General features: G+C 45.5%; 3 protein-coding genes across 4 annotated transcripts; 2 read left to right on the top strand and 1 right to left on the bottom strand.

The window, feature by feature from the left end:
* The first annotated feature begins 9,150 nt into the window (after positions 1–9,150).
* METTL9 (methyltransferase 9, His-X-His N1(pi)-histidine) lies at positions 9,151–37,333 on the top strand. 2 transcript variants are annotated; one of them, XM_069734180.1, is made up of 5 exons: positions 9,151–9,430; positions 14,275–14,465; positions 16,699–16,908; positions 17,621–17,805; positions 36,664–37,333. In XM_069734180.1, the coding sequence occupies exons 1-5, from the start codon at positions 9,284–9,286 to the stop codon at positions 36,864–36,866; spliced, it is 936 nt and encodes a 311-aa protein (XP_069590281.1). In that variant the 5' UTR covers positions 9,151–9,283; the 3' UTR covers positions 36,867–37,333. The 2 variants fall into 2 exon arrangements, with proteins under 2 accessions (XP_069590281.1, XP_069590280.1); XM_069734179.1 differs by having other exon boundaries at positions 9,156–9,442.
* IGSF6 (immunoglobulin superfamily member 6) lies at positions 19,383–35,300 on the bottom strand. Its single transcript, XM_069734181.1, has 6 exons — positions 35,213–35,300; positions 32,539–32,874; positions 21,269–21,372; positions 20,421–20,480; positions 20,258–20,338; positions 19,383–19,552 (listed from the first exon to the last, which is right to left on the bottom strand). Exons 1-6 carry the CDS (start codon positions 35,274–35,276, stop codon positions 19,499–19,501), a joined length of 699 nt encoding a protein of 232 aa, XP_069590282.1. The 5' UTR covers positions 35,277–35,300; the 3' UTR covers positions 19,383–19,498.
* Positions 37,334–55,119: 17,786 nt separating the features above from the next.
* Positions 55,120–115,212, top strand: OTOA (otoancorin). The gene is made up of 28 exons (XM_069735589.1): positions 55,120–55,192; positions 55,642–55,670; positions 55,765–55,795; positions 58,111–58,138; positions 58,283–58,367; positions 58,509–58,640; positions 59,423–59,658; positions 61,073–61,176; positions 65,335–65,441; positions 66,110–66,249; positions 67,431–67,554; positions 68,821–69,036; positions 71,747–71,914; positions 73,708–73,848; positions 75,256–75,311; positions 84,866–84,983; positions 86,294–86,367; positions 90,868–90,997; positions 96,302–96,492; positions 96,573–96,666; positions 98,813–98,942; positions 100,394–100,581; positions 100,674–100,829; positions 101,197–101,339; positions 110,101–110,237; positions 110,714–110,811; positions 114,143–114,341; positions 114,689–115,212. Exons 1-28 carry the CDS (start codon positions 55,120–55,122, stop codon positions 114,751–114,753), a joined length of 3,393 nt encoding a protein of 1,130 aa, XP_069591690.1. The 3' UTR covers positions 114,754–115,212.
* The last annotated feature ends 28,967 nt before the right edge of the window (positions 115,213–144,179 follow it).

Below are 144,179 nucleotides of genomic sequence, written 5' to 3' on the forward strand. Positions count from 1 at the left end.
TATCTAAGGGGCTGCCGCTCATCTACAATCTCATACGTTACGAGAGTCACATCCAGGGAAGATGCCGAAATAGAGGTTAAATTAAAAGAATCTGAAAAGAAATATATTGCAGAGCCGTCAAGTGGCAATAGGTCAGAATGACTCTACTTTCATAGATTGTACACACAGCACCTGGAAGCTAAATCTAAACGGAAATTATTCTTCACAAGGCAATCCTACCTCGAATTGGGCAAGTTATTGGCTTACATGGCCCATCAACATAATGCATCTAACACCAAACTTCAAATTAGGAGGCCGGACGGCACTATAGCCACCTCCACTGAAGACATACTCAATGTCACGATTACTATAAATCACTATATCAGTCCAAAAGCGACTATAACACCGCACACTGCCTCTCATATCTGTCATGTGATTCCCAGAACTGACCCATTCTCAGCAATCCATCCTGGAGGCAGATTTTGCATTGGATGAGATAATTACTGCTATTAAAGAAATGGCTAAAGGAAAGGCACCAGGCCCAGATGGTTTTCCCATAGAGTTATACAGCAAATATCAAGATACTCTAGCCCCCCTTTTATTGGATGTCTTCGAGCAGACCAAACAAAGGGAATGCTCCTTTTATGAGGCAAACAATAGTTCTTAAAAAAGAAGGGAAAGACCCACTAGAATGTAGATCATACCGTCCAATCTCGTTAGTAAATGTAGATTACAAGATATTCACAAAAATCCTAGCAAAAAAATAGAAAAACCCAAAAGCACTCACCAAATATGCAGTTTCAAGTGTCCTTTATTGTAACACCATGTGGTACATCTTCACGGCACGGGGGAGTAGAAAAAGAGGGGTGGGAGTGCGGCAGACGAGACCGGCCGTTTCGCGCTACACGAGCGCTTCTACGGGTCCATGTCCAAAAGGGCTCTTGTGTAGCGCGAAACGGCTGTCGTCTCGTCTGCCGCACTCCCACCCCTCTTTTTCTACTCCCCCGTGCCGTGAAGATGTACCGCATGGTGTTACAATAAGGGACACTTGAAACTGCATATTTGGTGAGTGCTTTTGCGTTTTTCTATTTTTTTTTATATTTCTCTGACTTTATTTCACGCAAGCACCTCCATTTATCCCTCGGACTGCTATACACTTCAGATGTGCCACAGTTTATTTTTTCTTGTTTGTGAGCTGTGCTGCTCTCTTTTCCCTTTGTTTTTTGACAAAAATCCTAGCCACTAGACTTAATAGAATCATTCTCGAAATTATCCATCCAGATCACACTGGATTCATGCCAGGGCAAAGTACCACATTTAATATCAGAAGGGTGCAGACCATTGTACAATATAGCTCACCGATACAAGATAATGAGTGGGCCCTGGCTTCACTTGATGCAGCTAAGGCTTTTGACTCTGTAGAGTGGCCCTTCTGGTCCGCGTGACTCCAGAAATTCGCATTTGGTCCTAAGTTCACCAAATGGGTCCACATGTTGTATGCAGCCCCTACAGCTCAATTGATAATAACATTTCATCCCATCCCTTCCCCCTTGGAAGGGGAACGAGGCAGGGCTGCCCTCTATCCCCTTCCCTATTTGCTTTGACAAAACAATACTCTCCACAACAACAATTATGGGCAGACCGAACCGATACGTTCTAGTGCAATCTGATTTTGATCCGACACTTGCATCATTATTGGACACGTCCCTACCATTTTGCACAGACCACACTCGGTCCAAGGAAAAAATATCTGATGTGAACAGCCCCATAGACTGTCATTATCTGAAAAAACGGAGAGCGGTAGAACGTGAAAGACGAACACCTGAACAAGCCCTTGAGTGCATTCTGTATTGTCACATCCGTAAAAGCAGGATCTCTTAAAATGTTACATTATTTAATCCATAAACTACATATAGTAAATAGATTTAAAAAAAAAAAAAATTGAAACATCGAAATTGCCTTTTTTTTTTTTTGGCAGATGTTCCTCCAACAATAAAATCATCATATGTGCCCCCAAATGCCACCATAAATAATACTCAAGCCCTCAACTAGCCTGCATCAACATAAAAAAATTGAAGTTCAGTGTTATTTTTTTAACCCCTTATTGCCGGTCAATTTTTGCTTTTTTGTGTTTCTGTTTTTTCCTGCCCTTCTTCCCAGAGCCATAAGTCTTATTCTTCTGTCCACGTAGACATATGAGGGCTTGTGCTTTGCGGAATGAGTTGTACTTTTTAATAACACCACAGAGTGTAATGGAAAACGGGAAAAAACTCAAAGTGCGGTGAAATTGTGGGGAAAACCCCCCCCCCACAGTTCTGACATTGTTTTTTTGGAAATAGTTTTTACGGTGTACACATTATGGTAAAAATGACCTCACAATATGATTGTAATCATCAATACAATTACGATGTTATTACCTTAATCATATTAACCCGGAAAATCATGTACGTGCAGGTAATTTTTTTTTACCACACAATATGCACTGTAAAAAAAAAATCAAAAAAATACAATGCATGAATTGCTGTATTTTTTTTCTTTCACAATGTCCCCTTTTTTTTTGGTAAACTAAATGGTGCTGTCCAAAAACTCTTGTCCTGAAAAAAGTTAAAAAAAAATTGCTATCAAATGGCCATGTTGAAGGAGGGAAAAAAAAAAGTTATGGCTCTATCATTGAAGAAGGGTAGGAAAACACGTACCGTAATTGTGCAAAAATGAAAATTGGCCATGGTGGGAAGGGGTTAATGAAAATGTTTTCACCAGGATTCACATTACAAACTGCATAAATCATTAAATACACGCACACTATAGGTTATAACTGATGAGGCTGGTGTACTGGCTTCCAAAATACATGTCAGAATGGGTTTTATAATCCTTTTTTATATTACAATTTGATATAATCCTAATATTAAGATGAGCATTTTAGTACCTAAATTTTAAAGGGTGTGTACATTCTTTTAAAAAAAAAAAAAGTTCATTGTTGTTTCTCCTAACTAGTCTGCATTAAAAATTTTACACAAGTTTTCCTGCTGCAGATTATAGTCTTTTTTCAAGAAAATGTTGACAACCAGTCGGAGCTGCTGCTCCTGGCTTTGACATCTCTCTGCTCTCCCTTCTATAAATGTCAGAGATAGAAGTGGAGAAGAGAAATTCACAGCATGGAAGAGCTATACACAGATATTCACAGTATAGATAGGGAGAAAGTATCTACAGTCTCGGGGAGTGCAGAGAAATCAGTCTTTAGAAGAGGAGGAAAGTACATGAAGAGGAAATGAGTACAGGTAAGAAATTATGCTGATTCATGAGCTAAGGAAGAGTGCAGCACCATGGATACCTACAGACCTTATATCCAGCTTGAATTGCCTACATTACTCCCACAAGTGAAAAATCTGAATGATTCTGCAAACTACACGTCAGGAGGTCCAGAAACGAAATGAGGAGATGAAGATTGCAAACTGAAACTTAATGCAATTTTATTAACTAACGGTAACCAGTAATATGTAAAAATGAGCCGCCATTTTCTTCCTGACACGGATACGGTTATCTTCTGCACGTTGTGATATGCCCCATCGGTCCAGTGTTTTCTAGGCGATCTAGAAGTCAATACTGAATGTAAGTCTGAGTGCCAGAAAGATACAATCGTAGACTTACATTGAGAGCTAGCGACTGTTATCTCTGCCTTTTGGTGGGTCAGAAGTTGTGTTCACAAGGTGGCGGGTCGGGACCGGAGTGATGCAAGGAACAGCTGTAGACAGTGGCTGACATGTATATTTTTAGGGGCAGGGAACATGGATGAGTGACACCACTACTGCACTGAAATTATTATGTATATAGCACCATTGATTCCATGATGCTGTACATGAGAAGGGGTTACATACAAGTTACAGATATCACTTACAGTAAACAAACTAACAATGACAGACTGATACAGAGGGGCGAGGACCCTGCCCTTGCGGGCTTACATTCTACAGGATGGTGGGGATGGAGACAATAGGTTGAGGGGAGCAGGAGCTCCGGTGTTGGTGAGGCAGCGGGGTCAGTGCTGTAGGCTTTCTTGAAGAGTTGGGTTTTCAGGTTCCGTCTGAAGGATCCGAATGTGGTTGATAGTTGGACGTGTTGGAGCAGAGAATTCCAGAAGATGGGGGATATTCGGGAGAAGTCTTGGAGGCGGTTGGATGAGGAGCGAATAAGTGTAGAGGAGAGAAGGAGGTCTTGGGAGGACCGGAGATCACGTGAGGGAAGATATCAGGAGATTAGTTCAGAGATATAAGGAGGAGACAGGTTGTGGATGGCTTTGTAGGTTATTATTAGTAATTTGAACTGGATAAGCTGAGGGAATGGGAGCCAGTGAAGAGATTTGCAGAGGGGGGAAGCAGAGGAGTAGCGAGGAGAGAGATGAATTAGTCGGGCAGCAGAGTTAAGGATGGACTGGAGAGGTGCAAGGGTGTTAGCAGGGAGGCCGCAGAAAAGGATGTTGCAGTAGTCGAGGCGGGAGATGATGAGGGCATGCACAAGCATTTTAGTAGATTGATGGTTGAGGAAAGGACGGATTCTGGAGATATTTTTGAGCTGGAGGCGACAGGAGGTGGAGAGAGCTTGGATGTGCGGTTAGAAGGTCAGGGCAGAGTCAAGGGTTACTCCGAGGCAGCGGACTTCCGGTACGGGGGAAAGCATGATGTCATTGATTGCGATAGATAGGTCAGGTAAGGAAGATCTATGGGATGGAGGAAAGATGATGAGTTCAGATTTGTCCACATTGAGTTGAAGAAGCGAGAGGAGGAGGAGGATATGGCAGATAGAGACTCTGGGATTCTGGACAGCAGAGCGGTGACGTCTGGGCCAGAGAGGTAGATCTGAGTGTTATCAGCATAAAGGTGGTACTGGAATCCATGGGACTTTATGAGTTGTCCCAGGCCAAGTGTATAGATTGAGAAGAGTAGGGGTCCTAGAACAGAGCCTTGGGGGACTCCAACAGAGAGAGGGTGGGATTAGGAGGTAGTGAGGGAGTGGGAGACGCTGAATGTGCGGTTGGAAAGGTACGAGGAGATCCAGGATAGGGCGAGGTCTTTGATGCCAAAGAAAGAGAGGATCTGTAGTAGGAGGCAGTGGTCAACTGTGTCGAAGGCAGAGGACAGGTTTAGAAGGAGGAGTACAGAGTATTGTCCTTTAGCTTTGGCAGTAAGTAGGTCGTTAGTAATTTTGGTCAGGGCTGTTTCAGTGGAGTGATGAGGATGGAAACCAGATTGCAGATTGTCAAAGAGCAAGTTAGATGAGAGGTGGGAGGAAAGTTCAGAGTGGACGTGCTGCTCCAGGAGTTTGGAAGCGAATGAGAGCAGCGATATTGGGCGATAGCTGGACATAGCGGTTGGGTCGAGGGTTGGCTTTTTAAGGATAGGTGTGATTGTGGCATGTTTGAAAGCAGAAGGGAAGGTGCCAGAAGTTAGTGATAGGTTGAAGAGGTGGGTTAGGGATGGGATAAGTGTGGTGGTGAGGTTGGGGAGGAGGTGGGATGAGATGGGGTCGAGCGCACAGGTGGTGAGGTGCGATTTGGAGAGGAGACAATTAAGCTCCCCGTCAGTGATGTTGGATAGGGAAGTTATGGGGTTTGGGCATTGGTCTGGTATACAAATCGGTTGTGGTGGTTGAACAATGAAGACTTGCCTTGTCTGGTCGATCTTATTTTTAAAGTGTGAGGCAAAGTCCTCAGCAGAGATGAGGGAGGTTGGAGGGGGCAGTGGGGGGCGGAGGAGGGAGTTAAAGGGTTTGAATAACTGTTGCGGTTTTAGGATAGGGAAGATATGAGGGTTGTGAAGTAGGCCTGTTTAGCCGAGGTGAGAGCAGATTTAAAAGCGAGTTAAATTAAAACAAGAATGCAGGAGTGGGGGTCCCCGATGCACCCATGGTGTTGCCAAGGGCCCAGAATAGTGTTCCAGGACATCAATTAGCATGCTGCGAATGTCTTGTTAGCTTGATAACCATGCCCTCACGTCCAAAGCGGGTGCTGCCGGCAATAAATCTCTGGGCCTGCACTAACACTGCAGAAGCCCAGTGAGGGCATTAACACACAGTGTCCGTACAGACTCGCTTTCATGCCTCTCTCCTGTCTGCGGTGTCGGCTCACTGCACACTGGATTACACAGTACCAAACAACCGACGCAGACAGGAGAGCGGGATAAGAGTGTGCAAACACTGACACTGTGTGCACTTGCTCGCTTGACCTCTTCAGTGTCAGTGTGGCATCCATGATAAACAAAAAACAGGATATGAGACATGGTTTTCATACAGTAAACCATTGCATATCCATTAGATTTTTACATATTCCTCACTAATAATGTTAGGTGTGTGTGTGTGTGTGTGTGTGTGTGTGTGTGTGTGTGTGTGTGTGTGTGTGTGTGTGTGTGTGTGTGTGTGTGTGTGTGTGAAATTTGGGATCTGTAGGCGTGGGCTCCCGTGCAATTTTCTCCGCCAGAGAGGGAAAACCAGTGACTGAGGTCAGATATTAATAGCCTAGAGAGGGACCATGGTTATTGCCCCCCCTCCCCCCCTACCGGCTAAAAACATCTGCCCCCAGCCACCCCAGAAAAGGCACATCTGTAGGATGCACCTATTCTGGTGGCACTTAGCCTCTCTCTTCCCACTCCCTGTGGCATTGGCATATGGGGTAATAAGGGGTTAATGTCACCTTGCTATTGTAAGGTGACATTAAGCCTGGTTAATAATGGAGAGGTGTTAATAAGACACCTGTCCATTATTAATCCAATAGAATGAAAGGGTTAAAAATACACACACACATTAAGAATAAAGTATTTTAATGAACTAATGAAACACACAGGTTTAACATCTTTATTGCATGCTCAATCCAAGCCAAGCCCTCGTTCTCCTGTAAAAAAAACTATTCCAAAATAAAAAAGCAACAATATCCCATACCTGTCCGCCGTACAGTTATGTCCCTCGCAGTAATCCATCTCAAGGGGTTAAATAGTTTACAACCCAGAGAGGTGCCAATGCGGCCGCTCCTGGCTGTAAACGACTGGGGAATGAATGAAATGCAAGGAGCGGAGCTTTGGTGACTAGCGGTGCCGTCACCGAAGCTGCACCCCCTGGCGACATGAACTCATACGAACTCTTGAGCGTGGGAAATTATTCACTGTTAGGACTCCTTTCCACTTGCGAGAAACACGTGCGTGTCTCGCATGTGAAAACCAAGCTCTGGCGCCGACACTTGGGAGCGGAGCGTGCAGCTCCATGTGTTGCTATGCGGCCGCACGCTCCACTCCCAAGTGCCGGCGCCAGAGCTTGGTTTTCACATGCGAGACACGGACGTGTTTCTCGCAAGTGGAAAGGAGCCCTTACCCTCCACTCCTTCCTGGATTTTCAGATAACCCAGAATTTCTTGCCAATAATGCTACATGTGAATGCATCAATTCCATTACGAATGGGGGATATGGCTCGCTTATCTTATACGCATCCTGATGAAGGGTACATCACCCGAAACATCGTATTTCGTGCTAAAGGGATTTTCCCACGAGCAAAGTTAATTTTAAAGTGTATTTTAATCAATACATCTTGAACTAACGATAACTTCCACAATTGGATGTGATTATAAAAAATGTTCCTGTGCTGAGATAATCCTATAAATGTTTCCCTGCTGTGTACTGTGTAATGGCTGTGTCTGACCGTGCAGGGACATGGTCTGATCATACCATAGCTGGTTTTTGTAAAGTCTTTTTTTTAGTAACTTGAAGTGGTTAAAAGTCAAAAGCCTGAACATATACACATCGAATCTGAAATGCATCTATTCATTCTTTTAGGTATTTTTCATGCGTTTTTTTTACTGCAGAATCCACCAGAAAAAGACATTGTGTGAACAGATCCTACCGGTGGCAACCCCCATTCAGGCACCAGAGTGCTGTTTCGGGAAGGTTTAGGCAATGCACAGATTTCTAATAGCATGTCGTCTATGTGAGTGCAGGTATACAAGGTGGACTCTCCTGTGGCAGCTACTGACAGACAAATTTAGGCCTCGTTCACGCTCCCGTTTATTCACACGCCGTTTTTTTTTCTTTGTCTGAGGAATATATCGGAGACCTGTACGATTTTGATCGAGGGTCGGATGAAAACAAGCAATGTAAGTCTATGGAGCTGTGAAAAAAATTGGACTCCGTCGAAGATTGAGCCTAGGGTCGTTAAATAAAAAATAAAAAAAAAAATTGGTGCCAGTTATATATGGTGTGATTTTATTTAATTATTTTTTTGTGGGGGGGGGGGGGGAGGAGGAGGGGTAACTGATCCAGCTAATAAAGGGTTATTCTCATCTGTTCCTGTCACGTCTGAGGTGGGAATCACTGCCTCCTAGTCCTGGCCACCAGAAGGTTACAGATATGGTGCTGTTGCTATTCTGTATGCACAACTCCCGTAGAAATGAATGGGGGCTATGCCTCCAGTGTAGCACTTTCTGTAGTTCCCATTCATTTCTATCGGCGTTGCACAACAGGACTGCGGCAGCCATAACCATCTGTTATTGTAACCCGCCTATGGTGGCCGAGACCTAGATGCAGGCAGGGATGACGGCCACGTTCACACTCGCAGTATTTGGTCAGTATTTTACCTCAGTATTTGTAAGCCAAAACCAGGAGTGGAACAATTAGAGGAAAAGTATAATAGAAACATATGCACCACTTCTGGATTTATCACCCACTCCTGGTTTTGGCTTACAAATACTGAGGTAAAATACTGACCAAATACTGAACGTGTGAACCAGGGGCCTGGACAGCGTGCATTTGTGCAGTTTTTGTATTGAATATTAACAACCTCACGATTAGGCCACGTTCACACTGACAGTATTTGGTCAGTTTTTTTACCTCAGGCTTACAAATACTGAGGTAAAAAAAAACTGACCAAATACTGAACGTGTGAACGTGGCTTTTTGCATCTACACAGAAGAAATTGGCGCGGTTTTTATTTATCAAACTTGAATTAAAAAAAAAAATTGCAAAATTCTCAGGGCTCCCCGTAGCATCACGTGACTACTACGTCATCAACCATGCCCAGACAGAACCATAGAGAGGGACTTGGTTAAGTACAGCTCGGAGCTGAGCGCGCCCTCTGCCGTCTCAATGCTTTGTGATCACCTGGAAAACGTCCGTGTGGAAACAGAGACTGTGACTATGGTTCCGCCCCTTCTCCAGCCTGCTTCACCCCTCCTTCTCAGCACGGTTGCTCTCCTCCCACCCATCACTCGCCTCCTCGGGCCGATGTGGGCCATGGACCGGCTCGGTTCCGGAGGACATCGGCCGAAGCTGCTCAGATGAAAGTGTTCCTCGGCTGGGTACTCACATACGTGCTCTGCCTGGCCGCGGTGAGGAAGATGTGGAGCAGCCGGTACCTGAGGAGTCACCTGAGTAGATCCCTGTATATGAACATGCTGAGCCCTAACCAGGCCCCTTACTGGGAAGTGAGTCACCAGGTGTGTGCCCAGCTGTGGGGTCTGACAGGAGGAGCGGGGGCCATGCCTCTCTGCCTGGGGGCTGCCCCTGGCTGTCACATTACATGGCTTGGGTTCATATTTAGGGGTCATTGTTTAGTTTTTGATTAATGTATTGGTCCGTGTTAAAATTGGGTTGGGGTCCGGCTACCTGCGACCCCACTAAACCCAAGTTAAGGGGTACTGTCCCTTTAATTTCCCTTTTTTAATGTTTTTTTTAACCTCCGACCAGTTGGGGCGCTGTTTCTTTGTACAAAAGAGAGGAGCCTCTATACTTAACCCCAAATCCCCCTCTATTACTGGGCGGACCCCCATTGATCGGGCACTCGGATTGATGCCCTGTCACTGTTTTCGCAGGAAGGATCCCTTTAGGCCACAAGGAGTAAGAGGATGTCCACATTAGGGTTTTTTTTTATGCCTACGATGACCACGAAATCGCAGAGGAAATTCTGTACGTTTTTTATGCCTTTTTTAATGTTTTTTTTTTTTTTGCACTTGATAAAAAACTGCATTAAAAAGGCTAAGGCCGCGTTCACACTGTGTGTTCCCGATTTTCCTGGTAAACTGATAACATTTTTATCACTTGTTTTGGGAAAATCGTGCATCGTGTGGACGTAGAAAGAGTTGACAAGCGTCACGGTGTGAATGAGATTTTAGACATTACACACAAAGCACGGTGTGAACCAGCGCTGAGCGTGACGGTCGCTCCTCAGTGTGGCCGGGGCAGGTTTTTAGTTTAATCTGACACATGATGGTGGTCCTGGGGGGCTTTCAGGACTTGACGGCTCCTCCTGGGGTTCCTTGGTTGCACCTTTGTGCAGTCACTTGTCCACAATCCATAAGTGTCACCTGTTAGGTTTCATCTTGTTCTGCGCTCCCGGCTTTGTCCCTATTATTATTATTATCATCACCTATTACGCTACGGGCCTGATTTGTGCAGCTGGTGTGATGGCATGAGGCACCCAGACATCAGCCGGCAGCAGTGACGTGCGATTGTCATTGTTCACCAGGATATTGTGCGACTTCCTCCTGCTCATTGTCTGGCGGTGCCGTCTGCTCGTCGCGGGCATGCACTACTCACCGTCAGGCCACAAGGGGCACGAAAGCCGCCTCATCCCTCCTCTGTTCTTCATCACCTCCAGGCACATTCTTATTAGCATTCATTATAGGAGCTCTGATTTGGTTTCTTTCTTTCATCCATTCTTTTATTTATTCTTTATATATTGAATCTGTAAACAAAAAAATATGATATTATTTATTGTATTATTATTAAGTTCGTGTTCATTATAAATATGAAAATATGTTCTGGGCAAATCTAAAACAAAAAATGTCTCTGCTCTTTTTCATGTATTCCTTTTGCTGTCTGCTGTACCTCTCCCGGGCGCTACGCTGTCTACATTAATTACTATTTTATATATCTAAGGAAACAATGTATTAGTGGTGAATGATAGATAAGGAGTGATGGCCGTTTCTACTCGAATATTAATATTGCATATTTTATATACTTTGGAATTCCAAGGTCGGATATATTGCTCTTCGTTAATGGATGCAACTTGGTCGTTATAATAGACGCCTTTAAACATCCATTATAAAAGGCTGGTGATAAAGTGAAGGTTTGGTCTTTTTTTTTTTTTTCAATCTGTAAGATGTATATAGTTTATGTTTTGACATAGGAAAAATTGTGCCATGAACAGACTTCATAAATATTTTACCCTCTACATTCTTAGGCTGGACTTAGACGTCTGAGTATGGATCAGGATTTTCAGGACAAGCTCGTGTAAGGCATCATGAGAAACGCGGCCGCACCTGATATCAGTCCATACACGGGCCACGATACTGAAATATCCAAATTCAGCCTTAGGCCTTTTTTTAGACATCAGATTGTTGTGAATCCATGGTTTTCATGGGTCGCATTGGTGGTCTATGGGGCCATTCACATACCTGATTTTTCGCAGATCAAGAAGTACACGGAAAATCGCGGAGACGTGTTGCTTAAAATCAGCAATGCACATCTGTGGGTCCATGGAAAAATCGGACTGCACTTGGATGACACCCGAGTGTGGATCGAGTTCTCGGACTGTCAATGGAAAAGGTGGAGGAATGTTTTTAATTCTTTTTCTTCACTTACAAGAAAACGGATAACACTCGGCCCACACTCCGATCAGAACAGTTTGAGCATTTTTCTTGTGCATGTAAAAATTGGACATGTGAACAAGCCCTTAGGTCTTACTCAGTCCAGTGTTCGATTACGAGTGCTATCCGTGTTTTTTTTTTTTTTTTAATTTTTGCGGACTGAGTGCTCTATGGAAAATCTCAGAGACATGTCAGATTTTGAGCTGAGTGTGAAATCAAAGTCGGCAATGCAAGTCCGTGGAAAAATCGGAGCGTACTCGGATGACATTTGCATGCGATCCAATTTACGTGGACTGTCAGAAAAGAGAAGATGGAGAAACTTTTCTAAGTGATCAAAGTCTGCTTCCAAAAATCAGTCTGTTGTTCTCTGCCTTAGGCTAAGTTCACACTGGGCATTTTTGCTGCCTTTTCTTCCTGCAGCAAAACCTAATTTCTTGGTAGGAAAGAAGCTGCGGCAAAAAAATGCATTTTTTGGTGCGTATTTTTTAAGGCACTTTTTGGGCTAACTGAAAAGAGGAAGAAAAACCTACTCCCTGTAGATCATGAGCAGACTGGAAAGAAATCGCAGCATGCTGCAATTGTGATCGGAAATCGGATCGCATTCAACAATAGGAGACAATGGGTGTGAGATAAAAAAATCGCACAGCACTCACACATTGCGAGTGCTGTCCGATTTTTACACACCGATGTCCTTTGAATCCGGCAAATCAGCAGTACAGTAAAATCACAGCGTGACCCGACAGGATAGAAGAGATGGATTACATACGGTAAATAGACAAATACAATTAGTGCAGTGTGTGCCACTTACTGTACATGTATTTAATTAGTAAAAGATTATTTTTCAGAAAAAAATGGCGTGGGCTCCTGAGTAATTTTCTTAATTAGCAGAGGGAAAGCTGACGGCTTGGGATAGATGTTTATAGCCTGGGAAGGGGGCAATACCCATGGAGCTTCCTAGGCTATTAATATCAGCTCACAGCTGTATGCTTAGCCTTTACTGGCTACTAAATTGGGGAATCACTCCCCCCAAAAAATGACGTAGGGTTCCCCTATAATCAGTAGCCAGCAAAGGCTAGGCCGACAGCTGTGGGCTGATATTAATAGCCTAGGAAGGGACCATGGATACTAAAATTCTAAAAACATCGGAACTCGGCCGTCCCAGAAAAGGCGCATCTATAAGATGTGCCAATTCTGACACTTAGCCTCGCTCTTCCCGCTTACCCTGTAGCGGTGTAAAATGGGTTGATGTCACCATTGTATTGTCAGGTGACATCAAGCCCAGAGGTTAGTAATGGATAGATGTCTATAAGACACCCCCATTACTAGCCTCACAGTCATATTGTATAAAAACACACACCCAGAATAAAGTCCCTTAATTGAAAGAATGACAGAGACTCCTTTACTAAATCTTAATTAATCTATACTTACGACATCACCCATTCTAGTGCTGCCATTGTCCCCTGTAAGAGAGTCAGAATAAGAAACAACAATATTTCTCACCTTTCTCCAGAGATGCTGCTAATCCATTTGTCCCACGACGGGTCTATCTCTGCTACATCTAGATGGTAGGCTGCATGGTTGCATGATGCGACCATCCAGCCTGACACCCAGCAGAGACACTGAGCGGCGTGTGCTCCGTGTCTCCCGATGAGCTCCTATAACCCGACTGATGTCACTGCGAGCATGAGAAAGTGAAGAGAGTTCGTTGACTGTGAGCTCGCAGGACCTGTTTGATGGCACCGCGAGCAGGAGAACATTCTTATGCTCGCGGTGATGTCAGACTAGCTATAGGGGTTGACCGGGAGACACTGAGCAAACAGTGCTCAGTGTCTGCTGGATGTCAGGCTGTATGGTCGCATCATGCAACCATACAGCCTGCCATCTAGATGTAGCAGAATGTGAGGTCACATCCTGCTGTCCTTGAATTTTCTGCAAAAAATGATGCCTGTGGTTTTGGTGCGATTTCGCGTTTTTTCACCACCCATTCAAGTCAATGGGTGAAAAACACTGAAAGAAGTGACATGCTCTATGTCCAAAAAAAACCTAAACACAAAATAATGATGATAAAAAAAGCAATGTGTGTGCATCAGATTGCTGAAATCCCATAGGCTTTTGCTGGTACTGTAAAAAGCTCATCCCCATTGTATTGTTCTGTACATTGCCGGGGACTGACGGCATTGAGGTTATCACAATTCCACCACATCACCTTTGCCTCTACTTATAGATGTCACATAAGGGGCTTCTCTGCTACTTACTTGTTAGGAGGGTCCCTTGATGTAAGCAGATCACCGTCTCCTCCTATTAGGTCCTCCAGCATTTAGCTGTTATATATGTGGAATCTTGGCAGTAAGTGTTGAATATCCCTGCAGCGCCACCACAGGGTATATGAGGCATTACACCATTAGATGATTGTAGAGGTCCTCCAGAGTCCCCTGTAACTGCTCTGCCCTATGGCTGATTGATGAGGATCCTGAGCGGACGACTCCCCTTTATTAACTGGAAATTCCTAGTAATGTTTAGGAATATAGGTTTTCTCAACTGGACAACCCCATTAATCTTTGGATAAGCCAGGAAATAAGGGTTACGGTACATTCTTTCCCTTTAAGACAGTCCTCCTTTTGAAGGCCGTGCTAGTAAGATGTATTACGTGAACCTTTAACGTCTTCCGTTCTTTCCTATAGTGGTATTTATGCGATAAAGAGAAATTAAGTGAAGAACTTCAGCCAATATTTGTCCAGAGTTTCCTGGATCAAGGAACACAGACCTTCCTGAACCGGAGCATCGAGAAGTCCGGCTGGTTGTCTATACAGCTTTACCACTCCTTCATGTCCTCTGTCTTCAGCATGTTTATGTCCAGAACCTCCATCAATGGGTGAGTAGTATTGTCTCCATCCATGGAGACATCTCCAGGGCTTCCATTCTTATCTACATGGTTTTAATAATCTTGGCCTTTTATGTGGGTTGGTAATGGCTGTACTATGTACATACACAGTGGCTTGTGAAAGTATTCGCCCCCTTATCAGTTTTGATGTTTTGCTACCTCACAACCTGGAATTTCCTAAAGTCCATACTTTATAGAGCCTCCTTCTGCAGCAATTACAGCTGCAAGTTGCTTTGGATAAGTCTCTATGAACTTCCACATCTTGCCAATGGGATTCTGGCGGTTCCTCAAGGCAAAACTGCTCCAGCTCCTTCAAGTTAGATGCTTTCCTCTGGTGAACGGCAATCTTCTGACCACAGGTTCTCAATTGGATTAAGGTTTGGACTTTAACTAGACCACTCCAAAACAGTTCTACATTTCCACTTAAACCACCCGAGTGTTGCTTAAGCATTATTCTTAGGGTCATTGTCTTGTTGGAGGGTGAACCTCCGTCCCAGTCTCAAATCACTGACAGACTGAAACAGGTTTTGCTCAAGAATATCACTGCATTTCGCACCATCCATTTTTCCCTGTCCCTGCTGTCGCAAAACATCTCCACAGCATGATGCTGCCACCACCATGTTTCACTGTGGGGATGGTGTTCTTGGGGTGATGCGCTGTGTTGCTTTTACACCAGACATAGCGTTTACCTTAGTGGACAAAAAGTTCAGCTTTGGTCTCATCTGACCACAGCACCTTCCAGGAGTCTCACACATGTCTTTTGGCAAACTCAAAACAAGCCTTACATTTTTTGTGTATAAATAAAGACTTTTTTTCTACCCACTCTTCCATAATGGCCACCTGTGTGGAGTGTGCGGCTTATAGTGGTCGCTATCACAGATATGCCAGTCTCTGCTTGGGAACTCTGCAGCTCTTTCAGTGTTACTTTGATCTCTGTGCTGCCTCTCTGATTAATGCCCTCCTTACCCGGGCTGAGAGTTTTGGTGGTCTTCCCGCTCTTGGCAGGTTTGTTGTGTCACCATGTTCTTTCCATTGGGTGATAATTGATTTGATGGCGCTCCGGGGGATCATCAGAGATTGGGATCTTTTTTATAACCCAACCCTGACTTATACTTTGTCCCTGACTTGTTTGGAGATCTCCTTGGTCTTCATGGTGTTTGGTTAGTGGCGCCTCTTGTTAATGGTGTTGCAGCCTCTGTGGCCTTTCAGAAAAGGTAAAGTGTATATACTGACCGACATGTGACACTTAGATTGGGTGGACGTCCCTTCGCTAAGCATGTGACTTATGAAGTTAGTTGCTTGCACCAGATTTTTTTAGGAGCAGAATAAAAGGGGTGAATACATATGCACATGCCAATTTTTAGTTATTTGATCCCATAAGTTTAATTTTTCTCCATATTTTCTCACTTAGAGTATTTTAGTGCTGATGCATCACACACAAAACTGATTACAAAGATATTTAAACAATGGTTGTAATGTAACAAAATAGGTAAAAATTCGAGGGAGCGAATACTTTTGCAAGTCACTGTAACTGACTATTCACAATTCATGTGCGGTACGATCATCTCCAGTAATCGCTTGCTCTTTTATCCTTGCATACATTTCATTAGCACATCCTAATACCCCAATCAAATCTCCAGTCACATGACCTCAAGTTTGTGATTTGCATACTTCCAGCCACATGCCAACTAGTCGTGTCCAGCCTCGCTCTATATATTTGTATTGTGTGAGGCCGTGCACATCTAGTCGGCACATGATTGCATGTGTGTAAATCACATATGTGCAGGCATGTGCACCGGAGAATCCTGACAGTGCGGAGTGCGCGCGCTATGAGCATTCACAAGTCTGCAGTTATGTAAAATGACTGCAGATCTGTACCCTAAGGTTGGACTATCCCTTTAAGAGGAAATCTGCCTTTACCTTGTATGGAGGGGGGGATAATGGTCAATCAAACGACTATTTTATATTGGTAAATTGCTATATTGTCCATTACTGGAAATAGAACACCTCAAAAACTCAACTTTTTGCTCATAGCAAAATCAATACACAATGAATTCCTTTTTTCTTTCCTGGAACAAAGAGGCAGCTGCCATAAAAAGATCTAATAAGGGTCTTATAGATCACTACTTGACAGGTTTATGGCCGTGAACTAGGATCACATGGAGCATTGGAAGCATCAGCATGATTGTAACCACGTGTCCACCATTTTTCCCTATGTCCGTAGGCTCCTCGGCAGGGGGTCAATGTTTGTCTTTTCACCAGAACAGTTCCAGAGACTTCTGAAGGTTGGCCCTGATTGGAAATCTCACAGACTATTGGATCTAGGTGCCGGAGATGGTGAAGTGACAAAGGTTATGAGCCCACACTTTGAAGAGATTTACGTCACAGAGATGTCTCAGACCATGATATGGCAACTTCAGAAGAAAAAGTACAGGTATGTTTCCCCCACATCTGGAAAGAAATCAATGGGTTTTTTTTTAGCATACACCAATAGTGATAAGTGAACGTGCTGGGATAAGGTGTTATCTGAGCATGCATAGCTGCTAATCGAGTGACTTCGGTGTACTCGAATAATATGTTTGAGTCCCTGCGTCTCCATGTCTCAGGGCTATTAGACAATGCCTGCATGTGTTGCCGCAGTCGAACAGCAGTGAGACATGCAGCCTCGGGGACTCAAACATCTTTTCGAGCACGCCGAAGACACTCGGTTAGCACCCGAGCATGCTCAGATAACACCTTATCCCAGCACTCTCACTCATCACTATACACCCGCATTCGGATGACTGTGTATGTACAGTGGAGATCTCCAATGCTAGAATGAAGGGTCTCATCTTGATCTCTCGTCCTTTGGATGTTCTTGTCTGTCGTTAGCTTACAGAATATTTCCTACAGGAATTATTATTATTTATTGTTATAGCGCCATTTATTCCATGGCGCTTTACATGTGAGGAGGGGTATACATAATAAAAACAAGTACAATAATCTTAAACAATACAAGTCATAACTGGTACAGGAGGAGAGAGGACCCTGCCCGCGAAGGCTCACAATCTACAAGGGATGGGTGAGGATTGAGCTGGTCATGCACACAATGCCTGAAAGTTAAGGTTTTTCTTACCACTTCTAAAATGAATATTTTATATTTATAGAGTACTTAATATTGATGAATGGCAAAGCACTGGCTTCCTGTACGACGTCATTAGCTGCTTAAACCTCCTTGATCGCTGCCACCAGCCCGTGACCTTACTGAAGGAAATGAGAAGTGTCCTTGAGCCAACAAGAGGTCGGGTCATATTGGCCTTGGTCCTGCCATTTCACCCTTATGTAGAAAATGGTAAGTAGCCTAATAACCGGCCGTATTTTCATGCTGTAAAGAGTAAAACTGCAGCAAAAACTTCCTATAATTACATACGGTTTCCTCTGCTGCAGCGTTACCACCCAGTGTGAATGCACCGTAATGTTTGTGCAATGGAGTACATACTGTTTGGTCTGGATTTGTGTACATCCGACCTCTCTGGAGATTGGAGGACCCCCGACCCGACTGATGAGGCATTTGCCAATCCGTTCATCCAGGTGACAATGAATGGAGAGATGTCTGTGCATGTATACAAGGCGTTCTGCCTCACTCTATTGCATGCCCAGCCTCCTCTCCATTCATTCTCCGGCAGCTGCCTCTCCCATCTTTTCAGAGGACCCTCAATTTCTACATAAGTCAGACTTTTAAAGCAACTCACCGAAAAGGACATAAAATGCAAAACACATCACAGGAAAAAAGGCGGCTGCATTTACCAACACATAATATAAATGCACTGCAGGGTGCAGCAGCCTCCATGATAAAGGAGCAGGATGCTGCAAATGTGCAAAATCCTGATGGACCACACCGACCAGTTCATGGAGGGGTTGGTTGGCTAGTATTACAAATGCACACAGATAAGTCTTATATAGGGCACCGTCACATCACGTGTCTGGCTTACAGCCTATTAGTGACGCCTATATTATTAGATCACATTTAAAAAAAAAACTGACCATCACATCCAAACATAGACTAGGTGTGAACAGGTGCTAACCTAGAGTCACCAACTCGTATAACTATCAAATAAATAAGGCAGCACACAGTAGCGCCATAGCATGCAAACATGAAATATGAAAATTAAATTGCATTACTGCACTAGACATATAAAAAATTGAGAAAGTTTAGCGCATAAATTGGCCAATTCATGTGTACCTGGTAGCCACGATAAGGCATTTCTCGTTTACCAGGACCTAACGATGCCAATCCTCGCTTAGAATGAAGTCTTCATCTGTAAAGGAACCTGTGAATCCTCTCTTAGACTAAAATCTATATCTCTGTGGAGGGGTAGTGGTCCTGCCTTGATTAAAACACCTGTGGCTAAAAGGCAGAGTGCTCAGTCAGAAGGCTAATGAGTACAAACTTCAATAAAACTGACCGTCACATCCAAAAATAGACTAAGTGTGAACAGGTGCTGAACCTAGAGTCACCGACTCGTATACAAACTATGGAATCAGCGTTCACATGATACATCCACATCTATCGTGCCCTATATTGTGTGAAATCGTATGTGGCTCCTTTCTCGGATGAGATTTATGCTGTCATTTCTGTTTTTCTGTTCTGTCATCTGAGCAGAAAAACCAAATTGCGCTGAATCCGTCAAAAACTGCACCCGATGAACCCTACCTATAATCTGTCATATAATCCGAGCCGTCTGATTCCATCCTGGATTTTCAAGAGAAAAATACACAATTTTTCTTCTATAACGGAGCCTCCGACACGGATGTGAACGCAGCGCTTTACTTTTTTCCACGTCTGTTCCTGACATCAGAACACTGGATCCTTAGATCACCCAGAGCTGATTCCTACCCATCAATCCAAGTATTGCAGTAACTGGGCACTTGCTGTTTTTGAGATTTTATTAATTAAATAGTTTAATAACTTTTTACATATTTTCCATCTTTTTCTCACACCGTTTGGTCAGTACATTCCAGCCTTGTGCTTCGGAGGAGCCAGTTCAGTCTAAATCTTGCGTATTCTGGTAGATTTGCTCATCCTCTATGACCGGGTTCTGTTAAGAAAGGAGTCAGATATTTGGATTAGGAGAAAATTGTTGGTGATCCGTGAACTGCGCTAATCCCAGGACTGGCTGCCACCCACCCGGGGCAATGCTTTTCGTAAAGACGAGATGGCCTCCACATGTCTGCCTCATCTACCCCACAGCGATCAATCAGCTGTCATTTCGGCTACTCCTAGCCATAGATTTCCCTTGCATTGGGGAATCCCAGCTTGCCGTAGTAGCCATTCGGATGGGTGGACTACCGTGTCATGCAGGGCAGACCCAAACCATTACAGTGGGAGTGGATTTAAAGACCCACGAGTCTCAAAAGATCCCTGTTTGAATAAGGTAGCATAGCACGTGCATGGCCATCCATCTACTTACTTCTGGGAGACAGTCTCCAATACCACAGAAGTGAATGGAGCGGTGGTCACACATTCACGGAAGGGAATTTGAGAGCCACGTTGTTGTCATTATGGGGGTTATTGGACCCCTACCTGACTTATATTTATCACCTATCCTCCGGAAGGTGCCGATAGAGCTCAGCTTTCCATAGCTGCTCTCCATTCTGACCTCTAGATGAGGGCCTGAGTGAGAAGACCTCTTCTGTCATCACAAGGCCCCAGCAAGGAATTGTCCTTTTGAGGGTAAGTTCCTAAATGTGGCGCCTTGGGCTCGCCTATATTGGAGCGACATGGAAGCACCAATCTGACTTACTGGTTTTCCGCTTTTCCGATGATGCCTCTTGTGGTATTCTGCTGCAATGGCCTGAAAAATACTTCTCGTCTTGAAAGTTCTCTGTAAGAAGAGAGAAACGTTTTTATAGATCCCGATCTAATATTACCTACAGCATAAATGGCGCACAAGCGGGATCCCTTACGTTGCTTTTCATTGTGCCGCCGCGCTTGCTTTGCAGACATTTCCACATTCTCCATTTTGCCTGTAAAAGTTTTCAAATGTTGTGATGTGTCTCAAAAGCAGAATATTGTCCTGGCGAATGAATAGGGAAAACGCAAAGTGCACGGGTTACATGTGCATTATTGCAGTTTATCAAAATTTGACTTGTGTGAGGCCGAGATTCGGTGCCAGTCGCAGCCCGCGGGCCACAGTGGCGCTATTTCTGTAAGGAAGTAGCCATGCTTTCCTAATACAGTCGCTCTACATTGATGCTTTGATTAATAACTAAAATTACAGTTTTGACATTCCAGAAGATCATATTGATGGGAGGTCCGGGTGCAGAGACCCTCTTTGATCACTGCAAGGAAGCGGCACAAGCTGTGGGCTCAGCGATGTGCCGCCGAACGCTGACTATTGGCACCACTTTCGCTGTTGTGGCTTTACATTTACAGGAATATCCTCTTATTAGATCTTCCTGTCGTGGTGTTAATATCTATATTAGTCACTTTAGGTAATGCCCACTTCTCTTTATTCAGTGGTTTACAGCTCTATATAAGTGCTGGGCTAAGGTGTTATCTGAGCATGCTCTTGTGCTAACCGAGTGACTTCAGCATGCTCTAAAACTATTAGAGTCCCCACAGCTGCATGACTAGCGGCTGTTCGATAGTCACAACGCATGCAGGGACTGCCTAACTGACAGCTGTTACGGCTGTCATGCTTTTTGAGCACGCTGAAGTCACTCGGTTGGCACAAGAGCATGCTCAGATAACACCTTATCCCAGCATGATTGCTCATCATATTGATATATATTATTAGATATATAGTACTCACCTTGAAGGAGTAATAAGAAAACAGTGCTATACAATACATGAGGGTCAGTGTGCACAGGACCATCAGAGCGATATTGGTCGGTGTAATCGCCATGTCAGGTTTCTCTGCAATGGAAGAGAGATAATGGTTACTGGTTTTGAAAAAGGATTTCCAGGAGAAAGAAATCAGCTGGGAACAGGATTGTCAACCGTCCAGAAATTCCTGAACAGTCTGCAAAAAAATGGGGCACATCCTTCCCCTTCCGAAAAAAAAAAAAAAATAGATGTCTGTGATTTTTTTTTTTTTTTTTTAAAGCTGCAGAGACTTGTACACATTCTTATGACTGTATTTATCACTCCCTTTACAGTTCACAGTGATTGCAGCCAGGATTTCTCCTTCGCCTCATTGGGGGACACAGACCATGGGTGTATGCTGCTGCCACCAGGAGGCTGACACTAAGTAATACAAAGAAAGTTCTCTCCTCCCCTGCAGTATACACCCTCCTGCTGGCCCCCAGCTAACCAGTTCTTGCTTAGTGTCCGTAGGAGGCACACGGACGGGTCTGCTATTCAGACCCAAAGAATTTACCTTTTTACCTTTTTTACCTTTTACAACGGACGAAGGGGGCGACGGATTCTTTCATGGTCCGATCTCCCCCGAACCAACAACAGGCGAGCACGGGAGTTTCACCTCTCCGTATCCTCTCCTGCGACGTGGGAAGCCACTGCCTGAGCTGATTTTAGGGGCGACGGGCCCCTTCATGGGCACCGATCTCCCCCCTCCCTCCCTTATCAGACGAGCACTGAAGTTTCACCTTCAGTATCCTCCTCTGCAGCCAGGCCTATTGCCGGACATTCAGCCCTGTCCACCAGGTTTTACCCTCGGCTGTACAGAGGCACCTACCAGCGTGGCGTCCGAGCAGCCCCCACTGCATCACCACTGAAAAAGCGGATGATGGAAGGAGGCAGACGGTTCCTCTCCACCCCTCTTCTGCAGGGATGGTGGATGGAGGCTCCCCAACCCCTACACCGTCCTATCTTCCCTGGCTCAGCTCTACCTGCAGCATGGGGTAAGTGCACGTGAAAAATTGAGTTTTCTGGCGGTCATAGGTGGGCTCCATAGCGCCAGGGTCCCCACAGAGCTTAGCGGTCCTTTCCCCTTCAGTCCGCGGGTGCGCGCCAGCTGAGTCTATAAATTTAGTCCCCGGCTTCGGCCCTGTTTAGGCCGCATTCTGGGAAGCCCCGCCCCCCGCCTGCATCACTCTAGCGGCTCCACCCCCCTATTCTAGCGCTTCTCATGCAGGACGAGATCTCGGCGGCCATCTTCTCCCAGAAGTTTCCGGTCCCTAGTTCTTCTGGAAGGGGCTGCTGCCGGCGGCTTTCAGCGCTGTAGTTGGCGCTATTCCAGTCGGGGGACTCAGAATCCCGGTAAGGTGAATCGCTCCCTTCCCCCGCAGCCCCGCACGTCCGGCAGCATAAAGGGTCTAACTTCACGGTTTTATATACTTGGGACCTGCATTCTCTCAGGTCCCCTGGTCTTTGAGTCTCATGTCCGGTGGCCGCTGGGCTTAACTCGTGTCCAGTAGCCGCTTCAATGCCCAGTGGTCGCTGGGCTTATAGGTGCTGCTACTGAACGGAGATTTATTGGATCCGTTATTGAATGCTGTGTTCCAACTACTCGGAAGTTCGAGCCCAACTTTCCCCAGTTTTTTCCATGGTGTTTTCTCATAAACCCTTGACCTGCATTTCCTGGTCTTAAGGGTTCCCTAGTTTAATAGGGGCATATTACCAGCAGAGCCGGTCACATTTCTCATAGTTCTTTATCAATTTAGCTCAGGAGCCTTCGCTGCCGCCTATTCCGGCTCCTCCCAGAGTACCTAGTTCCCCTCATGGGGTCCCACCTCCGGCATAATCTTTTAAAAAAAAAAAATGCCCCGATGTTGTCCAGCATTCCTGGTCTTAAAGGAGCATGACCAGCATTCCCGGTCTTAAAGGCACACGACCAGTATTCCTGGTCTTAAAGGCACATGACAAGTATGCCCTGGCCTTAAGGGCACGTGACCAGCATGCCCTGGTCTTTAAGGCACTTGGCTAGTATGCCCTGGCCTTGAAGGCACGTTACCAGTATTTCCTGGTCTTATTGTCTCATGACCAGTATGCCCTGGTCTTAAATGCACGTGACCAGTACTCCTCGGTCTTAAACGCTAGTGAACAGTATGCCCTGGTCTTAAATGCACGTGACCAGTACTCCTCGGTCTTAAACGCTAGTGAACAGTATGCCCTGGTCTTAAATGCACGTGACCAGTACTCCTCGGTCTTAAACGCTAGTGAACAGTATGCCCTGGTCTTAAATGCACGTGACCAGTACTCCTCGGTCTTAAACGCTAGTGAACAGTATGCCCTGGTCTTAAACTCCCATGACCAGTACGCCCTGGTTTTTAAAGGCACATGACCAGTATGCTCTGGTCTTAAAGGCACATGACCTGTATGCCCTGGTCTTAAGGCATTTGTCCAGTATGCCGTGGTTTTTAAAGGTGACCAGTACGCCCTGCTCTTTAAGGATCTCGACCAGTATGCCCTGGTTTTAGAGACACGTGACCATTATACCCTGGACTTAAAGGCACATGACCAGTATGTCCTGGTCTTAAAGACGCATGACCAGTATGCCCTGGTCTCAAGGGCACATGACCAGTATGCCCTGGTCTTAAAGGCACATGTCCAGTATGCTCTGGTCTTAAACGCAAATGACCAGTAGGCCCTGGTTTTAAGGGCTCATGACCAGTATGTCTTGGACTTAAAGGTGCATGTCAAGTTCGTCCTGTTTCTTAAAGGCACATGACCAGTAGGCCTTGGTTCTTAATGGCACATGACGCACAGGAACTGTATGTCCTCCTCTTAAAGGCACAAGACTAGTATTTCCTGGTCTTAAAGGCGCATGACTAGTATTGACTGGCCTTAAGGGCACATCAGCAATCCTAAACTGGTCTCCCTATCTGAACTCTGGAGCACTCAACATGCTCCCTATCCTACAATGGGAGTCGTCGGCTAGCAGGGGCCGCTAGTATTCTTGAATAACGTACAGGTTCTAGAAAATGGAAGTTTTCTTTTCCTGATCTCTCCCCCATGTTTTGTTGAGAACAATGCGGAATATGGATCGGATATTGCCTTGATTTGCCAGAGCTTCTGAGAAAGAGGGACTCTCTCTCTTTATATCATCAACAGGTTGACGGGTGATGCACTGGACAGAAACCTCTAAGTTGGATGCCATTCCGGGTCGGTTTTTTATGGCGACGGGTCCTTTAAGGGGCTCCGATTTCCGCCCACACCTTCAACAGATGAGCATATGGATTGTCGCCTCCGTGTATCCTCTTCTGCATTCAGGCCTAACGCCAGACAACCTGCCCGGTCCACTCGGGGACTTCTACTCTGAGGATGTACGGAGGCACACATTTTTGGCGTCCAAGCACCCCCCCCTTTCTATCATCACTATTTAGCGGATGATGCAAGAAAGCGGACGATTCCTCTCCGCGTCCCTGTTAAGAGGACGGTGGATTGAGGGTTCCTAATTTTTCTACTCTGCACGACGATGGCTAGAGACCTGCTGGTCGCAGTCCCGCATTCTACCTCTTGGCAGATTATCCGGGTAGAGTTTCTTGTGGTATACCTACCAGTATCCCTGCCTGATGTATCATCATTTAAGATACCACAGACGGTCGGATAGCAAACCTAGTTCGTTCCGTCTTGTGGTTTCGGGTTCAGCGCTTTTCCCTCCCTTAGCCGCCACATGGGTTGCTTGACCAATGGTCTCCTGGTCAGAGACCTTAACTACTTCATCTTCAACAATATAGCTGGCCAATCTAATTTTCTGAGCGGGAGACTAGCAAGGGATCGTATCTCCTCTACAGACCCAACCAGCAGTGGAAGCATTGTCCAGGATAGCCTAGATCTAAGGGATCTTGGTTCCTAAATGGAGGGAATCTAACAACCTTGGTCAAGGTCCTCCTTTTTTCTTATGGAGTTCCTCCGCTCAGTTATTACTTCATCAGAAAGAGGTGGACTTTTCTGGCATCCTTAGACATTCGGGATTCTTACCCTCACATGCCTATTTCTTCCCGCTACAACAATCTCTTCACCTTTCCATTTGCGAACAGCATTTTCTAGTCTCGTCCTTGTCCTCCGGCCTGGCTACCACACCAGAATGGTCGCAAGGGTCATGTCGGTTGTCGTGTGCTTCTTGCACCCTAGAAGCATGGTCGTCCTGCTCTTAGGTCAACTTTGTAGCTGCTCTTCTAGGACTACGCTGAGTCGTCTATATCTCTTGCAATACCCTTTCTCTGGGCTGGCAGCTGAACTTAGACAAGTTTCTTTTCCTCTTTCCCAGTTCAGCAGATCCTCTTTGAGGATGATCCTGCTCATGCAGGATGATTATTCTCTCTCGAGTCAAGGTCGTGGCTCTTCTCCAGAGAGCTTGCGCACTTGTTCTCTCATTCCCTCGGTTCATTCAGTTCGCTAGGAGGGCTCTGAGGAATTGGACAATAATGGAAGCAGTTTCCTTCGCTGCGCTTGTTTTTCTGCAAATCTATCATGCTTTCAAAGAGTACTCTCTGAGCTCCTTCCTCTCCCAGAGCCTTCTCCTGATCCAATGGCCATTGGGGGAATTCCAAGGCCAGTCTTTTTCTCCCGATCATTTCTCTGGAGTTCTGAACGGTACGTCTAATCCTACAGCAGGCCCACTTACTTTAGGCGGGTCTTCAGTTGGATATCGCCACGGCTGTGCCACTCGTTAACCATCTAGCAAGTACCCACAGTCAAGCGCCATGGCCCAGGTATCTCTCTCTCTACTGATGAGCCGAGATCTTTCATTCAGGGATCTCAACAGTACTTATCCCTGGAGTAGAGCTCTGGGCGGCAGACGTATTCGGGCGGCAGACGTATTCAGCCGTCGGGGTTTCTCCTCTAGTGAGTGGGAACTTCACTCGGAAGTCTTCCATCGGATCTGCCTTCACTGGACTACTCCAGATGTAGGTCAGATGGCGTCCAAGCTGAACGCCAATGTACTCCGATTCATGGTTTGGCCTTGACTTCCAAGACCATCGCAGTGCATGCTCTGTTCTTCCACGGTACCAATTTCTATATCTCCTCTTCTTCTACTTCTGAGATCTTTTCGGAAGCAGGAAGGGCTCCAGGGATCCCGGGAGAACCGCACTGACCATGTCAGGGTTTGCTCGCTTGCTGTTCTTCTAGTTTTCCGTCTTATTGCGACAAAACTGGAAAGATGGACTTTCTCGCAGGGAGCCTTAACCTGTAGTTCTTCCCTTCCGCGTACCGTTAGATCCGTGGGACCCTAACGTTCCTGGGCATCTTACAGTGGACTTCTTTTTTGGATCCGGACAGCCTTCACTATCAGGGAAGGTCTCTTCCCTTCTTTCTCTGCGTTCTTGTCCTACTGATGAGTCTTCGGAACTCGACGTTCTGTTCTTTGTCTTTTTTCCTTATTACCTCAAGGCAGGGTTGCCCTCAGGACATCCCCTTCCCTCATTGCCAAGGTGGTATTGTATTCCCACTGTTGCAGGGGAATCGTTCTCTCATCTCTTTCGACTCCGCTCCACACACCTCGGAAGGGATCCTCCATAATCTGGAAGAAGTGAGTACTTCGAGTGGGTACGTATCGAGAATGGCGTCCTGCCAAGGGTTGGACGCTTTACTTGGCTTTCTCGATGGTAAGTAGGCTTCCTGACAGTCGCAGGAAGGGTCTAGCCGTTTCTTCGGCCAGGTTAGCCTGGTGGATTGTTTTCTCCATCCAGGAGTCCTTCCGAGCTAGATTTCAGCCTATTTTCCTGTCTGAGGGCTCTAGGTTCCAGACTTCGGCAAGCACGACCGCAAGCTTGCGGACTCCTCCAGTCCGCATACATTCTTGAAGCACTTTTATTCACATACTTCTACAGATGTGGGTCGGGGCAGGCGGACCTTGCAGGCCGCGGTGGCGCACTTGTAAGTAGCGGTTACACGGCCTGATCTGATGATGTCCCCACCCAGGGACTGCTTTGGGACGTCCCATGGTCTGTGTCCCCCAATGAGGCGAAGGAGAAATAGGGATTTTTGTGTACTCACCGTAAAATCCTTTTCTCCGAGCCATTCATTGGGGGACACAGCTCCCACCCTGTTATTAGCTTATGCTTTGTTTTTATCTTTTGATATGTTATACTCTCATTTATAATGTTACATGCTATACGTTTATATGTTGCTATTGATCTACTGCTTTTGCACCGAACTGGTTAGCTGGGGGCCAGCAGGAGGGTGTATACTGCAGGGGAGGAGCTAACTTTCTTTGTATTACTTAGTGTCAGCCTCCTGGTGGCAGCAGCATACACCCATGGTCTGTGTCCCCCAATGAATGGCTCGGAGAAAAGGATTTTACGGTGAGTACACAAAAATCCCTATTTATGGTCTATAGACATGTATCACTTATAATTATTAGTTATAATGGTTTTCTAATGTGTTCGTAAAAAAAAAAAAAAAAAAGTTGGCTGTTCGTGATTTTTTTGGAGACGCTGTCAAAAACAAAATATAATTGGCAACCCTGGATGGGAATACTATACTTTCTAATCTAGATTGGGTGCCTCTAGTGCCCCCTGGTGTCAGGTCCCTGCAGAGACAGAGTAGGAGGAGGCTGGCTTAGCTGTTGTAATGTGCCATCAGCCAGCCCCCTTCATACACCTCACTTGCCACACACTGACCCTGACCGTTCTGTTCTGTGTTAGTACATGGCTGGTGGTCCAAGAGCAGGGGCCAGGACAAGTGTAGCTACGGGGGAATAGGACCCCAAAGGTATGTATTGGAAAGTTACGGTATATATTTTACTACTTACAGATGACTTTATTGTTCTTTCCCTCTGGCTCATCCCATAGTAAGATTGATCGCAGTGACTGTCAAGTAAAAGTCACGCTCGGCCGAAAAGCATCTTAAGATTTTTACATATATTCCTCTGAGGGTTTTTTTTTACCCTCGTTTGATCTTTCTCACAGCTGTCAGCATTGTGTGCATTTCTCAATACTTGCAAATAGTTGTAGTATAGTGCAGCCATTTACGATCACACTTATTGTGCAACTCTGCATTCCTGTGACGCCACAAGATACCTAGTTCCCTGCTAATACTACATACAGTCATGGCCGAAAGTGTTGGCACCCTCGAAATTGTTCCAGAAAATGAAGCATTTCTCCCTGAAAATTATGGCAATTACACACGTTTTGTTATACACATGTTTATTTCCTTTTGTGTGTATTGGAACAACACAAAAAAAGGTAGAAAAAAAAAGACAAAATTGGACATAATTTCACGCAAAACTCCAAAAATGGGCTGGACTGTTCTAAAATTGTGGGTAAACAACTTTTGTTTAAAGAATGTGATGCTCGTTCAAACTCACCTATGGCAAGTAACAGGTGTGAGACATATGAAAATCAAACCTGAAACCACATAAAAAGGGGAGGAGTGGACTCAATCTTTGCATTGTGTGGCTGGAGAACAGATAGAGGAGAAGAGAACTGTCTGAGGCACTGAGAACCTAAATTGTTGAAAAATATCCTCAACAAAATTATTTTTCTTGGCAGCGCGTCGTCCTGGGTAAACCTGACCTGTATACTTGAAATTTAGCAACTTTTTTGTAATACAACTTATCAAAGAAATTTGCTTCTTTCTCCTGGACTGATCTTTCATTCTCAGAATTCGCAATTGTTTTGTTCAATCACTCTTTAGTGAATACAGATTTTCAGTTAAGTAGCTAGGAGATGACAATTGGTGCTCATAACATTCTATAGAAGGGGGAGGAGCTAGAGTTCCATAGAACTTTATGAGCACCAACTGTCATCTCCTATCTCCGTAATGGGAAATCTGTATTCACTAAATAACAATATTACAGATTTTGTCCATGAATTGAGAGTGAAGGATCAATCTAGGAGAAGGAAGCAGATTCTCCTGATGTGATATCTACTATATAATTTTCTAAGGGTTACTTCCATCTGTCTGTCCTTCTGTCACGGTTATTCATTTGCTGATTGGTCTTGCCAGCTACCTGTCATGGCTGCCGCGACCAATCAGCAACGGGCACAGTCCGGAAGAAAATGGCCGCTCCTTACTCCCCGCAGTTGGTGCCCCCGGCGATCCGCTCCATGCTCCCCGCAGTCAGTGTCCCCAGCGCTCCGCTCCATACTCCCCGCAGGCAGTGTCCTCGGCGCTCCGCTCCATACTCCCCGGAGTGTCCCCGGCGCTCTGCTCCATACTCCCTGCAGGCAGTGTCCTCGGCGCTCCGCTCCATACTCCCCGCAGTGTCCCCGGCGCTCCGCTCCATACTCCCTGCAGGCAGTGTCCTCTGCGCTCCGCTCCATACTCCCCGCAGTGTCCCCGGCGCTCCGCTCCATACTCCCTGCAGGCAGTGTCCCTGGCGCTCCGCTCCATACTCCCCGCAGTGTCCCTGGCGCTCCGCTCCATACTCCCCGCAGTGTCCCCGGCACTCCGCTCCATACTCCCCACAGGCAGTGTCCCCGGCGCTCCGCTCTATACTCCCCGCAGTGTCCCCGGCGCTCCGCTCCATACTCCCCGCCATCACTGTCCCTGGCGCCCGCTCCATGCTCCCCTCCGGTCACTGCTAACACAAGGTTAATGCCGGCGGTAACGGGCCGCGGGTAACACACTCCGTCTTTATTGATGCTGCCTATGCGGCTTCAAAAGTAAAAAAAGTAATGTTAAATATAGTAAAAAAAAACAAAAAACCTGCTATACTCACCCTCCGTTGTCCGCTCGCGCCTGCCGCCATCTTCCTTTCCCAGCGATGCATTGCGAAATTACCCAGAAGACCTAGTGGTCTCGCCAGACCGCTAAGTCATCTGGGTAATTTCGCAAAGCATCCTGGGAACGGAAGATGGCAGCAGCCACGCGCCCATCGGCACAGCGCCGTTGGATCCCAGGAGGAGGAGAGACGGGACACTGAGGAGCAGCGACCAGAATGGTGAGTATGTTAGAACTACAAGGGGCCCTCAGATCGTTAGGGGAGTATATGTTTATTTTTTAACCTGTGACATACGTGGCTCGGCAATATACTACGTCACTGGGCAATATACTACGTCACTGGGCAATATACTACGTGGTTGGGCAATATACTACATGGCTGGCAATATACTACGTGGCTCTGTGCTGTGTACTACATCGCTGTGCAAAATACTACGTGGCTCTGTGCTGTATACTATGTCACTGGGCAATATACTACGTGGCTGGGCAATATACTACGTGGCTGGGCAATATACTACGTGGCTGGGCAATATACTACGTGGCTGGGCAATATACTACGTGGCTGGGCAATATACTACGTGGCTGGGCAAAATAGTACGTGGCTGGGCAAAATAGTACGTGGCTGGGCAATATAGTACGTGGCTGGGCAATATAGTACGTGGCTGGGCAATATAGTACGTGGCTGGGCAATATAGTACGTGGCTGGGCAATATAGTACGTGGCTGGGCAATATAGTACGTGGCTGGGAAATATAGTACGTGGCTGGGCAATATAGTACGTGGCTGGGCAATATAGTACGTGGCTGGGCAGTATACTACGTGGCTGGGCAGTATACTACGTGGCTGTGCAATATACTATGTGGGCTGTGCAATATAGTACGTGGCTGGGCAATATACTATGTGGGCTGGGCAATATACTACGTGGCTGGGCAATATACTACGTGGCTGGGCAATATACTACGTGGACATGCATATTCTAGAATACCTGATGCGTTAGAATCGGGCCACCATCTAGTCTAATATATAATTGTCTAAGGGTCACTTCCGTCTGTCCTAAAGTCTGTCACGGATATTCATTGGTCGCAGCCTCTGTCTGTCGTGGAAATCCAAGTCGCTGATTGGTCGTGGCCGTTTTGCCGCGACCAATCAGCGACGGGCACAGTCCGGAAGAAAATGGCCGCTCCTTAGTCCCCGCAGTCAGTGCCCGGCGCCCGCATACTCCCCTCCGGTCAGCGCTCACACAGGGTTAATGGCAGCGTTGACCGCGGTGTAACGCACTCGGTTAACGCTGCTATTAACCCTGTGTCACCAACTTTTTACTATTCATGCTGCCTATGCAGCATGAATAGTAAAAATATCTAATGTTAAAAATAATTTAAAAAATAAAAAAGTTACATACTCACCATCCAGAGCCCCCGGATCGAAGCGGCCGGTTACCGATGCTCCTCACGACGCCCCAGTGACCGCTCCATGCATTGCCGTCTCGCGAGATGATGATGTGCTGTCTCGCGAGACCGCTACGTCATCATCTCGCGACACCGCAATACACTCTTCAGACCGGAGCGTGCGAGGAGCATTGGTAACCGGCCGCTTCGATCCGGAGGCTCCGGATGGTGAGTATGTAACTATTTTTTATTTTAATTCTTTAACAGGGATATGGTGTATACTACGTGACTGGCTAATATACTACGTGGCTCTGTACTGTATACTACATGGCTGGGCAATATACTTCGTTGACATACATATTCTAGAATACCCGATGCGTTAGAATCGGGCCACCATCTAGTATTTTAATAAATATATTATTTTTATGTGTACTTTTGATCTGTGAAATAAATATAACAACGGTTACTTATTAATCGTTTTAGCGCCAAAAAAAAAATACTCCAAAGAATCGCAAAAATATGCCAGAAATATCTTGTGCACACAAAATCGTGCCAGTCACAAATGATGAATCGAGGGAAAACATCTGGAAACCTCAAACCCTGCTCACTATGGCAAATAAAAATAAAAAAGACACATACACACAAAGAAGTTACTATAAAAAGAGCAAAAATTAGAATCAGGCGAAAAACAGGCATAAAACACAAAAATAATAGACCAAAAATGGCGTAAATGCAATAATGAATCAAGCCCTTAGTTGTTCATCTGATAATCCAGAATATCCGTAAGGGTTTGGACCAGCCAATCTGTGGCTGTTAAACAAGCGCCATTCGGGCTGCATGGAAGCCATGGTGATTGTTTAGCGGCCGGCATAGACAAGCCAACAGCGCTACACAGAACGGTCATTGATACAGTTCGATGTGGATAAGGCATCATTGTTCTTGGCAGCACTTTTCCTGGTTACACAGGTGGATGTGCTGCCGAGAACGATGAGGCTTAAGTGATTTCACCCGACGAACAAGTGCTTCGTTTGATCGTTGGGTGATCGGCAGCCTGTTTAGACGTTCAGATTATCGGGAAGCAGTGCTTATAGTAATGCTTGCACCTACAGATCAGTGTCTTGTTCTACCTCGTATTATTAGCATTGTTCCTTGTCCTGCGGCCTTTGATGTGGCGTTTGAAGATTCCGGATATACTAAGCCACAAATATATATTCCGCTGTCCTCCGGGACTATTCGCTCGATTTTCAGCAGGCTTATCTTGTCGTTGTTCTCGACTTTGAACCGGTTTCCATCACCTGGGTCTAGTTCTTCATACGTAGTAGCCAGATATCGAAACCAGAAGACGATCTTTGTGCCCGGACAGTCGCTGGCTGTATACTTGCATGATACGTTGGCTGTTTTCTGCTCCAGTAATGCTTCCGAAAACGCATTCTGCTCCACCTCCACCGCACAACTCCCGACACCTAGAGGACGAAGCGGCACAAACATGAGTCTTATCGCTTTTCATTGGGGGTTAGTTTATGGGCTATCCTAAAGCGACCATAAATCCAAGTTTGTCCTTGGTCGTCGGCCAGTGCTGTTACAATGGTGGTGTCTCCAAGTAGATGTTAAGAAATGCTAAGCTTACAGCTCATTGATGCGTCTGTGCTGGGTCAGCAGATGTGTGACTTCACACCACAGCTTTACTCACTCTGGTTATTTCCCAAGCTTCTCAGCAATACGGCATTATGTCAGCATTGTATATTTATAGCCCTTCTACTGTAGAGGCCACAAGGCTCCTAAATATAAGGATTGCTATATGGCCAAACTGACAATCCCTGTCTCTGTTAACCACCTCCATGTAAAAAATATTCACCTCTTCCAACTAGCTTAAAGAGGACCTTTCACCAGGTCAAAAGTGGTCTGTTCGTGCTCTTGTTTTATCCCTGCTGGGATTTCCAGTTTTCTTGTGTTTTTTTTTTGTTTCTTTTTAAATCCACCATATTGTGCCAGAGATTAGCAACTTTTCATTTAATTTAGGGTCCCGTGAGCCGCGCGTGCGACCCCCCCCCCCCCCCCCCCCCCGAGGGTCCCGTGAGCCGCGCGTGCGCCCCCCCGAGGGTCCTCTGGTTGACCACACTGTCCTTTTGTCAAGTTTTTTTTTTTTTCCCCTTTTTACTCCTCTTCATGCTAACCACTGTCTAGGTCTCCTCTCACTTTGGGACACCCACATTATGCAGCACTGCTTACTGTCCAGACCTTATGTCTGCCTCTGACGCACACTGGGCCCTGTCTGATGTCCTGACAGGAAGCTGTCTCTGTCCCTTCACCTTAGCCCCTCTCACTCTGGGCTACTCCCAAATAACAACTCCAACTCTCCCTACTGTCGGGCAGAATACAACGCCAACACTATTAACGCATATCACTGTTCACATTAAACAATTCAGCAATAGGTTTGGGGAATGTGGCCACTATTTGCCACTGTTCCTATAGGCTACTTATACGACAGGATACATCCGTATTGACGCCACCGTTTTTAGCTCCTTCACTTTCCATTTAAGACAAAAAATAAACCTCCAGTATAATTTCAGTTCCCTATCATTGAGGAAGAACTGCAGATCTTGCTTTGTACTTTTCAGAAACAAGAAGCTTCTCTAAAAATCCTCCTTAGATAACTAGTTCTTCAGAAACATTGGAAAGCTGATTTGAGCCCTACGTATAATACAATGGTAACAGTATTTCTGGAAATTGCAGAAATGGAGAAATGACTGAAATCTTTCAGTGGGTCAGGGCAGTGGTCTCCGACCTGTGGCTCCTCAGCTGGCGTGAAACTCTTAAGGGGACATTGTACTCGCAGACAGCATTGCGTACAGGAGATACATTATATATATATATATATATATATATATATATATATATATATATATATATATATATATATATATATTATAGAGAGAGATATAGATACATATATATATATATATATATATATATATATATATATATATATGTATATAGATAGATATAATATAGATGGATAGATATAATATATATATATTAGATATATATATAGATATATGTATATAGATATACGTGTATATATATATATATATATATAGAGATAGATAGATATATACACTATATATATTTTATTAATTAAAATCCCTGCTGTTTGTATGAATGAGTCCAGTGGGCGTTCCTAGCAGTGATTGACGATATCTCTGCTTGAACTGTCATACAGGGAAGACTGTCAATAATTGATTAGGACCGCCCACTGGACTCCTCATGCAATCACCAGGAACTTTACTGAATAAAGTTTAACTTAAACTTTACCCAAAAAATGTCTATCAGTCTGATCAGCTCCTCCTGCTCTAGAACATCCTACCTGCAGATCAGAGACCATTTTCTGTATGACCGGATCCCTTAAACGTTTTTGCCCGGGTTTGTCCTAGACCCTAATGCATTATTATTATTATTATTTGGGGGGTCCCCCATCTCATGGGGGGTCTCTACCTGCACCTAATATAGCATTGCCCCAGTCAGTAGATCAATAAACGCATCTACCCTACGACAACTCGTTACTCTCCAGCGGTGGTATACCTACAGGTCCCAGGCGTGCTTGTAGTTTGGCCGTAGCTGGAGAGCCCCCCGTTGTGAAGCCCATCGCTGTAGCCCCTTCTGAAGCTATACATAACACCGAGCCCCTGCTCTCTACTACATTTACCCATAATAATGAATTGCACGGACAGGTTTTTTTGCGATACTTCTCTCTAGTACAGACTCAGATCTTTCATGTATAATTGTCGTATTTATGGCACTTACCGGAGTAACAATATGTGAGGATGAACTGGAGAATCATGCATCCGGACAAGTGGCTTCTGTCCATTTCTCATCTCAGTAAATTACTTCTAAAAGGGGAACTGATGGCAGTCCTTGTCTGAGCCGTCCCGTAGCTGTTGGGTCACTTCCTGCCTTGGTTTCTCGCTGTCCTTCCCTAAAGGCTTTATTCCTACACCGGACTGCAGTGTTTTTGGGACTTTGCAGAAAACACACAAAAAAAAATGCACAAAGTAAAAAAAGAAAACCCCGGCAATTGCTCCATCATTGGTCTTGTTTCCTTTCATCCTATCTTGACTCATGTTCTAATTTAAAATATATCAAGAAATCTTCTCTGTGTCTCCTTAGCTCAGATAAGACAACTGGCTGCAGCAGGAGCCTCTCCCCTCCGCTCCATCTGCTGTTCTACAAAAGATTGCTAAGGCTGGTTACATACTACTTTAATTCAAAAAAATGTACAAATTATATATATATTTGGTATCAACGTGTCCAGAAAAGTCCAATCTATCTAAATATAAAATGAATTAAGCCAATTTGTAAAAACTGTAACGAGAAAAAAAAATTGAACCCCCAGATTTGTGTGTTTTAGTTGCTGCAACTTTGCCTAAAAAATGCAATAAGAAGCAATCGAGGTGTAATATCTACCCCAAATAGTATCAATAAAAGCACAAGAGAACCATGAAAAAAACCGAAACCTTACACGGCTCCATTGGCCGAAAAACTAAAACTATAACGAGTGTTGGAAAATGGCCACTCAAGCAAAATAATTTTTTGAAACTTTCTGAATTGTTTTTTTTTTTTTCCCGATTTTATTTCACTTGGAATACTTTTCCCATTTTCCAGTACACTGTCTGATTAAAGTGGATGGTGTCAATCAAAAGTACAACAAGGCTTTTTATAAGGTTTTGTCAGAGGGTAAATAAAAAGGTTACGGCTTTTGGAAAAAAAATCTCTGTTCTTATGGCTTTAAAAAGGGTATTTTCATCTTTAGAATATATTCCCTATCGGTGGGATCTCAGCGGTTGGACCCCCAACAATCCCCTATATGAAGATGAGATGGACTCGAGTTATTGTCCAGATTGATAATGTTGTGTGGTGATGTGTAGTGCTGGGATAAGGTGTTATCTTGGCATGCTCTTGTGCTAAGAGTGTCCACGTGACTGCATGTCTCGCGGCTGTTCGACACGCCACGACACATGGAGGGGTTTCCTGTCGAACAGCTGCTAGACATGCAGTCACGGGGACTTGAATATATTTTTCGAGTACGCCAAAGACACTCGGTTAGCACCCGAGCATGCTCAGATAACACCTCATCCCAGCACGTTCTCTCATCTCCATTTGTTTTTTTGGTAGTTTGAGAAGTCCTAAATTCTAAGACATCGAAGCCGATTGCTCATGATCCAAGCTCTAATCTCTACCATTACGTATACTTCTAGGAGGCAAATGGGAGAAGCCATCGGAAATCATGGAAGTAACGGGAAGCGTATGGGAGGAACAAGTGAACAGCCTGGCTGCCGTCTTCCATGAAGCAGGGTTTGTTGTTGAGGCGTTCACCAGACTCCCCTATTTATGTGAAGGCGATATGTACAATGACTATTACGTTTTGGACGATGCCGTCTTCGTTCTCCGGCCGATGTAGGAATTTTGGCGTCCTTATCCTACGTGGACCAGAAGACAAGATTGCCCAAGGCCAATCAAAAAAAAAAAAAAACCCTTGAAGGCCAAAATCTAATTGTATCTCCTCCGGGGCCGTGTTTATATGATGTGTATATATATAAGTATACATGTGAGTGTCTGTGTTTGTACATGTACAGAATCTCGCCGATAGGAACCTTTTTTTAATTGACTCAACTGTGCTACCTTTTTCCAGCAAAAAGTGAACATATTTTTACGTGACGGAACGACCGTTCGCTGCATCAATAAAATGTTGTTTTACTTTGTTCCTTGTGAGAAAAATCAATGTCTTTTAAAAAAAAAACAAACAAAAAAAACAACAACTCTCGCAATAAAATGGGATATTTCAGACTCTTCCATGTGAGAAAACTGTATGATCGACAAGCCAAAAGCACATGTTTTTTTAATCATGTCAATAAAACGTCCAAAGACTGTTGTGTGTGCGGATCTCTTATTTCCACACTGGGACTGAATACTTACAAATGTCCGTGCCCTGCTACACCAATATTGGGAGAATTAGTTTTGGGCTGATCATTTGTGAACAATACTAGTGCTGGAAAAGTTTTGACTTGAGGTTTTGCAAAGCACTAAAAAAGTCTAATTTCTGAAAGGGAATCTGTCGCAAAGATTTTGTTCCCCACCTCAGAACAGCATGACATAGAGACAGAGACCCTGAGTCCAGTGATGTATCACATACGAGGCTGCTTGCTGCAGTTATGACAAAATTACAGTTTTATCTAGCAGTTCTCTGAGCCTTGTACAGTATTTCCATAAATGTCTAAGGTTGGAATAATCCTTTAAAAGAGTTGTCTGGTCTTAAGCTACAAGTGTACAGTCAAAAAGCATACTCACGGACACTTTACAACTAGACTTTCCAGCCTTGCTGAATTTTCTTGCATTGAGTGAGGCGTAACCCATCTAGTCGTAATGTGGCCAGGAGTATGCGTATGGCAAACACACTGCCTTTCTCCCCTGCCTCCTTCTTGTGATAGTTTTCTCACCATTCTCTATTACAAGCAGGAGACAGGCCGACATTGTATTTCAGACAGCACTCCCAGGTAGAGGCAGGTATTACGAACCAAGTGAGGTTTTTCATATGTATTAGACATGGGTACTAGGTAAAATAACTAAGACACAAGACCCTACATCTTCAAGATTCCCTTGTGGTTGTAGGACAATCTACAGGCCGAATAGCATTTGCAGCTAATCTCAATGATGTTCAACTCTGTAATAATTATTTTACCTATAATCATCAAAAAAAGCTATAACGCGATAAAAAAAAGGAAGTTGCATTTTTACTTCCTTTTTGTCTTCCATACATTTTATATGACAAAACTCAATATGATGCAATTTGCTGTTTGCACTCTCTTGTGTCTTGCTTTGCGGTTTTCTGCATTGTTCACAGCGGCAACTACTAAAGTCTCATTGGGGATGGTTAATTCACTACTCTGTCCTATACTTGCTGCTTCAAGAAGTCTTTTCTAGTCTGTCCCAAGAATAGAAAAGGGAGAGTGTTTGCTCATTCACATGGAGTACATTACAGTGCCTGGTCAGGCATTGTGCTGGGGAAGAACAGATTCACAATCTTGCACTCCTAGTATCATCAAATCCATACATTTTGCTATACCACTAGTAATCTTTGTCTGTTAAATGGCCAAAGTGTCAATATGCTCTTAAACTTTGCATGTTTACCAACTTATGCTCCGGCTCATTTTTTTGGTCTTGGTTTAGTTTCTTGTACTTTGTACAAACAGGTGTAATAACAAGGGTGGTAGAGATTTCACTTCTAATTTTATATTAATCAGTATTAGATTGTGAGCCCTCGTGGGCAGGGTCCTCTCTCCTCCTGTACCAGTTGTGACTTGTATTGTTCAAGATTACTGTACCTGTTTTTATTATGTATACCCCTCCTCACATGTAAAGCGCCATGGAATAAATGGCGCTCTAATAATAAATAATAATCTTAGGGCATTATGAATAAATAGAACTTTTCTATTTATCATCAATCCATCAATAGAAAGTATTCTGTATTTGTAGTAATTTTGGGCAGAGCTCATTCCTAATCTTGCGTTGCTGCCTTTTGAGTTCTTGCAACGTTTTAGCCCAGCACGACTTTACTGTAGTGGATATGTTTTTATATGGCGGTAGTTAGGAAGTTGTACACTTCATGGTCAGCAGATGGCGCACTAGGCTTCTACACACAATTATAATGAAAATAGAGCAGGTTAAATAGGAATAAATGGAGGTCAGATGTAGTCTGCACAATAAAAAAAAAATATTCTAAAAAAAACTAGAAATAAATGATCAACAAGCGATTTGCATTTTGAGTCCCAATAAACACAGTCAGTTCGGACACTGCGGTCCATATCTGGACTGTCAAATTAAGGTCGTCTGAACCTGGCTTTACTGTAAATGTTTCTACAAATTGCTGGAATGTTGCAGCTTTTTTACAGCGCGATATCAAGGGTAAAAAACGCTGCACTTTCCAGTACCAACAAAGTGAGATTTCTGAAATCTCATCCACATGCTGCTTATTTTTTTTCTTGCGGATTTGAAACATCAAAGCGTTCATTGTACAAGTCCGCAGCATGTCTATTTCGTCTACCCTGGTTTTTTTGGGGGGGTTTTTTTTTCTGCCCGCACTGAACACTCACACAAACTAACAAGGCTAACCACGTGTGCTGCCAATACTCCTTTTTCATTACTGGTTATGCGGTCGACCATTCATCTTCTTTACAATCCACCTCCTACGTTGGACTCCTCTATCACCCATGGTCAGTCGCTAGCTCACCGTACGCTCCATGCGTTCTGCTATGAGGTCAGCGGTTTTTCCAACATGTCCTCTTCCCCTATCTCCTAACAGACCTTTCCATCATGTCTCCCAACGCCTGGTCCATCACTTCAAACCCGAAAACTTAGTCATTCACCACAGACGAAGAAGTAGCTCGCTCCATTGACCAAAGTCCCTAGCTGGAAGCAGCTATACACGAGTCTAGCGCCTCACACAGTAAAGCACGCGCACTGCCCAGTGGGGCCAAATCTTAGTTTGAGTCTCCTCCTCCTAGGGCCACGTTCACATGCTCAGTATGTGGTCAGTATTTTATCTCAGTATCTGTAAGCTAAAACCAGGAGTGGGTGATAAATGCAGAAGTGGTGACGTGTTTCTATTATACTTTTCCTCTGATTGTTCCTCTCCTGATTTGGGCTTACAAATACTGAGGTAAAATACTGACCAAATACTGAACGTGGCCTAACAGCCTATCTCAGGAACAAAGAGGCGCAAGAACAATAGAAAAAAAAACACTTCTTTAGCACATTTTTAGTTGTAATAAATGTGAATAAATGGAATGACTATTTGCGCCTATGCCGTCCTTTTCATACCCATAGTACTCGAGTGTAACTCACATGTAGCTCAGCATTGAGACCACCATCAATCCTGGTCGAGTATCCGCCTTTGGCTGCGAAACAATCTCATATCAGGCTGCCTCCACCAAACTTGACAGTTCCTTCAATTTCTCCATCCGTTCACCCCTTTTTCCCTTCTTTCTTTCACACCCATTTGCACCCATCGGAGCCTCGTCTATTGACTTTCATCTTACTGCTCCAAATCACCCGTTTCCAATCTTCTACTGTCCACTTTTCATACTTTTTTGAGGCTTGAGTTGAGGCTTCTTCACCAATTTTCGGCCACCATTCCAGACTTGTGTGACATGCATCGCACAGTGCTTACATGGATGTCTGTGTTCTCACTATTACAAAGCATAAGAGCCTCCTCCACCGCCATGTTTTTCGCACCAGAACTGATAGACCTTGTGATGAGACGACTTGTTGACTCCGATATTTTGCCTGGACGTCCACCCTTTGTCTTCTGAATGGATGGATGGACTTCATTTTGTATTCTTTCTACTGTCATGGCGCTCACATGATGCAGTTTGGCATTTTTCTTGGCCGAGAGACCGCTATCGATGAGCTGGATAATGTGGTTTCTCTTTTCTTGGGAAATCGCCTTCATGGCTCGATTGGAACCAGTGACCTTTCACTTGGGAATCAACCTAATAACACACCGAGCTATTAGGGAATGTGGGAACAGGTTGTATTTTGTAGTATTCTGGAAGAAAAAGATTTTTCCACCACCGGGAGAAAAACGGTAACTAATCATCTGCTAAATAGATGTAAGTCAAATTTATGTATGAGATAGCCAAGATGGTTGTCTATAAAATGTTGGTAGTCTCATGATCAAAGCAGTAGTGGATGATGAGATGTGGAGCCTGAAAGTCAAAAGTTCAAAACATTGTTACCCTTTCACTTGTGAGTGTAGTATTGATAAAATCCCTGTTTTTTTTGTGCTGCCGATCTCGCAGTTCTCTGAATACAGAGCTCTGTATAACCCCGCCCACATCAGTGATTGGCAGATTGTTGTATACACTGCATAGGCAGAAATCTGCCAATCAGTGGTGAGAGCGGAGTTATACTGAGCTCATGAAGATAGAGAACTAGATGGCCGTAGGTTTTCCTGTCCTTTACTAATTACTTCCTTCTAATAAAACAGTGATCTGATCAAAACTACAGCAAGCAGCCCAGTAAGTGACACATCGCTGAAGTCAGGGTCTCTGTCTCTACATTATGCTGAGCTAAGATTAGGTAGCATAAACCTGACATCAGATTGCCTTTAAACGATGGCAACGATCATGTAGTGATACATGTGGGTTTAGGTAATTTACTTTGTAGGCTATTAATAATATTTCACATTTTATTTTTTTCCTTTATAAAGAACATTGTGAAAAAAAATTGACATTTCCCAATTACGTAAAGGTTGTAGGCGGTCGTATTATTTTCTAAAAAGCTGAGTGTTTACTAGAATAATAAAATCGATGCTCGCTGGTTCTTTCCAACACCGCCATCTGAATTCGCTAAGAAAAACAGCGACCTTCACTGACTAGACTGTGCCCCTCGCCGGGGGTAATAATGGCTGCGCACTGTAGAAAACATTGCTTGTGACACGTACGTCTCATTACCAGACTTGCTCCGGTGTATAGCTGAGAACGTACAACACCGTCTGTTGGGAAAGAGGATTTCTCTGTGGGCCGCTGTGAAATCCAGGAGTGTAAGATCAAACTCAGCAAAGTCGTCCTAACTAAAATTGCAGCTAGGCAAAATTACCCTTCCTTACAGAATATAGTATTAAAGTGCTTGTCATTAATGGGCAATTAAAGGGGTGGTCCAAGTAGTTGCAAACAGAAGCTGCTACCCTCCTGTTCAACCTGGTTCCTGCTCAGAATGATCACTGACCTCTCCTGCCAGCGATTATGCTGTTTCAGGTCAACAGATCAGCTCTTTCTCTTCCAGGCTGCTCTTTCTCTTCAAAGGGGCGTGACTGCTGATGTAGTGCTGATTGACAGCCAGCTTCCCGCAGTTAGGCAGCGGGGAGCCAGCTATCAGTATGCCACAGATGACAAGCCACTACTCTGTTGACGTGACATTAATGGAAGCTTCTAAATTGCCGGTTGGAGAGTTTTGTAACCGCTCTGTGCCCAGCATAGATTCATGCCGGGCACAACAAAAGGGTAGTTAGCATCTACCTGCCTGTTAGTTTCTTGGCCCATAGTGAAACAAATTAATAGTCCTGCATAATCCCTTTAATGCATCCCTTTCTCTGAGGCACTGTACCAATCACAGATAGCTGCCGGACTAGTCAAAAATGGCACTTAAAGTGAATCTGTCAGCAGGTGTTAGCTCGGTTATCTAAGAGCAGCATGATGTAGAGGCAGAGACCCTGATTCCAGAGATGTGTCACTTACTTGCCTGTGTGTTGTGGTCTCAACAAAATCACCATTTGATCAGCAGGAGATGATCACTACAGGACTAGCTTTGTCAGGCCTCCTGGTCAACTCCTCTATGCAACCCCGCCCCCTATCCCTGATGAAAAGCTTTCTGCTCCTATAGTGTACACAGAAAGCAACCAATCAGTGATGTGGGCGGAGTTATACAGAGCTTATCATTCTGAGCACTGCTAGATCTGCAGCAGGGAAAACAGTGATTGTATCAAAGTGGAGGCAAGCAGCCCAGTAAGTGACACATCACTGGAATCAGATTCTCTGCCCCTACATCATGCTGCTCTCATAGCAAACATCTGCTGACAGATTTACTTTAAGTACTGTCAGCAGAATACCTGCAGGACCTGTTTGGACATATGGACGCTATAAAGTACAGGTGCATCTCACAAAATTAGGATATCATCAAAAAGTTCATTTATTTCAGTTCTTCAATACAAAAAGTGAAACTCCTATATTATGTAGAGCCATTACAAACAGAGTGATCTATTTCAAGTGTTTATTTCTGTTAATGTTGATGATTATGGCTTACAACCAATGAAAACCCAAAAGTCATTATCTCAGTAAATTAGAATACTTTATAACACCAGCTTGAAAAATCATTTTAAAATCTGAAATGTTGGCCTACTGAAATGTGTGTTCACTAAATGCACTCAGTACTTGGCCGGGGCTCCTTTTGCATCAATTACTGCATCAATGCAGCGTGGCATGTAGGCGATCAGCCTGTGGCGCTGCTGAGGTGTTATGGAAGCCCAGGTTGCTTTGATAGCAGCCTTCGGCTCGTCTGCATTGTTGGGTCTGATGTCTCTCATCTTCCTCTTGATAATACCCCATAGATTCTCTATAGGGTTAAGGTCAGGCGAGTTTGCTGCCAATCAAGCACAGTGATACTGTTGTTTGTAAACCAGGTATTGGTGCTTTTGGCAGTGTGGACGGGTGCCAAGTCCTGCTGGAGAATGACATTTTTATCTCCAAAAAGCCTGTCGGCAGAGGGAAGCATGAAGTGCTCTTGATAGACGGCTGCGCTGACTTTGGTCTTGATAAAACACAGTGGTCCTACACCAGCAGATGACACGGCTCCCGAAACCATCACTGATTGTGGACACTTCACACTAGACCTCAGGTAGCTTGGATTGTGGCCTCTACTCTTCCTCCAGACTCTGGGACCTTGATTTCCAAGGTCTAGTGTGAAGTTTCCACAATCAGTGATGGTTTGGGGAGCCATGTCATCTGCTGGTGTAGGTCCACTTTGTTTTATCAAGACCAAAGTCAGCGCAGCCGTCTACCAGGACATTTTAGAGCACTTCATGATTCCCTCTGCCGACAGGCTTTTTGGAGATGGAAATTTCATTCTCCAGCAGGACTCGGCACCCGTCCACACTGAGATAATGGCTTCTGGGTTTTCATTGGCTGTAAGTCATAATCATCAACATTAACAGAAATTAACACGTGAAATACATCACTCTGTTTGTAATGACTCAACGTATTATATGAGTTTCACTTTTTGTATTTAAGTTTCTGGTAAAAGGGGAAGAAAGGAAAAAAAAGCGCACCGATCTAAATGTAAATGTATAATAAGGTCGTAGGTGAATATAGGTGGCACTCACCTTTTATAAATCTTGATATCTTGCATATAGGTCACTTGCGACCATTAGGTGTTCAAAGGTGGATTTCTCCTGTGGTCGGTATGCTGCAAATCCCTGGTAGCTAGTACGTCGCTCAGACCAAGTACCCATAGGAGTGTTATCCAATAAACTTTATACCAGGCTATTTGCTCTCCCGTGGGTGACAATATACCTGAGGAAGACATCTATACTGTCGAAACGCGTTGTATGTACTTTTTCTTGAGAAATAATAAAAACCCTTTTGGATAATAAGAAGCCTTGGATCCTACACCCACGGGAGCGCAAATAGCCTGGTATAAAGTTTATTGGATGATTTTTTGTATTGAAGAACTGAAATAAATTAACTTTTTGAAGATATTCTAATTTCGGGAGATGCACCTGTATGCCCCTCTCTTTTGGACCCCCTCTCTGAAACAGACCTCAGGGCCGTTACTTTTGAATAGACACTGACCACTGCTGGCGAGATGGACAAGAGGAAACTGCTGCTACAGTCATTATTAAAGGGATTGTCTCATTAGAGGCATTTCTCTCAAAATATGCACACCTTACCGATCAGATACGGCCCCAGGTCTTATTCCTTTCAAACAGCCATGATTTTGTTGGAGGAATGGATATAGTATTACATGGTGGCTATTGCAGAAAATATAACATGGTCGTGGTCACGGCACAGTCCGACCCAATTGACATCCTTAGATGCGATCTTCAGGTCACATTAGTAGATATAAGTCGATATCGACAGGTTTCTTCTTCTTTTGTTTTATCGACAGGTTCAGCTGATGGTCTAGTATGAATTGGGGGGGCACCGGCCGATTGATGGACTGGGTAGATGTTGATCACACATTTTGGACCACCGATCTCTTGGTGCTGAGCTGCCGGTTGATGTGAAAGTTAACGGCTTTCTTATAGGGAAGCGCTTGACCGAGCAACGTTCTCCTGTGTACGGAAGAGTTGACTAGAACGACTGTCAGCCGAACGAGCCGCCTAAACGTCGCCTGACAGCCATCTAATGTGTACGGCCAACTCTAGTCTACAACCTGTACATACACGTAAGACAAAAATCTGCCAAAATGGAAGGTTTTATCTGGTTCAGCCAATGTATGAAAAAAATCATCACCTGGACAATTTTCATTTTCCAAAATTGGTTTGGATTTTAGCGTTTGATGAGGAAGAGAGACTTGTGAAGACGCTTAAAAGCACTTTTTGTGTGAAACCCCAGTAGCAGAAAACAAATCACAGGTCCATTGTGTAACTATGCGAAGACCCAACATGATCAAAAATAAAAGAAAATCAAGATCTAGATGCCAGACTACGAAGAAGAACAAGGACATTCTGTTGGCGCTGGGTGTCGATTTCATGGTCCGACTGTAATCAGACCTGGGCCTGTATTGTGAGCGTTACCCCCCCTGGCCCATATTACCGTCCCGCTGCTGACGGCACTGACCTTATTACAGAAGGCTGGAGGACAATCTGACGGTCGTTTGTTCTCTGTGGTCTGGAAATCTACGAGCTCAGGTCAGTGCTTTTACACCGCCATCATTTTATTACACTGTTTATACCATTTTAGCTTTATGAATATAATATATCGTTATCTTCCACCTATGGTATCTGTCAGCCGCGTCTTATCCTGGTGTCTGGAGGTAGCTTCATCCTTAGTGTCCTCAACCAGGACTACAACTCCTAGCATGTCATTCCAAGACAGCGGCTCGCAGGTTGAAGATCCTCAGCGCACCCTAAATGTCGCATTTACATGGGCCCAGCAGGTCGTGAAGAGCTTTCCCTGCCTTTGCTTGTGGCACCAACCGGACACCAAGGTCACTAGATATTCCCCTTTTTCACTGGCTCAGGTCGGTCTGTAAGGGAAAAGTGGATTTTAATTACAAATCCAGAGGGAAGAAATATCAATGTTTCGGCAGCCATATTCCTCGGCTTCCGGACCTCTGTGAGTACGACATTAGGGAAGAGTCGGCCGACATCATCTGTCAGGGGAAAAAAGATTCGGAATAATACATTTCAACACCTGATCCTTTAATTCTCTGGGGCAGTGAGACACCGGCAGAGAGGCCTGGCAGAGACTTACTCCTCTCTCATTGAAAACACGTGCAAGCTCAAAAGAGTCATGGAAGTGGATGGGGGTAAAGAGAAAAAAGAGACAGGCCTGACTGGCAAACACAGCTGGGTAAGGTGTATGGGCGTCTGTAGGCTTTACTGCAATTATTTATTAGGGAACACATACAACTTCATCATGAACATTATACATGAGATGATCGAAGATGTATTGTGGTCACAAGGATAAAATCCATTATTACCTATATTATTATAGGAGAAAATCTATTCTACAGCTGACACTACTTATCTATCTATCTATCTATCTATCTATTATCTATCTATCTATCTATCTATCTATTATCTATCTATCTATCTATCTATCTATCTATCTATTATCTATCTGTCATCTATCTTCTATCAATCTATCTATTATCTATGTGTATAATATCTATCTATCTATCCCATATCTATCTATCTCTCTATCAATCTATCCCATATCTATCTCTCTATCTCTATCTATCTATCTATCTATCTATCTATCTATCTATCTATCTATCTATCTATCTATCTATCTATCTATCTATCTATCCCATATATATATATATAAGTGTCTAAGGGTTTGGCTGTCTGTCCTGGAAATTCCGCGTCGCTGATTGGTTGAAGCCGCCAGGCCTCGACCAATCAGCAACGGGCACAGTCTGCCACGAATTCTGGAATCATCATTGTCCTCCACTGCTGTGAAGTGCCGCCATTGTGTTGTCTAAGGGTCTAATTGTCTGTCTGTCTCGGATATCAGCCAATCAACGATATTAGTGCGGGATTTAAACACCACTGACAGCGCAACATACATACTGTACATACATACATATTCTAGAATACCCGATGCTTTTGAATTGGGCCACCATCTAGTATATATATATATATCCCATATCTATGTATCTATCTTTCTATCCCATATCTATCTATTATCTATCTATCTATCTATCTGTCATCTATCTATTATCTATCTATTATCTATATAATATCTATCTATTATCTATCCGTATAATATCTATCTATTATCTATCAATCTATTATCTATCTATTTATTATCTATCTATGTATTATCTATTGATGTGTTATCTATCTATCATCTATATAATATCTATTGTCTATCTATTACCGTATCTACCTATCTATTATCTATCTATATTATTATTATTATTTATTTATATAGCACCATTAATTCCATGGTGCTGTACATGAGAAGGGGTTACATACAGGGTTATAGATATCGATTACAGTAAACAGGTTTACAGTGACAGACTGGTACAGAGGGGAGAGGACCCTGTCCTTGTGGACTTACATTCTATATTCATAATATATCTATATATTATTTATCTATTAACTATCTATCAATATATTATCTATCCATTATATCTATCGTATCTATCTATTATCTATCTATTATCTATCTATGTATTATCTATCTATCTATCTATCTATCTATCTATCTATCTATCTATCTATCTATCTATTATCTGTCTAACACCTTACACTAGGCATAACCTACCTATTTATTCCTTTCTGTGAGGCTCTGTTCACACTACCGTTGAGGCTTCTATTATTAACAGGTTAATGATCTGATGAATCCTACAGATTCCGATAAATCCTTTTGGGCTGTGTCAGAATTCATCAGAGCACCGACTTCTGTACATCCAACAATGTGTTTAGGAACTGAGCCTTCATCTTATCTGTCTAATTCTGAGATATACAACAATGAGTAAAATAATTCCCGCACCATAGCCCATGATTTATAAAATAATAAAACTGATTAAATTGCGCCATTAACCATTCTGCTACCAGGACTCTAAACACCTATCAATTTTAGTTACTACCCAATCAAAATCACGCGGAGCAGCTACTTAGGATGATGTGGACAGTTCTGCGCTTCTGGTTTGATCATCCTTTCAGTCTTATTCAGGTTTACCATGCCTTAGAATTTCCCAAATCTTCCTGAGGGACCTGTAACAAATGTGACCTTGAAATGATGCGGAGGAACAACAAAGTGAAGGGCGGATGTCATGTTCAGAGAGCTCTGACCGCTTGTGAGACGATGTGATGGCAAGAACAAGGACGTCGGTCATTTTATAGGTGGAGAATAAAGTATAGACAGGGAAGAAAAACTGGGATTTTCTATAGTAGATGTTTTTTAGTCTAAATAAATACATAGAATAACATGGAGATCGGGACAAAAAAAGGTAAAAACCTACAAAAATGAGCAAACACAGATTTACTCATTACTGAGATAGGAGATGACAGTTGATGCTCGTAAAGTTCTATGGAGAACTGTAAGGCTACTTTCACACTAGCGTTTTTTTTAATCCGTCACAATGCGTCGTTTTGCAGAAAAAACGCATCCTGCAAAAGTGCTTGCAGGATGCGTTTTTTCCCCATAGACTTCTATTGACGACGCATTTGCGACGGATTGGCACACTTCGCATCCGTCTTGCGACGGATGCGTCGTGCTTTGGCGGACCGTCGGGAGAAAAAAAACCTACATGTAACATTTTTTTCTCCCGACGGACCGCTTTTTCCGACCGCGCATGCGCGGCCGGAACTCCGCCCCCACCTCCCCGCACCTTACAATGGGGCAGCGGATGCACCGGAAAAATGCATCCGCTGCCTCCATTGTGCAATGCAGCAAACGCTAGCGTCGGAATCTGTGTGAAAGTGTGAAAGGAAGTGTGAAAGGAGCCTAAGTCAGGAGAACGTGCGGGGTAATATATGTGTCGGCTTCTAGATCTTCCTTCCTCCATAGAACGTTAGAAGCACCAACTGCCATCTCCTATCTCAGTAATGAGAAGGTCCGTCTTCTGTTAATTCAGATTTTATCCATGAATTGAAAGTCAATGATAAGTCCAGGAGGAGAAAGAAGCAGATTTCTCTGATAAGATGTATTACAAAGTTGCTTATTTTCATGTGTCCTATTGATTTATAAAATAAAAATTAAAACTACAATTACTCTTACAATACATGATGACGTAATATAAAGCTTCAAAATAGTCATAAGTAAAGTAAATAAATGAATATATTTACATATAAGTGGCGGGTAATAATAACAAAATCAGATACAAGTGCAAAATGTACAAATTGTGAATCAAGAAAAAAAGTGAGCAGAAATATGAACATTACTAAATGACTGAGATGATGTTGGATGAATGAAAAATGAAGTATTTCTCACCAAAAAATATTGCAATTGCACATGTTTCAAGGGCGCCTTCTCCCAACAGCAATTTTAAGATCTCTCCACAGGTGTTCAATACGGTAGGATTTATATCCAGACTCATTGCTGGTGACTTCAGAGCTCTTCAGCACTTTGTTTCCACCCACTTCTGTGTGCTTATTGAAGTATGTTTAGGGATCATTGTCCTGCTGGAAAGCCCATGATCTTGGACACAAACTCAGAAATATAAAGATTACCAAAATCCTTTGGTAATCTTCAGATTTCATGATGCCTTGCACCTAGTCAAGGCACCTAGTGAAAGAGGCAGCAAATCAACCCCCAAACATCTTTGAACCTCCACCATATTTGACTGTAGGTACTGTGTTCTTTTCTTTCTAGGCTTCACTCCATTTTTCGTAAACAGTATAATGACGTGCTTTACCAAAAAGCTCCATCTTGGTCTCATCTTTCCACAAGGTGCTTTTCCAGAAGGATTTTGCCTTACTCAAGTACATTTTGGCAAACTGCAGTCTAGCTTTCTTATGTCTCTGTGTCAGCAGTGGGGTCCTCCTGGGTCTCCTGCCATAACGTTTCATTTCATTAAAACGTCGACAGATAGTTTGCACTGACACTGATGCACCCTAAGCCTGCAGGGCAGCTTGAATTTCTTTGGAACCTGATTTGGGCTGCTTACCCACCATACGGACTATCCTACGTTGCAACCTTTCATCTACTTTTCTCTGCCGACCATGTCCCCGGAGATTAGATTCAGGTACATGGGTTGTAAACTCCTTGATTATGCTGTGCACCGTGGACAAAGAAACATCCAGATCCCTGGAGATGTACTTGTAATCTTGAGATTGTTGATATTTTTAAACAATTTGGGTTCTCAAGTCCTCTTACAGTTCTCCAATTTGCCTTTTTTTCTTGTTTTTTTTTTTTGTGTTGTTCTAATACACACAAAAGGCAATAAACATGTATATAACAAAACACGTGTAATTGCAATAATTTTCTAGGAAAAATACTTAATTTTCAAGAACAATTTAAGGGGTGCCAACACTTTTAGCCATGACTGTATGTTTTTATTGGATCTGATTTGCATTCTTGGTCCATTTGTTCTTGAAGATTTTTGCGGTTTGTGTTGGGTATATGTGTTATTTTCCATCTATTTTGTTGTGCTAATATACATTTGAACATTATTTTCTGACTTGAGGTGTCTCTTTTCCGTGTTGTTAGTTGTGTCTATAACAAAACCAAAGAAATCATCTGGAGCATAAGCTGATATACATACAATGATTAAGAGCACGTTCACACTGTGGCCATTTCACAGACAAAACCCAAGGGAAAAAAAACAACAAAATGAGCATATACGCTGTAGTAAATAAATAAAAGTAAATAGTAACAGTATATGTAAATAATATAGGGCACTTAACTAACACTATTTTGATCAGAAAAGCGTAAAATCCTTCCCACCACGACAAGGTGACCCAATTGGGATGGCCTTACCTTGTGTCAGCCGACCTCAATATAGATAAGGATAGGGCAGAATAGAGGCCCAATTGTTTAGATGCCTGCCCATGGGAAGCAATATTGACAAAATGCACAGCCCAAGAAGGGGGTTTGTAAAGGACCTAATTGGGATAGAGATAGGACTTCCCGATTGGGTCACCTTGTCGTGGTGGGATGGCTTTTACATTTTTTTTCTTATAAAAATAGCGTTAAGTAAGTCCCCTTTGTTATTTACATGCATTCTTACTATTTACATCCTACAGAGTATATTCTCATTTTGTTTTGTTTTTTTGTTTTTTTTTTTATTGGAATTAGTTATGTCTAAAAAAAGAAAAGGACTATCATGCAATTTTCCTGATCCTGAATTACTAATTTACCTAGTTAGGAAATATCCAGTTGTGTAGACAGTGATTCTCAATGGGGACAGTGATCGTGGGTTCTCTTACATGTTGGGCCCTGACCACATCCCCAGGCGAGCGCCACTTACTACTGTACTGTATCATCGTCTGATGCCAGCGTCACAATGACGTTACTGCATTGCTGCATGTTCTTGACTGCCTGCTGCATAGAAGATGTCGGAAATTCAGGGTTAGGGAAAAAGAGTTGGTCAAAAAAAATAACAAAATTATGTGTTCTTGCATGCTAGAATGCCCATGGCTCAAGAACTGGACTCTCCGGTGGTCTCTGGGGGGGTCGGGAAGCATCACATTTTTTGGTTACCTGATTGATGATTACTTATTTCATCCACTTGGTGACTCTACTACCCTAGTGGTACCCACTATAACCAAAGTGCATCTCTGCCCCCAGATGTACTTTGCCCTTTCGAAAACCCATCTTTATGCCTGTGCATAAATTCATACGTAAATTCAGTCCTATGTAAAAATGAACAAAAAAAAAAAAGAATATGATCAGCAGTTACAGGGTGCATCCTGTCAAAGGACATGATGAGTATAGAAGGAGAAAACTAAAAGGAACATGTACAAGGAGCTAGATTTGGCAAGGTTCCTGAGGTATTCAACAAGTACAGTGGGTATATTGTAATACTCTTCTGCACTGCAAAGGTTTTATTTCCTCAGGTGTCACATGGAACATCGAATTCCCAAATGTTCCTCTACACAAGGAGATCTGTGAGCATTCCTCAGATAATTCAGGTGCCGCAGATACAGTTCAGTAAGGAAGTTTATTTTGTTTTGTCTTTTTGTTTGTTTTACCATATACAAATAAATCATCTAATAAACAATATATATTTAGAGAATTCTTTGTTGTTATTGTTGCCTTCTACCACAGGTTTCCAAATTTTTTACACGTCATAAAGTAAACTATAATAACTATAATGTCCTCTCTTATTAACTATTTCAGTGCTACACTGTCCTACCTTATGAACTAAAACCGACACACGCTCATCCATTATAAATTAAGAGATTGCACTGTCCTCTCTTAATAGCTACGACCTAAATGTTCTAATTCCTTTACTCTGTTACTGTCTTATGAGATATGACCTCCTTGTTGTACCTGTTTCACATTTTTCCCTGACTACTGTTTTATCTCACGCTGTCCCCCACCACACTGTCTCCCCTCCATACTGTGCCCATCTTCACACTGTCCCAGCTCCATACTGTGCCCATCTTCACACTGTCCCAGCTCCATACTGTGCCCATCTTCACACTGTCCCAGCTCCATATTGTGCCCATCTTCACACTGTCCCAGCTCCATATTGTGCCCATCTTCACACAGTCCCAGCTCCATATTGTGCCCATCTTCACACTGTCCCAGCTCCATACTGTGCCCATCTTCACACTGTCCCAGCTCCATACTGTGCCCATCTTCACACTGTCCCAGCTCCATACTGTGCCCATCTTCACACTGTCCCAGCTCCATACTGTGCCCATCTTCACACTGTCCCAGCTCCATACTGTGCCCATCTTTACACTGTCCCAGCTCCATACTGTGCCCATCTTCACACTGTCCCAGCCCCATACTGTGCCCATCTTCACACTGTCCCAGCTCCATACTGTGCCCATCTTCACACTGTCCCAGCTCCATACTGTGCCCATCTTCACACTGTCCCAGCTCCATACGGTGCCCATCTTCACACTGTCCCAGCTCCATACTGTGCCCATCTTCACACTGTCCCAGCTCCATACTGTGCCCATCTTCACACTGTCCCAGCTCCATACTGTGCCCATCTTCACACTGTCCCAGCTCCATACTGTGCCCATCTTCACACTGTCCAAGCTCCATACGGTGCCCATCTTCACACTGTCCCAGCTCCATACGGTGCCCATCTTCACACTGTCCCAGCTCCATACTGTGCCCATCTTCACACTGTCCCAGCTCCATACGGTGCCCATCTTCACACTGTCCCAGCTCCATACGGTGCCCATCTTCACACTGTCCCAGCTCCATACGGTGCCCATCTTCACACTGTCCCAGCTCCATACTGTGCCCATCTTCACACTGTCCCAGCTCCATACGGTGCCCATCTTCACACTGTCCCAGCTCCATACTGTGCCCATCTTCACACTGTCCCAGCTCCATACAGTGCCCATCTTCACACTGTCCCAGCTCCATATTGTGCCCATCTTCACACTGTCCCAGCTCCATATTGTGCCCATCTTCACACTGTCCCAGCTCCATACTGTGCCCATCTTCACACTGTCCCAGCTCCATACGGTGCCCATCTTCACACTGTCCCAGCTCCATACGGTGCCCATCTTCCCACTGTCCCAGCTCCATACTGTGCCCATCTTCACACTGTCCCAGCTCCATACGGTGCCCATCTTCACACTGTCCCAGCTCCATACGGTGCCCATCTTCACACTGTCCCAGCTCCATACTGTGCCCATCTTCACACTGTCCCAGCTCCATACGGTGCCCATCTTCACACTGTCCCAGCTCCATACGGTGCCCATCTTCACACTGTCCCAGCTCCATACGGTGCCCATCTTCACACTGTCCCAGCTCCATACTGTGCCCATCTTCACACTGTCCCAGCTCCATACGGTGCCCATCTTCACACTGTCCCAGCTCCATACTGTGCCCATCTTCACACTGTCCCAGCTCCATACGGTGCCCATCTTCACACTGTCCCAGCTCCATACTGTGCCCATCTTCACACTGTCCCAGCTCCATACAGTGCCCATCTTCACACTGTCCCAGCTCCATATTGTGCCCATCTTCACACTGTCCCAGCTCCATATTGTGCCCATCTTCACACTGTCCCAGCTCCATACTGTGCCCATCTTCACACTGTCCCAGCTCCATACGGTGCCCATCTTCACACTGTCCCAGCTCCATACTATGCCCATATTCACACTGTCCCAGCTCCATACTGTGCCCATCTTCACACTGTCCCAGCTCCATACAGTGCCCATCTTCACACTGTCCCAGCTCCATATTGTGCCCATCTTCACACTGTCCCAGCTCCATACTGTGCCCATCTTCACACTGTCCCAGCTCCATACGGTGCCCATCTTCACACTGTCCCAGCTCCATACGGTGCCCATCTTCACACTGTCCCAGCTCCATACGGTGCCCATCTTCACACTGTCCCTGCTCCATACAGTGCCCATCTTCACACTGTCCCAGCTCCATACGGTGCCCATCTTCCCACTGTCCCAGCTCCATACTGTGCCCATCTTCACACTGTCCCAGCTCCATACTGTGCCCATCTTCACACTGTGCCAACTCTCAATAAAAGTAATTTTAATGTTAAAGTCTAATATGGAGCTCTTACCTTCCCTGCCAGTATAACGCCAGCAGTGTGATAATGTGACCTCACGATGTGACTGTACATTGGAGCGGATTAGTGCGACCCGCATTCATACGGTCATGTGCCAACTAGACGTGCATGGCAGCGAGGCTAGACCCGTCTAGTCAGAATGTGGCATCCCTATACATTTCCTTTCTTTTCAGTTTTTTGTATTTTAATAGCACGTTTCCAAGCGCTAACAATGTTTTTTTAATTTACGGTATTTCTTTTTTTGTAGGATGCTCATAGGAATGAAACTTTGCTTCGTTGTGTTCATTTATAGTCAGAAAAGCATTGTAGCTGCGCAGAGTTCTCCGATTTCAGGTACCAGAGGAATTTGCTATTGGGTGTCAGCATTTCCGGTTCTGTTGATAATTTATAGATTTTTTTTTACATGGTTCTATAACATTTGTGTAACAAAGAATAAAAATATATCATAAACAATCACTTCAGCCAGGAAACCCTGATTCCAGCGATGTGTCACTTACTGGGCTGCTTGCTGCAGTTTTGAAAAAATCAGTGCTAGATCTGCAGCAGAGAAAACAGGTTTTATTCAAAACTGCAGCAAGCAGCCCAGTAAGTGATATATCACTGGATTCAGGGTCTCAGCCCTTATATCATGCTATTCTCAGATAGGGCAGCAAAAACCAGGTGACAGATTCCCTTTAATAACAGCTCTCTAGTCTCCACAGCAAACTGGTAGATAAGTCCTGTCACATATCCTCACATCGGCTTCTCTTGTGTAACTTGTTTTTTTCTTTCCCTTTTTTCAGATTTACCGGATCAGCTGATGAGAGGACTGGTCAGTGTGGACTATTAATGGCCTTGGTCTAATACATGGTGGCTTTTGTATTGTGACTTAGTTTTGTGAATTTATGTTTTTGTGTATTTTGCAGAATGAGTTGATTTCTGGCAACTATTTACATGGTAATGTCATTCTAGCAAGAATGAGAAATTCTTCTTACTGTATCAAAATTTCAGAACGACATCACATCCCGTCTACAGCTCAGACACGGGTGCTATGTGTGCCACGATTCTGTCTCTTCATATAAAACATATATTGTGGCTCCACTTATTCCCCACAACATGGTAAAGATGCTTTTGGTGCACAAACCAGTCCAATATGTCCAGGAACTGTTCTGATTCTCTTGCTCGGATCCATCTTAATCAGCATTCTGTCAGCACTATGGGTTCAAGAACATCCTTCCCCCCATTTCTTGCTCTGCAACTTGCCATCCACTATTATTCCGTGGGCAGCCCCTCTTCATCATCATGCTGCCAGGACTAGAGATGCCTTTCCTCCCTTCTCGGAATGCTTTTTCCGGTCATGCACTTTTTTTCAGTGGGCAGCGTCTCTTAATCAGCATTCTTCCAGCACTATGTGTGCAGGAACATCCTTGTCTTCCCTTCTTACTCTATAACATGTCATCCACTTTTTTTCCAGTGGTCAGTCCCTCTTCCTCAGCATACTGCAAGGAATAGGGATGCAAAGATCTCCCTTTTCTTCGCTTTCCGGCATGCATTTTTTCTGTCATGCACTTCTTTTCAGTAGACAGTTCCTCTTTATCAGCATTATGCCAGCACTATCAGTGCAGGAACATCCTTTCCCTCACTTCTTACCCTGTAACTTGTCATCTACCATTTCCAGTGTACAGCTACTCCTTATCAGCATTCTACCAGTACTAAAAGTGTTACATAAGACTCTTGAACAACAAAAATGATGCAACTGTCACATGAGCGTCCTACTAAAATGCAACAGTATGGGCACCGGTCCGAGCAGTATGGGCACTGGTCCGAGCAGTATTGGCACTGGTCCGAACAGTATGGGCACTGGTCCGAGCAGTATGGGCACTGGTCCGAACAGTATGGGCACTGGTCCGAGCAGTATGGGCACTGGTCCGAGCAGTATGGGCACTGGTCCGAACAGTATGGGCACTGGTCCGAGCAGTATGGGCACTGGTCCGAACAGTATGGGCACTGGTCCGAGCAGTATGGGCACTGGTCCGAGCAGTATGGGCACTGGTCCGAACAGTATGGGCACTGGTCCGAGCAGTATGGGCACTGGTCCGAACAGTATGGGCACTGGTCCGAGCAGTATGGGCACTGGTCCGAACAGTATGGGCACTGGTCCGAGCAGTATGGGCACTGGTCCAAACAGTATGGGCACTGGTCCGAGCAGTATGGACACTGGTCCGAGCAGTATGAGCACTGATCCGAACAGTATGGGCACTGGTCCGAACAGTATGGGCACTGGTCCGAGCAGTATGGGCACTGGTCCGAGCAGTATGGGCACAGGTCTGAACAGTATGGGCACTGGTCCGAGCAGTATGGGCACTGGTCCGAACAGTATGGGCACTGGTCCGAGCAGTATGGGCACTGGTCCAAACAGTATGGGCACTGGTCCGAGCAGTATGGACACTGGTCCGAGCAGTATGAGCACTGATCCGAACAGTATGGGCACTGGTCCGAACAGTATGGGCACTGGTCCGAGCAGTATGGGCACTGGTCCGAGCAGTATGGGCATTGGTCCAAGCAGTATGGGCACTGGTCCGATCAGTATGGGCACTGGTCCGAACAGTATGGCCACTGGTCTGAACAGTATGGGCACTAGTCCGAGCAGTATGGGCACTGGTCCGAGCAGTATGGGCACTGGTCTGAACAGTATGGACACAGGTCCGAACAGTATGGGCACTGGTCTGAACAGTATGGACACAGGTCCGAACAGTATGGGCACTGGTCCGAACAGTATGGGCACTGGTCCGAACAGTATGGGCACTAGTCCGAGCAGTATGGGCACTGGTCCGAGCAGTATGGGCACCACTCCGAACAGTATGGGCACTGGTCCGAACAGTATGGGCACTGGTCAGAGCAGTATGGCCACTGGTCCAAGCAGTATGGCCACTGGTCCAAGCAGTATGGCCACTGGTCCGAGCAGTATGGGCACTGGTCCGAGCAGTATGGGCACTGGTCCGAACAGTATGGGCACTGGTCCGAACAGTATGGGCACTGGTCCGAATAGTATGGACACTGGTCCGAATAGTATGGGCACTGGTCCGAATAGTATGGGCACTGGTCCGAATAGTATGGGCACTGGTCCGAAGAGCGCCAACGCCGTAGCACCAGCCAACTATATCTTCAGCATGACCCAATACCAATTTATAGAGGCCTTTTTGTAGATACAGCCATATCTTTTTCACACCTGGAGTTTTCGCATTGTTATAAGATTCTCTATTTTTTTCCAGGTCTCCTACAGATAATGGAGTTTCAAAGGTAAATTTAACACAACATTTTCAACCCAAAACTGGAAAGAATTATAATATGTGACAACATTTGGGTGGCCTCCTACAAATTAGGGCGGATTTATAGGGAGCACTAAGGAAATATCGAATAACTTGATATCACTTTGATTTGTAGTTTGAACAAATGGACTCCAGATTTAGAAGAGAAAATCCTGCACTATCTGTCCATCCCAAGTCCTTCTTATATATTCAGCCTCCAGGTAATTGATGTAAAAAAAACAACAAAAAAAATAAATAAATAAATATATATATATATATATATATATATATATATATATATACTGTATATATATATATATACACAGTATATACCGGAGGGTTTTCTTCTTATTTTTTTTAAGGTGTCAGTAAAAAGGTACCTGTCAGATCTTAGTGATGACCCAGAACTTGTGGTTTCAGAATTAGAACGTCTCGATCATCACTTATTTGCACGAGTGATGGAATATCTTTTAAGTGGGAAAAAGGAACATTTCGTAAGTAATTTGATTATTAGCAATGAATATGAATACAGAATATAATTATTAAAGTCTAGTAAGTTGTTTGAGAAACAACCCATCAGAAATAGACCCAAACTCAGCTCTTAATTGGATGCTCTTGTCCTATGTCTTCTTGTCCCATTAAAGGGAACTTGTCAGTAGGATCGACCCTCCTAATCCATCTATATGGTCATATAGGTCATAGGAAGTTGAATAAAATGATACCTTGATATCTATGATTCGCTGTCTTTTTCCAGAGAAATAAACATTTTCTTAATATATAAATGAGCTGTTAAGATCTATGGGCAGCGCATAGATCTCCCTGAGAATCCTCCTCCAGAGCTTATTCTAAATAAAAGGCGATATTACCAGTGTGAGACATGTAAAGACCGACAGTCTGCTCTCCTGACCTACATGTCTCACACTGGTAGTGCTCTCTTTCATTTAAAATACTCTCTGGAGGCAGATTCTCAGGGAGATCTACGTCCGGCCCATAGATCTTAACAGCTCATTTACATATTAAGAAAAATTTGGATTACTCTGTAATAAAACATCAGATCGCAGATATCAAGGTGTCATATTATTCCACCGTCTATGACCTACATGCCCATATAGACGGCTTAGGAGGGTTGATACTACAGATAGATTGCCTTTAAAGCATCCCCTTGAATTCTGGTGGACAAGCCAGATTCTATATGATTTGCTCAGTGGATAATTTTCTTATGTATTTGATTAATTTTTTTACCACATTGTATTTTTCATTGATATTTTATGGCAAGGAAATGGCCGGCATTGATGTGGACTTTGAGACCATGCGAGATGAAATCTTCCAGTCCCCTGTGGGAAATCGTAGTTTATTCAATGTCACCCTCCAGAAATGTCTCCCGGCGCTGTATTCAGCTGACTGTGTGAAAATACTCGGTCTGGTCACACGTATGTATGGTGCGACTTACCTACAAACTGACGTGGTTACGAGATTGCCATCTCACATACCAGACGAGCCGTTCAGAAACCTGTAAGTATAATACTTTTATTAAAAAAAATATATCTGTTCTGACATAGTATTGGTATATACTACTGAGTGCCCAGAGGACATCTGTCAAAAAGATATAAGTTGGTCGTACACTTGTAATCGCCCCTGCATTGCCCTGAAGACTGGAAGACGGCAGCTTCAGGGAGGATATAAGTTCATTTCCTCCCTGCAGCCGCTGCTCCAGTAAGTCTGCCCCTGCCAGTCATGGTATAAATGCTATTTACCTGCAGATTACTATCATATCTGCAGGTAAATAGCGTGACAAGCTATAACTGTGTGATAGGCGTTACTTGTTGTGTCAGTAGCTGTGCTAGTGTCCATGTACCTATAAGGTGACCCCAAAAGATTATTATTGCATTATTGTACCTCCTTCTAATATGTACTCTATTGGGGAATGTTGACCGAAAAATGGCAAAATTCCATTATTAGAGTTTATTATTAAGCTTATAAGGGTAGCTACGAGTGACTTGGCTTATTAATTTTAGTGGGTGCAATGTAATTCTTTGTTTTTCCTGTAGTGGCGCTGCAGAGAAAACCAGCCAACAAGAATTTAGCATAATGGCTCCCTGCACTTAAAGGGAATTTGTCACGAGATTTTTGATATCTATTCTGAGAGCAGCATGTTGTAGGGCCTGAGACCCTGATTCCAGACATGTGACGCCTTACTGGTCTGCTTTCTGTCATTTTGATACAATCACAGTTTTTCTGTAGCAGATCTTGCAGAGCTTGTAATGCTGAGCCCTGTGTAACCCCGCCCACACCACTGATTGGCAGCTCTCTGTGTACACTGCACATTGCCAGAAAGCTGCTAATCAGAATTGGGGGCGTGGTTATAGAGAGCAGAAAGACTAGGAGGCAGGAGACACCTAGTCCTGTAGTGATAATCTCCTGCTGATAAAACACTGATTTTATTGAAACAGCTAAACACACACATAACTAGATTGAGAGTCTCTGCTCCTGCATCATGGTGCTTTCAGATTACATGCCAAAAACCTGCTGACAGGTTCCTTTTAAGACCTCTATATGCATTAGAGAAAACTCAGCCAAACCTTTCAATTTCGGCAGAAGGGGATGACCATCTAAGGGGGCTCACAACTCTCCCTGAAAGATGGCATTGAAAAATCAGATCCATTTGTTCTCCCCAGCAATGAGCACTGTTTTCTCCCCATACAGAACACATGCATGCTCAGCCGAGCCCAGCATGCATGTGTATATGTGGGAAGAACATGTCAGCAGAACATGCGTCCACCCTTAGGTCCTTGGCCACCAGAATTGAAGTTAGGCAGATACAATTATATTCAAAAAATATTGTTTTGTATAGAAATACTTTATAACCTACTACTTCACATGTTATGGTAACAGATGAGGACTCATCTCCGTGTCATTATCCTTGTAGATCATCCGTATTTCGGAACCTGTATGATAAGCTCAAGGCCAATGACAGGAGAGCCCTATATGAATGGATGACTCACGTTCTGCAAAAATCCTATGCGTCCAGTGGTGAGTATTTACTATGTGATTAGTGTCACGGAGAAGAACACGTCTATTCTACGACCACCGGCAATGGCCAACAATGGTCCCGAAATCAGATAGTCTGTGAATAAGAAGTCAAAATCACTGGGGCAGTCTCATGTTTGTAGGACCTCAAAGTTAGGAAAGAGCATCTCAGGACACTTCTTTGTGCCCGACAATGTCCGATACATGACCTGACTGAATCGGTTACATCAGACATGTCGGCATGTAACCAGTGTTTGTAAATCACACACTTGAGGTCATGTTCCCGCCGATCCCGGAGCCGGCTCAGGAGATTCCTCACAGCGCTCAGTGCGTGCAATGTTAGCACATAGAGTGACTGCAGACTAAGGTTGGACAACCCATTTAAAAAAAATAAAAAAATCACAATTAAGTCTAGTCCCACTTTCGGAACCAAATGGGATTGTTCAACTGATATCAAATGGAAGATCTGGTTTTAACAAATATATTGGTAATTGTCAAAGATCACAGCCTGGGGGGTCACTCAGATCCACCCGCTGTTATCTTTTTGTCATCCGGACAATCACACGATTGACCAACTATTAATGGAGGAGGCCACAGGCTGTTTCAACTAGCAGGCCGGCTATTGGGAAACTAACAGTGAGCGTATGGTATACAGTATACATCTCCGATTCCAATGCACGGAATATATATATATACCCCAGTACGGTCATGGTTAACTCCGCAATAGCCCAAGAACTACTCACTGCCACCACCAGTCATTTATACAAAACTGACTGGACGCCTGATTTCTAGTAGCGTATGGCTTCAGGGGTGCGGTTTACAGAACAAAAGGAACAAAACTATTACATTTTACATTTAATCCAGAATGATAGGCAGTGTTTATAAAAAAAAATAGAAAAGATTTTACAAACGGGACAAAACAATACAGCATATACAATTGCATAAAATAAAGAGGATAAACCAAAAGAAAGTTACTAAATCTGTCGTCACAGCAATGGCTACAGCTTTATGGAGGGAGGCACTCTAGGAAAACAGACGTACTGATGATGCCCAAAATTTGGCATTTGCCTTTTATTAGCTACCAACTTACACCCACACACCTCCCCTTGGTGACTCCTTACAGGGTTGGACATGGGATGTGGCTTCAGTTTCTGAAAATTATGAGATTCCCTACATTGACGATATCTTTGCTCCTGTGAGTCACAGGTGCTTGATATCGACATCATATTTTTTATCATGATTTTAGCTTTGCATAGAGACCAAATATAACAAGTGTAGCCTCGTCTATCCATCCATATTCAATTGAAAGGATCCTGATCATTGCCCAGCGATGTAAAACCATACTTTGCATTAGCCACTTCATCACATTTTCGCAAATGTCATTTTCCTATCTATTGGATTGATGCAGTTTATGCAAACCTCCCTTCTTAATTTCTAGGAAGCAGACAAAGGAATCCCAGATCTTTATGTTTTTCAAAGTCTTATCTGGATCGTAAATCTGCTACACATTACTGATGCAGGGCCTCACATCTGTTAGCCATCAGGAGTTTCCTTAGTTACCTAATTCCAAAGGAGGCGGTCAGCTGCATAGAGTGAAATTTTAAGACAGCCTGTAAAGTGCAAGCTCTTTTCTTTCATCTTTTATCATTGATTTTATTTTTTTCTGTGGCAGTAATATTCTAAAAACAAAGAAACAAATGCTGCTGTATGTGTGCGGGAGACACAGTGATCATATACTATATAACCCCACCCACACCTGCCAGCCCCATTGGCAGCTTTCTGTGTAAACTGTGCATATCCACAAAGTTGCCAATCAGTGGTGGGGGCAAGGTCACACAGAGCAGGAAGAACAGGGCTGCCACTAGAGATTTTGGGGCCCCGTACTGGCAAAATTTTCAGGGGCCCCTTGAAACACCGCCCAGGCTCCACCCCTCGAACTGTCCACAGTCCCACCGCTCTCTCTTGGAAAAACTCCACTTCTCACCAATCACACATTAACAGTTCCCATCACCAGATCACACATATAACATTGTAACCCATTCTCATGTACAGCACCATGGAATCAATGGTGCTATATAAATAAATAATAATAATAATAATAATAACATATAGCCAGCAGCTTTTGATTTGGCCAAAAGATTTTTTAAGCCACCACCATAACACGGTAGACACTTTTGGCCGGGCCCTACTCTACTGTAACCTACTAAATATTTGTTAAAATATGCAATACAATTTAGGTATATTTTTATTTATTTTTCAATTTTTAAAATGTCCAATAATATCACATACAACAAACAAATACAACACCATGACCAGACCACATATTACCACCAGTGACTAAATAATATCATAAACAAAGAACAAATACCACAACACCATGATCAGACACCATATTACCACCACAGTGATCGAATAATATCAAATACAGGGAACAAATACCACCGCACCATGACCAGACCACACATTACCACCACAAAGTGACCAAATAGCACATACAAGGGACAAATATTGCAACACCATGTCCAGACCTCATATTACCACCACATAGTGACTGAATACTACAATACTGATCAGTAATATAAAAACACAATACTATCACCATAAGTGCCATTATACACAGGAGATCTGTACTTAGTATGCAGTGTCTGTGTAGAGGTAATACAGTGATCACTGGTGACATTATACACAGGAGCTCTGTATATAGTATACAGTGTATAGTGTCAGTGTATAGGTAACACACTGACTCACCAGTGACGTCTCTAGGTGAAGTCCTTCATCTTTCATCCCGCACAGACCGCCGTCAGTTCTTCCAGCCTGGACTTGTCTCTGCAGGAAATAACACAGTTATGTCAAGCTCCGCTTGCAGAACACATTACTTAATTTTTCCCAACTTCTACATTACACCACATGTAGAAAAAAAGGCGACATAGTGTCACTCTACACAGTAACAGGACTGCCCCCCCATTTAAAACAGTGTCCTCAAAAAAATAAAATAAATACATAACTGCAGTAATAATATCCCTTAATTAACCCCTATGGTAATAATATACCCACCCTGGCCCCGTGTGTCTCATTCCTGGCTCCAGCCATTTGTTCTCCCATCCTGCCCTCATGAGTATTCATCCTGCCCCATCTGTCTCCATTGTGTCCATCCTGCCCCATGATCCAATCCTGCCCCCATGTCTTTCATTCTGCCCCATGTCTCCATTCTTGCCCCACCTGTCTCCAGTCCTGCCCCCAGTGTGTCCTGCATTCTGCCCCAGTGTGTCCAGCATTCTGCCCCCAGTGCTCCAGCATTCTGCCCCAGTGTGTCCAGCATTCTGCCCCAGTGTGTCCAGCATTCTGCCCCCAGTGTGTCCAGCATATTCTACCCCCAGTGTGTCCATCATTCTGCCCCAGTGTGTCCAGCATTCAGCCCCCAGTGTGTCCAGCATTCAGCCCCGGGCCCCCCGGATCGTTGCTCTCAATAATAAAAAAAAAAGTTCCTACCTGACCGCGCTCCTGCGGTGAAGGCGAAGCTCCCTCCACTCAGCTGAAACGCACACTTGCCGGCAACTGATTCTGATGTCAGACGCCGGCAACGTGAGCGCTGCGGCTGATGTCAGCTGCCAGCCTCTGATTGGCTGGCGGATGTTAACTATTGACATGCGGGCGCGGGCCCACACCCGCACGTCAATAGTGTTGCCGCAGTGCCGCGCCGGCCCCCTCTGCCCACCGGGCCCCATACGCGAGACAGGGCAGTAATGCCCTGATGGTGGCCCTAAGGAAGACTACATGGCACGAGCCAACCAGTCCTGTAGTGATAATCTCCCGCTGATAAAACACTGATGTTATTGAAACAACACACAGCCAGGTAAGTGACACATCACTGGAATCAGCGTCTCTAGCCTTATATTATGCCGCTCTTAGATTGCATAGCAATAACCTGGTAACCGATTCCCTTTAATGAGTGGTGGTTTCTGTAACACCAAAGCCCCATTTATATTTCTTTACAGCCTATATTTTCCCAAAAAATAGTGCTATTTGTCCCGAATACCGCAAAAACTGCAGTAACGACATCCGATAACTAAATATATATTTGATTCTTTTACCTTTTATTACAACAGTTTAATATTTCCTTATGTCATGTGCACTCCTTAAGTATAAATTACCTGTACACAGAGGCCAATTCGTCCATATCATGGGTGACTGCTGAGGTCCTGTGGATTTTAGGACGTTTCATGGTACATCTACCACTGGATGAAATCAGAAAAATTAACATTAATGAAGTAAGTAACTTATAATTTTATCATCTCCATTTTCTTTGTGTTAGTGAACACACGGCTGTGTTTTATGGCAGTGGCCATTTTTGCAAAAAAAATTACAACAGGAAGAGCAGATAATAATTGTATTTGAAGGGGTCACTGACCTTGGATCAGAGATTGCCCTTCACTGATCGGGTCTGATCTGTGGCAGAACCACATTTCCCACCACCACACTCTAGTTCCTATCTTTTCCCAATTTTTCTTGTTTTTTTTTTTTCTAAATTAGACAACCCTTTTAATTTCTCAAGATAAACCAATGGTAACCAACATTTTCTCAACATATAAACAATAAAAAAAAGGACAGAAGTACAATAAAAAAAAATCTGTGATGACCCTTGCCACGTGAGTTCGGATGAAAAGCCAAATCAGACATTCCACTTGCAGAAACATGTTTCAGGGTCTTTGCCCCTCATCAGTGCTGACTTCTAATCTGGCTGTATTCAGTGTTGTCAATGGAAATAAGACAAAATTTCAACATTTTTTGACAGTGACTGCTATTTTTTAATTTCTGTTTTTTTTTTTTTTTCTTTTATGAGCAATTTTACTATCCCGGTGGAAATCCTCTGTCAGTGCGCCGCTACACAAACGTTCTAATTATCATATTTTTATGGGGGGTTTTTTTGTGTCCTCAGATCCGGATTTTTATAAGCTATGACAATGCCACAAAGCAGCTGGATACGGTATACGACATCACACAAGATCTAGCAAAAGCGTTCCTGGAGTTAATCAATTCATCCGGGTTCGATTTGAGAAACATTTCCACTTTATATAGGTAAGAAAAACAAATCAGACAAAAGACTACGGTCATTTTTTTTATGACCGTCCTGCAAAATGTTTTATAAAAAATGCGCAGAAAAAAAAAAGTTTCTGGTGGATTTAAAGTGTTCCCAGGTACATTTGGGTTGTGGACATGTTACAGGAGGGAGAACATGTAACCGATTTTATATCTCGCTCAGGAGCACTTAATTTACCCTTATGCTCAGCACTTCCATATAGATCCGTCACCAGATTTCACTATATAAACTGCACATATTATAACACAGATCTCTTGGACCTGAGTAGACTGGTGTACTTACTTTGAAATTGACTCTCAGGATGACTGTTTAAACCTTTGTGAAAGTTTCCTATGAAAATAGATATTGTAGGAGTCTGATAAAGATTTTCAAAGTGCACCATCTTCATCAGGTCTAAGGTATCTGTTCAATGATGTATGCAGCTTTTATTATGAAATCTGGTGACAGATCCCCTTTAAAAACACATAGAAATCAGCCATGAGAAAAGGAAAGCGAACAAGCTAATGACCACATGATACAGTTCATCGCTTGCAGCTCTGGAGCATAGAGAGAAAGCAAAGCAGCCACAACAGAGGTACAGACTGAGGTCCAGAATACACTTTATGGCGTGACAAAATGTTATTGCAGCACCTTTAAAGGGAATCCGTCAGTAGTTTTTTTTCTATGTAATCTGAAGAGAGCAGGAGATAGAGACGGAGACACCGAATTCGGCGATGTGTCACTTGTCACAGTGCGAGCTGTGGTTTACTAACTGTGAAGGATTTATCACTAAAAGTGACTAGTCTGATCCCGCCCCCTTCTGTGATAGGCAGCTCACTCTCTATGGACTTTGTACACAGAGACCCTGGTGTGGGCGGGCTTAGCTGTGGTGTGGGCGGGGTTAGCTTTCTCAGCTCTGCTTCATTCTAAATCTAAAAGCTCTGATTGTGTGAGAACGGCTGCTCCCAGTAAACTAAGTGATACATCGCTGGAATCAGCTTCTCTTTGCCTACGCCAGACTGCTCTCAGATGAGGTAGCAGAAACCTAGTGACAGATTCCCTTTAAGTACATTATGACAGCATTGATTGATGAGGTCCTCCCGCATGACTATCACTGAGCAGCCTGCGGAGAGTAGCACACCATATCTGTATGAACAGCTATCTCCTCTGTACCTTTTAGGCTTGGTTTACTCATCTGCTTCTATGATGACACCCAAGATCTTGATCCGGTGATGGCAAAAGCTCTACTGCATCAGATGATTAAGTGCAACCAGCTGAGGGGCTTCCGAGCGGATGTACAAAAGGTGGGCAAATCCGAAATAAAGTGTCTTCATAAAGTATATATTAGCTGTTTAAGAAGAGAATAAAAGTAAACATGGTATCATCAATATCTTCTCATTGTGTTACTCAAAGTGGATCTGTCACCAAACTTCACAATAGAAACTGCATACATTATTGACCAGATCTCTTAGACCTGATGAGGCTGGTGTGCTTACTGTGGAAATCCATGTCAGGAGGAATGTCCAGTTATAGAGTGAGAGTTCATGAGTCCAAGTGTATTCAGTCTGCACTCACCCAGCCTGACTGACAGCTGCAGCTTGTACTGTACAGTGTGAGAACTCAGCAGGGAGGAGGTACACTGAGGATTAGAGGATTAGGCAGCCACTTTGTCATGGATTTTCTATTTAATTAGACTGGTCTGATCAAGTTTAAAATATATAATTATGAAAATCTATGCTATAAAATGGCCCAGCAAAAATGTGACTCTGAGCACTGTGTGTAACCTCCAAATTGCAGGGACAAATTCTATTTTTCAAGTGTCTCTTCATTGAGTAAGGTCAGTTCTCAGTTCCCAACTTTATAATACTCCAATCTTTCCCATTCTTATACTTTTAGGTGCGCTTTTATTGTTTTCTCAGCTACTCTACACAAAGTTTTTACAAACCTCATCCACTTTGCAACCCGTTCACCAATTACTTATTCTACGCCCACATTCTCCATTTTGTATTTGGAAAATTCTTATTGAAAACATTCATTTACATGGCGTTGGGCAGCACAAAATAGAAATCTAGTCCGCATCTAGCTTATGATATTAGGGTCATTTCTATTGTATTGCTTGTGAAAGGCTAAGTTATTTTTGTATGACCCTAGGGCACAACTTCGTAATCTCGGCCCACAGCTCTCAGCATTTTAATACAATTTATTAAGGTATTTTCAGCAGCCACTAGAGGGAGCTCAAGTGCTTACTGCATACTGTGTTATTAGTGAGTTCTATGTACATTATAATGGTATGCAGATAGCTCATCAGCTCCCTCTTGTGGCTGCTGTAGAGAACTGGAATGTTATCTTTGTGTGTATTGGATTTAGAGCTCTGTATCGACAAACAACATGATGATAAAATGTGGAAATTTCACTTAAAGGTTGTTTGCTCCATAAATGACTGCCCAGAGTGCATAAATGGTTTTTGTGTATTTCCTGTTACATGTTACATTGTCCCAATCACAGCTGTGGTCTAATATGTTCCTTTGTTAAAATAAATATATATCCCAAAGTAAAATTCTATTTTACAGTTGAAGTCTCAGTTCCTTCAAATAGCTGTCCTAAACCAGACCCTGAATGAAAGCCTGGGTTCTCTCTCAGACGCCGTGGTTGGCCTGACCATATCACAGCTTGAATCCTTATCCCCAGAAGCTGTGCAGCACGCCATCCTAACACTCCAACAAGTCTCAGGATGGACCAAGAGCCAGATAACAGTCCTTACAAAGAAGTTCCTTCACTCTGAGAAGGTAATGCGGATGTAGAAAGAGATCACAGTATGGCCAGAAAGGCTTTCCAGCTGCTGTCGAGTGCACTGTACATATCTCTGAGCTTTACTAAGCATATCTAGTGGGCAATAATAGAGGAAGTAGATGATACAAACACAAAATAAGCCATTTTGAAGCAAAAATACAAAATAGACATGTAACTTATAATTTGCCAAGTTGTACAATTTTACAAGGTTACAGGCATTCATGCTATGTGAAGACTTCCTCAATGCAAAATTTTCAATAGTGTCCGTATCTTAAGTTACCATTTCTAATTTTGATGTCACCCTATGGGATAGAAATCCCTTTGGCTTCCCCTAGACACCAAGGCCAAGTTGCAACTGATTCCTCTGCACTTCATTCTCCTGCACTTCCTTCCTCTGCACTTCCTTCCCCATGCACTTACTTCACCTGCACTTCCTTCCCCTGCACTTCCTTCCTCTGCACTTCCTTGTCCTGCACTTCCTTCCCCTGCAGTTCCTTCTCCTGCAATTCATTCCCCTGCACTTCTTTCCCCTTCACTTCCTTCCTCTGCACTTCCCTTGCAATTCCTTTTCCTGCACATCCTTCCCTAGCTCTTCCTTCCCCTGCACTTCTATCCTCTGCACTTCCTTTCCCTGAAATTTATTATCCTGCACTTCCTTCCTCTGCACTTCCTTCTCCTGCACTTCCTTCCTCTACACTTCCTTCTCCTGCACTTTCTTCCCCTGCACTTCCTTCTCCTGTACTTCCTTCCTCTGCACTTCCCCTGGACTTCCTTCCCCTGTACTTCTTTCACCTGCAATTCCTACCCCTGTACTTCCTTCCCCTGCAATTCCCCTGCAATTCCTTTTCCTGCACGACCTTCCCTAGCACTTCCTTCTCCTGCACCTTCTTCCTCTGCATGTCCTTTTCCTGCACTTCCCCTGCAATTCCTTTTCTTACACTTCTTTCCCCTGCACTTCCTTTCTTTGCACTTCGTTCCCCTAAAATTCCTTCTCCTGCACTTCCTTGCTCTGCACTTCCTTCCCCCAAAATTCCTTCTGCACTTCCTTGCTCTGCACTTCCTTCTCCTCACTTCCTTCCTCTGCACTTCCTTCTCTTGCACTTCCTTCCATTGCACTTCCTTCTTCTACACTTCCTTCCTCTGCACTTCCTTCCTCTGAAATTCCTTTTCCTGTACTTCCTTCCACTGCACTTCCCCTGCAATTCCTTCCCCTGCATTTCCTTCTCCTGCACTTCCTTCATCTGCACATCCTTCATCTGAAATTCCTTCTCCTGCACTTCCCCTGCAATTCCTTCTCCTGCACTTCCGCTGCAATTCCTTCTCCTGAACTTCCTTCCTCTGCACTTCTCCTGCAATCCCTTCTCCTGCACTTCCTTCCCCTACACTTCCTTCCTCTGCACTTACTTCCTCTACACTTCCTTCCCCTGCACTTCCTTTCTCTGCACTTACTTCCTCTACACTTCCTTCCTCTGCACTTCTTTCCCATTCACTTCCTTCTCCTGTATTTCCTTCCTCTGCACCTCCTCTGCAATTCCTTCTCCTGCACTTCCTTCCACTGCAATTCCTTATCCTGAAATTCCTTCCTCTGCACTTCCTTCATCTGCACTTCATTTTCCTGCACTTCCTCTGCACTTCCTTCCACTGCAATTCCTTATCCAGCAATTCCTGCACTTACCTCTCCTGTACTTCCTTCCTCTGCACTTCCCCTGCAATTCCTTATTCTGCATTTCCTTCTCTTGCACTTCCTTCCCCTGAAATTCCTTCTTGTGCATTTCCTTCCTTTGCACTTCCTTCTCCTGCACTTCCTCTGTACTTCTTTCTCCTGCACTTCCTTCCCCTGCACTTCCTTCTCCTGCACTTCCTCTGCACTTCCTTCCACTGCAATTCCTTATCCAGCAATTCCTGCACTTACCTCTCCTGTACTTCCTTCCTCTGCACTTCCCCTGCAATTCCTTATTCTGCATTTCCTTCTCTTGCACTTCCTTCCCCTGAAATTCCTTCTTGTGCACTTCCTTCCCCTGCACTTCCTTCTCCTGCACTTCCTCTGTACTTCTTTCTCCTGCACTTCCTTCCCCTGCACTTCCTTCTCCTGCACTTCCTCTGTACTTCTTTCTCCTGCACTTCCTTCCCCTGCACTTCCTTCTCCTTTACTTCCTTCCTCTGCACTTCCTTCCCCTGCACTTCCTTCTCCTTTACTTCCTTTCTGTGCACTTCCTTTCTGTGCACTTCCTTCCCCTGCACTTCTTTCTCCTTTACTTCCTTTCTCTGCACTTCCTTCTTCTGCACTTCCGTCCCCTGCACTTCCTTCAGCTACACTTCCGGTTAGAGATTTATTTCTCACGTCAGCGATCTATCTGTACTTCCCCTGTCAGAGTAGTGCTTGGCTCATCCAAGCTTTCATTTTTTTTCAATGGGGAGAGGGAAGAAAGCTGCTATAAGACATCTCTGGTGGCGTCTTGTCCTCCCAAAAAGATCAGGCATTTCAGTTCCCCAATGTCATCTGTCGGAAGAGAGCCATACACATTAGATTGTTGGACGTCCCTGCTGATGACGGAGGGTTCGGTGGACTTTAATCTAATATGTACGGGGGCTTTAGTGAGACGTGTCACTTCTTAGTTGACCATGTAAGAATCTGAAGCATTTGCTGTATTTTGTGGTTACCATGATGGCATTTGTTATTGATATGGCTTTCTGCATCTGTTATAGGTTTTATCATATTCTAATGTAAGTCAACTGGGAGAACTGGTGTCGGGAGTCAGTGCAGATTCCTTTTATGAGATGAATTCCCTGGATCTTTTTATGGCCCTAAAAAGCGGCCTCTGCCAGCATGCAGCATATTTTACTCCAGCACAACAAGAAAGCATCCTAAGTAAGGTAAGTAACCCAACACTTTGACTGACACATTTCAATTCCTAAAATTACAGAAAAATATATTTTAAAGTGTGCTATCATGAAAAAAAACTACCTATTGTTAAAAACAGGCTTTTGTGTTACTTTTTTTTTTATTATTATTATTGTGACAATGTTTTTTTTTATAACATCACAATCTTAAAAAAAAAATTGTAATCTTGCAATTTTCACACTAGCCAGTGGGGCAATTTTAGACTCATACTTCCTGTTCTATCAGAAAGAGTTTTCGGCAGGCTCCTTATCATCAGAGACAGGATTAAAGTGACAGGTAACGCCTCTATACACAGCTGGTAACACAGGATCCACCAATCAAAACAGGTAATGTCACAGCTCACCTGCTCCCCCTCCTATCTCAATAATCTTTGCACACGCTGATTAGGATTAGTATAGGATTGGGGTCTGACCTTTTTGGCTAATGTATGTGGGTTATTTCCTGAAACAACAGGAAGTTAGTCTAAAAAAAAGCCCCAGTGGCCAGTGTGAAAATTGCAAGATATATATATATATATATATATATATATATATATATATATATATATATATATATATATATTTCAATCCTTTCTTTTCACAATAATTTAAAAGTACCAGTTTGATGGTAGCCTGTATTCTGTATGCAGATGGCAGGCTGCTGTAAGGAAAAAGGTTAGAGACCAGTCTTAAGAAAAACCTAGAATTAAAGGAATGGTCTAGAATTTGTAAAAACATGGCTAATTTCATCCAAAAACAGCGCCACACCGGTCTACTGGTTGTGTGTGGTATTGCAGCTCAGCTACATTTAAGTAAATAAGGTTGAATTGCAGCCATTATTTTTTAATCCCAGAAAGTTCCTCCTTAAAAATAATTTTTGTTCACAAATCCTGGCTTAGAAAACACATTTTCAAGTACCCTGTTGCAGTATTACTAAAGGTGAAAATTTCAGAAAGGCATATGCAAAGAGATACAATCTCTCCCTTTGGAGTACCTAGCATGCCTAGACAGATAGCTAGCCGATTTGATGTGAACTAGATAATGTGGTGGAAATGTAGAAATCCACAAACAGATTACAGTGATCATCTCAAGCTGTAATCCCCTTTAAAGGGGACTTGTCACTTGCTATAAATATTTAAATGTTTTACCTGGAATATTTGCCGTGTTTCTCCTGAATCCGGCGTTGTTTTTCTTTCGTTCCTGCGCCTTTCCGTTCCCGAGATATAGCCCAATCTTACCTGTATGTAAATCTAGGTTTGTTATCGAATTGGGTGTGGTGCTCAAGAAAACGCCCACAGAGAAGAGCTGTGAACCACAGCCTATTGGTTTACACATTTACATAGGGAAAAGAGGGTCATATCTCAGGAACCGAGAGGGGTAGGAACAAAAGAAAAACAGCGCCGGATTCAGGAGAACAGTGACATTTACACTGAGTAAAAATCAAAACACATTTATGGCAAGTAACAGGTCCCATTTAAACTGCTACTTGTTTATTATTTCAACTGTAGTGTTACTAGTGGTTACATCCTGATAAAATAAAGTTTATGGAAACCTTATATTTAGTTCATCTCATACAACGTAGAATCATAATGGTTAGAACATACATTGATATCACGTTGTAACTTCAGAATTTATCAGTGCCACGCACATTATCTGACGGTTTTATGACACAGAATTACAGAATAGTCAATGTTCCCTACCCTGACATTTAGAACAATGCCATGAAATGTCGCGGACGTAGCACAATCGCACAGTCACATTTCCTCGCTGTGTTCCTTTCTAATTAGCTGATGTCATCTGGAGAATTCCTAAGCGTCCTGTCGGACATGAATGGAGCTTTCTTTAAACAAGTGTCTCTCTGGCAACTCTTAGCACAAAGGAAGGTGGACGCTACTGAACTAAGTGACAAAGAGATGAGAGTGAGTCAGGTAATGATGTGTTTCACCCGAATGCCCTTCAGCCATGAGCCCCTATTTAGGCAGGGAGTAGAAGCAGCACACGTTGGGCAATGTCTCCAGGGAGTCATTGTTCCCAGGTGCATTCATTAAAGAGACTTTGTAGATAAAACTCATGTAACCAAATATTCCTCAAAAATGGGTCAGTAGTTTCATTCACGAAATCGCTCGAGTTATCAGTCGCCACTCCACAAAAAGCAGCATTCTGTAATATCATGTGGTCATTAATTACATGGGTCCTTGACACTTGGCTAGAGGTCACCATAACATCACTACCATGTTATATCATGGTTAATGGATTTATAAAGATGTATTTCTTTACCACAGTTATGGTCGAAATGTATTGGGGTCAGAGCCCCTATACCGAATAGTCATGGACTCCAGTCTTCGAACCCTCCTTTCTAGCTTGATTGACATCCCCATGTGTCCTCCATGTTTTCAATTCGCCATTGACTCTTTACTCATTCGCAGTACAAAGGTGACTTCAAGGCAACGGCGCAACCTAGACTTTGGTAGTCCTCTGGGACCCACACAAATTGCTAGAATGGGTAACTTATGTCCATTTATCCCTTGGCCAGAAGGAGTTAATTGGGGCAGCCTATTGTCTCTATTATATTGCTCCATTTAAAGCGAACCTGTCAGTAGGATTTTGCTAAGTAAATTACAGGCATTGTCCGGTTGGCGCTGTTAAACTGATTAAAATAATACATGTGGTGAAGAAATCTGTCTTGTGGTTCTTGTGTAATCAGTGTTAGAAGTTTTCAGTTAATGATATGCTTGTGCTTTGGGCAGAGTCTTATCTTCATGCTCTAGGCCAATGAAACCAAGGAAAGACCTGCCCACAGGCCGCCCCGGAGCACAGTCTGTCTCTCTCTGTCTCTATGATGAGGAACATTTTTGTGGTTCGGTCGGGGCGGCCTGTGGGCAGGTCTCTTCTTGACTTCTCTGGTTTAGAGCAAGAAGATAAGACTCTGCCTACAGTCCTGTCCCGGAGCATGAACATATCATTAACTGAAAACTTTTAACACTGATTACACAAGAACCACAAGACGGATTTCTTAACCCCAGGTATCATTTCAATCAGTTTAACACTGCCAACCTGACAATTCCTGTAGTTTACTTAGCAAAATCCTGCTGACAGGCTCGCTTTAAGTCCTACTGGTTGTGGCCATGGGAGAACAAGGATAGACCAAACGCATAAGTCCCTTATTGTCTTAATGAGTGTGAGTTTCAACCCAAATCAATCAGTTATCACCTATCCAGCGGATATTTGTATGGAATGATGGAATAACCTTTTAGGGCCTTACAACACGTATAATGTGTTTTAGGGATGCTTTCTATAACTAACTGTCTGATTCCATTATGTGTTTTCTCTTTCAGGCCCTTCTTTTGTTTGATATGTTGTCTCCACACGTTCCATTGGTGAACCTGCTGAGGTATGGATGGTTATGGTCTCCTAGGAATGATCAGACCTTTCATTAGAAGCTAGATGGCTTACTGGTAAAATAGCACATTGTATGTAGTGGGTTATTAGAAATACTGTACATTTTATAGGTAGTTAGGTTAGATTCTCATAACGGCTCAAACACCCCCTTGTGTGTATTAGATTATATCCAAAATAGTAAATGCAGGCTTGTACTACCACACATGATGAGTAACTACATTTACTTGCTTTTCATTTAAAGGGGGTTGTCCATTAATTTAACATTGATGACCTATCATCAGAATAGGACATCAATGTATGATCTGTAGGGGTACAACATCCGGCACTCCCGCCAATTAGCTGTTCTCAGTGGCGGCGGCTGGAAGTGCTGTTATAGAGCTGTTCCCTCTACTGATAGTGGTCGTGGCCGGGTACTGCACATCCACCCCATATTGATTTGATTAAGAGACAGATGTGCAGCACCCGGCTGCGGCCACTATCAGTAGACGGAGCAGCTCCATAACTGAACAAGGGCTCATTCAGACATAAGTTTTTCGCATACCAGCACTTTCCGTGTTTCTCACAAATAGCTCACGCAGTGAATGGGGCTGTTCACATGTCAAATTGATCTGAGTGTCGGATCAAAATTGGTAATGCAAGTCTATGGGTCTGTGAAAAAATTGGACAGCACTCAGATGCCATCCGAGTGTAGTCTGTTTTTCACAGACTGTTAAATAGGAGAAGATGGAAAAACTTTTTTTCCTTTTTTTCACGTATGTGGAAAAACTGATGAAGCTCGAACCAAACTCTGATGAAACTGTAAGCGAAATCATTGATAAAACTCAGTCAGTTTTTCCTGTACATGAAGAAAAAATTACGCCTGAATGAGCCTTTAGAGAGTCGCAGGTGCTGAGCTGACCCTTTCACTGCCAACATCTATACTCCAAATGAGTATGTTTGATTTCAATGCAATTGAAGGCAGGAAAATACACTGGGGACAATCAGGAATGAAGACAACTCCTCTAAGGCCAGTCTCACACGTCCAGATAATTCCGGCACCGGAGAAATCAGTACCGGAGTTATCCGTGTCCGTGTGCTCACGTAGCACATCAGTGTGGCACACGTGCGGTAGCCGTGTGCCGCTGCACGTGTGCCGATTGAGGACCACACGGTCCGTGCTGGAGACAGCGCTACAGTAAGCGCTGTCCCCTGCTTTTGGTGCTGAAGGTGGCATTCATTCCTTCTCCCCAGCAGCGTTCGCTGGAGAGAAGGAATGAAAAATCAAGGTGTTTTTTTTTGTGTGTTAAAAATAAATTTTGGGGTCACCTCCCGCCTCCCATCCCCTGTGCGCCCGCCCGCTTGCCGAGAAATACTCACCCAGCTCCTGCGATGTCTCCTCTCAGTGCTGGCAGCAGGTCCTGTGTGAGCGGTCACGTGGTATAGCTCATTACAGTGAGGAATATGCGCACCTGGGTGAGTATTTCTTGGCAAGCGGGCGCACAGGGGATGGGAGGTGGGAGCTGACCCCAAAATTTATTTTTTACACAAACAAAAAAAAACACCTTTAATTTTCATTCCTTCTCTCCAGCGAACGCTGCTGGGGAGAAGGAATGAATGCCGCCTTCAGCACCACAGGGGGGACAGCGCTTACTGTAGCACTGTCTCTCCTGCGGGCGGGACGTGCACACGGAGGAGAGTGCACACTGTTCTCCGTGTGCGGGACGTATTGCGGTACGTGCTGCCGGAGAAACGGAGACAAATCTCCGTGTTTTGCACACGGACATACGGTCCGTGAAAACACGCTGACATGTACAGAGACACATTGATTTTAATGTGTCTTCGTGAGTCAGTGTCTCCGGTACGTGAGGAAACTGTCACCACACGTACCGGAGCCACTGACGTGTGAAACAGGCCTAAGGCCGGTTTCACATGTCAGTGTCTCCGGTACGTGTAGTGACATTTTTCTCACGTACCGGAGACACTGACACATGTAGACCCATTCAAATGACTGGGTCTATGCACATGTCAGTGTGTTTTGACGGACCGTGTGTCCGTGTGCAAAACACGCAGGCATGTCCATTTTTACCCGGACACACGGGCCACTGTTGTGAATTCTGTGGCTGAGTTCACTTCTGTGGTCACAAGTGGTATTGCAGTCTCTGGGCTTCCTCCCTCAGGTGTTTTGGTGAGCTCGTTGGCTGCCTTGCTATTTAGCTCCACCTGAGTCTGTCTTCCTTGCTCCTTGTCAATGTTCCAGTGTTGGATCTGAGCTACTGCATCTTTCCTTGGGCCTGCTGCTCTGCTAGATAAGTGCTTCTAGTTTGTTTTGTTTTTTTCTGTCCAGCTTGCTATTGTCTTTTGCTGGAAGCTCTGAGAAGCAGAGGGGTGCACCGCCGTGCTGTTAGTTCGGCACGGTGGGTCTTTTGCCCCTTTGCGTGGTTTTCGTTTTAGGGTTTTTTGTAGACTGCATAGTTCTCTTTGCTATCCTCGCTCTGTCTAGAATATCGGGCCTCACTTTGCTGAATCTATTTCATTCCTACGTTTGTCTTTTCATCTTGCTAACAGTCATTATATGTGGGGGGCTGCCTATTCCTTTGGGGTATTTCTCTGAGGTAAGTCAGGCTTGTATTTCTATCTTCAGGCTAGTCAGCTCCTCAGGCAGTGCCGAGTTGCATAGGTAGTTGTTAGGCGCAATCCACTGCTGCTTATAGTTGTGTGAGGATAGATCAGGTACTGCAGTCTACAGAGATTCCACGTCTCAGAGCTCGTCCTATTGTTTTTGGTTATTGCCAGATCTCTGTATGTGCGCTGATTACTGCACGCTGTGTTGCCTGATTGCCAGCCATAACAGTACAAGGAGCCTCACCAATGATTCCCAATAGAGGGAAAAAAGAAATCCTGACATCATTTTTTTTTCTTAGCTCTGTCTTCAGTCTTTTTTTTCCCCTAGACATTAGAGTGCTTCAGGACACAGCTGTGGACATGGATATTCAGGCTCTGTGCTCCTCAATGGATAATCTCGTTGTAAATGTACAAAAGATTCAAGATACTATTGATCAGAAATCGATGCTAGAACCAAGAATTCCGATTCCTGATTTGTTTTTTGGTGACAGAACTAAGTTCCTGAGCTTCAGAAATAATTGTAAGCTATTTTTGGCCTTGAAACCTCATTCTTCTGGTAATCCTATTCAACAGGTTTTGATTATTATTTCTTTTTTGCGCGGCGACCCACAGGACTGGGCGTTTTCTCTTGCACCAGGAGATCCTGCATTGAGTAATGTTGATGCATTTTTCCTGGCGCTCGGATTGCTTTACGATGAGCCTAATTCAGTGGATCAGGCTGAGAAAAATCTGCTGGCTTTATGCCAGGGTCAGGATGATGTAGAAGTATATTGTCAGAAATTTAGGAAATGGTCAGTACTCACTCTGTGGAATGAATCTGCACTAGCGGCTTTGTTCAGAAAGGGTCTCTCTGAAGCTCTTAAGGATGTAATGGTGGGATTTCCTATGCCTGCTGGTTTGAATGAGTCTATGTCCTTGGCCATTCAGATCGGTCGTCGCTTGCGCGAGCGTAAATCTGTGCACCATCTGGCGGTACTGCCTGAGAGTAAACCTGAGCCTATGCAGTGCGACAGGACTATGACTAAAGTAGAACGGCAAGAACACAGACGTCTGAACAGACTGTGTTTCTATTGTGGTGATTCTACTCATGCTATTTCTAATTGTCCTAAACGCACTAGGCGGTTCGATAGCTCTGCCGTTATTGGTACTGTACAGTCCAAATTCCTTTTGTCCATTACCTTAATGTGCTCTTTGTCATCGTATTCTGTCATGGCGTTTGTGGATTCAGGCGCTGCCCTGAATCTGATGGATTTGGATTATGCTAAACGTTGTGGATTTTTCTTGGAGCCTTTGCGGTGTCCTATTCCGTTGAGAGGAATTGATGCTACACCTTTGGCCAAGAATAAGCCTCAGTACTGGGCCCAGCTGACCATGTGCATGGCTCCTGCACATCAGGAAGTTATTCGCTTTCTGGTACTGCATAATTTGCATGATGTGGTCGTGTTGGGGTTGCCATGGCTACAAACCCATAATCCAGTATTGGATTGGAACTCTATGTCGGTAACCAGCTGGGGTTGTCAGGGAGTACATGGTGATGTTCCATTTTTGTCTATTTCGTCATCCATTCCTTCTGACATCCCAGAGTTCTTGTCGGACTTTCAGGATGTATTTGAAGAGTCCAAGTCTGATGCCCTACCTCCGCATAGGAATTGTGATTGTGCTATCGATTTGATTCCTGGTAGTAAATTCCCTAAGGGTCGTTTATTTAATTTGTCCGTACCTGAACACACCGCTATGCGCAGTTATGTGAAGGAGTCCCTGGAGAAGGGACATATTCGCCCATCGTCGTCACCATTGGGAGCAGGGTTCTTTTTTGTAGCCAAGAAGGATGGTTCGCTAAGACCGTGTATTGATTACCGCCTTCTTAATAAGATCACTGTTAAGTTTCAGTATCCCTTGCCATTGATTTCTGACTTGTTTGCTCGGATTAAGGGGGCTAGTTGGTTTACTAAGATTGATCTTCGTGGTGCGTATAATCTGGTGAGAATCAGGCAGGGAGATGAATGGAAAACGGCATTTAATACGCCCGAGGGTCATTTTGAGTATCTGGTGATGCCGTTCGGACTTGCCAATGCTCCATCTGTTTTTCAGTCTTTTATGCATGACATTTTCCGTGAGTATCTGGATAAATTCTTGATTGTTTACTTGGATGACATTTTGATCTTCTCAGATGATTGGGAGTCTCATGTGAAGCAAGTCAGAATGGTTTTCCAGGTACTGCGTGCTAATTCCTTGTTCGTGAAGGGATCAAAGTGTCTCTTCGGTGTGCAGAAAGTTTCATTTTTGGGGTTCATCTTTTCCCCTTCTACTATCGAGATGGATCCGGTTAAGGTTCAGGCCATCCAGGATTGGACTCAGCCGACATCTCTAAAAAGTCTGCAGAAATTCCTGGGCTTTGCTAATTTTTATCGTCGCTTCATCTGTAATTTTTCTAGCATTGCCAGACCATTGACCGATTTGACCAAGAAGGGTGCTGATTTGGTTAATTGGTCTTCTGCTGCCGTGGAAGCTTTTCAGGAGTTGAAGCGTCGTTTTTGCTGTGCCCCTGTGTTGTGTCAACCTGATGTTTCTCTTCCGTTCCAGGTCGAGGTTGATGCTTCTGAGATTGGTGCAGGGGCGGTTTTGTCACAGAGAGGTTCTGGTTGCTCAGTGTTCAAACCATGTGCTTTCTTTTCCAGGAAATTTTCTGCTGCTGAGCGTAATTATGATGTGGGCAACCGAGAGTTGCTGGCCATGAAGTGGGCATTCGAGGAGTGGCGTCATTGGCTTGAGGGTGCTAAGCATCGCGTGGTGGTATTGACTGATCATAAGAACTTGACTTATCTCGAGTCTGCCAAGCGCTTGAATCCTAGACAGGCCCGTTGGTCGTTATTTTTTGCTCGTTTTGATTTTGTGATTTCATACCTTCCGGGCTCTAAAAATGTGAAGGCGGATGCTCTGTCTAGGAGTTTTGTGCCCGACTCTCCGGGGTTATCTGAGCCGGCGAGTATCCTCAAGGAAGGAGTCATTGTGTCTGCCATCTCCCCTGATTTGCGGAGAGTGTTGCAGAAATTTCAGGCTAATAAACCTGATCGTTGTCCGGCCGAGAAACTGTTCGTCCCTGATAGGTGGACTAGTAAAGTTATCTCTGAACTTCATTGTTCGGTGCTGGCCGGTCATCCAGGAATCTTTGGTACCAGGGAGTTGGTTGCTAGATCCTTCTGGTGGCCATCTCTGTCACGGGATGTGCGTGCTTTTGTGCAGTCCTGTGGAATTTGTGCTAGGGCTAAGCCCTGCTGTTCACGTGCCAGTGGGTTGCTTTTGCCCTTGCCGGTCCCGAAGAGGCCTTGGACACATATTTCGATGGATTTCATTTCTGACCTTCCCGTTTCTCAAAAAATGTCGGTCATTTGGGTGGTCTGTGATCGCTTTTCTAAAATGGTCCATCTGGTGCCCTTGGTTAAATTGCCTTCCTCCTCTGATTTGGTGCCTTTGTTCTTCCAGCATGTGGTTCGTTTACATGGCATTCCTGAGAATATTGTTTCTGACAGAGGTTCCCAGTTTGTCTCGAGGTTCTGGCGAGCCTTTTGTGGTAGGATGGGCATTGACCTATCTTTCTCCTCGGCCTTCCATCCTCAGACTAATGGCCAGACCGAACGAACCAATCAGACCTTGGAAACATATCTGAGATGTTTTGTTTCCGCTGACCAGGATGATTGGGTGTCATTTTTGCCGTTGGCTGAGTTCGCCCTTAATAATCGGGCCAGCTCGGCTACCTTGGTCTCTCCATTTTTCTGCAATTCTGGGTTCCATCCTCGTTTCTCTTCAGGACAGGTTGAGTCTTCGGACTGTCCTGGTGTGGATTCTGTGGTGGACAGGTTGCAGCAGATCTGGACTCAGGTAGTGGACAATTTGACCTTGTCCCAGGAGAAGGCTCAGCTTTTCGCTAATCGCAGACGCCGTGTGGGACCCCGACTTCGTGTTGGGGATTTGGTTTGGTTATCTTCTCGTCATATTCCTATGAAGGTTTCCTCTCCTAAATTTAAACCTCGTTTTATTGGTCCGTATAGGATTTCTGAGATTCTCAATCCGGTGTCTTTTCGTCTGACCCTCCCAGACTCCTTTTCCATACATAATGTATTCCATAGGTCGTTGTTGAGGAGATACGTGGCACCTATGGTTCCATCTGTGGAGCCTCCTGCCCCTGTTTTGGTGGAGGGGGAATTGGAGTATATTGTGGAGAAGATTTTGGATTCTCGTGTCTCTAGACGGAAACTCCAGTATCTGGTCAAATGGAAGGGTTATGCTCAGGAAGATAATTCCTGGGTTTTTGCCTCTGATGTCCATGCCCCAGATCTTGTTCGTGCCTTTCATGTGGCTCATCCTGGTCGGCCTGGGGGTTCTGGTGAGGGTTCGGTGACCCCTCCTCAAGGGGGGGGTACTGTTGTGAATTCTGTGGCTGAGTTCACTTCTGTGGTCACAAGTGGTATTGCAGTCTCTGGGCTTCCTCCCTCAGGTGTTTTGGTGAGCTCGTTGGCTGCCTTGCTATTTAGCTCCACCTGAGTCTGTCTTCCTTGCTCCTTGTCAATGTTCCAGTGTTGGATCTGAGCTACTGCATCTTTCCTTGGGCCTGCTGCTCTGCTAGATAAGTGCTTCTAGTTTGTTTTCTGTTTTTTTTCTGTCCAGCTTGCTATTGTCTTTTGCTGGAAGCTCTGAGAAGCAGAGGGGTGCACCGCCGTGCTGTTAGTTCGGCACGGTGGGTCTTTTGCCCCTTTGCGTGGTTTTCGTTTTAGGGTTTTTTGTAGACTGCATAGTTCTCTTTGCTATCCTCGCTCTGTCTAGAATATCGGGCCTCACTTTGCTGAATCTATTTCATTCCTACGTTTGTCTTTTCATCTTGCTAACAGTCATTATATGTGGGGGGCTGCCTATTCCTTTGGGGTATTTCTCTGAGGTAAGTCAGGCTTGTATTTCTATCTTCAGGCTAGTCAGCTCCTCAGGCAGTGCCGAGTTGCATAGGTAGTTGTTAGGCGCAATCCACTGCTGCTTATAGTTGTGTGAGGATAGATCAGGTACTGCAGTCTACAGAGATTCCACGTCTCAGAGCTCGTCCTGTTGTTTTTGGTTGTTGCCAGATCTCTGTGTGTGCGCTGATTACTGCACGCTGTGTTGCCTGATTGCCAGCCATAACAGGCCACCAAATGTGCCACACACGTGCACATGGAGAGCAGTGTACACTGTCCTCCGTGCGCATGGATGGCCGCGCTGGAAGCAGCACTATTGTAAGCCGCTGTTCCCCTGCGTGGGGTCCCCCCTATATTTTTAAACAAACCCGGCAAAACTCACAGGTGTGGGCTGCTATTTTCTGGCTGGTAAGGGGCCATGGATATGGCCCCCCCCAACCTGAAAACAGCAGCCCGCAGCTGCCCACAAAAGGTGCCTCTATTAGGCTGCCGTCACACTAGCAGTATTTGGTCAGTATTTTACATCAGTATCTGTAATCCAAAACCAGGAGTGGAACAATCACAGGAAAAGTATAATAGAAACATATGCACCACTTCTGTATTTATCACCCACTCCTGGTTTTGGCTTCATCAAATACTGATGTAAAATACTGACCAAATACTGCTAGTGTGACGGCAGCCTTAGATGTGTCAATTCTGGAGCTTTGCCTGGTTCTTCCCGCTTGCCCTGTAGTGGTGGCAAGTGGGGTAATGAGGGGTTAATGTCACCTTCCTGTTGTAAGGTGACATTAAGCTGGCTTAGTAATGGAGAGGTGTTAATAAGACATCTATCCATTACTAATCCTATAGTTGTTAAAGGGTTAATCAAACACCACACAGTAAGAAAAAAAGTATTTTAATGAAATAAAACAATATACTCAGTTTTTCCATCTTTATTTGTCTGCCATTCCAAGCGAAGCCCTCAATCTCCTGTAAAAAATGAAAAAATAACAAACCAACAATATACCCATACCTGTCCGGCGTAAAGTCAGTCCCATGCTGAAATCCATATCTGGGATATATACAGTTTACAACCGGGAGCGGTGCTAATGTGAGCGTGGGAAAATGCCAGCTGATTTTCCCACACTGAAGAGTTCATCTTAGTTCAGGCCGGCAGGGAGCGCAGCTTCGGTGACGTCACCGCTAGTCACTGAAGCTCCGCTCCCAGCATTTCATTCATTCCACAGTAGATTACAGCTGGGAGCAGTCGCATTAGCAGCACTCCTGATTGTAAACTGTATATACCCCAGATATCCATATTGTTTTATTTCATTAAAAGACTTTTTTCTTATCCATGGCCCCTTTACAGCCTGAGAATAGCAGCCCGCACCTGTGAGTTTTGCCAGGTTGGTTTAAAAATATAGAGGGGACCCGGACCCCACGTCGTTTTTTCTTCTTTCATTCATTCTCCCCTGCTCGCCGCCCAAGCAGGGGACAAGGGATGACAGCTGTCTTCAGCACCACACGCAGGGGATCAGCGCTTACTGTAGCGCTTCTTCCCCTGCGGTCGGCCGTGTGGTACTGATGCGGCACACGGACGGCACATGTGTGCCACATGTAGGACACACACGGACACACGGATATGGATATCTCTGATACTGTGCTTACCGGTACCGGAAATATCAGGACATGTGAAACTGGCTGAATATAGGGATTTTCAAAGTTTCCTAAACTTTCCTGGTGGACAAAAAAAAATGTAGTTACTCACCCAGTGACATAGAGTAGATAAACGAGTGGCCGACACTACACCCAGCCGTTTGGACGCCATCCTTGTTTCTGCACCCTCATGGCCCCATATAACGACTGCTACCCTCACTATCCTACATGCATTAGGCAGCAATATCATAGGTCATAGGTAAATAAATGAAGTTTTCTTTCTCTTATTTTGCCTGCTTTCCTCCATATTGTTTGGCACCCCAGACACTTAACAGTGAACCTTGTTTGTACCCCTCATATTTTCTAGTACAGGGCAGCTGGTGAAAGGGATGACATGTGAATACATAGACAATATGAGCAAGCCGACCTTTCTGAACCACTACAAGCTCATGGAGAAGAATCTGCCTTTACTTTCTCCACATCAGGTAGTAAGAAATGAAGCTTCCTACTGAATGACTGCAAGCAGAGATCTTAAAAACTGAAGAGTGCTTGCAAAATGTACAGTGGGGGAAATAAGTATTTGATCCCTTGCTGATTTTGTAAGTTTGCCCACTGACAAAGACATGAACAGTTTATAATTTTAAGGGCAGGTTAATTCTAACATTGAGAGATAGAATATCAAAAATAAAATCCAGAAAATCATAAATGATATAAATGTATTTGCATTTTGCAGTGAGAAATAAGTATTTCATCCCCTACCAACCATTAAGAGTTCTGGCTTCTACGGACCGGTTTGATGTTCCTAATCAACTCGTTACTTGCATTAAAGGCAGCTGTCTTACATTGTCACCTTTATAAAAGACTCCTGTCCACAGACTCCATTAATCGGTCAGAGTCTAACCTCTACAACATGGGCAAGACCAAAGAGCTTTATAAGGATGTCAGGGACAAGATCACAGACCTGCACAAAGCTGGAATGGGCTATAAAACTATAAGTAAGACGCTGGGTGAGAAGGAGACGAGTGTTGGTTCAATAGTAAGAAAATGGAAGAAATACAAAATGACTGTCAATCGACATTGATCTGAGGCATCATGCAAAATCTCACCTCGTGGGGTATCCTTGATGATGAGGTCGGCTGCTGGTGGAGTGTATTACAGTGCAGGGAGCCAGCAGGTCCTTGCACTGCAATACACTTCAACTGAATGTGTGTGCAAGGATGCACATCCTGTTGAAGTGGCCTCTTTCCTGCACCAGACTGGTCACGGCCGCTCGCTTTTTGACCTCGATCATTACGCCCCTGCTGATTAAGGATAGCTGATAAATGTATGTTTGATGATCATGATAGCAGAGGCCACAAAGTCCTCCTAAATGGAGCAATAGCATGTGCAACCACAGATCCATTCATTGTCTTCAGGCCTGAGTTGTACTCAACTACTTCTGTCAGTCCTATAGACAGCGATCAGTCTCTCTCTTACACAGCGGTGTGCCGACCCTTACACTTTCTAGCGAGCCCGTACACTGCACTGTGAGGTCCATATCTCTGGAACCGGAAAACGGAAGAGCAAACACTGACCACTTTCGACCTGGAGACTGGTCCTCTTTAAGGCCAAAATAAAGGCATAGATCTTACCATTGCTACATATTAATGCATAAGACCAAAAACATAAAAAGGAAATGAGAGGTTTTGGCCTCACTAGTGGTTGGTAGCTGTGACATCGGTATATTGAGCCGTTACTATATACTGGTACTGGATGTAATTACTATTGGGCACCAAAATGTTGTCTGACTTTTCAGATCCATTGTCTGGCATGGAAATATTGGAGAGTTTCCCAAGCAACTATCCCTCCATTCCTGCTGGCTGTACTTCCGTAAGTTCACAACTTCAAAGGATTTTGAAAAAAAAAAGTGTAATGTTATACTGCGGCTTATGTAAATGAGGAATATGGAAACATCGCTTAGTTCTTCCCAAGGGAAGAAACATCCAACTTTGATCATTATTGTAGCGATGGGATATAAATTATGTTCTATCACCTGGGCCGTTCAGTGCCCGGAGCGGGGCCACACACAACCGTAGAAGATGGGACTGGTTCTACAGCCCTGATAGGGTATACATGAGATAGGAGGGTGATGTGGCTTTACGAATATGAAGTATTATGCGACTTTTACAATTACAAGATCATTTTATTTTGCTAAAAATAACAGTATTTTCAGCTTCTTCGCTAGCTGTTATGTCTTGTGATTCACATATGTTTAAATTACTGTTAACATCTAAAATGTGATGAGCGAAGAGGGGAAAAGAGCATAAAAACGTGTATTTATAGATGTATTTCATCAATCTTATGTTAAGTTAATTAAAATAATGGGCATGGACTGTTTTTCAATTGTCCTACCTGAGTAACTCGGTCCTGATGAGAAATCTATTATCACTGGAAAAATGAATTATTTTTATGTTTAGTGTCCTCCAGTAGTGGAATTAGTAAGTAGATTATTAAATAGATATGATGAGGCTGGTGTGCTTACTTTGTAAAGTCGTGTCAGAATAGTTGTGTAATGCTTTTTGTAAGTCTAAACTCAGTATTCACACATATAGTCTGATTGACAGCTCCTCAATGTCCCTCCTCCCTGCTGAGAATTTTCACCCACCTTGCCTGATTGACAGATCCTCAATGTCCCTCCTCCCTGCTGAGAATTTTCACCCACCTAGCCTGATTGACAGATCCTCAATGTCCCTCCTCCCTGCTGAGAATTTTCACCCATCTAGCCTGATTGACAGCTCCTCAATGTCCCTCCTCCCAGCTGAGAATTTTCACCCACCTACCCTGACTGACAGCTCAATATTCCTCCTCCCAGCTGAGAATTTTCACCCACCTAGCCTGAGTGACAGATCCTCAATGTCCCTCCTCCCAGCTGAGAGTTTTCACCCACCTAGCCTGATTGACAGCTCCTCAATGTCCCTCCTCCCTGCTGAGAATTTTCACCCACCTTGCCTGATTGACAGATCATCAATGTCCCTCCTCCCTGCTGAGAATTTTCACCCATCTAGCCTGATTGACAGCTCCTCAATGTCCCTCCTCCCAGCTGAGAATTTTCACCCACCTACCCTGATTGACAGCTCCTCAATATTCCTCCTCCCAGCTGAGAATTTTCACCCACCTAACCTGAGTGACAGATCCTCAATGTCCCTCCTCCCAGCTGAGAATGTTCACCCACCTTGCCTCATTGACAGATCCTCAATGTCCCTCCTCCCTGCTGAGAATTTTCACCCACCTAGCCTGATTGACAGCTCCTCAATGTCCCTCCTCCCTGCTGAGAATTTTCACCCACCTTGCCTGATTGACAGATCCTCAATGTCCCTCCTCCCAGCTGAGAATGTTCACCCACCTTGCCTCATTGACAGATCCTCAATGTCCCTCCTCCCTGCTGAGAATTTTCACCCACCTAGCCTGATTGACAGCTCCTCAATGTCCCTCCTCCCTGCTGAGAATTTTCACCCACCTTGCCTGATTGACAGCTCCTCAATGTTCCTCCTCCCTGCTGAGAATTTTCACCCACCTAGCCTGATTGACAGATCCTCAATGTCCCTCCTCCCTGCTGAGAATTTTCACCCACCTAGCCTGATTGACAGATCCTCAATGTCCCTTCTCCCTTCTGAGAATTTTCACCCACCTACCCTGATTGACAGCTCCTCAATGTCCCTCCTCCCTGCTGAGAATTTTCACCCACCTAGCCTGATTGACAGCTCCTCAATGTCCCTCCTCCCAGCTGAGAATTTTCACCCACCTAGCCTGATTGACAGCTCCTCAATGTCCCTCCTTCCAGCTGAGAATTTTCACCCACCTAGCCTGATTGACAGATCCTCAATGTCCCTCCTCCCTGCTGAGAATTTTCACCTACCTAGCCTGATTGACAGATCCTCAATGTCCCTCCTCCCTGCTGAGATTTTTCACCCACCTAGCCTGATTGACAGATCCTCAATGTCCCTCCACCCTGCTGAGAATTTTCACCCACCTAGCCTGATTGACAGATCCTCAATGTCCCTCCTCCCTGCTGAGATCTCCCATTGCCCAATACAAGCTGCATCTGTCAGTCACACTGGTGGGGCTGAGACTGAATACACTCGGTCTCATGAATTCTCTCAATCTTTAGCTAGACTAAATGCAGTTCCACCATTGATTTTTGAGCTATGTTTTTATGGAATTTATTGCGCTGTAAAAATGACCTGGCAACATGAACCTTTTGATTAATTAAGGCAATAAAAAACTTGTATAGTTTTTTTAGTTAAGTACTGACAAAAAATGTTCAGAAATTTGTAAAAAAAAATTTGTTTTTGAGCTGTTTGTCTTGTTTTTTTTTGTAGCAAGGAGACTTTTTTATTGATTTAATTTTGAGGCAGATACAACATTTTGATCACTTCTTATAGCATTTTTAGTGGCATTGCGGCAATGAAAAAAATGCAATTCTGGCATTTTGATTTTTTTTTTACTCTTTGCAGCATTTGTTGATTGATTTAATTAATTTAATATTTTGATAGATCAGATATTTTATGGACACAGATATGTTTATTATTTTCATTTTCTTTACATTTTTAATGGGGGTGATTTGAATTTTGATATATTTTGTAAGTATTTAAATGTATTTTTTTAACTTAATCCCATTAGGGGATTTGAACCTGTAATCAATTATCTTATTGCTTATGCTATGTACTGAAAGAAAATCGTGCCACAGGCTGTGCTTTACAGGAAGAAAAAGATGGCAGCTGTGGGGACAACCCATTGGTTCCTTGTAGTCATGTCATGGAGGAGGAGGGAAATGTGAGCCGGTGCCGATGCATGCGCCCACAGACGGCATTTAAATAATTACATTTAAATATTTTAAAACATTTATAATATTATATTAAACATTGTAATAATATCTTAAATATTATAATTAAATATTACATTTAAATATTACACTTAAATATTAAATATAATTAAATAATAATAAATCATATAATTAAATATGAAATATAATATTATATTTAATGTTTAATTATATTATTTAAATAGTTAAATAAGCTCATCTCTTCCCGTAAGAGCAGCGATCGGAGCTTGCTCTGGCCGCTGCTCTTACTGGAAGATATCAGCTATGATAAGAGCTAGTTCTCCCTAGTATAGTGCAGGCTCAGACCTGGTTTGTTACTTACGATAACATAACATCTCAGGAAGGGATCAATAACAGGATTATGCAGACATTCTGGCATGCATTTTCAAAGTAAGTATACCAGCCTCATCAAGACTACAAGATCTATTTATTTTTTAATAGTTGCAGTTTGTATTGTGGAATATGGTAATAGATCTGAGTTAAATTGTGTGTCCAGAACATTGTGCTCCTCCTTGTTGGATTGATTCTTAACATATCAGACTGATACCACTAAAGAAGTCGGCTGGGGACTATAGGAAGAGATCTTATTAGTCCATTCCCTGCCAGATTCTCCTGGTTGATTGACAGGTCTATCCCACATGTGCGCACAAGGAGAGATCTGGCAATCAACAGGAGAACCCAGCTGAGCTGGACTAGTCTCGTCTCTCCCTATAATCCCTGCCAACATTTAAAATTAAGTTTTTGTTAAAATGCCACAGCGTTTCAGAGTGAAACAGCGGTGTAGACAGGCTCTGATTCAAGCTGTCTGTGGTTCCCTGACAGGTTCCCTTGAAAAGTCAGTAAAGTCCTGGATATTTTCTGCCTCTTACCAATGTGCTTGTAAATATCTCTTTAAAGGGAATCTGTCAGTAGGTTGTTGCTATGTAATCTGAGGACAGCATGAAGTAGGGCTGAGACACATATTTCAGGGAAGTATCACTTATTAGGCTGTGTGCTGTTTTTTTTACTTAAAATGAATGTTTTATCACTAGGAGATTATCACTGCCTGGACCACAGTGCACATGAGCGCTGGTCTGACCACGCCCCCTCCTCTGATAAGCAGCTCGCTGTCAACAGACAACGTGCACAGAAAGCTGTGGGGTGGGCGGAGTTAGATTTCTGAGCTCTGCTGCATGCTTCATCTATGAACTCTGATTGTGTTACACCTGCTGCACCCAGTAAACTAAGTGATACATCACTGGATTCAGGATCTCTTTCCCTACATTATGCTGCTCTCAGATGAGGTAGCAAAAACCTCCTGATAGATCCCCTTTAAATCCTTAAATAAGCATTTTTAGCTTGAAGCACTCACAAATAGTTCGCCCTACTGATTCGGTTACCAAGGTCACAGAGTATGAATCAATTATATGTACATTTGGTGCATCTAACAGCAAAAGCCCATAACCTAGCAACACCGAGCAGTAGTTCTCTATCACACTGCCTTTGTTAAATCACCTTTTCCCTTCCAGGACAGAATATTTTGCTTCTCACCCTCTCTGCAAACAGATATTAATAGGTCTAAGGAAGACGGATGTTAACTATTTGCTGTTACATGCAAGCAAGAAGGATTTTGTAATTAACAAAGTAAATCAATGCCTGGTAAGAGTTTCTACATCGCAATTCCATGGGGGGCTTAAACAGCCCGACGCATAAATAAAGATCAATTTCGGAATCGACATTGTCTCAAGAAGTAGTGGCCAAATTCATTTCACCCACTTATGTAGATAAACCACATACACTATGTAGTGACCATAGCCTGGCCTACGTGGAAAAGTTTGTAAGGTTTGAGGACTGACCTACACTGAAAAAGTATTCATACCCTGCAAACTTTTCCAAGTCTTTTAACGTTACATCTACAAACTTGGACGTATTTTATTAAGATTGTAGGTGATAAACCAACACAAGGTAGAAAGTATTAAAAATACAAATCTGAAATCTGAAAATTGTCACCTGCGTTTGTATTCAGCCGCCCCTGTAGCCTGATAACCCTAAATATAATCCTGAGTGACCAATTGATACCCCTAAAATAAAATCCTGAGTGACCAATTGACTCTAGAAGTCACATAATTAGTAAATTTAGTCCACCTGTGTTGTACTTTATTCTCAGGATGGCTACAGATGTTCTGTGAAGGCCTCAGAGATTTGTTTGAAAACATTACGGATCAAACAGCATCATGAAAACAAGGAACACAACAGACAGGTCAGGGATAATGTTATGGAGAAAAGTAAAGCAGGGCTAGGTTATAAAAAAAATAGCCCAAGCTCTGAACAACTCGCAGAGCACTGTTCACTCCAAAAAATGGAAGTATGGCACAACTGCAAATACAGCAAGACATGGCCGTCCACCAGAGGCGTAGCTAGGGTTTTGGTTCAGGGGGGCGAAACCTCCAAGTGGGCCCCTAATCAGGTAACCTTGATTACAACTCGGTGACGCGCCCTAATAATCGAGAACCTCAGCAGATGACCGCGCTGTTACTGAAGATAATCTCTATATAAAGACCAATATGGATATTACCACCATATGGTCAGTGGTAGATACCAGTCCTACAGCGCATATAACAGATCACAGCACAGTTACAGATAATGACTTACTGCTGAGATTCTTTCTGATGGAATCGTTCATTTTTCACATCTTTTCCATCTGGTCCAGACCGACATGACAACTTCTTCCAGCCACAACTCAGCTGCAGAAAATTCAACAAAGACACATTTCACTTCTCACATTCCAGCCTAATCGCCATCTATTCCCAACCTGCACAAACTCCTCATCCTGCTGATACACCAATACTGAGCCGCTGCTGCCGTATGTGTCCCTATTACTGCCCCTGATACCCCAATACTGAGCCGCTGCTGCCGTATGTGTCCCTATTATTGCACCTGATACCCAATACTGAGCCGCTGCTGCCGTATGTGTCCCTATTATTGCACCTGATACCCCAATACTGAGCCGCTGCTGCTGTATGTGTCCCTATTACTGCACCTGATACCCCAATACTGAGCCGCAGCTGCCGTGTGTCCCTATTACTGCACCTGATACCCCAATACTGAGCCACTGCTGCCGTATGTGTCCCTATTACTCCACCTGATACCCCAATACTGAGCCGCTGCTGCCGTATGTGTCCCTATTACTGTACCTGATACCCCAATACAGAGCCGCAGTGGCCGTATGTGTCCCTATTACTGCACCTGATACCCCAATACTGAGCCGCAGCTGCCGTATGTGTCCCTATTACTGCCCCTGATACCCCAATACTGAGCCACTGCTGCCGTATGTGTCCCTATTACTCAGAAGAAAAAAAGTTGAGATCCAGCTCCTTAAAATAGGTAATATTTATTGGTATCAAAAAAAGATAAAATCCATAGGCATAGGATAACCAAGCTCCCTCCGGTAGGTGCCCCTGCACATGAGAGGCTAAACGGCAACGCGTTTCGATCAGACGATCTTTTTCAAAGCCAAGTCATGGATCTCAACTTTTTTCTTCTGAGGACTCGTTCGTTTGCCTGCAACGGAGATCCGTGCACCTGTGATCATCATTGGTGAGCTGGCTACTTTACCTTTCCTTTGTTGTAGTCCCTATTACTGCACCTACTGTGTGATTCTCTGTGCCTTCTAAATTCTAAAGCTACCCTCTAGAATATAGTAATGCCGGGTGCAAGTGCCCTAGAAAACAGTGCCCACATTTTGTCCCCTAAAAAGTAATAATGCCCTCTGTGTGTCCTTTGGACAGTCACAGTAACCTGAGTTCCCTTATAACAATAAGTGCCCACTTATCATTTAATAATGTCCCAAGTCTCCCCCTGTACAGCTCCCCTATACACAGTATGATGCTCTCTTATACACAGTATAATGCCCCCTCACTAGTTAGTACCACCCACACAGTATACTGATCCCTTAATAGCCCCCAAACTGTTTGATGGCTCCAACACTGTATGATGGCCCCTCACTGTAATCTCCACACTGTACGATGGCCCCCTAGAGAGCCTCCATATAGTATAATGCACCAGATAGTCCTCAATATAGTATAATGCACCCCATAGGCAGACCCTGTAGTATAAGACAGCACCCCATAGGCTGACCCTTTATTATAAGGCAGCACCCCATAGGCAGACCCTGTATTATAAGGCAGCACCCCCATAGGCAGACCCTGTAGTATAAGGCAGCACCCCATAGGCAGACCCTGTATTATAAGGCAGCAACCCCATAGGCAGACCCTGTAGTATTAGGTAGCTCCCCAAAGGCAGACCCTGTAGTATAAGACAGCACCCCATAGGCAGACCCTGTAGTATAAGACAGCACCCCATAGGTAGACCCTGTAGTATAAGACAGCACCCCATAAGCAGACCCTGTAGTATAAGGCAGCACCCCATAGGCAGATCCTGTAGTATAAGACAGCACCCCATAGGCAGACCCTGCAGTATAAGGCAGCACCCCACAGGCAGACCCTGTATTATAAGGCAGCACCTCATAGGCAGACCCTGTATTATAAGGCAGCACCCCTATAGGCAGACCCTGTATTATAAAGCAGCACCCCATAGGCAGACCCTGTATTATAAGGCAGCACCTCATAGGCAGCCCCTGTATTATAAGGCAGCACCCCATAGGCAGACCCTGTAGCATAAGGCAGCACCCCTATAGGCAGACCCTGTAGTATACGGCAGCCCCCATAAAAAAACAATAAATATTCACCTCTCTTCCTCCTTGTTCCTGCGCTGCTCCCTGCTCCCGCTCATCTCCTGACAGCGGGCGACGGGTAGTGACGTCATCACGCCCCAAGTCAGTGTCGGCGTCGGTGACGTCAGACGCTGACAGGGGGATGATAGGAGGAGCGTAGTACTCCTTCTCCCATCCATGCGATCAGCTGTGTCGGTACAGCTGATACAGCTGACCTTGTGGTGATGGGTCTGGGGGCCCACTGCTGGCATCGGGCCCCCCGCCTGCTCAGGGGCCCATAGCGGCCAGGCAGCAGAGCAGGGAGATCGATTCTCCCTGCTCTGCCACAGAATGTAACTGCAGCGCGCCGATACCATTACCGTAGCGTAGCTCTGGGTGGGCCCCTTTTGAGCTCTGGGCCCGGGGCCACCGCCCCCTCTGCCCCCCAATAGCTACGCTACTGTTGTCCACCTAAACTGACATCCTAAGCAAGGAGAGCACTAATTACAGAAGCAGACGATGGTCACATTAGACGAGCAGCAGATATCCACATCTCAGGCAGGAGAATCTTTCCACAGGACAACTATTGGTTGTATACACCAAAAATATTGCCTTTATGGAAGTGTCAAGAAGAAAGCCATTTTTGAAAGCAAGCCATAAGACGTCTCATTTGCATTTTGCAAAATGCCATGTAGGAAAAATAGCCAGCATGTAGACGTAGATAAATGGAAACATATAGGTTACTCTGCGCTGTGGTGGAAGGAAAGATTAGAGATGCCACGTCAATTTAAGGTGGTTTATTCGTCAACGCGCTTCAAAGTTTACAACTACCTATTGTGGTTTGTCCTGATGAGGAAGTTGTATACTTTAAAATGTGTTGATGAATAAACCATCTTAAATTGAGATGGCATCTCTCATCTTTTCTTCCATGGCAGCGCAGAGTAAAAAAAAATTTTTCCATTTATCCACTCATCCTCACATGGGTCTGGAACATGGGCGAGGGGCTTTTGTTCTCCTGCACCATGACACCCTACAAGTAAGCTGTGTCCGAGCTCCCATGTGCTGTGTGTGTACTACATAACACTTGCGTTTCAACCACAGGTCTCCACTGTCTCCAGGATCCTGGATCCAGGAACAGCCGCACATTCAATAGGGGACAGACGATTCTTTTCAAAGATATTAATCTTAATAAGCAGTCCAAGTTCCATTGTTGTTACAGCACAGTACATTGTATTCACTGTTTCTTCAGCCTGAAATATCCCTTTGCTCACTGGCATCCCTTGCCTCCGGGATACTCCCTCCGGCTTTGCAGCTTCCATGAGTCCCATTCCTTCCCAACTCCCTTATTCAATTCTCTGCCCTGCTTCCTATCATAGGAAGATATTAAGGCATGCTCCTCAGTACCTTGGTTGGGCCGTAGGCCCCGAATGTTCCAGGAAGGTCTGCTGCAGTTTGCGGCAGATGTCTTCATGCTGCCAGTCTGTACTGTTTTGTGCCCTCCAGCCCTCTGGCCTTGAACTACTGTATCTCAATTCTGACTAATCAGGAAGTGTTCCCCTTTTTATCTAATACTGTCCCTTCCAATGTTGGGGCTGTGCCTGAACATTTAACTGTTCCTAACCTGTGCAATGTAGTTCCTGTATCTAGTGTGCCCACAACTGCACCTTTCCCATTCTTAACCCTTATCTGATGTTCGACCTATACTTAACCCTATACTCACCTTATATGTTACATATAAAGAACATTATACATTCATCACATTACAATACATGATTAACCACACATTAGTGCCTATGAGATTCTATGCACAATAACATCACATATTCCAAAACACAAGTCACAAAAGTAATCTTCAGGGGCCAGGCCTATGACCGTCCCTGTCACACCCTGTACAAAGCTGGCAGAGACATACCCCAAAACACTTACAGCAGTAATTGCAGCAAAAGGTGGTTCTATAAATTATGAACTCAGGGGGCTGAATACAAATGCACATTACAATTTTCAGATTTGCATTTTTAAAATAATTAGAAAACCCTGTATGATTTCCTTTACACTTCACAAATACTTGCTACTTTGTGTTGGTATATCACATAAAATCCCAATAAAATGCATTTAAGTTTATGCACATCCCGTAAAAAAATGTGGGGGTATGAATACTTTTTCAATGCATTGTACCCGTGGAAACAAGCACAATGCCATCTCAGGGATATCAGGGCAACCAAGTAAATATGACAGAATCCTCTGTCTTTCAGAACAATTCTGTTGTGGACGTGTACCAGCTAGATATACTGGGAAATCTCATCTGTCACTTGCCTCCAAGCGTCATAGAACATGGGATATCCTCAAATGTAATTGAGGCAGCGCTAAATCAGATGAAGGTCTGCTCACATCTCAGCCAAGAGCAAAAACAAGCAGTTAAATGCAGAATTTGGGCTCATTATGGGTAAGCAAAGTTCTGTGTGTTGGCCACTATAGGGAAGAGGTAATTTTGCTATATTATCGGTGTATCTGTGTACTGTGCAGGAACCCGGTAAACTGGACGTCTGAAACAGCACAAGATATGGCGCCCTTCTGGAATCTTCTGTCAAAAGAGGATATCATTATTGTAATAGAGAAGGTATTACTGTCACAGAGAGTAGTATTGTAAAAATTACATGAAGTATCTAAAGTACTTCCATCAAAGTTTTTACCATCTTAATATATTGCAATCATCATATTATATAGCACTGTGTACTTACAATTGCTCATTTTGCTTTTCTACCCAGTTTATTCTTCTCTTTTATCAGCTCTATATAGAAACAGGGAGTCTCTTGTCCTTGCATTTATCATTCCCTTCTTCACCTCCTGGCCCAGCTGCTCTCTTTTCCCCCTGCCGGGGATTTTTGCAGTGATTTATGACTCATACGAGGGAAATTAACCTCCTGTTTCTACATAGAGATTAGAAGGATTGTGCTAGTCTGTTTTTAGTCACATGGTGTCATAGACCTAATGGAAAAAAATAACTGGGTTGAAAGGCAAAAGGAGCAATTGTAAGTATGTTGTGGGTATATATCATTCCCTTCATCACCTCCTTGCCCAGCTGCTCTCTTGTTTCCCTGCCGGGGACTTTTGCAGTGATTTATGACTCACAGGGGAAATTAACCTCCTGTTTCTACATAGAGATTGGAAGGATCATGCTAGTCTGTTTTTAATCACATGATGTCATAGACCTAATGAAAAAAAATAACTGGGTAGAAAGGCAAAAGGAGCAATTGTAAGTATGTGGTGGGTATATATCATTCTCTTCTTCACCACCTGGCCCAGCTGCTCTCTTGTCCCCCTGCCGGGGACTTTTGCAGTGATTTATGACTCATACAGCGGAAATTGACCTCCTGTTTCTACATAGAGATTAGAAGGATTATGCTAGTCTGTTTTTAATCACATGATGTCATAGACCTAATGGAAAAAATGAACTGGGTAGAAAGGCAAAAGGAACAATTGTAAGTACACAGTGCTATATGATATGATGACTGCAATATATTAAGAGGATAAACATTTTGATGGGAGGAGTAGGAGGAGTTCTTCAATGTATCTCTACTTTCACTTCTCAATATTTGTACTCTGAATTCGCAGGAATATAATTAAGCATGAGAAGTAGTGAAACATTTACAATCAAGATATATCTTAATCATAACTATATGTTTTATTATAAAGAAACAAAAGTAACTCTAAATCTAGAAATGAAAAATAAAAGTTAAAAAGGAGATAAACCGCCTTGAACTTTTTCAGGTTGCAGTTTTTTGGAAGTGAAGTGGTGGCTACAGGGAGAAATTGAAGTTTTATTCTCCCTGCAATGCTTTCAGTTTGCTTCCAGTAATCGGGGCAGTGCAGGGGGCTGTAACAGTCACCGCTCATTACATTGTGAGCCCTCTATGGTCACTCACTACACTGTGAGCGCGCTATGTTCACTCGCTGGCACAATGTCTTCTCTACAGCATTTGTGTCCAGAATGTGTACAGAGTATGATGCCAGTCAATGTGCAGGGGGAGTGCTTACCACCACGCTTACCATGTAGTGACAAGTGATTGTTACAGCCCCCTGGACCACCCCTATGACTGGATGTGTACAGTTGCAGGGAGAATATAATTTCATTTTCTCCCTGCACCCGCTGCTCTACTTAGTCGATTACACAGGATTTAAGCGCTAGTTGCTTGCAGATTGCGAGTGACAGGTTCTCTCTAATTTGTGGGGAATTCATGAATGATGTGACTTGTTTTTTTTGTTTTTCAAACTTGTAGTGACAAAAATTAATAAAAAAAGCAATAAAAATGAAGGTTCAAAAACACATTAGTTGAGCTAAAAGATTTGGGGTCCGGTCCTCTGCGGCAGACTGGACAGGGCAGTCTTCTCTTCTGCACCCGGTCATAAAAACATGGAAAAAGGCAATGATAATCTAAAAGTAAATAATGCAGTTAAAAAAAATACACAAAAAATTATGTGCAGGCAGCCATTCAAATTGTGCGTGCATGCCGCTCCTTGTGAATCTTGGCATTGTGTGTGGCACCGATGAAGGAAGCAATCTTGTTCGTCCATGAGGAAAGCCGTTCACTAGCACATTTATCTTTCATTTCTAAATTTAGTGTTTTCTCGGATTCTCAGAGCTCGTGACTACAAAATTTTCCAAAATTAACCTTCTAAATGTCACCAGAATAAATGCAAGCCTCCGTGACTCCATGGTATGCGATATTTCATGCGTTTTCCCTTTTCTCCTCACTTGTGTCCAGTTCCAGAAGCTGGTATCAGAGATTGTATCGGGAGCAGCCGCCATTGCCCGCAGTGATCAGATGCTATCGGGTTTATTTGATGCCATTCACTTACATGGTGCCAACATATCTGAGCCTGAGCAGACAGCAGGTAAAGCTTATTATCCTGCTTGTTAGTCCCGTTCTGCAGACGTCATAAAGATGACATTTCCCCTCTTCTCCCCGGTATTCAAAAGCCTCATTGTTCGCCGGCCATCAAACAAATGTCTTTTCAGGTATTGAATACCCTGAAGTATTAGGATCTAAAAGAGAAGCAATGTGATGAAGTCTTGTTCTAAAATTTGCCTGAAAGATCAAAATAATTTTTTTCCACCTAAGCAAAAATTGTGCTTTTTTATCATTTCTTTTAGTTCACATCTAATTAATGTGAAACAGCAGCTAAAATTAAAAAGTTAATTCTCATGATCCTATCTTCAGGAGCACACAGCTCCCCTGTCTTTCACCTTGTTTGCTGGGGAGCGGTGTGCTCCTGATGATTCACAGTTTGGACTAGTGGCTAAATGCTATTTATTCAAAATAAATTATAATTAGTGATGAGCGAATATACTTGTTACTGGAGATTTCCTGGGCACGCTCGGGTGTCCTCCGAGTATTTTTTAGTGCTCGGAAATTTTGTTTTTCTTTCCGCAGCTGAATGATTTACATCTGTTAGCCAGCATAAGTACATGTGGGGGTTGCCTGGTTGCTGGCTAACAGATGTAAATCATTCAGCTGCGGCAAGAAAAACTAAATTTCCGAGCACTAAAAAATACTCGGAGGACACCCGAGCATGCTCGGGAAATCTCAAGTAACGAGTATATTCGCTCATCGCTAATGATATTCCTTATTTTGCCCCATTTTCACTGTGCAGAGGACTGTTACGTGATCGTGCCTGTCAGCTTTACCTTTACTTCCAGTGAGGTTCCGTCTTGAAATAGATTTTAAAGAGGCTGTCCACCATTGCCAAGTTCTGCCCTTTCAACTAACACTTGAAAAATTATAATTTTTCAAAATAAATTATTTTCCTTACTTTGCCCAATTCTCACTGTTCCGATGACGGTTACGTGTCGTGCCTGTCAGCTTTACCTTTACTTCCAGTGACATTCCATCTGATGATTTCTCCTTTCATCCTCAGACAGAATGTCACAGTGATGTCACTCGAGAGGCTGTCTCAATGGGTCAGTCATGCGCAGACCTCTATAGCCTCGTTGAGACAACCTTACAAGTCACTGTGACTTTCCATCCAAGGTTAGAAGTAGATACCATAGTGTGGACTATCACAGGGAGCCAGGACAAAGCTGACAAGCTGGATCATGACTACCGGCACTGACAAAACAGAGCAAGAGATCTAATTAGGTGCAATTAGAAAAATGGACAGTTTTCAAACATTAGTTCAGAGGATATCGTACTGCTTTATCAAAATTACCAGGAACTACTCAGGAGAGACTTCTACCGTATTCTATTACCTATCATCATATAGCCAGGTCATGTACAGTATGCGATGTGTCGGTGACTACCTAACCACTCATCATGAGATGTCCTATGTTCATGTGTCACGTACAGAGTGTATAGGCATTAGAGCGCCATCTTCTGCCACAGTGATGGTATTGGGTGAAGCCAATGCTTTCTGGACGTCCGGGGAGCTGCAGTGCATGACTTCAGACACCTTCTCCAAATGTGTTCACATCCTTGGGGCTGTAGGAAGTTTCAATCAATCCCAGCTTTTCGTTTTGAAGGAAAGGGCAAAAACGGTACGGTAATGACCCTTGTGGGGTTACATCACGCTCATGATGAACTTTTTTTATATCTGTCATTTTGAAAATGTTCCATTCTTACTTTGAAGGTTTGGGGGCCATTGTCAGATTGGAAGAGTTATCACATCACAGCTTTGGGGCGTATAGCCACCAGCCTGAGCGTCAGTGAGATCATTGAGCTATACGTACCTTCTGCAGATATGGTGTCTGCCCTCACCCAGCAGACAGAATGGACGACTATTCAGGTGAGGGTTATATGGGGTATTTGAGCGGATGGAGGTGATGGTTCTTCCATCTTTAGGCCTTGTTCACACTTCCTTTATGCAGTACGTCGACCTTTCATCCATCTCCTAGGTCCACTCCAAGAATGTTGTGTTCTTTTCTTCTCCATTGTAGTAGATCATTGTTTCCTAGTCTCCAGTCCTCACGGCCCCCCAACAGGTCATATTTTCAGGATTTCTCTCCTTTGTGCAATATTACGGCAGTCTGAAGACATGATGTGTTGGGGGCCGTGAGGACTGGGGTTTGGGAATCTCTACAAAAAAAGCTAAAAATATATCACCATAATCATGGATGTTTTTTTCTTTTCTTTTTTCTCTACATACTTTACAGGCAAAGTCCATACTTTATGGTTTTCTAAATGATTCTGGAAAATCAATAAATGATTTGAAGAGCTTTGAGCTAGCTGGGTTGGGAACCAGTCTATGTGCCGCTGACCCCGAGCAGATAGATCAGATCCACACATTGGAGTTTCGGTATGTGTTCCCGACTTACTGTGCAGTCCTGGAGAATTTCTATACGTTTCACCAAATGTACAGAGTAGTGATGAGCGAGCGTGCTGGGAAAAGGTGTTATCTGAGCATGCTCATGTCCTAATCGAGTATTTTCGGTGTGCTCGAATACTATGCTCAAGTGGCTGTAAGTCTCGCGGATGTTCGACAATGGCAACATGTGCAAGGATTGCCTGTTTGTTAGGAAATCCCTGCACACTTTGCGGATGTCGAACAGCAGAGGCGATTAGAGCATTTTTTTCGAGCACGCTGAAAATACCCGATTAGGACACGAGCATGCTTAGATAACACCTTATCCGAGCACACTCGCCCAATACTAGTATGGAGGAGAATTAAAGGGAACCTGCCACCTGAATTTGGCGGGACAGGTTTGCGGTCATATGGGCGGGGTTTTCGGGTGTTTGATTCACCCTTTCCTTACCCGCTGGCTGCATGTTGGCCACAATATTGGGTTGAAGTTCATGCTGTGTCCTCCGAAGTACACGCCTGCACAAGGCAATCTTGCGCCTTGCGCAGGTGTGTACTTTGGAGGACACAACCTTGTGAATCAAACACCCGAAAACCCGGCCCATATGACCGCAAACCTGTCCCGCCAAATTCAGGTGACGGGTTCCCTTTAAGTCTTGAAGGCAAAGTGTTCACATCTCATTAGTGGTATATGTGCGAAGATGTCCTGGAACACTTTCTGCCGATTTTTGATAGTTTGCCAATATCTATAATTTTACTAATTGCTGTCAAATCAGTTCTTACAGATTGCAATCATGCATTTAAAGACTAGTAATTATTTTAATTTTTACTTAACAAATCAATAATATATAGAAAATAAGCAACTATATAATATATCTTATCAGGAAAATCTGTTGTTTTTTTTAACCTCCTGGACTGATCATTCACTCTAGATTTTTCATTAGGTCTAGGAGATATAAAGAGAAAATGCTATTTTTTTTTTTTTCAAAAATCAATAGTACACATGAAAATAAGACACGTTGTAATATATCTTATCAGAGAAATCTGCTTCTCTCTCCTCCTGGACTGATGATTCATTCTCAATTCATAGGTAAAATCTATATTCAGTGAAGATGGATTTTCCCATGACTGAGATAGGAGATGCTGGTTGGTGCTTTTAAAATTCTATGTAGATGGAAGGAGCTATCGGCCGACACAGACATCCTGCTGCAAGTTCTCCTGGAATGACCATTACAGTTCTCCATAGATGACAATTGGTGCACACAAAGTTCTATTGAGAATTGTAACTGTCATTTCAGGAGAACTTGCGGCAGGATGTCTGTCTCTAGCTCCTCCCCCTGTAACCTCATTTCAGGAGAACTTGCAGCAGGATGTCAGTCTCTGCCTCTAGCTCCTCCCTCTGTAGCGGTCATTTCAGGAGAACTTGCAGCAGGATGTCTGTCTCTAGCTCCTCCCCCTGTAACCTCATTTTAGGAGAACTTGCAGCAGGATGTCTGTCTCTAGCTCCTCCCCCTGTAAACTCATTTCAGGAGAACTTGCAGCAGGATGTCTGTCTCTAGCTCCTCCCCCTGTAACCTCATTTCAGGAGAACTTGCAGCAGGATGTCTGTCTCTAGCTCCTCCCCCTGTAAACTCATTTCAGGAGAACTTGCAGCAGGATGTCTGTCTCTAGCTCCTCCCCCTGTAACCTCATTTTAGGAGAACTTGCAGCAGGATGTCTGTCTCTAGCTCCTCCCCCTGTAAACTCATTTCAGGAGAACTTGCAGCAGGATGTCTGTCTCTAGCTCCTCCCCCTGTAACCTCATTTCAGGAGAACTTGCAGCAGGATGTCTGTCTCTAGCTCCTCCCCCTGTAAACTCATTTCAGGAGAACTTGCAGCAGGATGTCTGTCTCTAGCTCCTCCCCCTGTAAACTCATTTCAGGAGAACTTGCAGCAGGATGTCTGTCTCTAGCTCCTCCCCCTGTAACCTCATTTCAGGAGAACTTGCAGCAGGATGTCTGTCTCTAGCTCCTCCCTCTGTAACCTCATTTCAGGAGAACTTGCAGCAGGATGTCTGTCTCTAGCTCCTCCCCCTGTAACCTCATTTTAGGAGAACTTGCAGCAGGATGTCTGTCTCTAGCTCCTCCCCCTGTAACCTCATTTTAGGAGAACTTGCAGCAGGATGTCTGTCTCTAGCTCCTCCCCCTGTAACCTCATTTTAGGAGAACTTGCAGCAGGATGTCTGTCTCTAGCTCCTCCCCCTGTAACCTCATTTTAGGAGAACTTGCAGCAGGATGTCTGTCTCTAGCTCCTCCCCCTGTAACCTCATTTTAGGAGAACTTGCAGCAGGATATCTGTCTCTAGCTCCTCCCTCTGTAACCTCATTTCAGGAGAACTTGCAGCAGGATATCTGTCTCTAGCTCCTCCCTCTGTAACCTCATTTCAGGAGAACTTGCAGCAAGATATCTGTCTCTAGCTCCTCCCTCTGTAACCTCATTTCAGGAGAACTTGCAGCAAGATATCTGTCTCTAGCTCCTCTGTTATGAATGGCAATTCAGAAACACAATGTACATAGCGATCAGAGCACATACAGTGATCTGACAATAACCCAAAATAATAGAACGAGCTCTGAGACGTGGAAACTCTGTAGACCGCAATTCCTGATCCTCTCCAAACACAACTAGAGGCAGCTGTGGATTGCGCCTAACGCTCCCTATGCAACTCGGCACAGCCTGAGAAACTAACTAGCCTGAAGATAGAAAAATAAGCCTACCTTGCCTCAGAGAAATACCCCAAAGGAAAAGGCAGCCCCCCACATATGACTGTGAGTAAGATGAAAAGACAAACGTAGGGATGAAATAGATTCAGCAAAGTGAGGCCCGATATTCTAGACAGAACGAGGATAGGAAAGATAACTTTGCGGTCTACACAAAACCCTAAAGAAAACCACGCAAAGGGGGCAAAAAGACCCTCCGTACCGAACTAACGGCACGGAGGTACACCCTTTGCGTCCCAGAGCTTCCAGCAAAACAAATAGACAAGCTGGACAGAAAAAATAGCAACAAATAGCAAAGAAGCACTTAGCTATGCAGAGCAGCAGGCCACAGGAATGATCCAGAGAAACACAAGTCCAACACTGGAACATTGACAGGAAGCATGGATCAAAGCATCAGGTGGAGTTAAGTAGAGAAGCAGCTAACGACCTCACCAGATCACCTGAGGGAGGAAACTCAGAAGCTGCAGTACCACTTTCCTCCACAAACGGAAGCTCCCAGAGAGAATCAGCCGAAGTACCACTTGTGACCACAGGAGTGAACTCTGCCACAGAATTCACAACAGTACCCCCCCCCCCTTGAGGAGGGGTCACCGAACCCTCACCAGAGCCCCCAGGCCGACCAGGATGAGCCACATGAAAGACACGAACAAGATCGGGAGCATGGACATCAGAGGCAAAAACCCAGGAATTATCTTCCTGAGCATAACCCTTCCATTTAACCAGATACTGGAGTTTCCGTCTTGAAACACGAGAATCCAAAATCTTCTCCACAATATTCTCCAATTCCCCCTCCACCAAAACCGGGGCTTAGCCCGAGCACAAATCCCACAGGACTGCACAAAAGTACGCACATCCCGCGACAGAGAGGGCCACCAAAAGGATCTAGCCACTAACTCTCTGGTACCAAAGATTCCAGGATGACCAGCCAACACAGAACAATGAAGTTCAGAGATAACTCTATTCGTCCACCTATCAGGGACAAACAGTTTCTCCGCTGGGCAACGATCAGGTTTATTAGCCTGAAATTTTTGCAGCACCCGCCGCAAATCAGGGGAGATGGCAGACACAATTACTCCTTCCTTGAGGATACCCGCCGGCTCAGATAAACCCGGAGAGTCGGGCACAAAACTCCTAGACAGAGCATCCGCCTTCACATTTTTAGAGCCCGGAAGGTACGAAATCACAAAGTCAAAACGGGCAAAAAACAACGACCAACGAGCCTGTCTAGGATTCAAGCGCTTGGCAGACTCGAGATAAGTCAAGTTCTTATGATCAGTCAATACCACCATGCGATGCTTAGCTCCTTCAAGCCAATGACGCCACTCCTCGAATGCCCACTTCATGGCCAGCAACTCTCGGTTGCCCACATCATAATTTCGCTCAGCAGGCGAAAACTTCCTGGAAAAGAAAGCGCATGGTTTCATCACTGAGCAACCAGAACCTCTCTGTGACAAAACAGCCCCTGCTCCAATCTCAGAAGCATCAACCTCGACCTGGAACGGAAGAGAAACATCTGGTTGACACAACACAGGGGTAGAAGAAAAACGACGCTTCAACTCTTGAAAAGCTTCCACAGCAGCAGAAGACCAATTGACCAAATCAGCACCCTTCTTGGTCAAATCGGTCAATGGTTTGGCAACACTAGAAAAATTGCAGATGAAGCGACGATAAAAATTAGCAAAGCCCAGGAACTTTTGCAGACTTTTCAGAGATGTCGGCTGAGTCCAATCATGGATGGCTTGGACCTTAACTGGATCCATCTCGATAGTAGAAGGGGAAAAGATGAACCCCAAAAATGAAACCTTCTGCACACCAAAGAGACACTTTGATCCCTTCACAAAAAAAGAATTAGCACGTAGGACCTGAAAAACCGTTCTGACCTGCTTCACATGAGACTCCCAATCATCCGAGAAGATCAAAATGTCATCCAAGTAAACAATCAGGAATTTATCCAGGTACTCACGGAAGATGTCATGCATAAAGGATTGAAACACTGATGGAGCATTGGCAAGTCCGAACGGCATCACTAGATACTCAAAATGACCCTCGGGCGTATTAAATGCAGTTTTCCATTCATCGCCTTGCCTGATTCTCACCAGATTATACGCACCACGAAGATCGATCTTAGTGAACCAACTAGCCCCCTTAATCCGAGCAAACAAATCAGATAACAATGGCAAGGGGTACTGAAATTTAACAGTGATCTTATTAAGAAGGCGGTAATCTATACACGGTCTCAGCGAACCATCCTTCTTGGCTACAAAAAAGAACCCTGCTCCTAATGGCGACGATGACGAGCGAATATGCCCCTTCTCCAGGGATTCCTTCACATAACTGCGCATAGCGGTGTGCTCAGGCACGGATAAATTAAACAGTCGACCTTTTGGGAATTTACTACCAGGAATCAAATTGATAGCACAATCACAATCCCTATGCGGAGGCAGGGCATCGGACTTGGGCTCATCAAATACATCCCGGTAATCAGACAAGAACTCTGGAACCTCAGAAGGGGTGGATGACGAAATTGACAGAAATGGAACATCACCATGTACCCCCTGACAACCCCAGCTGGACACCAACATGGAATTCCAATCCAATACTGGATTATGGGCTTGTAGCCATGGCAACCCCAACACGACCACATCATGCAGATTATGCAACACCAGAAAGCGAATAACCTCCTGATGTGCAGGAGCCATGCACATGGTCAGCTGGGTCCAGTACTGAGGCTTATTCTTGGCCAAAGGTGTAGCATCAATTCCTCTCAATGGAATAGGACACTGCAAGGGCTCCAATAAAAACCCACAACGTTTAGCATAATCCAAGTCCATCAAATTCAGGGCAGCGCCTGAATCCACAAACGCCATGACAGAATACGACGACAAGGAGCATATCAAGGTAACGGACAGAAGAAATTTTGACTGTACAGTACCAATGGCGGCAGACCTAGCGAACCGCTTAGTGCGCTTAGGACAATCAGAGATAGCATGAGTGGAATCACCACAGTAGAAACACAGCCCATTCAGACGTCTGTGTTCTTGCCGTTCAACTCTGGTCATAGTCCTATCGCACTGCATAGGCTCAGGTTTAATCTCAGGTAATACCGCCAAATGGTACACAGATTTACGCTCACGCAAGCGTCGACCGATCTGAATGGCCAAAGACATAGACTCATTCAAACCAGCGGGCATAGGAAATCCCACCATGACATCCTTAATGGCTTCAGAGAGACCCTTTCTGAAAATGGCTGCAAGCGCAGATTCATTCCATTGAGTGAGCACGGACCATTTTCTAAATTTCTGGCAATATAGCTCTATCTCATCCTGAGCCTGACAAAGAGCCAGCAAATTTTTTTCTGCCTGATCTACTGAATTAGGCTCATCGTACAGCAATCCGAGAGCCAGGAAAAACGCATCGATATTACTCAATGCAGGATCTCCTGACGCAAGAGAAAACGCCCAGTCCTGAGGGTCGCCGCGCAAAAAAGAAATGACGATCCTAACCTGTTGCGCTGGGTCACCAGAGGAGCGAGGTTTCAAAGCCAGAAACAGTTTACAATTATTCTTGAAACTCAGAAATTTAGTTCTATCTCCAAAAAACAAATCTGGAATAGGAATTCTCGGTTCTAACAAAGAATTCTGAACCACAAAATTTTGAATATCTTGAACTCTTGCCGTGAGCTGATCTACACATGAAGACAGACCTTTAATGTCCATTGTAACACCTGTGTCCTGAACCACCCAAATGTCTAGGGGAAAAAAAAGACAAATCACAGTGCAAAGGAAAAAAAATGGTCTCAGAACTTCTTTTTTCCCTCTATTGAGAATCATTAGTACTTTTGGCTTCCTGTACTGTTATGAATGGCAATTCAGAAACACAATGTACATAGCGATCAGAGCACATACAGTGATCTGACAATAACCCAAAATAATAGAACGAGCTCTGAGACGTGGAAACTCTGGAGACCGCAATTCCTGATCCTCTCCAAACACAACTAGAGGCAGCTGTGGATTGCGCCTAACGCTCCCTATGCAACTCGGCACAGCCTGAGAAACTAACTAGCCTGAAGATAGAAAAATAAGCCTACCTTGCCTCAGAGAAATACCCCAAAGGAAAAGGCAGCCCCCCACATATAATGACTGTGAGTAAGATGAAAAGACAAACGTAGGGATGAAATAGATTCAGCAAAGTGAGGCCCGATATTCTAGACAGAACGAGGATAGGAAAGATAACTTTGCGGTCTACACAAAACCCTAAAGAAAACCACGCAAAGGGGGCAAAAAGACCCTCCGTACCGAACTAACGGCACGGAGGTACACCCTTTGCGTCCCAGAGCTTCCAGCAAAACAAATAGACAAGCTGGACAGAAAAAATAGCAACAAATAGCAAAGAAGCACTTAGCTATGCAGAGCAGCAGGCCACAGGAATGATCCAGAGAAACACAAGTCCAACACTGGAACATTGACAGGAAGCATGGATCAAAGCATCAGGTGGAGTTAAGTAGAGAAGCAGCTAACGACCTCACCAGATCACCTGAGGGAGGAAACTCAGAAGCTGCAGTACCACTTTCCTCCACAAACGGAAGCTCCCAGAGAGAATCAGCCGAAGTACCACTTGTGACCACAGGAGTGAACTCTGCCACAGAATTCACAACACTCCTCCCTCTGTAACCTCATTTCAGGAGAACTTGCAGCAGGATGTCTGTCTCTAGCTCCTCCCCCTGTAACCTCATTTTAGGAGAACTTGCAGCAGGATGTCAGTCTCTGCCTCTAGCTCCTCCCTCTGTAGCGGTCATTTCAGGAGAACTTGCAGCAGGATGTCTGTCTCTAGCTCCTCCCCCTGTAACCTCATTTTAGGAGAACTTGCAGCAGGATGTCTGTCTCTAGCTCCTCCCCCTGTAACCTCATTTTAGGAGAACTTGCAGCAGGATTTCAGTCTCTGCCTCTAGCTCCTCCCCCTGTAACCTCATTTCAGGAGAACTTGCAGCAGGATATCTGTCTCTAGCTCCTCCCTCTGTAACCTCATTTCAGGAGACCTTGCAGCAGGATGTCTGTCTCTGCCTCTAGCTCCTCCCCCTGTAACCTCATTTCAGGAGAACTTGCAGCAGGATATCAGTCTCTGCCTCTAGCTCCTCCCTCTGTAACCTCATTTCAGGAGAACTTGCAGCAGGATGTCTGTCTCTGCCTCTAGCTCCTCCCTCTGTAACCTCATTTCAGGAGAACTTGCAGCAGGATGTCTGTCTCTGTCTCTAGCTCCTCCCCTCCCCTCTACATGGAATTTTAAAAGCACCAACTGTCATTTCCTGTCTTATTAATGGTAAAAACCCATCTTCACTGAATACAGATTTTACCCATGATTTGAGAATGGACGATCAGTCCAGGAGGAGAAAGAAGCAGATTTCTCTGATAAGATATATTAGAAAGTTTCTTATTTTCATATGTACTATTGATTTTTTTTTTAAATAAATAGCATTTACTCTTTATATCTCCTAGACCTAAGGCAAAATCTATACCAGGGCTTGAGGGCCCTGCTTACTAGATGCCATTTATAACACTAGTGTCTTTCTATGGGGCAGAGGGCCCTTTTGGGGATTCTCAGACACTCAGGCTCAGCTCTTCGCCCCTGCCATAATATGCTTTTCTAGAAAACCTTCAGGCTTTTGATTGGCATGTATATAGTTCTAAGACAACCTTTGCATCCCATTTTATTCTTTCAGCTATATAAGTGTACTATATGAACTGTGCCTTATCATGATATACCCAAAAGTGTGGAATTACATGGTTGACATTGCAATGAATGTGAGTTTGCTAGAATAGGAGCCATTTCTGTAAAGCGGCTGGGGGGTCAGTCGGTGGAGGACCACCCTAAATGCTTTACAAGGGCGTATGGACATATGAGCTAAGCTCTATATTGCATTTGCTGTAAACTTCTGGATGATCCTACTTATCTTTTTTAATTTTTGGATGATCCTACTTATCTTTTTTAATTTATTTTTTTATTTAGCTTAGTTATTTCCAGAATTGGATCTTTCCCGTGCAGCCATCAAATCCTACGAGCGTTGAAGAGTAAGACAGAGAAGATTTATGGAAAAACCGAAACGTGGAGCCATTACGTTTTGAATGACATTGGCTACATAGCAGGTAACCCTGTGGTTACTTTTATGGCAATTTGTACAATGAAATTCTGTTAATCCAGTAAACAATAACCCAGAAAATCTGCAGATGTGAACAGCGGCAAACTGCGGGATAATCTTCAATTTATAGAACGAGAAGAAGGGTTTGTCCTCATTCTCTTCACATTTAACTTTGATTTGGTCTCTGATCAAAAATCAGCACAGAGGAGTTCTGAAAAAAATACAAGCTCACTGACCGATTCTCAGTTAACTCATTCTGCAGCCAGCAATAAACAGTGCAATGCAGAAGCTATGGAAGGCAGAAGGTGAAAAGATGAAATTTAGCCCAAAATACATTCAATTTGGTGATATCTGATGTGTTATAGTTTAATCTGAGTATATACTATACATATAGATAATTCACTGTAAGTGTTAATATACAGGATCTCTCATTTGAATATGTACTGACCAATGTCCTTGTTATGGCATTTCTTTTTTTTTTAGCTGGGATCAGTAAGGACGATTTCAAGACGCTTGATCCAAAACTTATGGCCTATATTCAGCCTTTCGCTATTAAATTTATACCAGATGAGATATTTAAGGTAACTATATATACAAGAATATTCTAATGCGTACAGTATATGGCCAAAAGCATGTCCCCCAGCTACAGTTTGTAAAAAATATATTTACTCACCCTCCCCTGGTCCAACGCTGAATCTTTGCCTCTGCTTCTATTGTCTGTAGCGCTGACATCACGCTTAGCTCAGTGATTGGCTGCAGTGCTGTCGATGTGACATCAGCGTTGTAGATAACATCTTGCGCAGTGGTAGAAACTCAGTTCTGGACCTGGGGAGGATGAGTAAGTTACAGTTTTTGTTTTGTTTGTTTTTTAAAACAAACTGCAAAGAGGAGTTTTCTGAAACCCTTTAACCAGACAGCTCTGCAAATTATAGACATTACCAGTTTTGAGATCTAGTTAGTAATGTTTCTCCTTGTGGAGAGTGACAAGCCAGGCCTGGCATGTCAGTGTGAGGAGACTTATAGGCCATGCATGCTCCTCTGGGAAATTAAATATACAAATTGTCTCTTTAGAGAGGAAGGGTTTTGACAGTCACACCAAGCTCAGTTGCCCTGGCTCCTCATTGCCTTTGAGCCTGTTTTTTTTTTGTTGTCTAGTTTTGTATATTGTGCCCCTTTTTTTGTTAGGACCCAATTCATTATTCTTCTTGCACCTGTTTTGAAGCCTATGTTATACGTTCGCACGTTTTTTTTACTTTGAGCAAAATTCATAAATTGCGGGCGCCTTTTTATGAATTTGACGCAATAAACGTCTGCGAATACCACAAGACATAAAAGAAAAGTGACGTAAAAATAAAAAAAGAAAATCATGAATCGGGGCCAGTGACTTTAAACTTGGCACTGTCTATCTTTATGAACTTACTTAGCACAAGTGAATTTTATAAAATTGTTTTTTTTCACTCTCAACTGTGCAAGTACTATTATATTGAAGAAGAAGAAGCATCTAGGACAGACATCGGCACCATGTGCAAAGCCAAGAATAAAAGCTGTTATAACCCTAGAAGTCACGCGATGCAATATTAACACCCATACACATTCATATTTAAGAAAATCAGAGGAAATTACTGTGCGTATAACTTGGGTTATTAATTCAAAATGTTAAAGAGGTTATCCAGGAATATATTTTTTTACTATGGGCCTAAAAACTTGTTGTACCCAGCGATTCAGCTGCTCACTGACCGCTTCTAGTGGTGATTCAGCTGCTCACTGACCGCTCCTGGTAGCGATTCAGCTGCTCAATGATCATTCCTGGTGGCGATTCAGCTGCTCACTGACCGCTTCTGGTGGCGATTCAGCTGCTCACTGACCGCTCCTGGTGGCGACTCAGCTGCTCACTGACCGCTTCTGGTGGCGACTCAGCTGCTCACTGACCGCTCCTGGTGGCGACTCAGCTGCTCACTGACCACTTCTGGTGGCGATTCAGCTGCTCACTGACCGCTTCTGGTGGCGATTCAGCTGCTCACTGACCTCTCCTGGTGGCGACTCAGCTGCAAACTGACCGCTTCTGGTGGCGATTCAGCTGCTCACTGACCGCTTCTGATGGCGATTCAGCTGCTCACTGACCGCTCCAGGTGGAAATTCAACTGCTCACTGACCGCTTCTTGTGGCGATTCAGCTGCTCACTGACCGCTTCTGGTGGCGATTCAGCTGCTCACTGACCGCTCCTGGTGGCGACTCAGCTGCTCACTGACCGCTTCTGGTGGCGATTCAGCTGCTCACTGACCGCTCCTGGTGGCGATTCAGCTACTCACTGACCGCTTCTGGTGGCGATTCAGCTGCTCACTGACCACTCCTGGTGGCGACTCAGCTGCTCACTGACCGCTTCTGGTGGCAATTCAGCTGCTCACTGACTGCTCCTGGTGGCGATTCAGCTGCTCACTAACTGCTCCTGGTGGGAAACAGCTGCTCACTGACTGCTCCACGTGGAAATTCATTTGCTCACTGACCGCTCAAGGTGGCGATTCAGCTGCTCACTGACTGCTCCTGGTGACAATTCAGCTGCTCACTGAAAGTTCCAGATGGAAATTCAGCTGCTCACTGACCACTCCAGGTGGCGATTCAGCCGCTCACTGACTGCTCCTGGTTGCAATTCAGCTGCTCACTGACCGCTCCATTTGGCAATTCAGCTGCTCACTGATCACTCCAGTTAGCGATTCAGCTGCTCACTTACAGCTCCTGGTGGCAATTCAGCTGCTCAACATCTACAGAGCAGCTCTTCTTCTTCCGGTTTGCTCTGTCGACAGGGCGTGACTGCTGACGTCATGTGTTATGATACGGTGGTCTAGGAGCAACATGGAACGAGCTCTGAAGGACGTGGTAACTGTACTGACCGCAGTCCCTAAGCTCAACACAACACTAGAAGTAGCCGTGGAATGCTCCTAACTCTCCCTAGGCATCTCATCACAGCCTAAGAGCTAACTACCCCTAAAGAAAGAAGCAGGAAAACTATCTTGCCTCAGAGAAAATCCCCAAAGGATAGATTAGCCCCCCACAAATAATGACTGTAAGTGGAGAGGGAAAAGACATACACAGAATGAAACCAGGATGAGCACAGGAGGCCAGTCTAGCTAAATAGATAGGACAGGATGGAATACTGTGCGGTCAGTATAAAACACTACAAAAATCCACGCAGAGTTTACAAAAAATCTCCACACCTGACTAAAGGTGTGGAGGGCAAATCTGCCTCCCAGAGCTTCCAGCAAGACAGAATTAATTTACACTGATAAGCTGGACAAACATAGAAAGCACAGAATGGATAAATCCACAATCTATGGACAGAAAAGAGCAAGCAAAAACTTAGCTTAGCTGAACTGGTCAGGATAACAGGGAAATCCAAAGAGATGTGAATCCAACCAGGAACCATTTACAAGTGGCACTGGCTGAAGAAAGAGCCAGACCTAAATAGCCGAGCAGGAGAGACGATAAGTGGAGGCAGCTGATGACAGCTAACTCCAAGGAGCAGCCATACCACTAGAAACCACAAGAGGGAGCCCAAGAGCAGAACTCACAAAAGTGCCACTTACAACCACTGGAGGGAGCCCAAGAGCGGAATTCACAACAGTCATGTCCATGTTGATTGAAAAACGCCCCCCCCCCCTGCATTTAGGCATGACATCGGCAGCTACACCTCAACAAAAGAGCAGAGGATTAGAGAAGCCGATATTCTGTCGACGTGTCTTCAGCGGAAGCCACTAAATCGACAGCAGGAGTGGTGTATTAACACTCTGTGATGGCAGAGATCAGAGCCAGGCACAACAGGCAGGTAGGCAGCAACAACATGCCTATTTGAACTTAGGCCCATAGTAAAAAAAAAAATAGTCCTGGCTAACCCCTTTAATAATTTGCTTTCCTAAGGAGCTGTCACCTGAGCAAATCACAAACCTTGGACCTGAGAATGGAGCGATGGTTACAGAATCGCAGCGCGCACTGCTGAACAGCGTACAACTGCACAGCCTTAGACAGGCACTAGAGGGCAGAAGAGCCAGCGGCTACACATCAATACCAGTGACAACAGGCACTAAGACCACCGCCACCACTCCACCAGTATCCAAGAGTAAGTGGTCAGTTGCTACATATATCTTATAAGTTTACATGTAGTTCTAGATAGTGATGGATAATCAGGATCTAGCTGCGGAGATGCAGTCACACTTAGTATGAATGCTGCATTTTTTTAATGACTTTTTCCTTTCATTTGAAGCAGTGTTTTTAATCCCTTTTTTATAGTAAATAAAATGATTGATTCTTCACTTTGAAATGCAAATGCAACTCTCCCCATTAAAGTTAGATTTTCTGCGAGAAAAAACGCAGTATATACGTTATGTGTGAACACGGCCTAAAAGGTTTGCTGTATGCCCCATTTTTCACTATGGGACGTCTCATGATCCTTTTCCTCTCTTTCAGGCGTCACAATAACCGCTGACTTCTGCGTTGTGTTTGCTTTCGTTTTCCAATTGCTGTACCCGTAACTTGGAGCCATTGACGAGTTCTTAGGTGAACCTGGCGCTCCTCACTTACCACAATGTTCCTCAACTTCTATAGGGATCAGGGCTGTGGAGTCGGTGAGCCAAACCTCTGACTTCGACTCCACAATATCCATGACCCCGACTCCAACTCCGACTCCACCAAAATGGGCTCCGACTCCACAACACTGATTGGGATTGCGTCTTTAATAACCCATATTGGGTGTGACTCCATTTCCCCAAATTTACCAGTTAACCAGTTTCATATATTATTGTGATACAAACATATCGGTGAACAAAATAAACTATTTTTGTGCGGCTTAGTATCTGTTTTACTTGTAAATCATATAGAAAGTCATGAAAAATGTAAGATGTAGGTCCTACCATGTAGACATCAGACACTGGATGTTTGCCGGTGGGGTCTATCTCATTGGCCCAAAAAGCAAAATCTCCCAACAAAATCTTACATGCTGCTGTTAATCTCTGAGCCCTGCAGCCGATCAACAAACGCAAATAGACTCCAGTTCTCACACTGACGGTGGTGGGAAGTGTGAGCATAGCAGCACACCAGCAACTGATGACTGGCTGCAGGGCTCATGTGGCATAATAATGTCATGAGAGCCCTGGGAGACCCAGCACTGAGATAACTAGATTGGCGCCTTTACGGGAGATGGGAAGCTGTTACTTTTATTTTACACGGTATTTAAGAAGGAGTTGGCCTAGCAGTGGATGACCCCTTTAATGGGCTGCTCTCTTTTTTTTGAGAAGCCCAGTATGCTTATATTTAGAGATTCATTATTGAACCCTTGGGAGTCCATAAAAAAGACAAAAACATCACTTTCGGTAAACGGTTCAACATGAATGTCACCTTAAACAACATTATTTTATATACGTATATTTTATCTATAAGTGCAAAGTTAAAGGGGTTGTCTGGGTAGTATTATTTTATTTTATAAAATGCTCAGATTGTTTTAAAAAAAAAAATTCCCCAAATCTATCCTGCTCTTCTTCCGATGCTGCCCTATCTCCTGCAATGATGATGTCGGTTGTGGATTCTTACCTTGTAATTGCGCTATGTGTATAAGTGTCATGTGGTGTTACATGTAGTGTGAATAGTGATGTGCGTCTTATACAATGTGTAATGGTAATGTACAGCATATAAGTAATGTGAAGTGTTAATGTAGAATGTGAGTAGCGCATGATTAGATTAGGGATAACATAAGTGCTGTTTATACAGGAAGCGGTTTAGCAATGGGATAGGACATAGGATAGGAAATAGTTAATGATAGAACAGGCCTGGTGAGTGGGATCTAGTGTTAATAAAAGGGGGGCACTTCTTGATAGCAAGGGAGATAGAGAAGTGTAGTGTCAAGGTCAAGTTCAGGCGCAGTGGGCTGCTAGGGACAGCATGTACCAGTCATTCTAGGCAGTAGGAAACCCTACTGGATTCCTGAGCGTTCCTTCCTGCCATGTCCGGAACCCAAGGTCTGGCAAAGGGGCTGCTGGACACATCATGTCCTCTGGCGTACGGTGTAAGATGGGCAGGGAGCCGCCAAGATGGAAGACAGTGCACTGCGAAGTGGCCAGGAAATCTCTGGGGCTGATGGAGTCAGTGAGCTTAGGGATAGTCCAGAATGAACAAGTAATAGGGCTGAAGAAGAGGTACTGTACTAAGGAAGGAAGAAACATGAAAGGCTGTGTCCTGTCCCACCTGTGACCACCTGATGGACTTGACCTGACCAGTAAACGTTTGCCTGTTGTAAAGAACTTGACGTCCCCTGAAATGTGTGCGACGGCTCCGGAGGATGGAGGCCTGGAGACAGCCGAGGCCTGCGGCCTACAAGTGAGTGTCATGCACCCCACACCTGGCAGCACACTGGGACTGGGACACTGTAAAGTGCCAGAGCGTAATCGGAGAGCAATACGGTCATGACCGCCGCTCTTGGCCATTTTTCAATGACATCCTTGGAAGACAAGAGTACGGATTCAATCGAAAGCATAGCTTCTGTCTCCCAAGCTGCTATTTCTCAGGAATCTTTTGAGCAATGGGTGTGGGATCTTACAATGTGAACTTCCACCAACCTGCAGGCAATTAAAGGGACCAAAATATAAATGTTTTTTTGCAAATGTTTACTTACACTTTAACCACACCATTTGTGTAACAGAAAGGTATACTGTAGAAATGTACTGTGTTCACCTACCCATGATAAAATTGTTGCCAGAAGTCAGCGTTAAGGTTGATTGGGAGCTTACCATGTGAGCATTGAGTGCAATAATAAAGTAGTATACAGTAAGCTCTTAAATCATAGCTGTTCTTTCTGTATTCTTCCAGCACTGTAGGTGCCGGAACTTCCTTTCCCTGACTTCCCAACATACATTGCTCCTTCCATTGTCCAATGACGCCTGAACATTACTGAAAGACAGCTCTCTGTCATGCCTGTATAAAGTTTGCCAGACAGGGAAGGCGGAGCAAGGAGACAAAGACCCGCCCTACTTCCTGTAAGCCTCCCGACTTCTCTGCCTCCAGAGGCAGATTACACTTAGCAACAGGCAGTAAGCTGTAAATTGGAAGGGAGCCACATAATACCTTTCAAGTGATTATTTGAAGGTAGAAAACAATTTATAGACGATGCGATTTGCAGATTATCTGTTTATCACATTATCTATTGAATCCGCATATGTTTCCAGTCGGCACTAAGGGTACCGTCACACAGTGGCACTTTGATCGCTAGGACGGCACGATCCGTGACGTTCCAGCGATATCGTTACGATCTTGCTGTGTCTGACACGCTACTGCGATCAGGGACCCCGCTGAGAATCGTACGTTGTAGCAGATCGTTTGAAACTTTCTTTTGTCGCTGGATCTCCCGCTGACATCGCTGAATCGGCGTGTGTGACGCCGATTCAGCGATGTCTTCACTGGTAACCAGAGTAAACATCGGGTTACTAAGCGCAGGGCCGTGCTTAGTAACCCGATGTTTACCCTGGTTACCAGCGTAAACGTAAAAAAAACAAACACTACATACTTACCTTCCGTGTCTGTCCTCCGGCGCTGTGCTTCTCTGCACTGGCTGTGAGCGCCGGCCAGCCGGAAAGCAGAGCGGTGACGTCACCGCTCTGCTTTACGGCTGACCGGCGCTGACAGTGCAGAGGAAAGCAGAGCGCCGGAGGACAGACACGGAATGTAAGTATGTAGTGTTTGTTTTTTTTACGTTTACGCTGGTAACCAGGGTAAACATCGGGTTACTAAGCGCGGCCCTGCGCTTAGTAACCCGATGTTTACCCTGGTTACCAGGGGACTTCGGGATCGTTGGTCGCTGGAGAGCTGTCTGTGTGACAGCTCTCCAGCGACCAAACAGCGACGCTGCAGCGATCGACATCGTTGTCGTATCGCTGCAGCGTCGTTTCAGTGTGACGGTACCCTAAGAGATGTTGCGGTGCTCGTGTCAAAGGGATGGCGTGGCACATGTAAAAATATGGAAAAAACAGCGCTCACGTGTGTCGCAATTATTTTAGGAATTATTCCATAGAATCTCCAGATCATCACATATATGACGTGTTTCGGCTTAAAAGCCTTTTTCAAACAAAGCTTTGGTTAAGTGAATGCTACAGCACATCTGCCGCCATTCCTCAGCACATGAACCCAGTTTGGTGCAGATTTTGCCGCTGTGGAATATGCGTCTGATTGGCTCCTGTGGATAAAAACCTCCAGTTCTCATCTGCGTCCATTTCCACACAAAGAGTGGAAAAGGATTGCGTGAATTTCAGAGACTTTCATGTTAAAAATACTCCCCTCATTATTATTTCTCACACATAGGTGAATACAAGCAGCAGATGATAATGGGATCACCTGGCATCTGTGTTTTGTCATAGAAGGTAGCAGTGCCCGTGGGACGCCGTCACATCACAGATAAATACCTTTGGGGACTCTCCGCTTTCTCCATAACATGGTGTGCTCACTTTGATGCCTTATAATTGCCATGTTTACACTGTTGCAGAAGTTCCGTCGTATACCGGGGTAATATCATCCACTGCAGCGCTGATTAAATAATGGGAATAAATAGAGTTTTATATGCAAAACATGAGCAAGATGGCTGACTGAGCTACTGGCGCTCTCTCCCATCTCCCTGACACAGTGCAGGTTGTGCGGCGTAGCCTCCACAATACAGCCACAATACATGCAAGGATTTCCTGTTTGTTAGACATTCCTTGCATGTGTTGAGGCTGTCGAGCAGAGAGACATGCAGCTGCGGGGACTAGAACATATTATTCGAGCACGCCGAAGACACTTGGTTAGCACCAGAGCATGCTCAGATAACGCCTTATCCCAGCACATTCGCTCATCATGAGTCAGCAGCGTTTTCTACAATCTCATCCAAATGTGTATTATTTTATACTATTTTATTATGTACATTCATGACAAAGTTGTTCTCCAGGCTTGGGATGAAAGTCTGCAGTCATTCTAAGTGCATTCTAATAGCGAGCAGTGCGCACACGGTCAGGATTCTCCAGTTAGGCCAGGATCACACATGCGGGAAACATGTCCGTGTCTCGCATGTGAAAACCAAGCTCTGGTGCCGGAACTCCAGAGCGGAGCGTGCGGCCGCATAGCAACACATGGAGCCGCACGCTCCGCTCCCAAGTGCCGGCGCCAGAGCTTGGTTTTCACATGCGAGACTCGGACGTGTTTCTCGCATGTGTGATCCCGGCCTAATGCCGATGCCAGTGACTGCAGACTTTCATCCCAAGCCTGGACAACACCTTGAATCATAGATAATTACAGTAGATATATCCACACTCCTCAACATTGAAATAGCTGCATCGTGAAGGAAAAGTCGTGGAATTGTGAAAATCACAGAATTTTATTTAAACCGTAAAACACAGCCTAATAAGTGACACATCCCTGGAATCTGGGTCTCCGCCCCTGTATCATGCTGCTGTCAGATCACATAGAAAAACCTGTTGATAGCTTTCCTTTAATGAAGGGAAAAAAAACATTTTTAAAACATCTCCTTTTATTCAGTATTGAGAATGAATCTGGCTTTTGTCTTGGATGTAATGACAGCTGGAGATTATTAAATGATATTAAAGTATTATTTTATAGATGCTAATCTATATTTCCATCCGTCTACAATCCGGTTAAATGCAGTTTCCTGTGTTAAAGAACCGCAATGTATCCATAAAAATGAGATACCGTATAAATGATCCATACGAGATCCGATTTTTTTTATTTGTGCAATCAGAACAGTCTAATTGAAGAACTTTGGTGCAAATAAAGCATTTTTTTTCACAGACATCACTTGGACTGAAAATCTGGTCGTGTGGACTCGGCTTAAGGCTATGAGCACACGATGACTATCGAAAGTGGATTTTTCTGTACCAAGAAAACATTGCGTGCAAATACAATACTAGTGTTTTCACTGTATTTTTAATTGCACTTTTTTTCCATTCATTTGATTGGATGAAAAAAGCTGCAAAATGCTGAAGGAACTGCAAAGTTACAAAAAAAGTCTGGAGGGCAGAGAGGGCTCGTTTTACTAAATAAAAAAAATAAAAAATAAATAAATAAAAATAATACAAAAAATAGACTAAATGCTAACATAAACTTTTGTGTTTTTTTTTTTAAATATTGTCCTTTAATGTGTTTTTCCTCCCTAAATGTGACTAGTAATAATTAATAAAATAGTGATCTGGAGTGTGCCAAGATCTCTGTCGGACAGATTTTTTGGAACCAAGCAGAGATTTCTCATCTTGGTGACTCAGACCATCTGAAAAACTTGTTTAGCGCAGAAATTTGAGGAGCACGAAGTCTGAGTTGTTGCTAGGTGCATGAAGTCTCACAGGATATGTATCCGGCAGATGAGGGATTTGAGGCTGATGGTAGGTTATTTAAAGGGGAATTCACAAAGCCTGGAAGTCACCGACAGGAGGGGACAGAACAAGTTTGGAAATTGCAATTACTAATCATTAAGAAAACTTGGAAGACTTTTGTGTTGCCTCCCTAAAAGCAAACATGGTGACAGCCCGTAATTATATCCCGCACACTGTGGATAACGCTGGGAAGCTGCAGAACATTTATGCCATTTTGTATTGCAAAAATTAAGCTTGATGATAACTTTATATTAGACATAGGGTGGGCTGTTAGCAGAAAATTGCATCTGGATCCAGGAAATGACGTCCCCCAGAATGGAGAATTATTTTTTGGGGGGTGTACTAGGAGCAATATCAGGGGAGATTCCAGGGAAGTATGGACGGACGTTCCAGGGCGGCACCTCTGCTACCAGGGAACCATCATGGAGAGAGAAAAGGGAAAGTGTCCACAGTCCTGCACTTGATTTGTGGCCCCTGTGTCCTATGCGGACCCCTACTCTTTAGTTAGTTACCCAGTTATCTATAAGGACAGTATGTACGGACAGCAATACATGGACTTGTGAGGATGTGGACTGTCTTACCTCGTCCCTACCCTGAAGACAACCGCCATATGCTTATATTAACACTCAAAAATTATCCCAAAATTAAATAAAGGATATATAACTCTATATTAATAAAGGAATGGGGCACAAAGACCATAGACTGAGTATAATGCAAAAATAGTATCTTTATTAATAAAGTTAAAAATGAATACAATAGAGACTAGAACTACTGGACACCAAGTCATAGGGACCGGATACAACCAACACACAGTGACAGCCTTTTATACATTTATAATGATGCATACACCAAAAGAAATGTATTCATTTTTAACTTTATTAATAAAGATATTATTTTTGGATTATACTCAGTCTATGGTCTTTGTGCGCCCTATGCTTATGTGAAGTGTGAACAGTGTTATGCATTTTATGCATTTAATGTGTATGTGTATAATCCCTAGGTAATGTGTGATGGCAATGTGTAGCATAGCGGGGAAAATGCTAAAAACCCATGATAGTGTATAGTGTATAACGAGAAGTGTTTTATAGATAAAAGGAAGCAAGGATTATTAGTGACATACTGTAGAGATAGGAAATAGATAAGGAATAGTTAATGTTAGGTACAAGCCCGGAGTTGGGAGGGGAATAGTTTTAATGAAAGGAGAGGTACTTTTTGGTTATGTGTGGTTAGGAGTAGTGGAGGGTTTAAGTTAAGATTTTCGTAGAGTTCAAGTGCAGTGGGCTGCGAGAGCTAATCAGATGCTTTGGAAGTGCTTTGACACACCCGGAGCACTTAAGTCTCATTTGCATATGAATTCCATTTTTTTTTAGTCAGAGAGTTACATCAATAAAGTTTTTCAACAGAAATTAATAGAAAACGTTTTTTTGAGAGATTTCAGCTGTATTTTTGAGCGGACCTGCCCCAAAGAACTCCTTAGGCTGCCGTCACACTGGCAGTATTTGGTCAGTATTTTCCCTCAGTATTTGTAAGCCAAAACCAGGAGTGGAACAAATAGAGGAAAAGTATAATAGAAACATATGCACCACTTCTGTATTTATCACCCACTCCTGGTTTTGGTTTACCAATACTGAGGTAAAATACTGACCAAATACTGCTAGTGTGACGGCAGCCTTAAAAGACACAGTTTGAACATTACCTTAGAGTTTGCTCACATATTGTGGTCATGTTGCTGATTTTCTTGCTTTTTTCAGAGTATTTTATCACAATTTTGGAAAAATCATGAAAAAAATTGAAATAGCTAAGGAAATATATGCAAGGACCGCACTGTGTGCAGCTGACCTAGACATACACTTCAGTCCTGCTCCTTCTCCAGGAGATTTCTTGTGCTTCCTCACAGGAGATATGTCTGAGGCTGCAGTCACACTAGCAGTATTTGGTCAGTATTTTACCTCAGTATTTGTAAGCCAAAACCAGGAGTGGAAAAATCAGAGGAAAAGTATAATAGAAACACGTCACCACTTCTGTATTTATCACCCACTCCTGGTTTTGGCTTACAAATACTGAGGTGAAATACTGACCAAATACTGCTAGTGTGACGGCAGCCTAATTGTACAATTTAATTTGAGCTCTGAGATTTGGGAGCACGGAGGAGGTTTTCCACATCGGTTCCAGTGTGTAATCTGATGTGTTTGCACTACAGTGACATTTCGATGGCCTCACCCAGGGAATATTTCAGGTCAGCTGAATCAACATTGTGACTGTGAAGTTCTTAAGGACACATCATCTTTAATAAGGCTTACCTAGGAGTAAATGACGAGTCATGTGGAAGCTTTGGGTGGCGTTTAAGCAAGTGACTACCCATTCATAACAGACTTACCTGAGTCCTCACTTATAAAGGACTATTGGGAAGAAGTCACCTTGCCCTGCCCCCAACAGGGATTTGCTTGCATGGAGACCCCCTCCTGTCAGGGGGGCTCTGCTAGAACTGAGAGGAATCCTGCATCAGAAGAGGGACATTGTTGGGTTGCATAGATGTTCTTTTTCAGCATCTCCCCTTAAAAATGTTAGGGTATCACCATTGGGGTTTGTGCGAAAAGAAGGATCCACATACATTTCAGCCGATTCCTCACTTATCCCTTTCAAGGGGCATGTTGGTGAACGATGGCATAGAGTTGTGTTCAGTAGTTTACACTTCATTTGATGCAGTAGTTCAGTGGGTACGGTTATTAGCAAAAGGGGCACTGTTAGCGAAAACTGATATTGAGATTCAGGGCCGGACTGGCCATCGGGCAGTTCTGGCAAATGCCAGAAGGGCCGGTGGCAGTAGTGGGCCGCTCGAGTCTGCTGTCGCTCCCTCTCCCATCATTCCCCGCTCTGCCTGCCGCTGACACTGCGGGTGCGTGATGACGTCATATCATCGCGCACCTGCTGTGTGACCGGGCGGGCAGGCTGCAGCTGCTGAGACCGGAGCCAGGAGCAGCGCGGGGCAAGAGGAAAGGTGAGTAGAGTGTTTTTTTATTATTATATATCAATGAGTGATAACTGGATTGTGGGGCTATTGGGGGGGGGGGGGGGCTGCATTACACTCTATGGGGCTGGGCTGCATTATATTGTATGGTGGCTGTGCTGCATTACATCCTATGGGAACTGGCTGCATTACATTCTATGGGGCTGTGCTGCATTACATTCTATGGGGACTGGCTGCATTACATTCTATGGGGTCTGTGCTGCATTACATTCTATGGGGGCTGGCTGCATTACATTCTATGGGGACTGGCTGCATTACATTCTATGGGGTCTGTGCTGCATTACATTCTATGGGGTCTGTGCTGCATTACATTCTATGGGGGCTGTGCTGTATTACATTCTATGGGGCCTGTGCTGTATTACATTCTATGGGGGCTGGCTGCATTACATTCTATGGGGCTGGGCTGAATTACATTCTATGGGGCTGTGCTGCATTACATCCTATGGGAACTGGCTGCATTACATTCTATGGGGCTGTGCTGCATTACATTCTATGGGGACTGGCTGCATTACATTCTATGGGGTCTGTGCGGCATTACATTCTATGGGGTCTGTGCTGCATTACATTCTATGGGGGCTGTGCTGTATTACATTCTATGGGGTCTGTGCTGTATTACATTCTATGGGGGCTGGCTGCATTACATTCTATGGGGTCTGTGCTGCATTACATTCTATGGGGGCTGTGCTACATTACATTCTATGGGGTCTGTGCTGCATTACATTCTATGGGGTCTGTGCTGCATTACATTCTATGGGACCTGTGCTGTATTACATTCTATGGGGCTGGGCTGCATTACATTCTATGGGGCTGTGCTGCATTACATTCTATGGGGGCTGGCTGCATTACATGCTATGGGGGCTGGCTGCATTACATTCTATGGGGCTGTGCTGCATTACATTCTATGGGGGCTGGCTGCATTACATTCTATGGGGCTGGCTGCATTACATTCTATGGGGGCTGTGCTGTTTTACATTCTATGGGGGCTGTGCTGTATTACATTCTATGGTGGCTGTGCTGTATTACATTCTATGGGGCTGTGCTGTATTACATTCTATGGGGCTGTGCTGTATTACATTCTATGGGGACTGAGCTGTAATGCTGGATACAGCTGTGATTATATGTTATATAGTTGTGTTACACTCCCCTCACTTCTTGTAACCTACAAGTGTACAAAGATATTATACAGTCACCATGTGACAAGTGGGCCTGTGTGACTTCAAATGCCAGGGATGAATTTTAGTCCCAGTCCGGCCCTGTTGAGACTGCGTTCAGACTGTTAGGCTGCCGTCACACTAGCAGTATTTGGTCAGTATTTTACCTCAGTATTTGTAAGCCAAAACCAGGAGTGGAACAATTAGAGGAAAAGTATAATAGAAACATATGCACCACTTCTGTATTTATCACCCACTCCTGGTTTTGGCTTACAAATACTGATGTAAAATACTGACCAAATACTGCTAGTGTGACGGCAGCCTTACTGGTGCATGCTGATATTATACACCATTTCGGCTTTTTTTGGGAAGGGAGGTTCTTTGTTGTGGCCTTCGGTTCAGCTGTCGGGCAAGCAACTGGGAGTTTCAAGGGAGGAGTCCATTTTCCAGTGGATTGGTAATTATTAGGGGATGGTTTGGAGTAAATTTCTTACTGAATTTCACCGGTTTTTGAGGTTAGATCAAGCCCCGGATGTGCTGGTGCTACACATTGGGGGCCATGATTTTTGAAGGAGGCCAGTGCGAGAGATAAGGGACCTCAAATTTGATCTCTTAAGGTTATGGGCAATGTTTCCTAAAGTAATCACTGGTTGGACATTATCCTGAGAAAGATCTCAATTAAATGTTGGCGGGTAGTGGAACTCTCGTGTTAAGGCTTGAAGGGCCCGCGTAGGTGGGCTATGGTCGGGAAAACCAAAACTAGGTTGTTTATCAGGTGTCTCTGAGGCCGGCGTCACACTCAGTGTATAAAAATACGGTCCGTAATTTACGGCCGTAATACGCAGAAAAGTCCCCAAAATAGTGGTCCGTATCTCATCCGTAGGCAGGGTGTGTCAGCGTATTTTGCGCATGGCATCCTCCGTATGTAATCCGTATGGCATCGGTACTGCGAGATTTTCTCGCAGGCTTGCATAACCGACATACGATGGATCCATGTGCTCCCAAAAACATAAAAACATATGTACTGTACATATATATACCTGTATATATATATACCCCGTTCTGTCATATATATACTAGCTATTGAACCCGTTCTACGCTCGGGTGGCGAGCATTTATATTGGTATATGGTCTCCATCCTGGTATGTGCTGCTCCATCCTGCGTCCCCATCCTGTCATGTGCTGCACCCATCCTGCACCCCCATCCTGCCATGTGTTGCACCCATCTTGCGCCCCCATTCTGTCATGTGTTGCACCCATCCTGCGCCCCCATTCTGTCATGTGCTGCTCCCATCCTGCGCCCCCATTGTGACATGTGCTGCTCCCATCCTGCGCCCCCATTCTGACATGTGCTGCACCCATCCTGCGCCTCCATTCTGACATGTTCTGCACCCATCCTGCGCCTCCATTCTGTCATTTGCTGCTCCCATCCTGCACCCCCATCCTGTCATGTGCTGCTCCCATCCTGTGCCCCCGTTCTGTCATGTGCTGCTCCCATCCTGCGCCCCTGTTCTGTCATGTGCTGCTCCCATCCTGTGCCCTTGTTCTGTCATGTGCTGCTCCCATCCTGCGCCCGTTCTGTCATGTGCTGCTTCCATCCTGCACCCCCGTTCTGTCATGTGCTGCCCTATTCTGTCATGTGCTGCTCCCATCCTGCGCCCCCGTTCTGTAATGTGCTGCTCCCATCCTGCGCCACCATTCTTTAATTTGCTTCTCCCATCCATATGCCCCATACGCTGCTCCATTATGATTGATGGCCCCCATAAGATGCTCCATAGTATATGCCCCCGTACACTGCCCCATTATGGTTTATGGCCCCCATAAGATGCTCCATAGTGTATGTCCCCCGTACACTGCTCCATTATGGTTTATGGCCCCCATAAGACGCTCCAGTGTGTATGCCCCCCCGTACACTGCTCCATAAAGGTTTATGGCCCCCATAAGACGCTCCAGTGTGTATGCCCTGTACACTGCTCCATAAAGGTTTATGGCCCCCATAAGACGCTCCAGTGTGTATGCCCCCGTACACTGCTCCATAAAGGTTTATGGCCCCCATAAGACGCTCCAGTGTGTATGCCCCCGTACACTGCTCCATTATGGTTTATGGCCCCCATAAGATGCTCCATAATATATGCCCCGTACACTGCTCCATTATGGTTTATGGCCCCCATAAGATGCTCCATAGTATATGCCCCCGTACACTGCTCCATTATGGTTTATGGCCCCCATAAGATGCTCCATTGTGTATGCCCCGTATGCTGCAGCGATATACAGTATATATAAAAAAAAATACCATACTCACCTATCGTCGCTGGGCGCCGAGTGCTGGGGGGCCTGAGCAGGCGGGGACACCGGCGCGCTGTGGGGGTCAGGTGCCGGTATCGCCGCTAGCTCAGGCCCCCCAGCACTTGCTATAGTCACCTGTCCCCCGTTCCAGCGCTGCGCGCCGCCATCTTCCGGCTCCTCTGGCTGTGACTGTTCAGTCAGAGGGCGGCGTGCATTAAGCACGTCATCGCGCCCTCTGAACTGTGAACGTCACAGTAGAGGACCCGGGAGACGGAGCCGCACGCAGCACTGGAACGGGGGACAGGTGAATATACTCACCCTCCTGGCGCGTCCACGGTCCCTGACTCTCCGGTGGAGATCGCGGTGTGCGTTCAGTGTTTACGCATACCGCGATCTCCTGGGAGCGTCACTCTGTGGGGTCCAGACTGCGCCGGCGCTTGCACAGTCTATAAAGGCTTCGGACAGAGTGACGCTCCCAGCGTTATATTATATATATATATATATATATAGTAAAAAAAAGGGAACAGCACAACACTATTACTTATCTTTGGGTGCAAGGCCCCAGGCAACCAGTCCAACGATTGCACCAAGTTCATGGAAACTCAAAAAAAGAGGCTGCACTCCATTCCTTTAGTGAAGATGTGGAAGATTTAATCAACCCACTATACTGGGCGACGTTTCGGCTCCTTCTGAGCCTTTCTCAAGCCAATGAGACACACAGCTTGAGAAAGGTTCAGAAGGAGCCGAAACGTCGCCCAGTATAGTGGGTTGATTAAATCTTCCACATCTTCACTAAAGGAATGGAGTGCTGCCTCTTTTTTTGAGTTATATATGTCAGTGAGACACATATATATATTAGTATTTCATCCAGCGCGAGATAGCTTAAAAGCCGGTAATTCAATTGCCGGCTTTTGCTATCTCCTTCCTAAACCCGATATTCATGACATTACAATGATGAATATGCGGCTCCACCTCCCATAGGGGTGGAGCCGCATATTCATTACTGTAATAAGCGGCACCACGTGACCGCTGATACAGTACAAGCAGCGACGCTGAGAGGATGTAAGCGCCGAGGGAGCTGGGTAAGTATTTTAATGCCAGCGGGGGGTGGGGGGGGGGGGCAGATTACCGGCAACTTTATTTTAAAAACAAAAATAAATTAAAAAAAAAGATTATTCATTCCTTCTTTCCAGTGAACGCTGCTGGGAAGAAGGGATGAATACCGGCTTCAGCACCGCACGCAGGGGACAGCGCTTAACTCTAGCGCTGTCTCCTGCACGGCCCATGTGGTCCTCAGTCAGCACACGGGCGGCACACGGCTGCCGCACGTGTGCCACAGTAATGTTCAACGTAAGCACACGGACACGGATAATTCCGGTACCGATTTTTCCGATACCAGAATTATCTGGACGTGTGAGACTGGCCTAACACATATTCTATCTCTTGCTTCTCCTTTTCTTATGAAATGGTAAGGAGAATATTTGACTTGTCCAATGCCCTTCAAGTTGAGCAAGTGCAAAATATACTGCTTGATGATGAGACAGACCCCTTACAGCTAGAAGATTTAGGGGAAGAGAGTGACATTGATTCAGAAGATGATGTGGAAGAATGTCCAGATGTGTCTGATACAGATCAAGATGGAGAGAATGAGGAGGATGCTCAAGACATAGAAACATATTACTTTTCTGGTTATGAAACATTTTTTTTAAACATCTGATTATGTGTATTCTCATTTATTACATTCCTATTAAGGTAACTGATCACTTTTAGAGCATTGACATTTTTAAAAAAGGAAAATATAGCCAATTTTCTAGCCTGTGCCGGACAGGCGCAATGCCCCTAAACTCGTTATGAAACATATTGCCCCTGACGGAGGGTTAAGTTTTATTCCTATGAACCCTTTAAAAAAAATTGTGTTCATGTCAGTTCCTTAAAGCTACTGTCACCAGCTACCATCCAGATGTCCAGGGCCGGCTCCAGGTTTTTGAGGGCCCCAGGCGAAAGAGTCTCAGTGGGCCCCCCCTTTAACACATACCACAATTCATGATGCACAGATACAGCAGAGAAATATAGGTATAGTTCAATGCCAGATTTCACTTCTTAGGGTACGTGCCCACCTTCAGGATGGCCGGCGCTTTGGACGGAGCAGAAAACTCGCTCCGCCCAAAACCCCGCCCCCTTCTGGAGTCGCGATGATGCCGGATGTGTTCAGTGCACACATCCGGAATCATCGCACCCCACACATAGGGCCCTGTGACTTACCTCGCGGTGCCGCAAGGTAAACGGACATGCTGCAATCTAAAAAGACGCGCCGCATGTCCAGAATCACAGGGGCCGCCGGATGCGTGTTACCACGCATAGTGGAGATGGGATTTCATTAAATTCCCTCCACTATGCTGTAACATCTGGACGCTGCGGATTGAACGCTGCGGCTCCACGCAGCGTTCAATCCGCAGCTAGTCCGGATGTAAAACGGCCCGTGGACACATACCCTTGCACTACATGAGTGGGGCTTCATAGCCGGCGCTCCTCTGCTGGTTTGTGACGATGTGCTGCACAGACTCATGGCCAAAGCTGCTAATTACAAGCTATGCCTGACCCCTGTGGCATGGTGTTATGCTGCAATCACCAGCAAGATTGTGTTTTTTAGTGTGTTTTTTTATATACCTGCAAAATCCCTTTAAATTTTAATCCTATTAACCCTTTAAAAAAAATTGCATTCATGTCAGTTCCTTAAAATATGAAGGCTACTGTCAATAGCTACCATCCAGATGTCAATACCATGCACAGGAGTATTTAAAGAGCCTTTATTTGTGTCTACAGATAGTAAAGGGAGGATTTCAGGCAATAAATATGCATTATGGGATTGTTAGTTAAGCAATTACCTAACTTCAATCTGGAGTTTCTTGTATAATTACACAGAGCTATAGGGGCGAAACTACTGTGACCTATGTGCATAGCAACTGTGATAGCACGACACTCCCAGCCAGGCAAGGCCGGACTGGCCATCTGGCAATTCTGGCAAATGCCAGAAGGGTCTGTCTGGTTGTGGGCCACCTTGTCTGCTACGTTAACAGAATCAGTGTTCTCAAGACACCCATACTGTTAAGATTTGTGATGGAGGTATCATAAGAAATATTTGTCTTGTAGTAAATCTTGCTTTCCTCCATGCAGGGAAATATTAGTACATCTGGTGCTTGTGGACGGGGAGAGCATGGGCCTGTGTGATTTCAAATGCCAGGGCTGAATTTCAGCACCAGTCCGTACCTGCAGCCAGGCACCGCCACAGAGCTGGATGCAGCACATGCATTTTGCAGGGGGCCATATTGCAGGTGTGCAGGGGCATATAACAGGTGTGCAGGGGGCCATATCGCAGGTGTGCAGGGGGCCATATCGCAGGTGTGCAGGGGGCCATATCGCAGGTGTGCAGGGGGCATATAACAGGTGTGCAGGGGGCATATAGCAGGTGTGCAGGGGGGGCATATAACAGGTGTGCAGGGGGCATATAACAGGTGTGCAGGGGGCCATATCGCAGGTGTGCAGGGGGCCATATCGCAGGTGTGCAGGGGGCATATAACAGGTGTGCAGGGGGCATATAACAGGTGTGCAGGGGGGGCATATGACAGGTGTGCAGGGGGGCATATAACAGGTGTGCAGGGGGCATATAACAGGTGTGCAGGGGGCATATAACAGGTGTGCAGGGGGCCATATCGCAGGGGGTATATAACAGGTGTGCAGGGGGCATATAACAGGTGTGCAGGGGGCATATAACAGGTGTGCAGGGGGGCATATCGTAGGTGTGCAGGGGGACGATATAACAGGTGTGCAGGGGGCCATATCACAGGTGTGCAGGGGGACGATATAACAGGTGTGCAGGGGGCCATACCGCAGGGGGTATATAACAGGTGTGCAGGGGGCATATAACAGGTGTGCAGGGGGGCATATAACAAGTGTGCAGGCGGCCATATCGCAGGCGTGCAGGGGGCATATAACAGGTGTGCAGGGGGACCATATAACAGGTGTGCAGGGGGACCATATAACAGGTGTGCAGTGGGGCCATATAGCACCATCACATGGCACAATATCCAACGGGTCAGTGACTGCAATGTGCCAACTAGTGACATGGCAGCAGCCGTCACTGGTGGCACCTGGGATGCAGGTTGTATGGAAACCGATAAATAGGTGATGGAGAAAGATACAGAGTAGACAGAATAATATATAAAGTTGATATAAAAGAAGACAGACTGGGGAGATGATCGCTCAGCACTGAGCTCATAGAAGCTGGTACCTACCAGGCCTCTCCTCCTCTCACTGGCAAACTTTGCGGCCAACTCCTGGCAGGTCGGCTGGTGTGCAGGCAGTGCCGGCGGGCAGACACTCCGCTCCCGAGTGCGGCTCTCTGCACGTTTCCAACCGTCTTCATTGCAGTGGCGAGACGGGGGGGGCCCACTCACGCTGTCTGGGATACAGCGTGCTCAGACTACGCAGTGACCGTCCGCCGGACTGTGTGATGTCAGGTGGAGGAGAGCGCTGAGCAGGGCCGGACTAGGACTAAAATTCAGCCCTGGCATTTGAAGTCACACAGGCCCACTTGTCACATGGTGACTGTATAATATCTTTGTACACTTGTAGGTTACAAGAAGTGAGGGGAGTGTAACACGACTATATAACATAATTACAGCTGTATCCAGCATTACAGCTCAGTCCCCATAGAATGTCATACAGCCAGCCCCCATAGAATGTAATGCAGCCAGCCCCCATAGAATGTAATGCAGCCAGCCCCCATAGAATGTAATACAGCACAGCCCCATTGAATGTAATGCAGCACAGCCCCCATAGAATGTAATACAGCACAGCCCCATAGAATGTAATGCAGCACAGCCCCCATAGAATGTAATGCAGCCAGCCCCCATATAATGTAATGCAGCACAGCCCCATAGAATGTAATGCAGCACAGCCCCATAGAATGTAATGCAGCACAGCCCCCATAGAATGTAATGCAGCCAGCCCCCATAGAATGTAATGCAGCACAGACCCGATAGAATGTAATGCAGCACAGCCCCATAGAATGTAATGCAGCCAGCCCCCATAGAATGTAATGCAGCACAGACCCCATAGAATGTAATGCAGCACAGGCCCATAGAATATAATACAGCACAGCCCCATAGAATGTAATGCAGCCAGCCCCCATAGAATGTAATGCAGCCAGCCCCCATAGAATGTAATGCAGCACAGACCCCATAGAATGTAATACAGCACAGCCCCATAGAATGTAATGCAGCCAGCCCCCATAGAATGTAATACAGCACAGCCCCATAGAATGTAATGCAGCACAGCCCCCATAGAATGTAATGCAGCCAGCCCCCATATAATGTAATGCAGCACAGCCCCATAGAATGTAATGCAGCACAGCCCCATAGAATGTAATGCAGCACAGCCCCCATAGAATGTAATGCAGCCAGCCCCCATAGAATGTAATGCAGCACAGACCCGATAGAATGTAATGCAGCACAGCCCCATAGAATGTAATGCAGCCAGCCCCCATAGAATGTAATGCAGCACAGACCCCATAGAATGTAATGCAGCACAGCCCCATAGAATGTAATGCAGCCAGCCCCCATAGAATATAATACAGCACAGGCCCCATAGAATGTAATCAGGGCTGCCACTAGAAATTTCGGGGCCCCATACTGGCAAAATTTTCGGGGCCCCCTTGAAACTCCGCCCAGGCTCCACCCCAGCCCCGCCTCCAGGCTCCACCCCACGAACTGTCCACAGTCCCACCACTCTCTCTTGGAAAATCTCCACTTCTCACCTATCACACATTGACAGTTCCCATCACCAGATCACACATATAGCCGGCAGCTTTTGTTTTGGCCAAAAGATTTTTTAAGCCGCCACCATAACACGGTAGACACTTTTGGCCGGGCCCTACTCTACTGTAACCTACTAAATATTTGTTAAAATATGCAATACAATTTAGGTATATTTTTATTTATTTTTCAATTTTTAAAATGACCTATAATACTACATACAAGGAACAAATACCACCGCACAAAACAAAATCCTCTAAACTGCATGCTCGCAAACGCCAGAAGCCTGACAAACAAGATGGAAGAACTAGAAGCAGAAATATCTACAGGTAACTTTGACATAGTGGGAATAACCGAGACATGGTTAGATGAAAGCTATGACTGGGCAGTTAACTTACAGGGTTACAGTCTGTTTAGAAAGGATCGCAAAAATCGGAGAGGAGGAGGGGTTTGTCTCTATGTAAAGTCTTGTCTAAAGTCCACTTTAAGGGAGGATATTAGCGAAGGAAATGAGGATGTCGAGTCCATATGGGTCGAAATTCATGGAGGGAAAAATGGTAACAAAATTCTCATTGGGGTCTGTTACAAACCCCCAAATATAACAGAAACCATGGAAAGTCTACTTCTAAAGCAGATAGATGAAGCTGCAACCCATAATGAGGTCCTGGTTATGGGGGACTTTAACTACCCGGATATTAACTGGGAAACAGAAACCTATGAAACCCATAAAGGCAACAGGTTTCTGCTAATAACCAAGAAAAATTATCTTTCACAATTGGTGCAGAATCCAACCAGAGGAGCAGCACTTTTAGACCTAATACTATCTAATAGACCTGACAGAATAACAAATCTGCAGGTGGTCGGGCATCTAGGAAATAGCGACCACAATATTGTACAGTTTCACCTGTCTTTCACTAGGGGGACTTGTCAGGGAGTCACAAAAACACTGAACTTTAGGAAGGCAAAGTTTGACCAGCTTAGAGATGCCCTTAATCTGGTAGACTGGGACAATATCCTCAGAAATAAGAATACAGATAATAAATGGGAAATGTTTAAGAACATCCTAAATAGGCAGTGTAAGCGGTTTATACCTTGTGGGAATAAAAGGACTAGAAATAGGAAAAACCCAATGTGGCTAAACAAAGAAGTAAGACAGGCAATTAACAGTAAAAAGAAAGCATTTGCACTACTAAAGCAGGATGGCACCATTGAAGCTCTAAAAAACTATAGGGAGAAAAATACTTTATCTAAAAAACTAATTAAAGCTGCCAAAAAGGAAACAGAGAAGCACATTGCTAAGGAGAGTAAAACTAATCCCAAACTGTTCTTCAACTATATCAATAGTAAAAGAATAAAAACTGAAAATGTAGGCCCCTTAAAAAATAGTGAGGAAAGAATGGTTGTAGATGACGAGGAAAAAGCTAACATATTAAACACCTTCTTCTCCACGGTATTCACGGTGGAAAATGAAATGCTAGGTGAAATCCCAAGAAACAATGAAAACCCTATATTAAGGGTCACCAATCTAACCCAAGAAGAGGTGCGAAACCGGCTAAATAAGATAAAAATAGATAAATCTCCAGGTCCGGATGGCATACACCCACGAGTACTAAGAGAACTAAGTAATGTAATAGATAAACCATTATTTCTTATTTTTAGGGACTCTATAGCGACAGGGTCTGTTCCGCAGGACTGGCGCATAGCAAATGTGGTGCCAATATTCAAAAAGGGCTCTAAAAGTGAACCTGGAAATTATAGGCCAGTAAGTCTAACCTCTATTGTTGGTAAAATATTTGAAGGGTTTCTGAGGGATGTTATTCTGGATTATCTCAATGAGAATAACTGTTTAACTCCATATCAGCATGGGTTTATGAGAAATCGCTCCTGTCAAACCAATCTAATCAGTTTTTATGAAGAGGTAAGCTATAGGCTGGACCACGGTGAGTCATTGGACGTGGTATATCTCGATTTTTCCAAAGCGTTTGATACCGTGCCGCACAAGAGGTTGGTACACAAAATGAGAATGCTTGGCCTGGGGGAAAATGTGTGTAAATGGGTTAGTAACTGGCTTAGCGATAGAAAGCAGAGGGTGGTTATAAATGGTATAGTCTCTAACTGGGTCGCTGTGACCAGTGGGGTACCGCAGGGGTCAGTATTGGGACCTGTTCTCTTCAACATATTCATTAATGATCTGGTAGAAGGTTTACACAGTAAAATATCGATATTTGCAGATGATACAAAACTATGTAAAGCAGTTAATACAAGAGAAGATAGTATTCTGCTACAGATGGATCTGGATAAGTTGGAAACTTGGGCTGAAAGGTGGCAGATGAGGTTTAACAATGATAAATGTAAGGTTATACACATGGGAAGAAGGAATCAATGTCACCATTACACACTGAATGGGAAACCACTGGGTAAATCTGACAGGGAGAAGGACTTGGGGATCCTAGTTAATGATAAACTTACCTGGAGCAGCCAGTGCCAGGCAGCAGCTGCCAAGGCAAACAGGATCATGGGGTGCATTAAAAGAGGTCTGGATACACATGATGAGAGCATTATACTGCCTCTGTACAAATCCCTAGTTAGACCGCACATGGAGTACTGTGTCCAGTTTTGGGCACCGGTGCTCAGGAAGGATATAATGGAACTAGAGAGAGTACAAAGGAGGGCAACAAAATTAATAAAGGGGATGGGAGAACTACAATACCCAGATAGATTAGCGAAATTAGGATTATTTAGTCTAGAAAAAAGACGACTGAGGGGCGATCTAATAACCATGTATAAGTATATAAGGGGACAATACAAATATCTCGCTGAGGATCTGTTTATACCAAGGAAGGTGACGGGCACAAGGGGGCATTCTTTGCGTCTGGAGGAGAGAAGGTTTTTCCACCAACATAGAAGAGGATTCTTTACTGTTAGGGCAGTGAGAATCTGGAATTGCTTGCCTGAGGAGGTGGTGATGGCGAACTCAGTCGAGGGGTTCAAGAGAGGCCTGGATGTCTTCCTGGAGCAGAACAATATTGTATCATACAATTAGGTTCTGTAGAAGGACGTAGATCTGGGGATTTATTATGATGGAATATAGGCTGAACTGGATGGACAAATGTCTTTTTTCGGCCTTACTAACTATGTTACTATGTTACTATGTTACTATGACCAGATGACATATTACCACCACAGTGATCGAATAATATAAAATACAAGGAACAAATACCGCTACACCATGACCAGACCGCATATAACCACAAATGACTGAATACTACAATACTGATCAGTAATAAAAAAAACCCCACAATACTATCACCATCAGTGCCATTATACACAGGACATCTGTAATTAGTAAGCAGTGTCTGTGTACAGGTAATACAGTGATCACCGGTGACATTATACACAGGAGCTCTGTATATAATGTATAGGTAATACAGTGATCACTGGTGAAATTGTACACAGGACCTCTGTATATAGTATACAGTGTATAGTGTCAGTGTATAGGTAACACTGACTCACCAGTGACGTCTCTAGGTGAAGTCCTTCATCTTTCATCCAGCACAGACCGCCATCACTTCATCCAGCCAGGACTCGTCTCTGCAGGAAATAAAACAGTTATCTCGAGTTCCGCTTGTAGAACACATTACTTAATTTTCCCAACTTCTACATTACACCACATGAAGAAGGCAACATAGTATCACTCTACACAGTAACAGGACCTCCCCCCCATTCAAAACAGTATACTCAAAAAATAAAATAAATACATCACTGCAATAATAATATCCCTTAATTAGCCCCTATGGTAATATTCGCCATCCTAGCCCCCGTGTGTCTCATTCCAGGCTCCAGCCATATGTTCTCCCATCCTGCCCTCATGGGTATGCATTCTGCCCCATATGATCTCCCCATCCTGCCCCATCTGTCTCCATCGTATCCATCCTGCCCCATCTGTCTCCAATCTTGCCCCATCTGTCTCCATTCTGCCCCATCTGTTTCCAATCCTGCCCCATCTGTGTCCAGCACTCTGCCCCATCTGTGTCCAATCCTGCCCCATCTGTGTCCAGCACTCTGCCCAGTCTGTGTGCAATCCTGCCCCATCTGTGTCCAGCACTCTGCCCCATCTGTTTCCAATCCTGCCTCATCTCTGTCCAGCACTCTGCCCCATCTCTGTCCAGCACTCTGCCCCATCTCTGTCCAGCACTCTGCCCCATCTCTGTCCAGCACTCTGCCCCATCTCTGTCCAGCACTCTGCCCCATCAGTGTCCAGCAATCTGCCCCATCTCTGTCCAGCACTCTGCCCCATCTCTGTCCAGCACTCTGCCCCATCTCTGTCCAGCACTCTGCCCCATCTCTGTCCAGCACTCTGCCCCATCTCTGTCCAGCACTCTGCCCCATCTCTGTCCAGCACTCTGCCCCATCAGTGTCCAGCACTCTGCCCCATCTCTGTCCAGCACTCTGCCCCATCTCTGTCCAGCACTCTGCCCCATCTCTGTCCAGCACTCTGCCCCATCTCTGTCCAGCACTCTGCCCCATCTCTGTCCAGCACTCTGCCCCATCTCTGTCCAGCACTCTGCCCCATCTCTGTCCAGCACTCTGCCCCATCTCTGTCCAGCACTCTGCCCCATCTCTGTCCAGCACTCTGCCCCATCTCTGTCCAGCACTCTGCCCCATCTCTGTCCAGCACTCTGCCCCATCTCTGTCCAGCACTCTGCCCCATCTCTGTCCAGCACTCTGCCCCATCAGTGTCCAGCACTCTGCCCCATCAGTGTCCAGCACTCTGCCCCATCTCTGTCCAGCACTCTGCCCCATCTCTGTCCAGCACTCTGCCCCATCTCTGTCCAGCACTCTGCTCCATCTCTGTCCAGCACTCTGCCCCATCTCTGTCCAGCACTCTGCCCCATCTCTGTTCAGCACTCTGCCCCATCTCTGTCCAGCACTCTGCCCCATCTCTGTCCAGCACTCTGCCCCATCTCTGTCCAGCACTCTGACCCATCTCTGTCCAGCACTCTGCCCCATCTCTGTCCAGCACTCTGCCCCATCTCTGTCCAGCACTCTGCCCCATCTCTGTCCAGCACTCTGCCCCATCTCTGTCCAGCACTCTGCCCCATCTCTGTCCAGCACTCTGCCCCATCAGTGTCCAGCACTCTGCCCCATCAGTGTCCAGCACTCTGCCCCATCTCTGTCCAGCACTCTGCCCCATCTCTGTCCAGCACTCTGCCCCATCTCTGTCCAGCACTCTGCCCCATCTCTGTCCAGCACTCTGCCCCATCTCTGTCCAGCACTCTGCCCCATCTCTGTTCAGCACTCTGCCCCATCTCTGTCCAGCACTCTGCCCCATCTCTGTCCAGCACTCTGCCCCATCTCTGTCCAGCACTCTGCCCCATCTCTGTTCAGCACTCTGCCCCATCTCTGTCCAGCACTCTGCCCCCCCCCCGTGTTCAGCTTTACTGCCCCCCGGCCCCCACCCTGTGTCCAGCTTTACTGCCCCCCGGCCCCCACCCTGTGTCCAGCTTTACTGCCCCCCGGCCCCCACCCTGTGTCCAGCTTTACTGCCCCCCGGCCCCCACCCTGTGTCCAGCTTTACTGCCCCCCGGCCCCCACCCTGTGTCCAGCTTTACTGCCCCCGGGCCCCCACCCTGTGTCCAGCTTTACTGCCCCCCGGCCCCCACCCTGTGTCCAGCTGTACTGCCCCCCGGCCCCCACCCTGTGTCCAGCTTTACTGCCCCCGGGCCCCCACCCTGTGTCCAGCTTTACTGCCCCCCGGCCCCCACCCTGTGTCCAGCTTTACTGCCCCCCGGCCCCCACCCTGTGTCCAGCTTTACTGCCCCCCGGCCCCCACCCTGTGTCCAGCTTTACTGCCCCCCGGCCCCCACCCTGTGTCCAGCTTTACTGCCCCCGGGCCCCCACCCTGTGTCCAGCTTTACTGCCCCCCGGCCCCCACCCTGTGTCCAGCTTTACTGCCCCCCGGCCCCCACCCTGTGTCCAGCTTTACTGCCCCCGGGCCCCCACCCTGTGTCCAGCTTTACTGCCCCCGGGCCCCCACCCTGTGTCCAGCTTTACTGCCCCCGGGCCCCCACCCTGTGTCCAGCTTTACTGCCCCCACCCTGTGTCCAGCTTTACTGCCCCCCGGCCCCCACCCTGTGTCCAGCTTTAATGCCCCCCGGCCCCCACCCTGTGTCCAGCTTCACTGCCCACCGGCCCCCACCCTGTGTCCAGCTTTACTGCCCCCCGGCCCCCACCCTGTGTCCAGCTTTACTGCCCTGGGCCCCCACCCTGTGTCCAGCTTTACTGCCCCCCACCCTGTGTCCAGCTTTACTGCCCCCTGGCCCCCACCCTGTGTCCAGCTTTACTGCCCCCCGGCCCCCACCCTGTGTCCAGCTTTACTGCCCCCCGGCCCCCACCCTGTGTCCAGCTTTACTGCCCCCCGGCCCCCACCCTGTGTCCAGCTTTACTGCCCCCCACCCTGTGTCCAGCTTTACTGCCCCCTGGCCCCCACCCTGTGTCCAGCTTTACTGCCCCCCGGCCCCCACCCTGTGTCCAGCTTTACTGCCCCCCGGCCCCCACCCTGTGTCCAGCTTTACTGCCCCCCGGCCCCCACCCTGTGTCCAGCTTTACTGCCCTGGGCCCCCACCCTGTGTCCAGCTTTACTGCCCCCCGGCCCCCACCCTGTGTCCAGCTTTACTGCCCTGGGCCCCCACCCTGTGTCCAGCTTTACTGCCCCCCGTCCCCCACCCTGTGTCCAGCTTTACTGCCCTGGGCCCCCACCCTGTGTCCAGCTTTACTGCCCCCCGGCCCCCACCCTGTGTCCAGCTTTACTGCCCTGGGCCCCCACCGTGTCCAGCTTTACTGCACTCCGGCCCCCACCCTGTGTCCAGCTTTACTGCCCTGGGCCCCCACCCTGTGTCCAGCTTTACTGCCCCCCCGGCCCCCACCCTGTGTCCAGCTTTACTGCCCTGGGCCCCCACCCTGTGTCCAGCTTTACTGCCCCCCGGCCCCCACCCTGTGTCCAGCTTTACTGCCCTGGGCCCCCACCCTGTGTCCAGCTTTACTGCCCCCCGGCCCCCACCCTGTGTCCAGCTTTACTGCCCTGGGCCCCCACCCTGTGTCCAGCTTTACTGCCCTGGGCCCCCACCCTGTGTCCAGCTTTACTGCCCCCCGGCCCCCACCCTGTGTCCAGCTTTACTGCCCCCCGGCCCCCACCCTGTGTCCAGCTTTACTGCCCCCCGGCCCCCACCCTGTGTCCAGCTTTACTGCCCCCCGGCCCCCACCCTGTGTCCAGCTTTACTGCCCCCGGGCCCCCACCCTGTGTCCAGCTTTACTGCCCCCCGGCCCCCACCCTGTGTCCAGCTTTACTGCCCCCCGGCCCCCACCCTGTGTCCAGCTTTACTGCCCCCGGGCCCCCACCCTGTGTCCAGCTTTACTGCCCCCCGGCCCCCACCCTGTGTCCAGCTTTACTGCCCCCCGGCCCCCACCCTGTGTCCAGCTTTACTGCCCCCCGGCCCCCACCCTGTGTCCAGCTTTACTGCCCCCCGGCCCCCACCCTGTGTCCAGCTTTACTGCCCCCGGGCCCCCACCCTGTGTCCAGCTTTACTGCCCCCCGGCCCCCACCCTGTGTCCAGCTTTACTGCCCCCCGGCCCCCACCCTGTGTCCAGCTTTACTGCCCCCGGGCCCCCACCCTGTGTCCAGCTTTACTGCCCCCGGGCCCCCACCCTGTGTCCAGCTTTACTGCCCCCGGGCCCCCACCCTGTGTCCAGCTTTACTGCCCCCGGGCCCCCACCCTGTGTCCAGCTTTACTGCCCCCCGGCCCCCACCCTGTGTCCAGCTTTACTGCCCCCCGGCCCCCACCCTGTGTCCAGCTTTACTGCCCCCCGGCCCCCACCCTGTGTCTAGCTTCACTGCCCACCGGCCCCCACCCTGTGTCCAGCTTTACTGCCCCCCGGCCCCCACCCTGTGTCCAGCTTTACTGCCCTGGGCCCCCACCCTGTGTCCAGCTTTACTGCCCCCGGGCCCCCACCCTGTGTCCAGCTTTACTGCCCCCCGGCCCCCACCCTGTGTCCAGCTTTACTGCCTCCCGGCCCCCACCCTGTGTCCAGCTTTACTGCCCCCCGGCCCCCACCCTGTGTCCAGCTTTACTGCCCCCCGGCCCCCACCCTGTGTCCAGCTTTACTGCCCTGGGCCCCCACCCTGTGTCCAGCTTTACTGCCCCCCGGCCCCCACCCTGTGTCCAGCTTTACTGCCCTGGGCCCCCACCCTGTGTCCAGCTTTACTGCCCCCCGTCCCCCACCCTGTGTCCAGCTTTACTGCCCTGGGCCCCCACCCTGTGTCCAGCTTTACTGCCCCCCGGCCCCCACCCTGTGTCCAGCTTTACTGCCCTGGGCCCCCACCGTGTCCAGCTTTACTGCACTCCGGCCCCCACCCTGTGTCCAGCTTTACTGCCCTGGGCCCCCACCCTGTGTCCAGCTTTACTGCCCCCCGGCCCCCACCCTGTGTCCAGCTTTACTGCCCTGGGCCCCCACCCTGTGTCCAGCTTTACTGCCCCCCGGCCCCCACCCTGTGTCCAGCTTTACTGCCCTGGGCCCCCACCCTGTGTCCAGCTTTACTGCCCCCCGGCCCCCACCCTGTGTCCAGCTTTACTGCCCTGGGCCCCCACCCTGTGTCCAGCTTTACTGCCCTGGGCCCCCACCCTGTGTCCAGCTTTACTGCCCCCCGGCCCCCACCCTGTGTCCAGCTTTACTGCCCTGGGCCCCCACCCTGTGTCCAGCTTTACTGCCCCCCAGCCCCCACCCTGTGTCCAGCTTTACTGCCCCCCGGCCCCCACCCTGTGTCCAGCTTTACTGCCCCCCGGCCCCCACCCTGTGTCCAGCTTTACTGCCCCCCGGCCCCCACCCTGTGTCCAGCTTTACTGCCCTAGGCCCCCACCCTGTGTCCAGCTTTACTGCCTCCCGGCCTCCATCCTGTGTCCAGCTTTACTGCCCTGGGCCCCCACCCTGTGTCCAGCTTTACTGCCCCCCGGCCCCCACCCTGTGTCCAGCTTTACTGCCCTGGGCCCCCACCCTGTGTCCAGCTTTACTGCCCCCCGGCCCCCACCCTGTGTCCAGCTTTACTGCCCTGGGCCCCCACCCTGTGTCCAGCTTTACTGCCCTGGGCCCCCACCATGTGTCCAGCTTTACTGCCCCCCGGCCCCCACCCTGTGTCCAGCTTTACTGCCCTGGGCCCCACCCTGTGTCCAGCTTTACTGCCCCCCGGCCCCCACCCTGTGTCCAGCTTTACTGCCCTGGGCCCCCACCCTGTGTCCAGCTTTACTGCCCCCCGGCCCCCACCCTGTGTCCAGCTTTACTGCCCTGGGCCCCCACCCTGTGTCCAGCTTTACTGCCCCCCGGCCCCCACCCTGTGTCCAGCTTTACTGCCCTGGGCCCCCACCCTGTGTCCAGCTTTACTGCCCCCCGGCCCCCACCCTGTGTCCAGCTTTACTGCCCCCCGGCCCCCACCCTGTGTCCAGCTTTACTGCCCTGGGCCCCCACCCTGTGTCCAGCTTTACTGCCTCCCGGCCCCCACCCTGTGTCCAGCTTTACTGCCCTGGGCCCCCACCCTGTGTCCAGCTTTACTGCCCCCCGGCCCCCACCCTGTGTCCAGCTTTACTGCCCCCCGGCCCCCACCCTGTGTCCAGCTTTACTGCCCCCCGGCCCCCACCCTGTGTCCAGCTTTACTGCCCCCCGGCCCCCACCCTGTGTCCAGCTTTACTGCCCCCCGGCCCCCACCCTGTGTCCAGCTTTACTGCCCTAGGCCCCCACCCTGTGTCCAGCTTTACTGCCTCCCGGCCTCCATCCTGTGTCCAGCCTTACTGCCCTGGGCCCCCACCCTGTGTCCAGCTTTACTGCCCCCCGGCCCCCACGCTGTGTCCAGCTTTACTGCCCTGGGCCCCCACCCTGTGTCCAGCTTTACTGCCCCCCGGCCCCCACCCTGTGTCCAGCTTTACTGCCCTGGGCCCCCACCCTGTGTCCAGCTTTACTGCCCTGGGCCCCCACCATGTGTCCAGCTTTACTGCCCCCCGGCCCCACCCTGTGTCCAGCTTTACTGCCCTGGGCCCCACCCTGTGTCCAGCTTTACTGCCCCCCGGCCCCCACCCTGTGTCCAGCTTTACTGCCCACGGGCCCCCACCCTGTGTCCAGCTTTACTACCCCCCGGCCCCCGCCCTGTGTTCAGCTTTACTGCCCTGGGCCCCCACCCTGTGTCCAGCTTTACTGCCCCCCGGCCCCCACCCTGTGTCCAGCTTTACTGCCCCCCGGCCCCCACCCTGTGTCCAGCTTTACTGCCCTGGGCCCCCACCCTGTGTCCAGCTTTACTGCCTCCCGGCCCCCACCCTGTGTCCAGCTTTACTGCCCTGGGCCCCCACCCTGTGTCCAGCTTTACTGCCCCCCGGCCCCCACCCTGTGTCCAGCTTTACTGCCCTGGGCCCCCACCCTGTGTCCAGCTTTACTGCCCCCCGGCCCCCACCCTGTGTCCAGCTTTACTGCCCCCCGGCCCCCACCCAGTGTCCAGCTTTACTGCCCTGGGCCCCCACCCTGTGTCCAGCTTTACTGCCTCCCGGCCCCCACCCTGTGTCCAGCTTTACTGCCCTGGGCCCCCACCCTGTGTCCAGCTTTACTGCCCCCCGGCCCCCACCCTGTGTCCAGCTTTACTGCCCTGGGCCCCCACCCTGTGTCCAGCTTTACTGCCCCCCGGCCCCCACCCTGTGTCCAGCTTTACTGCCCCCCGGCCCCCACCCTGTGTCCAGCTTTACTGCCCTGGGCCCCCACCCTGTGTCCAGCTTTACTGCCTCCCGGCCCCCACCCTGTGTCCAGCTTTACTGCCCTGGGCCCCCACCCTGTGTCCAGCTTTACTGCCCCCCGGCCCCCACCCTGTGTCCAGCCTTACTGCCCTGGGCCCCCACCCTGTGTCCAGCTTTACTGCCCTGCACCCCCCCCCCCCCCCCCCCCGCATCGCCGCTCTAAAAAAAAAGTTCTACTTACCTGCCGCGCTCCTCTCTCCACGCAGCTGCACCGTGCACTCGCCGGCGACTGACAATGACGTCAATAGCGTACAGCTGTAGCGCCGGCCGCCGCTAAGGGCCCGGTTCAGCCTGCGGCTGCCGGTAGGGGCCCGGTGAGCAGGTAAGATGCGGGCCCCCTCTGCTCACCGGGCCCCATACGCCAGTCACGGCTGTAATGCCCTGATGGCGGCCCTGAATGTAATACAGCACAGGCCTCATAGAATGTAATGCAGCCAGCCCCCATAGAATGTAAATTAAT

The sequence above is a fragment of the Ranitomeya imitator genome, chromosome 7 (genome assembly GCF_032444005.1).
Source record: "Ranitomeya imitator isolate aRanImi1 chromosome 7, aRanImi1.pri, whole genome shotgun sequence".
Classification (NCBI taxonomy): Eukaryota; Metazoa; Chordata; class Amphibia; order Anura; family Dendrobatidae; genus Ranitomeya; species Ranitomeya imitator.

What these genes read in the sequence shown, in the direction of transcription:
- METTL9 (XM_069734179.1), top strand. Translation starts at nt 9,284, where the DNA reads ATGAAAGTGTTCCTCGGCTGGGTACTCACATACGTGCTCTGCCTGGCC. An exon ending in CTTCAGAAGAAAAAGTACAG is followed by an intron (nt 16,909 to 17,620) that starts GTATGTTTCCCC and finishes TTATATTTATAG; the next exon opens with AGTACTTAATATTGATGAAT. An exon ending in TCACCCTTATGTAGAAAATG is followed by an intron (nt 17,806 to 36,663) that starts GTAAGTAGCCTA and finishes GTATACTTCTAG; the next exon opens with GAGGCAAATGGGAGAAGCCA.
- IGSF6 (XM_069734181.1), bottom strand. Translation starts at nt 35,276, where the DNA reads ATGGACAGAAGCCACTTGTCCGGATGCATGATTCTCCAGTTCATCCTC. An exon ending in AACAATGCTAATAATACGAG is followed by an intron (nt 21,373 to 32,538) that starts GTAGAACAAGAC and finishes CTTCCATTGCAG; the next exon opens with AGAAACCTGACATGGCGATT. An exon ending in TTTCTTATTACTCCTTCAAG is followed by an intron (nt 20,481 to 21,268) that starts GTGAGTACTATA and finishes AAACTTTTACAG; the next exon opens with GCAAAATGGAGAATGTGGAA.
- OTOA (XM_069735589.1), top strand. Translation starts at nt 55,120, where the DNA reads ATGAAACTTTGCTTCGTTGTGTTCATTTATAGTCAGAAAAGCATTGTA. An exon ending in ATCAGCTGATGAGAGGACTG is followed by an intron (nt 55,671 to 55,764) that starts GTCAGTGTGGAC and finishes TGTATTTTGCAG; the next exon opens with AATGAGTTGATTTCTGGCAA. An exon ending in AAGAAAGCATCCTAAGTAAG is followed by an intron (nt 71,915 to 73,707) that starts GTAAGTAACCCA and finishes CTTTCTAATTAG; the next exon opens with CTGATGTCATCTGGAGAATT.